This window comes from Mytilus trossulus, chromosome 10 (genome assembly GCF_036588685.1).
Source record: "Mytilus trossulus isolate FHL-02 chromosome 10, PNRI_Mtr1.1.1.hap1, whole genome shotgun sequence".
Classification (NCBI taxonomy): Eukaryota; Metazoa; Mollusca; class Bivalvia; order Mytilida; family Mytilidae; genus Mytilus; species Mytilus trossulus.
In genome coordinates this window covers 15,236,746-15,380,924 of record NC_086382.1, presented here as the reverse complement: position 1 = coordinate 15,380,924, position 144,179 = coordinate 15,236,746, and the positions used below count along the sequence as shown (strand labels likewise).

General features: G+C 32.1%; 5 protein-coding genes across 18 annotated transcripts; 2 read left to right on the top strand and 3 right to left on the bottom strand.

Moving 5' to 3' along the window:
- Positions 1-29,589: 29,589 nt before the first annotated feature.
- On the top strand, positions 29,590-57,480 carry LOC134686912 (protein quaking-B-like). 12 transcript variants are annotated; one of them, XR_010101691.1, is made up of 12 exons: positions 29,590-29,864; positions 34,618-34,751; positions 35,550-35,666; positions 37,496-37,639; positions 42,629-42,746; positions 44,651-44,737; positions 45,220-45,312; positions 46,340-46,375; positions 48,032-48,313; positions 48,828-48,842; positions 50,240-50,327; positions 52,493-57,480. XR_010101691.1 is itself a non-coding variant. In XM_063546753.1 (11 exons), the coding sequence occupies exons 1-10, from the start codon at positions 29,738-29,740 to the stop codon at positions 50,311-50,313; spliced, it is 1,212 nt and encodes a 403-aa protein (XP_063402823.1). In that variant the 5' UTR covers positions 29,590-29,737; the 3' UTR covers positions 50,314-50,327; positions 52,493-57,480. The 12 variants fall into 12 exon arrangements, 10 of the variants coding, with proteins under 10 accessions (XP_063402823.1, XP_063402828.1, XP_063402829.1 ...); XR_010101690.1 differs by having other exon boundaries at positions 48,032-48,842; XM_063546753.1 differs by lacking the exon at positions 48,828-48,842.
- Positions 57,481-69,940: 12,460 nt separating this feature from the next.
- Positions 69,941-90,057, bottom strand: LOC134686911 (procathepsin L-like). Of its 3 annotated transcripts, none has more exons than XM_063546750.1 (10): positions 89,899-90,057; positions 84,801-85,023; positions 83,398-83,540; positions 82,507-82,662; positions 74,961-74,993; positions 74,231-74,422; positions 73,533-73,698; positions 72,839-72,947; positions 72,380-72,479; positions 69,941-71,330 (listed from the first exon to the last, which is right to left on the bottom strand). In XM_063546750.1, the coding sequence occupies exons 2-9, from the start codon at positions 84,997-84,999 to the stop codon at positions 72,380-72,382; spliced, it is 1,098 nt and encodes a 365-aa protein (XP_063402820.1). In that variant the 5' UTR covers positions 85,000-85,023; positions 89,899-90,057; the 3' UTR covers positions 69,941-71,330. The 3 variants fall into 3 exon arrangements, with proteins under 3 accessions (XP_063402820.1, XP_063402822.1, XP_063402821.1); XM_063546752.1 differs by lacking the exon at positions 89,899-90,057 and adding an exon at positions 85,426-85,557; XM_063546751.1 differs by lacking the exon at positions 89,899-90,057 and adding an exon at positions 85,412-85,538.
- A 15,511-nt stretch (positions 90,058-105,568) lies between these two features.
- LOC134686910 (parkin coregulated gene protein homolog) lies at positions 105,569-109,546 on the bottom strand. The gene is made up of 5 exons (XM_063546748.1): positions 109,242-109,546; positions 108,086-108,235; positions 107,601-107,772; positions 106,748-106,897; positions 105,569-106,108 (listed from the first exon to the last, which is right to left on the bottom strand). The coding sequence occupies exons 1-5, from the start codon at positions 109,365-109,367 to the stop codon at positions 105,948-105,950; spliced, it is 759 nt and encodes a 252-aa protein (XP_063402818.1). The 5' UTR covers positions 109,368-109,546; the 3' UTR covers positions 105,569-105,947.
- A 26-nt stretch (positions 109,547-109,572) lies between these two features.
- On the top strand, positions 109,573-123,857 carry LOC134686909 (small ribosomal subunit protein uS15m-like). Its single transcript, XM_063546747.1, has 7 exons — positions 109,573-109,790; positions 112,718-112,786; positions 114,063-114,141; positions 118,120-118,168; positions 120,463-120,547; positions 121,582-121,640; positions 123,379-123,857. Exons 1-7 carry the CDS (start codon positions 109,619-109,621, stop codon positions 123,835-123,837), a joined length of 972 nt encoding a protein of 323 aa, XP_063402817.1. The 5' UTR covers positions 109,573-109,618; the 3' UTR covers positions 123,838-123,857.
- Positions 123,858-128,943: 5,086 nt separating this feature from the next.
- On the bottom strand, positions 128,944-132,372 carry LOC134686908 (uncharacterized). The gene is made up of 3 exons (XM_063546746.1): positions 132,135-132,372; positions 131,014-131,679; positions 128,944-130,463 (listed from the first exon to the last, which is right to left on the bottom strand). Exons 1-3 carry the CDS (start codon positions 132,190-132,192, stop codon positions 129,235-129,237), a joined length of 1,953 nt encoding a protein of 650 aa, XP_063402816.1. The 5' UTR covers positions 132,193-132,372; the 3' UTR covers positions 128,944-129,234.
- Between the last annotated feature and the right edge of the window lie 11,807 nt (positions 132,373-144,179).

Below are 144,179 nucleotides of genomic sequence, written 5' to 3'. Positions count from 1 at the left end.
GTTGCAAAACACTTGTTTTACCTCCATGACAGATAAAGCTCGCATAAACTGCTTGAATAATGAATTGGGTATAGACAATTCACTTGGAAACTAAACATATACCCCGACGACAATTACCAAAGAGGAAATCCTGGATAAATATAGGTCTGGTCTTTGTTCGTTTGGAATTACAACTAAAGACGAAGAACTGGATCTTCCATCACTGTATTATAAATGTCCTTACAAACAACGGTTTATTGTTGGGTCTTCCAAGTTCTCCACGAAACTTCTTTCTAAATTATTAACATCAAATTTATCAGCAATCCACGGCGGGGTTAAAAGTATTTGTAAAACTACTACCTCTTCTAGAGGTTGCGTGAATGAGATTTGGATACTAAAAAATCCAAAAATTCTAAAACTCTTTCATCTTGCACTAGTATAAAAAAAAACATTCGTTTTTAATTTTCTACACTTTACACAAATATTCAAAATTTCAGACTTAAGGACAAATTGAAATGAAAGAGTTGGTATTGTTTGTTTCATAACAAAAAAGAATGGTCAACGTAGATACAAGTATCTTGTCTTAGGGATGGATAAATCCTACTTCGTAAAAAAAATCCAAAAATCTCTGAAACAGACATTTTCAAGAATCTTGATTTCTTGATTGACAACATATTTGTTACGTTTGGAGGACGTATTTTTTCAACAAACAAACGGCATTTCCGTGGTAACCAACTGTGCCCCCTCGTGTTGACTTGTTCCTCTTTTCTAATGAGATTGATTTCATACAGGAACTTCTTATGAAGAAAGGAAATAAGTAAGCAGTATCCTTTAACTTTACTTTTTCGCTATATAGATGATGTTCTCTCGCTAAATTACTCAAAATTTGGTGACTTGTGCTATCCCATCTAGATTGAGATAAAGGATACAACAGACACAGTTAGATATGCATCAAATATTGACTTACATCTAGAAATTGACAATGATTCACGGTTGAAAACCAAAACTTTACGACCAGACATGAATTCAGCTTCCCAATTGTGAACTTTCCATTTGTATGTAGCAAAATTTAAACAGCGCCTCCAAACCTGGCTACAATCATCATTAAAGAACCCGCCCACCGAGATGGCCGACATGGCTTAAAATAGAACGTAGGGGTAAAATGCAGTTTTTGGCTTATATCTCTGAAACTAAAGCATTTTTTGTTTTAATCTTTTGCAAAACTTGACTACAATCATCCTTGGGGTATGTAGTTTTAAAAATGTGTCCTATGGTCCAGATTAAACCAAACTTGGACTCATTAATTATTAGTGTATCTTATACTATTCATTATGGTGTTAACCTTATTGTACATGATTTCCAAAACAACAGTAGATATACAGCCTATGTTCCTAATGTCATGTCGTCCGTTCCTTTTCGATAATGTGACCTATCGAATTAGTCTTGTTACTGGGTTTTTCACTAACATGCATGAGTAACACGACGAGTGCCACTGTGGCACAGGATCTGCTTACCCTTCCGGAGCACATGAGATCACCCCCAGTTTTTGGTACTGTTCGTGTTACTTAGACTTTAGATTTCTTTGTTGTGTTTTGTGTGTTGTTTGTCAGGTGTTTTTTTTTTTTTAGCCATGGCATTATTTTTTACTGATGAGTTTGAATACCCCTCTGGTATCTTTCGCCTCCATTATCTTCTAAAGCGCTAAAAAGGGAATTTGTTGCAGATTTCTATGCGATACATTTAATTACTATGCATTTGTTATGGGGCACTGGACAAATATAAGAAGAAGTTTTATGATTGCAAAGAGATATAACTCTCCATCCAAGTTACAATTTGGAAAAGTAAACCATTATAGGTCAAAGTACGTTCTTCAACACGGAGCCTTGGCTCACACCGTACAGCAAGCTATGAAGGGTCCATTTGTTTAACCTGTGTTATTACTAGTAGTTGGTTGAATGTTTATAATATTGTTATCCTTATGGATATTAAATTAATCAAATATTGACCACTTGAAGACGAGAACGCTACAATAAAACCCATTTTCAAAATCAAGATTGTTTCAAAATAAAGTGTGTCTGCTATCTTTATTTATGCCCATACACACTACATTTTTCCATTCTCCAAATTTTGGAGTAGAAATGAATGAATGAATTTTGTTTCTCATAAACTACAAATTACATAGTTACAGAGAATATATAAACAATTACATTAAATATTGAAGCACATGTGAACAATACAAACATCAACATCAAATTACAAACTAACCAGGAGGAGTGACCCTCACATTTATATTTTTTATAAATCTACAAAGTTTTTCAAGAACAATATAACTATTAGAGCTCATCAATTGCTGATATTGATAAATATTTGGACGAAGAGTACAATAGTTTGGTAACAACCTCTTTCTTTCTTGATTTAGGGCATTACATGACATAACATACTGATATTCATCACCTACGTCTCTTGATTCGCAAAGATGGCACAACCTATCATTCCTTGATATGTTATTCCACCTTCCCGTCTCGATTGGTAATCGGTGACTTCCACATCTAAATTTACACAATAAAAATTGATTATATATTGACAATTTGGAAAAAAAGCTTTCTAGTTTAATATTAGTTTTAAAAATTCTATAACATAAGCATTTAGGAGTAGTGTTAATTTCGCTTAGGCAATTCTGCAAAAACAATACTTTTAATTACCCATTTATCTAACATTTGGTTCAACCAGATAGAGGGTTGCGGAATTCAACAAATTTAGATTGATAATTAAATCCTTAAAAAAAGATTATAGTAATTTGTGCAGTTATTAAAATTGATAAATTATAGATGTATATTAATTATAGGCAAAATGTGAATCAAACCTTGTCACTTAAGAATATTGTAACTAGTGTGCTACATGTAAAATGCGTTTGGTGAGGTGAAATGTCATTGGTTCACTCTTAATTTTAAAATTGTTGTTAAAAAATTCCTACAGTACGAGTCTGCAAGAATTTCAATCCACACAAAAATTGTAAAACTGTTTTGAATTCACTGCAGGTTAGCGCTGTTTAGAATAAATAGAAGACAATTTTCAAAAATGACTTATATACGTCATCATAACAAGAATATGAACTTTAATATAAAAAAAAATACAGCCATTAAGAAATGTATCTCAAATGACAGTTATGTATATTGTCCCCTTATAAGATCATGTATTAGGCTCCGGAGAGATGGACAAAAGTAATTAAACAAACCCGAATTTGCGTATAGTGACATACAACAGGAGATTTCCTGATGAGACGTCAGCTCACCAAAGACAGCACTAGAACAATAAAAGCATCTATTAGATTTCAAGCTTCTGATGTCCGTCTTGATTTTGAAGTCATCAAACCCAAGGTTATATTTGAAACAAAGAATCAATAATTATGTGTAGCAGAGCAACACAGACTTCATTAGTTCTGCTTGAGTTCTACAGAACTTCTGCAGAAATGTGTTAATTACTGTTGCAGGTGTCTCTGTGGTGATATTTTGGCATGTACTATGTCCACAAATACAGATGGTACTCTGTAAAATACGAGATTTACTTTTAGTCGAGTAGCAAGTATCAAGTTGCAAAAAGCAAGTATCAAGTTATAAAAAGTGAGTAGCGAGTTATAAAAAGTGAGTAGCGAGTAACAAAAAGTGAGTAGCGAGTTATAAAAAGTGAGTAGCGAGTAACAAAAAGTGAGTAGCGAGTTATAAAAAGTGAGTAGCGAGTAACAAAAAGTGAGTAGCGAGTAACAAAAAGTGAGTAGCGAGTAACAAAAAGCAAGTAGCGAGTTATAAAAAGTGAGTAGCGAGTAACGAAAAGTGAGTAGCGAGTAACAAAAAGTGAGTATCGAGTTATAAATAGTGAGTATCGAGTTATAAATAGTGAGTATCGAGTTATAAATAGTGAGTAGCAAGTAACAAAAAGCGAGTATCGAGTTATAAAAAGTGAGTATCGAGTAACAAAAGCTATCATTTATATGTTTGTATAGACCCGAAAACATTTTTTTTTCTTTCAATTTTAGCATTACATATAGTGGCAGCTGAGGGTGAAACAAACCTTTGTTTTTCTCAGGGTCCAAAACAAATTATTTTTCATCACCAAGACCTGGAAAAAAACGTTTTTTCAACAAAAAAAACATAGCCCCCCCCCCCCCCCCGAAAATCAAATGGTTGCTGCCTAAGGCTTTCAATTAACTTTTGAAATATTTCAATACAATTTGATACATTGCTATTATATATGAATTCATTGCAAAGGATAGTCATTTTACTTTATTTATAAATCGCTCTAAATCAGGATAAATGTTTTTATTCTGTCATCTAACCTGATTATTTGTTTATAGTTTGCTTAGTATCGACCCGATGAGTTAAAACTTAAAAGCTGTTCTCATCCGAGTTTTACTTGGTTGTTCTTATGTTGTGCTGTAACGCCACTGTACTAGATTGGAGGAAGGGGACGGGTTCTGCACATAAGTTTAACCTCCCTAAATATATATACGGTTACCTAACTTACCTGTTCTTGGCAAGGAACTTTATTCTTGTAGGGGACAATACAACAAATTAAATGAAATTGAAGGGAATTCCCTGGGGTCATCCACCCCCTTGTTTGAAAACTTGTAAAGGGTCAAGATCCCCACCCCTAAACCATGTATATTGTTGTATGGGACAATTAAACAAATCAAAAGAATATGGGAGCTTTGTTTGGGAGACTTGTAACAGCATCCTGTTACAATTACTTCTTGTTCATATTTGTTTTAACATTCAATTTGATGATTTCGTATTTAAATCTGGGTGTTGTTTAATCTGATCTGAATTGTTCATGATCTAAGTAAAGATGACCGGAAAGTGTTGCAGATCCAATATTAATATGCATTTTTTAACAAAACTAATACAGATATAGTATATGTTTCCTGAATTATTGCTAAACGCTTTGATGAATATTCCCATAATTAGCTAATTTGTTAATTTATTCATAAAAATACAAAGTGTAATTATGAAAAATCTTTCATTTAAACACAAATATGAAATTAAAATTAAAGTCTGTCCTTCCCAGAGTTATGTTGTTTCAAATACAAAACACTAGCATGTCAAGAAGATTACTAATTAGACTTGTATTATTTTTGATTTTAGTTTCTTGTGTACAATTTGGAGTTGAGTATAGTGTTCATTATCACTGAACTAGTATATATATATTTGTTTAGGGGCCAGCTGAAGGACGCCTCCGGGTGTGTGAATTTCTCTCTGCATTGAAGTCCTGTTTGTGACCTTCTGCTGTTGTCTGTTCTTTGGTCGGGTTGTTGTCTCTTTGACACATTCCCTATTCCCATTTTCAATTTTAATTCATCTCCAAACTAAAAGCGTTATGGTATTGTTATAAAAAAGCATTTATAGTTTCATACTTTTTATAGCTGACCATTCAGAGGGTTTGGGTTTTTTCAAATTGTTGAAGGACTACGATTTTGTATAATTGCTTACATCCACTTCATTTGGATATTAGTAGTTGTTTATGATTGGCAATCATACCACATCTCCTTATTTTCATAAGGATTCAATTTTGTTTATTGTTCTACAAAATGTATTTATAAATAGATAGAACTATGCTATTTGTTGTTGATCTAGGAGAAGGTTATTTTGCACATATATTATATATATGTTAAAAGTCAGTGAACTACTTGTACTTAGATATTCAAAAGGCTAAGTCTGTTTATTAACTCTATTACTAACAACTAACTATTTAATTTTATTCAGTATAATATCCAGTATAAAAGAATAATCACTGAAATACACGAAAACATCTATTAAAAGGACCAACCAGCAAATTTACCGGATCGTCTAGAATAGGCGATACTATGCAGATAAGGAAACTAGAGGCTCTAAAAAGCCTGTGTCGCTCACCTTGGTCTATGTGCATATCAAACAATGGACACAGATGAATTCATGACAAAATTGTGTTTTGGTGATGATGTGTTTTTAGATTTTTAAATTACTGAACATTATTGTTTCTACAATTATCTCTATAATGAACTTGGCCAAATAATTACAGTGGAAAATATTATCTAAAAATTTACAAAAATTTACCATAAAGGGCATTAACTCCTTGAGGGATACACTGACCATTTTGTTCATGTTGACTTATTTGTAGATCTTACTTTGCTGAACATTATTGCTATCTACAGTTTATTTCTATCTATAATAATATTCAAGATAATAACCAAAATCTGCAAAATTTCCTTAAAATTACTAATTCGGGGGCAGCAACCCAATAACGGGTTTTCCGATTTGTCTGAATAATACAGGGCAGATAGATCTTGACCTAATAGACAGTTTAATCCCATGTCAGATTTGCTCTAAATGATTTGGTATCAGAGTTATAAGCCAAAATCTACATTTTACCCCCTATGTTCTATTTTTCGCCATGGCAGCCAGCTTGGTTGGTTGGTCGGGTCACGCCACACAATATGGTTAAATTTGGCCCAGTCGTTTCAGAGGAGAAGATTTTTGTAAAAGTTTACAGACGACGGACGCCAAGTGATGAGAAAGGCTCACTTGACCTTTCAGGTCAGGTGAGCTAAAACTTGTATCAGTCTAAAAATTTGCACAACGGTACTGTTGTGCAATTTTTTAGACTGATATATTTATATTTATATTTTACGGATTACAAATGTGTCGAGATTTGTGATTGGATAACAACACAGAGATATCAGTATATATATGGGATGATTTCAACTTCACTATTTGGAACTCTTTGTTTAATAGCTTATCATGAAAATCATGATAGAAAATGCTAGCACGGGAATAGCATATCAATTGGGAGATAAATACCCCGTATACAGGTCCTGCTGGAATGTTGCTTCTTAGAAATGGAAAGTTCACTTTGAAAGCTGAAATCACCTCTTTTGTCGTAAAATTTCTTGAATTTACATTTGGGGACGTTTTTATCCCCAATAGGAACCTCAAAAACATCATCATAACAATGGTTAGAATTTCTTTATTTACAGAACTGTCCAAATTACTTCATACCAAGAAACAAAACGTAGCATTGTCGAAAAAAAGAGAGTTTGTTTACATGTATGGAATAAAACACTGTTTAATTCATTAATGAATGTTACCTGAAATCTCTCCCGAATGATTTTAAAAAATAATTCTATTCTTTATTATCGTACAAGTTTAAAAATGATACTTACAATGATAAATGTGTCATACAACAAAAAATAACAATAGCAAAAGATAATTGATTTGAACACACATACACAGAATGGAACTGTTAACGTTTTACTTTTTTTACTATTTTATTTAATGAATATATATATAGCGGGACGGCTGCAGTGCAGGCGATTTGGTGTCACTATATCTTAGTAGCATGGATTCGAAACCCGGCGAGGGCAGAAAAAAAATTTGCTTTCGATCTAACATTGTTGTGTTGATGTTTAGACGAGTTGTATCTATACAATATATATACTAGCAACTTAAACTAAGAATCCACTGTCCTCAGCTCTAAAGACTGTTTTATAAGGAATTTGTTTTGTTGTTCTTTCTTGGTTTATTTACAAGATTTATCAGGACTACTAGTTTGTCAGTATCGGACAGATTTGGAAATATGGGATTATCTATTTCGATGTCATTAAACATGGGGGCACCAACATGAACTATGTTTTCACTAATCTATTAAGTTTACTTTTGATTGATTCTGAAACTTAAAGATTTAAGGGCCTGTGTGGCTAAATGGGTTGTCTATAGTTTTTTTTAAAGCGCAAAGCAGTGGTCAATATGATTTTTACATGAGAAGTAAATCTGTATGTTCTGTATGAAGTCAAACTGACATTTATAGAAAACGCCTTGCCGATTTTTTTTTTAACAAAGTTTCCCTCCATCGATTATGGTTTGTAAGATATTAAAGCAACCCAAGCTGTCCAAATTAGAGTAAACAGTTTTTTTTATTACTTAGCAAGCATTTTATCATGAAAAGTTTTGGTTAAAAGGTTTGCAAGTTATCACACATGAATGGCTGGAGCCACAATTTTTCGTGGACAATGATAATTCCTTACACGTGAAAGTGAAAATATTTGTATTTTACTTGACTTCCATTTTGTCAAAGTTACACCATATTAAAATTTGATAAATCTTGGTTAAACTGTTCATAAGTTAGTAAACCATAGTAAAAACATACACTCCGTCAGTAAATACAGTTAAAACCCTCACAATTCTGTATGTAAAAAGTGTGTAAGGATGTTTGCTCCTCTGTTTTAAAATAGCAAGGTTTTTAAAAGACTGTTACAGATTAATAAGGGAACTTGAAAACTGGAAGAAAAAAAATGGTAGCCTTTAGGTCTGTAGTTTTTGAGATGTAATCAATTTAAAAAATTGACAAAAAAGGCTCGCTCTAGATTATTCATACATTTAACATGAATTTTCATCTTGTTCTTTTCAAAAACATTAAAAAAAATTAACAAGGATATTATAAAATTTTCAAAAATGTCTTAAAACTATATGCAATAAAATTATGAACAGAAAAGTAGGAGTCAGTGGGCAACACAATAGTATTACATTGATAAAACTAGAGGATTTAGAATATATCTTACTAAAAGTAAAAACCAAGAGTAGCGAGCTTCCTTAAAGACGCACACCAAACTTTCTAAGAACGTCTTTATGCTGAGTTGTGAGAGCGTCTGCTATTTCTCCATGGATAATAACACCAAACTTTCTAAGAACGTCTTTATGCTGAGTTGTGAGAGCGTCTGTGATTTCTCCATGGATAATAACATCTCTAAAGTTCCATCTGGGGATCAACTTTTCTTGTACAGTCCAGACGGAGATGAAAATAAGCAGCCTGGAGTTGTGTCGAAAGTACAAAATTTCCATTTTTGTCCTTGTACCGTCGATGACAGTAATGTTTTAAAATTACATCGTGGGGTTCCGTTTTATGTTTAGTTTTAAATTCTTTTCCACATCCATAACAACGTTTCAAATTGAAAATGGTGCCGGAGAGAATAACATGAAATGGTTGTCTAATTTGAAGCTGATTTGCATTTTCTTGGATAATATTGTTGACCTTGTTAGCTTTTTGTTTCTTTGCTTTTTTTTCTGGGGGGCGATGCAGCCCTTTTGCAGGGACATGACCAGATTTATTTTCCATTATTTCTACTCCTTCAGAATCTAGTTCATCAGCATATGCTTTTGCACGCTTCATACCAGCTTTGTTATTGTAATCTTTGACCTGTTTTTGATAGGTGTTGAGTCCTTTCCCTCCTTTCGAAACTCCTACATGAAATAATCGAATCTCCGTTGCCTGCCGTATTGCTGATGCAACATCTACTCTTGCAGCTTCTAACAGTGAAATATATGGACCTGAATTACTTCCTATTTTTGCATGTCCAACTTCTGCAAGGTTTGAAGAAGGCGCATTTTCCATTTTAAACGCACGGAAAATATGAGATCTTCGATCATGCCACCATTTGTACCATGCAGATAATACTTTTATGTTATTTATCTTAAAGAATGTCTCCATTTGTTCACATGCAGCATTGAACAGGTTTATTGTCTGTGCATGCAACAAAGCATTTGCAAGACCTATAAATTCATCTGATCTTTCGGAAACTTTTCTTGAATGTCGTTGAACGCTTTGTTTATAATGGAACTCACACGAAACAGCTTTTTCTAAAGAATGAACTCCAAACACATCCTTTATGCTACACCAGTTTGCATGGTGCTCATCTGCAATAAATCCAAAAGGATTGAATTTGTATCCTTTTTTACCTGATATATCTTCAAGCATTTCATTGAGTAGTTGCCAAAAGATTGTTAGATTCTCTGTGTTTTCTTCTTCCACTTCCATTATTGCCAAGGAAAGTAGTTTTCTTAAAACAGGATGATATGTCCATAATGTTAAAGTTTTGAAACCGCGACATCGATTGTGTTTAGCATCAATGAAAGCAAATTCATCCATCATAACACCACTCCCATCTCTGTCCATTTCCAGGCAAATATTTGCCATGGCTTGGCTTGATTTAAAAACAAAAGAAGGTTTTCCATTTAGTGCTCGGTTATTTACTCGATAAATAAAAAACTTGTCTTTTTCGTCACATTTCTGTTTGTACAACGCAAGTGCTTCAAAGTTCTGTCCCATTGGATTAATCTTCATCTTTAATTCTTCACGCGCATTGTATACTTGCTTCATATCAACAAATTGTTCTGCCACCAGTTCAACATCATCCCAACTAAAATCATCAGCAGCCATAATATTAACCATTTTGCTGTTAACTAACTTATTAGGTTTGACGCCAGGGTGCTTTGCCATTTCATTTTTAATAAGCTCGTTTGAGATCTTCTTTTTCTTTGCCACACAGGAATGCTCATTTTTGTACATAACTGTCACATTTGTAGAGCTTGCTTCGTACTCCCATATTTTAACTCCTGGACATGCAACTATTTCTGCTGGACTCCCACATGTGAAGCATACTAAAATCGAAGCAGACTTTTGAAATTGGACTCTATTTACACATCCGTATTTCTCTTTATAAAGACAAGTGTCTGAGTTGCATACTGGGGAACCTTTGCATTTGGCAACTCGCCTTTTCCCTATCCATCCTGTTCTACAACTATTTACCCACTTTCCCCATGGTCTACCATCTTTTGTTTTCTTCATCATGTCGTCTATTTTGCACTCAATTTTGAATTTCCTGAATCCATTAACATCATAAGGGATAGATGTGACAACCTCTGTTTCACATATTTCCCAATGTATTGGATTGAGTTCCATCTTCCGAAACCGCCCAATTGATTTGCGAGAACTTGTTATATTTGACGACAAACTATGGTTTTCTTCAACAGAAGATTGTGGTGTCAGAGTTTCCCCTGGAATATAATTTAACATATTATAGATTTAGAATTAGATTGAGGTCTTATTTTCTTTGATTAATATATGGATAGCTGTTTACTGAACATTCTTTGCATGTGTTAGGGAACAACCATTTCACTTCTAGGGGCAGGGGTATGTTTTTTTTTCCTAAAATAAATAATCTGAGTCCCAAATTGATGAACAAACATATTCTGTTAAAACAGAGGGCAATAAAAAAATAGGCACTGGCTACGGTTACATGGAAATGTAACAATAATAAAAATATTATTGTTACATTGGAGTCTAATTGCCGGAATGAAAAGTTGGGTAAGGAACCGATTAATTACGAATGTAACAATAATTATTGAGGCTACGGTTACATTGAGTTATTGTTACATGAAAAACAGCAATGTACGTACGCTAGATTAATTAAACTTAAATCTATTATAGTTTTATTGCTTAATTCTTCCATATGTACTAAATAATGCTGGTAATTTTACGTATTCATGGTTTTGATGTTCTTTAAGAAACTACTCCAGATTAGGACTGAGTACTCCAAAGGAGAAAAATGTAGTTCAATGGTTTCACTTTTAAAGTATTTAACTGCACGCATACTCTTATTACTGTCATTATACTTTTAACAATGGATGAAGATATTCCTATTACCAATTTTGTTTAGGGTGAAAAATTTAAATCTTGGGATGCGTTTGAAACGAAACTGAAACAATACCAAGACACAAACTTCACTACACAGCCATACAAAGTCAGTTCTAAAAAATATACATCAAAAGCAAAGTTCGCTAAACTGTAATTTTAAATACTGGGAACTTCTGTATACATGTATCCATGGAGGACGTAAGTTCGTTCATCAAAAATGGGTAGGACTTAAACATGCTTTAAAAACCACTTTAATACTGGATACATATGTAGAAATTGTCATTGTAAACTGAGACTACTATTTCACATGTGTTATAGTAGTCTCAGTTGTAACTAAAAAATTAAGGAAATTAAATTTATAATTGTATGTATTGTAAATATAAAATAAATGTCTTAAACTTTTATTATTTAGTACATATTACTAGTCCTATCGTGCATTGCTGTATTCATGTAACAATGACGCAATGTAACCGTAGCGTCCATAGTTATTGTTACATTCGTAATTAATCAGGTCCTTACCCAACCATGCATTTCGGCAATTAGTCTCCAATGTAACAATAATATTTTTATTATTGTTACATTTCCATGTAACCGTAGCCAGTGCCTAAAAAATATCATGAATCCAGTTTTTTTCTTGTCACGTATAGTGTTAAATTTTGAACAAAGTAGTTTGATTGAACTACTAAAAAAAACTATAAAACACAATCCCCCTTTCCTTGTTATTAAATGGTTGCTCACCATTAGTTGCTACCGCACTGAATGTTGTCAAAGAACTTTGAAATTTGAAGTTGGATATTAATTTTACCTATAATGGTCCAATAAACGAAATCTAAATAAATTATTTTTCAATATCAAAAACCGAAGTATTTGGTTTCCGATTAAATCAAACAAATTTTAGTTTTGGACCTTTTAAACTTCAATGAGGACCAATTTAATAACGGGTCTAAAATCTGAATCCCAAATTTAGAATATATATCAAAATACCTAATACATCAAATGTTTGTTGTAATTAAAAAATGGTTAACTTTGGACAGCGATTTAGACCAACATGAAACTGGACCCAAAATTAGATGTTTTGATATTTAGGATAATAAGAGCCCCAAGATTTAAACTATGTTTAATTTTGGACCTGAGTTGGACGCAATTTAAAGTTAAAGAACGGAAACCAATTTTGGGACGTACGTACGTACGTACAGACGGAGGGAAAAGTAAAACTAAATGCCCCCTCCACTACGGCCCGGGGGAGGGGGGGATAATTAACAAATCAATCAATTGTGAACTGATGTCAAATGTTTCACAAAAGACAAATAAAGTTACATATTATTTTTTTCATTCATTTTTAGTACAGAAATAAGGCCGTTAGTTTTATCGTATGAATTGTTTGACATTGTCATTTCGGGGCCTTTTATAGCTGACTATGCGGTATTGGCTTTGCACATTGTTGAACGCCCTACGGAGACCTAAAGTTGTTAATTTCTGTGTCATTTTGGTATCATGTGGAGAGTAATGTCTCATTAGAAATCATACCGCATCTTCTTTTTTATATAATCTAAAGGATTTTAAGATCGAATTTTAATTAGTAATTCTTTTCATTGAATTTCATTTAACATTTTTGGATATTTCAAAAGCTGATATGTTGTGTACATGTACAAATTACTAGTAGCATATTCATACCTGCTGCAATTCTGTTATCATTCTCCTTTGTCACATTATCTTCACTTTCCTGACCTTCCATATCTATACATGTAATGTTCTTGCTTTCTGGTTGCATTGCAACTGGGGCTGTAACGATTTTGTTATCTTGTTTTTTCCAATTTTCATCACTGTCCTTGTTGGGTGAATGTCCTGTTTGTAGACTTCTGGATTCCCACTTATGTTGGCTTTTCCTAATTTTTTTTGCTTTTGCTAATGGTGGTAGAGTTAAATCTTCAATGTTTTCTGACTGACAGTACAAGTGTTTTCTCAAATCTAATGAAGCTATGCTACTGGAAGAATCGCTAGTACTTGAAAGAATGGAAAACGATTCACATGAGCTTCTATCAGAAATATTTGAAATGTTTATTTCTGATTCAGAATCAACAGGTTGAGGTGGTAATTTTCTTATCACTACGAGTTCTTGTAATATCTTTTCTTTGTTGACTGTTCTCTGAATCAACCAGTTGCATAAAGGTCGAATAGTTAGTTGAGGTAATTTTGGTGTTATAATGCCAGCCGATCCTCTACCACCAAGCTGTGTAGAAATGGGATGGGTATCAATGACAGATACATTACCATTTTCTTTTTTTACATATAAGCATCGTATATGGTGGTGATGTGTACACTGCACAAAAACTTGCATGCTGATGATTTCCAATTAAAGTAGTAAGTTTGCTGCAGAGTTCTTCACAGGCATCATGCTGATCTTTCATGTCTGTGCTTGTTATTTCTATACAAAATTCCGTTGCTTCAACAGCTTTGCAAGATCGAAGAATACTATAAGCCTCATCTACACTGTATAATTTATTTTCATTTCTCATGATATTGACATCTTTAGGAAAATTTAATATAATGTCTTGGGTCACTTCTGACAAATCGATCGATTGATTTTTGTCTCTTACGTCTCCTAATATCTTGTCTGCAATAAGAAGTGACAAAAAAGTACATGCATTCAACGTTTCTGATTGTTCGTTCAGAGCAAAAGTAGAATAACTTTGAGCATATTCAGCATCTTTTGCTACACTTATGCTTTCCTGACTTATCAAAAGACTCTTTAATTTTACATTGTTTCTGGTTAAAAACAGGAGAGCATCGTCTGCTGTTGGGCGATTGGACATGTTGAACTGTGTGCATTTCAAATACAATTCGTGAATTGCTTCCCAGTGTTCAATTCGCAACGCTTGGTATTTTTCTACCTGTACTGGACGTTTGCTGCTAGCCATGTATATCTTTAATTCTTCTAAAACATTTACTGGTTTTGCCACTTCAAGTTCTGAATGAAATGGATATTTTGCATTTGGATTTATCAAATGGTATAATATCATTCCCAGAGACCATATGTCCATCATTTGTAAATCGTCAATTGTTGCATTCATTTGATTATTGCACAAGGCTTCTGGTGCCATGTATACTGGAGATCCCCGAAATAGTTTCTGAGTGCATGTTTGTGTGATGCTTCTGGTTTGGATAAGGGATGAACGCGCCTCTCCAAAATCAGTTAATTTTGCACAAATTGGCTTAAAAGACCACCAGTGTCCAACATCTGCATTAATGTCGTAATGGTTATTTGACACAAGGACGTTGTCTGGTTTTAAATCTCGATGAACAATACCTCTACTGTGGAGGTATTTCATTGCAGTCACTATGTCAACTGCGAGAAAATAAGGGACATGTTCAAAGCCACTAAATTCTGAAACCCTATCACATGCCGTCAGGAATTCTTTCAGATTGTATACTGTCTCATGTTCAACTGCAATTTTGTGAAAGTCGAAGCAAATAAAATCGACCAATATTGCGTTTTCTGCTGATGAATACCCCTTTATATCTAAAAGATTAGGATGTCCTGAAACTGATTTCAAAATTTTTGCTTCTTTTCTAAATTGTTTGATTTCCGAATCAGTCACCTCACCTACACACAGTTCTTTTATTACAAAGGACTTTCCATCTTTTTGTCCTTTAAAGACTTTTCCATATGAACCCTTTCCTATCATTACAAGCTCAGTGTAGTCTTTCTTACTAAATGTTGGAAGTCCTAAGCTTGTATCTTCGGTCATGTTGATAGCTGTATTATGTTTCTTTAATACTGGAAGAGGCACCTTGAAGGACGCCATTATAAAACCTGAAAATGGTTAAAAGCGGAAGTATAGTACGAAGATATTTTAATATGAACTCTCTGAACGTTAAACCCGTTAATTTCATTGTGTGTGTTAAATCAGTAAAATATTATAATTGTCTGGGCAATTAAAGCAAAATTATGTCACAGGTGCACAGCTTTGCGTCTTCTAAGTCTTAAAGATGAAGTTTTGGGAATTCCGTCAATTCATTTACAAGAGTTGCGGTAATAAATTGAGAATGGAAATGGGGAATGGGTCAAAGAGACAACAACCCGACCAAAGAAAAAAAAACACAGCAGCAGGTCACTAACAGGTCTTCAATGTGGCGAGAAATTCCCGCACCCCGAATCTGTATTTATATGTAAAGTTAGAGGGTCAGTTGACAAAGGCCTAAAGCGTGTAAAAAAGGGGGTGAGATATCAAATAAATATTTAACCCCGCCATGTATCGTATAATGGTATGATGTATGTGTCGTCTGCATTGCCGTTGTTGTTTGCGTTGTCCAAAGACACATTTGGTGTCCGGGCAATAACTTTGGTTTAAGTGAATGGCTATCTATGAAATTTAATAAGAATGTTCAAGACCACAAAAAGGAGTTTTGGATTGATTTTGGGGGTTAAGATGCCAACAATTTAGGTATTAAGGGCCAAATTGGGGCCAAAACTAGCATGTTTGTAGTTTCTGGAAAATAACTTGTGTGTCAGTGTATGGATCCTCTTACATTGTACCACAAGGTTCCATATCAAAAAAGAAAGGCTGGAATTTGGTTTGGGGGTATTTTTTTTCAATTTTTTTAAATGGTAGCTCAATAACACAATTTGTCTGCATCGATTTTGTATTTGACAATCGGTATTTCTTCATTTTTCCATTAATTAAATTTATTTAGATTGTAACCTTTTTGGCACTATCGGCGTTCCATAGTTTTTTTCCGTCAGCAACTCCAGGCAATAAGAATAAAATTTCCTTTATTACAAGACTATTTAATGTATGTAATGTATATATACTAAATACTGTAGTCTAATTATAAAAAACAGAGCTGTTTTGTATTTGATTTCTGGTTTAGAAACCTCGGCAAGCCGAAATGAGCTCATTTCTGCCGCGTACTACATTTTGACGTTTCCCGTGTATCTACGCCTTTAAAAAACATCCAAAATACCTTGCATGGTAGCGTTAACTCTTAAGAATGTTAAATACGTATAAAACTTTTATATAAATTTTATATCAACTTACCAGAATGAAAAGGATAGAACCTAGATGTGTCGTCTGCACACAGTGCGTCTGCAGTTGACCATTACGAGTTGTCTCCCATATCGTCATTCTTAATCTACGGGCGCCATATCTTTCCATAATATTTGAAGTAAAGTCTAGATTTTTTTGGGCCAAAATTGACGACTTTCCCCTATTTCGATTTTTGATATGTTTCTTATACGTTATATTTCTCACGAATTCCACAAAAAATATTTCTGTTGCAATTTGTTTGAGGTAAAACCATAGAATGACTGGACTTTAAATTCGAGCTATGATCATTAAGGGACTTATCATTATTTATCTGGGAGGGTAAAATATTTTTATAAATTCAAAGTGGGGGATCAATATTTTTATACATAAGTATTTCACATACTTCAAGAGACAATATGTCAAAAAGAACATTGCAACTGTCAAATTAAAATATATTAAAAAACCATTCATATACAGTTTAGTAAGACGTCACAAAAATTTGGTGATGTAGGTGCTTCATAATCCAAATAATTCAGTCGTTATACATGTATTTCACTCAATTTATTCACTTAATTAACAAGCAATCAGCCTAATAGTTTGAGAGAAATTGAGTATAAATTAAAGCAGAATCTACAAATATTTATGCAAAAATTTGTAAAAATGCATCATGATGACAGAATAATGTTTAGAGAAAGAAATTCTCCAAGAAATGATTAAATATTCATCTTATAGAGAGAGAGAGAGAGAATCTACATACAAACAGTTGAATATTGAATACAAAACGATTTTGAGATGATGAACACCACTAATGTAACTTTTTGTTTTCATTACAAGATCGCTAAGGGTCCATTTATACCTCTGATGAACACCACGAATGTAACTTTTTGTTTTCATTACAAGATCGCTTAGGGTCCATTTATACCTCTTACTCCGCAAAATTTGTACATTTAGGTTAATAAATCAAAATTTTGAGGCTACATGTACTCTCCCACATTTATGAATGAAATGTGACAATAAATGAGTGACTTAATTGTTCAAGCTGAAAGCATATGTCTCCATAAAAAAAGTTTAGCGACGCATTTGGCATTTCAATTAGGCCTTACATAAAACTTAACTTTAAGCAGTGAGTATTCAAGAGAAGGACATATAACAGATTCCTCTTATATATATTTATACTGCACTCGTTCTATTTGAGCAGTCAAAATGCGTTGACTGTATATTTCTATGTCATATACAGTCACTAACCTGATATCACTATTTCTCATGAATATTTAAATCGATATTGCCGAAATTGTAATTAATTATTCATACGACCTTTTCAACCTGTTCTTGTTTCCAATGTATACAACGACTCAACTTATTTCTTTTACAATTTTTACAAAAAAATATTTCACTTTAATCATTATATGTTTTATGCTTATTGTTGATATTTTATTTCATTCTCAAACAATTCCTTCACCATCGATTAAGGGTTTCATCAGGAAATGTCCATTTTATTGTGCTGTATATTTCTCCGCCTGCATGATATGAGGCCTTTTTATAAAAGGGGAAGTTTCCCGATATTTAAATCAAATAATAAAGTTAACACATTAAACAACAATTGAAAATGTTTTTTTAGATTGCAGTATAAAGACAATAATAGTGCATTGACTTGATATATCAACGATATAAGGATTCGGCACGAAACGGGGAAAATGCTCGGCATAGCCTCGCTTTCCCCGTTTCTAAGCCTCATCCTTTATCGTTTTGCATTTGCGCCGATCTGCATTTCATTTGCGCCGATTTTTTCTTTCATTTGCGCCGATTTTTCTTTTCATTTGCGCCGATATTTTTACAGGTAAATAACAGGTAAATTACAGGTGAAATGATATAAGAAGATGTGGTACGAGTGCCAATGAGACAACTCTCTATCCCAGTAATGTTATTTTCATTTATCATTAAAGACCTCTTTCGTCAGCCAGTTGTACATATGAAATGAATTGTCAATCATAACATGTATATAAATGTTGTCTCCTGTTTTAAATCAAAAAGTAAAAACCTATTAAGATAAAAGCACTTTGTTTATACTAAAATGACGAATTAAAAATAAATGTACAGCATTCAAATCCATAAAAACGGAATACATTCAAATCATAAATGCGAGTATGTATAGTAGGCAACACATCTAACATATTCCTTTCTTATGATTTCGTCTCTTCTACATTTGGTGTAATTGTCAATAAAGAAGGCCATCTTTTCTTTGTCTGGCATACGTACTGGTTGTGGCATTTCTAGAGTTCGCATTTTCTCACAAGGGAGCTATTAAACCAAGAATTCCACATGGTGAAGTTGAAATCATCCCTTCGTTAATTTTATGGACGCTATCACGAATTGGTTGACCGTTATGGAATGTGTACGTTGTCTACGAATGTATGAAGTTTGTCATCAGAAGGAGCGGAGCGTCAGACAATGTCAAACGTGAAGAAGTCATCGATTTCATTTAGGGAAAGGAATGGTAACCCGAAACATTGGGATAGCCATTTATCAAATTGCAATGTCACTTGATTTGTCTTTATACTATGTCCTAGGCCAATTAAAAGTATGAACTTACCTGTAAATCCAATTAGGAAAAAATATAAAATCGGCGCAAATGAAAAAATGAAATCGGCGCAAATGAAAGAATGAAAATTTTCAAATCGGCGCAAATGTCATACGCCCGTCAAGTCAATGCACTTTTATTGTCTATGTATTGTTATTGTTTCAAAAAGTTATTTTTAGAGTTACTTAGGATTAATTAGATATAGGAAGATGTGGTGTGAGTGCTAATGAGACAACTCTCCATCCAAATAACAATTTAAAAAGTAAACCATTATAGGTTAAAGTACGGCCTTCAACACGGAGCATTGGCTCACACCGAACAACAAGCTATAAAGGGCCCCAAAATTACTAGTGTAAAACCATTCAAACGGGAAAACCAACGGTCTAATCTATATAAACAAGACGAGAAACACGTATATATTACATAAACAAATGACAACTACTGTACATAAGTTTTCTTTAATAGCACAATACAGGAAATATAAGACAAAAAAGATAGAAACAAAAAAATATTCAAAGCACTGGTTTGCGCTTCCTACTTCTATTCTATGAAGAGGCTTCATGGAAGTGCCCTATTTCAAGACAATTTCCCCTCAAATATATATGTGCTTTGACTCAATCCACTGAGAATATATCATTTTCAATTGTTTTGTGAAATAACATGATAAGTGTTTTGCATGTTAACACTTTTGCTTTTTGTTACTCGCTACTCACTTTTTATAACTCGATACTCACTTTTTATAACTCGCTACTCGCTTTTTGTTACTCGAAACTCACTTTTTATAACTCGCTACTCACTTTTTATAACTCGATACTCGCTTTTTGTTACTCGCTACTCACTTTTTATAACTCGCTACTCACTTTTTATAACTCGCTACTCACTTTTTATAACTCGATACTCGCTTTTTGTTACTCGCTACTCACTTTTTATAACTCGCTACTCACTTTTTATAACTCGCTACTCACTTTTTGTTACTCGCTACTCACTTTTTATAACTCGCTACTCGCTTTTTAAAACTCGCTACTCACTTTTTGTTACTCGCTACTCACTTTTATAACTCGATACTCGCTTTTTATTACTCGATACTTACTTTTTATAACTTGATACTTGATACTCGACAAAAAGAAATCCTCGTAAAATACTGTCCCATGACATTTAATAAACTGGTTATGTTGTATAATAGTCACAGTAGTCTATAACGGGCCAATTTACTGCATGGATGATAACTAAGATTTTATAAGATATCTAGAATAAAATTCTAAAAGTTGAACTAAGATAACAAAACATGACACATTTAACCCAATTATTTTCGGAAATATTATAGAATGAATATATAAAAAGACGCATATTTGTATAGATTTCCTCCTTTATATCATCCCTTCATGCCTTCTATTCCTTCAAATTTTTTCATTCCTTCGTTTATTTTTTCATTCTGTTCTCCTTTCATTCCTCAATTCTTTCCTTCCTTCGTTCGTTCATCCCTTTAATCTTTCCTTAATTCCTTCCTAACGTTCATTCATTCATTCATTCGTTTGTTCGTTCGTTCATTCATTCATATTCATTCATATTCAATCATTCATATTCATTCATATTCAATCATTCATATTCATTCATTCATATTCATTCATATTCATTCATTCATATTCATTCATATTCATTCATATTCATTCATTTTCATTCATTCGTATTCATTCATTTTCATTCATTCATTCGTTCGTTCGTTCGTTCGTTCATTCATTCATTCATTCATTCATTCATTCATTCATTCATATTCATTCATTCATATTCATTCATTCATATTCATTCATCCATTCATTCATATTCATTCATTCATATTCATTCATATTCATTCATTCATATTCATTCATTCATATTCATTCATTCATATTCATTCATTCATATTCATTCATTCATATTCATTCATTCATATTCATTCATTCATATTCATTCATTCATATTCATTCATTCATATTCATTCATTCATATTCATTCATTCATATTCATTCATTCATATTCATTCATTCATATACATTCATATTCATTCATTTTCATTCATTCATTCATTCATTCATTCATTCATTCGTTCGTTCGTTCGTTCGTTCGTTCGTTCGTTCGTTCGTTCGTTCGTTCGTTCGTTCGTTCGTTCGTTCGTTCGTTCGTTCATTCATTCATTCATTCATTCATTCATCCATTCATTAATGCATGCATGCGTTCGTTTGTGCATTCATACATTCAATCATTCAATCATTCATTAATGCATGCATGCGTTCGTTTGTGCATTCATTCACTCATTCACTCGTTTATTCGTTCGTTCGTTTGTTCGTTCGTTTGTCCATTTATTCGTTCGTTCATTCGTTCCTCGTTTGTTCATTCTTTCGTTCGTTCGTTAGTTTGTTTATTGGTTCGTTCGTTCGTTCGTTCGTTCGTTCGTTCGTTCGTTCATTCCTCATTTATTCATTCGTTCGTTTGTTTGTTTTTTCGTTCGTTTATTGGTTTGTTCATTCGTTCGTTCGTTCGTTCTTTTGTTCGTTCGTTCATTTTATTTTTTTAATTCACTCATTCATTCATTCGTTCATTCGGTCAGTTATTATGTATATGACTTTAGGGAGTATATCAACAAATTAGTGTAGGCTATAAAAATATTTAAAAAAACATGTATATGATTGCCAATGTGTCTATGAGACAATTCTTCACCAGATTATGATACCAAAATGACGTAGAAATTGTCAAGGTCACCGTATGTCCTTCAACAATGAGCAAAACCCATACTGCTTAGGAAGCTATAAAAAGCCCTAAAATGAAAACTGATAAAATATCTTACGAGAAAACTAATTGTCTGTTATGTGTACTAAACAACAAACTTTGGCGATGAACAAATGTGATATACAGCAACAAACGACAACCACTTCAAATAACAGGCACATATAGAGAATGTGGCGGGTTTAAATTTTTTAGCTGGCGCAAAACCCTCCCTAGCATGGTACAGCGGTGTATCAGTACAACATAAGAACAAATTATAAAAATCAGCTGAAAAGGGCTTAATTCGTCAGATCGTTTCAAAGCACAAAAAAAAACTAACAATAACACAAATGAGCAGAGATTAAACAAATTTACGTTGCGTTTTTTTACATATATAATTGGGGTGACATTAAATTTTCTTAATTACAATATAAAGGTCAAGATGAATTCCTTGGTATACTTTACTTAATAGTTGTATTTAAAAAGTTAAAAGATCTGACCAATTTATTTCTTATGGGAAATTTTGCTGTTAAGCCGCTTTAAACTAAAGATATATGGTAACATTAGTATATTTCGACTTTTGGTCGGTTAATTCCTCTTTGAATAAACGTAAAATTAATCAGATTAAATATTTCGGTAAGTTCTCCTACATGTGTAGTTGTGATCCAATTTTTAACCAGCAAAGGGAAGGTTATCAAGGTAGTTTTTGCAGTAACTAACTGCAACACAGCATTATCTGACATTATAGAAATTAATTGCCATATTATTGACAGCTGTTTACTTTTCCAATCCAAGAAAAAAAAATACGAAAAAAAACAAAAAAACAATCTTGTTCAGTTAATTCTTTCGTCATTAATGTACTTTTTATTGCATTACCTCAAATGCAACACGTTATTAATAAAAACATATAACGATAGTTTTACTTGTTTCAAATGTAATAACACTTGTTATACGTTGTAAGCTTTCATACTAGATATTGTATTAAACAAACCTATAATTCATTCAGCAGACTATTATTACTTAGCAACCAAAACTGTTTCGATAGAGGAAATCAGTCAAATTTTCTATTTTTGAGACCGAGATACTGAAATAACAACGTAAGCATAAGAAGAACTATATTTATGCCGGTTGACATTTTCTGATGGATATTGTTCTGGATGGTTACCGCTTTATACTTATACTCACTTATAAGTCGTTCACCTTTTGTATTTTCTAAAATATAATAACTAGATTCTACAAGAAACTAAAAAATACAAAAAATAGGCCGTTAGTTTTCTCGTTTGAATTATTTTACATTGTCATTTTGGGGCCTTTTATAGCTGACTATGCGGTATGGGCTTTGCTCATTGTTGAAGGCCGTATGATGACCTATATTTGTTAATTTCTGTGTCATTTTGGTCTCTTGTGGAGAGTTTTCTCATTGGCAATCATACCACAATCCATTTAATTGCCCGATTCACATATCAATAAATCCATTTAATTGCCCGATTCACATATCAATAAAAAGGTGACATATTTAAGATCTGTTACTGATAACATATGTCCGTTTGGGGACAAGGTCCATAATTTAAGATGTCTGCCATTGTTTATTTTGTAAGTCTTTAAATATTGTAGATCTTTGGTAGTTTCAGTTGAATTTCTTAACAACATGTTTTAGACTGCTGACGAATTTATATATAAACACGTGTATACTTTTACGACCTATATATAAGTTGCTGACCTCTAGGTTTCCTTTTTGATTTCGACACGACACGTCTTAGTCCAAGTTAGGAAAATGGCAGTTGTTATCTTATAGTTCCTTTCTAAGTGTGTTGCATTGTCGTTTTGTATTTTGTTTCACTTCAGTGTTTCTGTTGTTTCGTTGTTTTCCTCTTATAGTTGATGTGTTTACCTCTGTTTTAGTTGGTAATCCGGATTTGTTTTCTCTCAATCGATTTATGACCTTCGAACAGAGGTATACTACTGTTGCCTTCACTTAGATTGATATCTACTTGCTTTCTATGCTAGAAATATACCTATACGTATATATTGTTTTATTTATACATAAAAACATATAACAACCTCCTAGCAACAGTTCGGAACCTTTTAAGTTCCAGAGCTTACTCGTGAAATGGCACTTGCTTAATATTCTGTTGTCCCTGTGCATAGACACAAAATTTGGCATAAAAGTTCTTTACCGTATGTAAAAAGCTCAAAAGTTTGAAAGTTATGACAAACTTAAAACGGACAGGTATTGCAATCTATTGACATGATGCGATTAGAAAAGTCTTCTATGATTTTCTAATCCAATCATTCCCTGTGTAAGATAAAACATTTATAAGGTAAATTGGTCACATTGGTGATTCGGGACAAGTTCTCTAATTGTTGAATGTACCTATAACCCTTCCTAACAAACTCGACAACTCAAGGGTGAAAATGAATTATAAACCTACACAAGAATTAATAAGTTAGTCTCTCTCAGTAGCTCATACTGTTTATTCTATGAAACAATAAATAGCTGTAAATTAAAAAAAAAATGTGATTTTTTTGGGAAATGTGAGGAAAACGTCAACGAGACAGCAAAGTCACACAACGAAATAGACAAAGGACATATGTGGCAACATGCAACCGGCTCCATCAATTGAAATACATGCATGCAGACATGATTACAAAAAAAGTAAAGTAACAAAAATACAGAACTCCATGGAAAATTGAAACCGGAAAGTCCCTTTTAAAATCGAAAACAAAAGCTCAAACACATCAAACGAATGGAAAACAACAGTCATATTCCTGACTTCAGTGGTACAGCATTTCCGTATATAGAAAATGGTGGATTAAACCTGATTTTATAGCTAGGTTAACATCTTACTTGTAAGACAGTCGCATACAATTCTATTATATTGACAAAAATGTGTGAACAAATATGTCATACCGTTTAAGACCGGTATTAAGTATAAAAAAAAAGATGTGGTATATTTTCCAATGTTACAACTCTTCACAAGAGACCAAATTACACATGTCACTGTACGGCCTTCAACGGTGAGCAAATCCCGTACCGCATAGTCAGCTATTAAAGGCCCATAACTACATGGTGACAAGTGTAAAACAATTCAAACGAGAAAATCAATGGTCTAATTAATCTCTTAAAAAAACACACAGAGTGAACGTGACCGTGTACTTGTACATCCCGACAACAAAAAGACAATAAGAAGTATTAACAGTAGTCCCTTATATACAATGATATATTGGGTAGACTTTAACTGTTAAGTATTTTTAGATTTTTCTCAAGACCCAATGTTCATTTCCCTACAGACAATTTAAGAAGAAGGTGTCCAGTACTTCCAATTTTAAACATTTGAAGTTAACATGTTCATTATTTGTTTATGCAAAAGATAAGATAGTATATGTTTTGATATGTCAACAAAGGTTAGGATCGATTTCCATGAGGTTGTGAATTAACAAATTTCTCAGGATTATAAAAATACAGATCATGACTTTACATGCACCATGTATTGAGATATTTATTTCAAACAATTATTGAGTTCGTAAATGTATTTTGCTATAAATTTAAGGCCTTTTTTCATTGATTGTATTCAGAAGTATTAACAAGTATATTCATGACAGTTGATTAGTTAATTTTCTATTAGAAGATACCATTCGTGTAGACCAACTGAACGAAATATTCCTTTAACTAGTTATTTGCGTGTCCTTTATTATAGAAGAAAATTGATATGGCCTTATATTTGTTACAAGGTCCCCGACCTCTGAATATATTTTAACAAATTATTCAAAAGACATACAAACAAATAATCAAATGAACATAAAAACTACCCGAGTATTATAAACGCGTTTGTCATGCAACATCGAGGAATGGTTATTTAGTGGTTTATTTTGTATTTTTCATTGTTGCAGAAGCATATCATGTTAACAATTTCTTCCTTGTTCAGAGTTTTTTTCAGCGGTATGTCCTGCTTCATAGCTAAAATATATGCGTTTTTATTAAAATTGCTGACAATAAAATCTTAATATTATTCGAGAGAAAAAAATGTTGCCTTTCAACATTGTTATCTAGTACGTGAGAATTGCAGCCTGATTTGTTACTTTAAGTGTGTATAATGTAATTTCATATAAACCCAACAATTAACAGCGGCGGATCTAGAAATTTCCATAAAAGGGGGCCCGCACTGACTTTTTCCAACAAAAGTGGCCGGGCAGGATCCCTGCCACCCCTAAATCTGCCTCTGATAAGAAGATACAGGTACACAACAAACCATTGTATGTCAAAAACAGGCTGACGATATAAAAAAAAAACTGGTCGACAAAACAGTATATATACATTAAGCAACACGTTCCAAATTTAGAGTAGTCTAGATCAGGGTACCTCAGATGACCCGGATAAGCAGTTTGGACTTCCATCTACATTACTTGTATTTCGCTCGGTCGTGTTTATAATATATATGATGAGTGTCAACTGCATTAAAACACGATACCCGAAGCTAGTACTGCCACAGCTGTCATTGATAAAGTAGATTCAGCAATACAATCAGCTGCACTAGACCGCGACCATATATAGGAAGTAGGTAGAACCATCACTGGACAAAAAGTTAAACCAACTATATATATACACTTGTTTGTTTTCATACGTCTTTTGATTGAGTTAAGCCAAGTCAATTGATATTTTATAGTGTGTCTTTTTATGTTGTGATATTACACTATTGTTTCTGGTAAGGGTGAAGGTTGGTACATATTAATACGTTTAAACCAGTTGCATTTGTTTGCATCTGTCTTAAGTCGCGAAACTGATGCTCAGTTGTTGTCGTTTGTTGAGATGGTTCATAAATGTTTCTCGTTTCTGGTTGTTTTTTTTTTATTAGACCTTTGGTTTTCCTATTTTGATAGTTTAACACTAGTCATTTTTGTGGTCCTTTATAGCTTGCTGTTAGATGTGAGCCAAGACTCGGTGTTGTAAACCATACTTTGACTTATTATTGTTTTCTTTTACAAATAATGACTTGGATGGAGAGTTGTCTCATTGGTACTCATATCACATCATCATAGTCTTATATGAGTCTTATATGATCTATATAGGCAGCAGTCTACGCAACACCAAAAAAGATTTTCAATACGCGGATACGATATATACGGTATACCACCAAAGAAGAAGAAAATATATATAGTAAAGAGGATGAGTTTAGAAGACCGTATATACATACCAAGCAGCATATATATGTTTAGGAAAACGTAAAAAGATGGTACAACAAAGTACACGAACCAATTGACATCGATGATGCAGAGATTTACAAACAGATTTCCTCTTGAAAAAGATCACATACTACATGTACTTGTAATTTGAGATTGTCCGCCAACTCCAAATTTAAAAGCATAGTTAGTATTATATGTATAAAACTTGCAGTTTATGCTAGAGATTATAATTCCCCACCCTTCTCATTGGCGGATCCAGGGGTGGTCCGGGGGTGGAACACCCCTTTTTTTGGCCGATCAATGCATTTGAATGGGGACATATAGTTGGAACCCCCCTTTTTAAAATGGCTGGATCCGCCCCTGCTTCTCTTTCTCTTTCCGGTGTCACAATTGGTGTATTTTCTTAAACTGACTTAAAACCACATTATTTATGTATGTGCCTGTCCCAAGTCAGGAGCCTGTAATTCAGTGGTTGTCGTTTGTTTATGTGTTACATATTTGTTTTTCGTTCATTTTTTTACATAAATAAGACCGTTAGTTTTCTCGTTTGAATTGTTTTACATTGTCTCATCGGGGCCTTTTATAGCTGACTATGCGGTATGGGCTTTGCTCATTGTTGAAGGCCGTACGGTGACCTATAGTTGTTAATGTTTGTGTCATTTTGGTTTTTTTGTGGATAGTTGTCTCATTGGCAATCATACCACATCTTCTTTTTTATATCATCGGCTCGATACTATACCCTTCAGTGATAAAATTCTTCGCTTTTGTTTATTTGATGTAAATTCTCTAAAGATTGAACTCAATGGTTAGAGTGGCTGGCGGCGGACGAGTACGCAACATTCAGTTGAAGAGAACCTATCATTGCTGAATGGCGGACGTCTTAGAGAGCACCGAATTGAAAGTAGTGCCCCAAAAAGAAAGTAGCTCAATCGATAAGCAAATATATGAGACAACTGTCCACAAGAGACCAAAATGACACAGACATTAACAACTAAACACTTTTTTTTGTTATTCTCTTCTACGCTCTTCCTCGCATTTTTCACTGATCGATTTGATAATATAACATACACTAAAAAAATCTACGATTTTGTTTACTTTTTTGAATTTTTGTAAATTGTCTAAAGGTTGAACTCAGACAGTTGTAAAGGTTACTGGCGGCGGACGTGTACGCAACATTCATTTGTCAGTTGCATACGCATACTAAGCACTTATCGTTAATGAATTGCGGACGTCTTAGAGAGCACCGAATTGTAAATAGTACCCCAAAAAGAAAGTAGCTTTATAATCGATAAGCAAAAATTTTTTTTTTTATTATTATACTCTTCCACGTCCGTCTCTTCCTCGCATATTTCATTGATCGATTTGGTTTTATAACATACAGTAAAAAAGATTCTACGCTTTTGTTTTTTTTTAGATCGTTATTCAATGGCGGACGTCTTAGAGAGCACCGAATTATAAATAGTGCCCCAAAAAGAAAGTAACTCAATCGATAAGCAAACAAACAAATTTTGATATAAAAATATCAGAATATTACTTTTTAAATAATTTTAGGAAAAGCATGTGAGTCAAGGCTGCAACTGGCCAATTAACACACTCACAAATCACAAATTCAGAAGAAGATGGACCCGTAAATAAGAGAAAGTGTCTGAATGAAAATGAAAATTACAAAATTGAGGGGTTGCGTAGAATACAAAACCCCAGTCAGTCCCCCTTATAGTTAAAGATGATACAAGTTATTGTTTTTTTTTGCGGATGTGAAAGTAAACCTTTGAATATGTAAACTAGCTAGAAGATAAACAAATATGAGCATATTTAAGGTGTCGATTTCAAGTTGCATTATAGTTTATATATTTATCATAAATAAGAAATGGATTGGTGTATTGTAGGAGTGGGACGAATAGTAAAATAATGAATGCATTTCCCCGCTTAAAAAAAGAGGAGTATGTTTTGTCATCTCCACGGTATATTTGCACTCGACATCGTGAAGCTCTGCTAATTTGAAAAACAGTCACTGTTGTAAACATGTAAAATCATGCCTCCTCGGACGTTCATTGAAAGATTATTTTTGAAAGGGATTTAATTAATCTCCATGTTGTTAATTAGGATTCCAACCAGGAAAATATTCCGTTCGATATTTCAGAACTATAATTAAAATATGATTTTGTTTTTTGGTAAAAAAATCAAGTCGTATTGTAAAGATGTATTAGGTTTTATTGGTCATTTCGGCTTGGTCACGCATGTAGAGAGATTGAAATGATGTGACAATTTGACAGAAATATTTGAAATTTGTCATCTTTTGACAAATGACAACTATAAACGATGAGAAACCGTAGAATTCATTAAATCGGTATGGGTTAATCATAAACACTTTATAATAACATATCTACATAATATGTATATAAACTGACCCTCTGGGCAATTTAATCCATTACTAACGTTGAAAATAATAACAAAATGTATGTCAATCAATAATTTTATAATAATGTCCTTGATTTCAAGTTATGTTAGAAAATAATAATTTTGCACAACTTTTAGTTGTAATGTTTTGTAATATATCTAATTCTATCCTGTCATACCTGAAAAATAAGTATAGTCTTGGGCATGCGCATAGACCAGCACGTGTTCATAAACAAAGTTTTCATGAAAGAGGGATCAGAATAGTGTAGTGTTTGTAGTTTGGTATCTAACCCTTCTTAACTCAGGTAGTTTTGCTACAGAGCTGAAAGCTTTTAACATGGGGACTGAAACTAACAAAGATGAGCGTAACACGCCAGAATATTTAGCACAGTTATTAAAAGACAAGAAACAAATTCAGGCATTTCCAAGTGTTTTTATTCACTTGGAAAAACTTTTAGATGAAGGTAAGTGTAAATGAAAATGTTGTATGAAAAATATTTCAGACTTTTACTGATATTTTGTCCATTTTTATCTTAACTTTGTTTTAATTTTAATATGCAACTACGCGTCAAAACAAAGAAAATTCTTATTGACGTAAGGAGTAAAGTAATTTGACACTTCGGAAAGTTTGTAAGAAAAGTTTCTTCAGAAAGTGAACAAAAGTGATTCTTTTTATGATTTTAGGCAGTCTTGAATATTTTTCGCAAACATTTATCCGTAATGAAATTAATCTTTAGGAAATAAATAGCATTTGAGTATTTAATTCTGACAGCAACAGGTTTTTGGCTAGCATTCCGATACACTTGGCCTACATTTTCGGCAGCCATTATTCGACGTAAACAATCTATTGCCCTCTGGTGATCACACAAGATTTTTAACAATAAATTTCCAATAAAAGCTTCAAAATGTAAAAAATGATTAAATTCTCTGAAGGATTGTCATCGCTGTTTGATAGAAAATTGAAAATCTCCCGCGTTTATGTTATCAGAAGCAGATAATCCCAAAGTAAACACACCTGTTTTAAATTATCACCTGGCTGTCATTTTCACTAAAGAAAATTTAGATTTTACAACTTTGTTTGAACAGTGACTAGAAAATACTAAAGTTTCCTTATTTTATGAAAATTCCAAACAGATTTTGAATTTAAAGATGATAAAAATTAAAACCCAAGTTATATTCTGGTTAAAATTTCTAACAATTAATTTGATTATTAAATTGCACGTTTTTCAACTGGGAACACATATTGGATAATGGCTTACAATCTATTTGTTCATCAATAATCCTGTATGGCTTTTTTATATCCTGGGATATTGTGTCGCTCTATGATATGCACAGTTTGTGGAGTTATCCCCCCTTATCACATGTTTTTCGCACGAGAATTCATCTCAAGCATGTTTTTATTACCAAATAACATTATTTATATTGATGCTTCAATACACACCTTGTACATGTAACCACTTCTCTAATACTTCTTTGCCTTCTGATTTGCTTGTTGGTATAAACTACCAATTAATTACTAGTTATTCTCACCATGTTACATCTTAAAGATTAGAACACTATATAAAAGTGCTGTTATATTATATGTGACAATAATAACAATGGTCTCATGTAGCTGTTAGTTTACTCAAATTTATCCCACCGTTTTTTAATGTACATCGTTTGCTGCTGGAACTTAGCACTTGGGAGTTTATTCAATCTAATATACTAACTCAGAACAAAAATATACGAACTACAAATTCATAAGGATTCATATTTTGAAAAACAGCATCAAGGAGCTTCAGTGATGGATAGCAAGTATAATGCTTCAACAACGTTTGGACACCTTAAAGCAAAGGTATGGTAGAATGATATGTGTTTAGAACAAATTCATATACTATAACGTGAATGCACATTATAACTTTATGTCTATAGTTAGAACGGCAGTTGTGATTTAATGACAAAAAATACTTGTTCATTTATTAGAGAAGTAGAAAGGAATCTTCCCAGAAAGACAACATCATTAATTTCAATGTCAAATTCTTGTGACACTTTATATGGATAGAAGAAAATGGAAAAATTCATGTCTGGAGGCAGTTTAGTGTATTCTTATTTGCCAGCTTACTTATATAAATATGGAGTTATTCATACTTTGCTGTTAAAAAGGATTTAAAAATTCTATGACCATTGTTATCCAAAATAGTTGATTAGTAGCATATTTGTGGCAATTATTTAAATCTATAGATCTTAGTCAATTGTTATCGTTCAACAAAGGCTGAGATGTGAACGGTGATCATAAAATCTGGCTGATACAAATACCATCATCAAATCTTTGTTTATTTCTTGCAAGGTCTAACAATATTCAATAGAACTGTGTAATTCAGGCGAGTGATCACAATCAGTGATTAAGGTCCAATGAGCACACACAAAAAAATATCTCAGATTCTAGGTGGACAATTATCTTTGGATGGGGTAGGATTTCACATCCCTTTAAATTGTTTAAAATACACCACTGATTTTGTATTGGTGATGTTGCATTTTTAAGGTGATCTGAAGAGGTTTGTCATTTTGTATCATATTCTCGGTTACTTTGTCGTCACAGGTGCACAAGTTGGAATAAGAGAATGATTTTGGAAATTTAAGCCATTTTATTTGATCAAGATACAAATGAAGATTTGCTTAGTTTGGAAGCATTCCCATGATTTATATAAATAATGTACACGCTGCCCGCAAAATAAAGGATTCAAGTCTTTTGTATTTCTGAATAAGTTACTATACTTATTAAAGAATTACATGAATATGTTTTGTTCAGAAAAGAGGATCATGTAAAAACTTAATATGACGGTATTTTTAACCTACAATGTTTATGCATTGACCAGTGTCAGCTTTTTTGCTTGATTAATTTTTGAATACCATTTTAATAAAAATAGGTTATAAAGATACTTAGCAAATCAATATAGGCTATTAGGGTCATTAAGAGATATTTTAAAATAAATTTCAACATTACGTAAGTAATATTAAGATACAAATAAAATGTATCTCTTTAATGTCTTTCAACCTCAGAAGTAATCTAAAGTCTTAGTAAACAATTTTTACATCAGACGATAACTATTCCCTGGTATCATAAAAAAACTATCATCATGATTATTGCTAAGTAGGTTTAAAATAGAAATGCAAAAAATAGTAAGGAAGATGAATGTTGAAGTATGTTAACTTTCAATTATGAGATCATGTATCAACCTTTTTAAACACTATATATGTACAATGTTCATGTAGGAGTACATGTAGATTAAAAGTAAATGTTTAAGTTTTTGTGTCGTTATTTTATAATTTTGTAAGAGACTTAAAACTGAAAAACTGAAAAAACTATGATGTCTTTTTGACTTGAACTTTGTAGGAGTAGTTTAAAAGTTAAAGTAAATGTTTTAGTTTGGAGTTGTTATTTTATAATTTTGTAAGAGACTTGAAACTTCAAAAACTGAAAAACTACAATATCTTTTTGACTTGAACTTTGAATGACATTATACCAGTCTATAAAATGTACATATGTACAGGTAGAACATAAAAAAACATAAATTTTCAGTAAATAAGAGAGGTTGCATAGTCCTTAGAATTTTTATTGTCAGAAGATGCATTAAGTGTGAAATTATTACTGAATAATGACCACTTGACCTCATGTTTTATATGACGTTTCATCAAGTTAATGAATATTGTGTCAGAACATGAGTTATTGACCAGTGAATACTGGTGGAATGTTGGCCCTTGGGGTAATATTTAGGTAATACACATATTGTTGCGCAATAATAGGTCAGCTTCACATCAAATACATTTTGATAGGAAGTTGTCAGGTATAAGCATCAGTATATGTACAATGTTTCATAACATCATTGATACAAGACATTTATGTTGGTCATGCTACATGTATTTGTAAAAAATGATTTCGGGAACCCAATGCAGTCTGGACCAACATTTTTTTTCATTTACTAGTCCGGAAACTAAATATCAAAACTTGTCCCTATCGACTATAAAATTTTGAAAATTTTCTCTAGTCCGAAGCAATATTTACTAGTCTGGGGCATCGGACTAGTGGCTATCGGTGCAGTCTGCACCAATATAAAGGGCATACATGTACATGCAGAAAATGTGTTAAAAAATTTGTTTTATTTAACAAAAAATCTTTATTCTCAAATATATGTTAAAAATAGAGAAAACATATGGCTTGTAGATCAGACAACTCACATTCACATTTTTTTAACTAGAAAACCCTGTCATATCAAATAGATCTTTGATAAATAATTGGCAGATATGAGAATATTAATTAGCCTCCAAAGAAGTTTTTACCAATTATATGTTGATGCTAAAATAGCTTTCTCTTTTGATATCCATCAAAACACATGAGGTTCTTATTTTGTTTGAGTCATAATTTAAATGTTGAAATGTGAGAAGTAGAAATTCTATGTGGTAGTTATGGCTTCCAGATGTCAGGGATATGTAAAAGAAGAAAGAATTTGTTGGTTCACATGGAAATTCCCCCCTGTTTCACAGTAGGAATTCCAGACAAGCTCATTAGTTGAAATGGGGAAAAAAGGGAATAACATGATTTGCCCCCAGATATTTATTCAATTCTTCATCTCTGGAGGTTGTAAATAGACATGTTTGTCTAAGGAATCAAAACAAATCTATCAAAAAAATGCATGTGAAATGATTAAGATTATCTTTATGTATGATCTCCTCACCGAGATTTGTGCACCTGTGACACATTGACTACTTTCCTCACAATATTTTGAGAAATGAATAGATTTCACCTGTTGTCTGTCAGAATTGAATCCATTTGACCATTTAACGGTGTGAATTCTTGTTGCCTTTGGAGACCTAGGTATCCATAAAATTTGAATTAAGAAATGCAGAAGTCTATAAGTACAGCCAATTCAATGAACACACACTCAATCCTCACTCCTACTATGGCAGTTCACTGGGCACTTTTGTTTCCTGTCTCTTCTTTCCACACCATTCTCTGCATGTAATGTTGTACTGTGGATTTTGCTGGACTTCACCTTGTGTTTGTCTGTCATCCTTATTCAATTTTTTTCACACCAGATTTTTTTTGAGTTGTGAGAATTGATAATTTGTGGGAAACAACAAAGTGTAACCTCATCTTTAGAGGTTAGAGTTGAAGTTTGTTCTATTCAATGGTCAATGTTATATTTTCAGACTGATTAAATAAGTCACTTGCTTTTTCAGAAATTAACCGTGTGAGATTAGCATTATTTCATCATAAAGGCAATCAACGTGAAGAACTAGTAATACCTGATGGAGTTGGTGCAGTACAGACATTCTCAGAAAAATTATATGTACCAACCAAAGATCACCCAGAAGTAGGTTTCAATTCATTCTCAAAATATATATTTTTTACCAAATAGTGTGTGTGTATAAGATTCCTGAAGATAAACTAAATGTAGGGTTCATATATATAGAAATGTCAAAACAAGAAACTTGCACAATGTATTTAGTTTGTTGTGAATGTTGCCATCATAGAAAACAACTGGATTTTTCTTCTTGACTAGTAAATCAAAGTAAACAACTCCAAGGATGCATGATAATTCATTCTTTAAGCTCTACTTGTGATTAGATTTTATTATTGGTCGAAACTGTTAAAAGAATAAGATTCAGCATGTGTTTAGTTCTGCATCTGAAACAAATCAAATTTATGTATATGTATATTATTATTACACATTCTGAAATATGTATGTTTACTACACCTCATTCTGCTTTTCCATCCATCAATCTAAGTCAAATAGGAGTGGGTAAAACTGGTCTCACCAACCCACATGTACCTATTAAAAGGGATAGTCCATTTCTTTTCTATAATGTTGAAACTTGCACTTTTGATAAATAAGTTGAGTGTTGGAATTCAGTTTGTTTTTACCTACAATGTACAAGGTTTAATTTGGGAGGCATTTACAAATGACAAATTAAAACCAAGCAATTTGTGTGGAACATCAAAATATTTATTGAAATCTATAAAATGAGGTGAAGTATTGAAAAATACCATGAATTTTATGGTACATGTACATAAAAAAGAGGAAACTGTCGAATTAAAAATATCATACAATATTTTTCTAACAACTGAATTATCTTTATAAGACTTATCATGTTTATATTGCATTTTACAGTTTAATTTTGTGGGTCGAATATTGGGACCCCGGGGGATGACAGCAAAAGAACTAGAACAATACACAGGCTGTAAAATAATGGTACGAGGAAAAGGTTCCATGAGAGATAAAAAGAAGGTAAGCCACATATTGATTAAGCACCAGGGTACGAGTAACAGGTTCCATGAGAGATAAAAAGAAGGTAAGCCATATATTGATTAAGCACCCTTTAAGGGGGGAAATATATATTTCTATTGGAAGTTATGAACAGGATGCTTGCAATAGACCACTTTCGAGTTCATCCGTCACCAGAAAAACTCATCAATTATTTGCGCCTTTGTGATGCCATTTACCAGATAGAGGGGCTCCTCTGTATCCCTGCCCTACAAACGTTCATCAAGCGTCTTAAGTGATCGTCATTGTGCAGGATAAACTAGAAATAAACTTTGTTCAGAAATAAACTTTGTTCAGTAGGTACACAATCCCCTAATGACAGCAGTGCAGATTGTCAATTATGAGAATTTAATTTGCAGAATCATTTGTGCAATATAGCTTAATAAATTTTCAACCACTAGCTCAACACTTAAACCAAAGTTTCTGACTGAAATGCATTGAACTGGAAAGTTGTCTATTGTGCTTTATAGAAGAGTGGATCCGGACTAGAGTTAATTTTAGTTGAATATGTAAATTTGGATCCACCAGCAGTTGCAATGACCATCTTGAAATCTTCATTGATTTAAAGATTGCCATATTGATTTCACACCTGTTATTCTGGTTCAATTTGTTTTATATTAAAACTTTATTGGCACACGGGTCAGATTTCATCAATTCATGATAAGTTAACTGCTGTTGGTACCAAAAGAAGTAATTATATGCCACTTTCAGGAAAATGTAGGCTTTTAACACAGTTCTCTTGATATATTTTATTATGCTAATGGCTCAGAGTTCAATAAATAATATTCAGATTGGCACAAAACATTCAGAATAGATGATAATGTATTCCTCAGTATGATAAGATTTAATTGAAATTCTATGTTGGAGAATGGATACTTTTATAACTTCAAGATTAAGCTATCAGTTGGTGAAATCTATAAAATAACAATAATTTTAAAGATAAAACAGGCTTAATCATCAAACTGGCAAAAGTTGTTACACATAATTTGTTTCAGCATCAGTACATGTACATTTCCTACACATTATCTTATACTGTCAGCTTCTGTGTTGTTTTCAAGTGTTCATTAATTATCTTCTCAAAACTTGAAAAGGGAAAAGTAATGGATATTTATCTATAATTTTCTTTAAATGTCTGATAAGAAATTGTTCTGAAATCTGTGCAGCCTCTAACCAGTGAGAAAAAAAGGCTCAATCAGGTACCTTGTGATGCAGTGTTCACCTGTTCTTATTTTTCAACAAAAAATAAATGAAATGTAAAATTTCATTCAAATATTTCATGATAGAATTCTGGCACACCAATTGAGACTGAGATTTGCTTATATATTCAGTAAGGGTATAATAGACATGTCTCGTTGAGAAATAATGTTTCTAGTTCCTTGTTTTACCTCAGAGACAAATTTCATTACACATTGAAAATGTTGTTTTTTTTTACTTTTCTAAACCTTATTTTCTTTTGCCTTTTCGTTTAATTCAAGTTTGACAATTTTCTGTTGCTTTCAAGATGAGAAACACAGGTGTGAAATTAGAATTCTTGACTTGTTCAAATTTTGTTAAACTTTCCCCTACTGGTTGTGCTATTATAGATATTAGTTTAATAGTTATCCCAGATAAGTAGTTAAACTGTAGTTTGCAAATATTCACTTATGTTACACATGTATATTAGATATCGGGACTACTAGTTTTCTATTTCTTTGGTTAGAACATTAATTTGTTATACTGCATGTGTACATTAATGATAGTTTATAAGTTTCTACTTGTGCTTGATTCTAACAATACAAATCGTTGTTTTGTAGGAAGACCAGAATAAGGGCAAACCTAACTGGGAACATTTAAATGATGAACTACATGTATTACTAACAGTAGAAGACACAGCTAATAGAGCTGAAGCCAAATTAAAAAAGGCAGTAGAAGAAGTTAAGAAATTATTAGTACCAGCAGTAAGTTTATATTTTATGTTATTTATATCTAAATCTTAATGATATTTTATGATTTATGGCAGGAAAATTGATAACGCTAAAAGTAAAATGCTTTCACTTTAATATAATGGCTAAGAGTTCAGCAGTTTATTACAAATATTGAGAATTTCGTGGTTAAAAGTATCAGCATTCAGTAGGTTGTTTTATTACAAAACTTCAGCTTTATATGTTATTCATTCAATGTGATTTTTCTGAAAATGATAAATGTACTACTATAGTTATGATGAATATTGACCGTCAGCTGGGGGTTATATTAAGTTCTGATGTTTATGCAAATCTAAAAGAATTGTAAGATGTTAGCTATGATAAGTTAGTCTGTGAAGTCTTAATGAATTAGGTACACCAGTTTTGATGAATTTTATAACCAACCGAATAACATTGTTGGAATGGTCTGGTCTAAAACAGTTTCTTCAAGCCAACTTATTGTGTAAGTAGTGACATAGTAAGATGTAATAGATACAGAAGATTACAAGACTGATAAGATCTTTCAGTACATGAGAACATCGTGCAAAAATGCTGTTAAAAGATAGGATAGATAATACATCAAATTGTATAAGCACTGCACTGATCAAGATTAAGTTAGGTCTTAGAAACACACTTTTTATTAATATGAATTACATAAAACATGTCTCCTAAAGCAGTTTGTAAAACAGATCTTTTTCAAATATGTTAGAATACTTAGTTAATTGTTTACTCAACTTGTGTCTAAATTCTTTACAATTTCCTCAGGTTATTATCAGAAGTAGTACTAAATGTATGTGTAGTTTACTGTATGTTAAGTAAAGGGTACTTCTTGGCCTTTAATTCTTGTTTAAGTTGAGTTCCGTCTGTATTCTGAATGTATTATACCTCCATTTTCAAGGTATTAAATTGTTGGTTTTTCAAAAACTCGCAAATCAATTTTTCGATTATGAAAGGAACGACACTTTGTTGAAATTGGTGTAAGAAGAATTTAACCTTAGAAATAGAAACCAATTTGAATATTTCTTGCTTCGAAACTTTGTCCCCGTGTATTGATACCTAACATGGATCGATATTTGCTTACAAAATTTGGAGGTCGTCGCAATTATAAGATCTTCAGAAGTCCAATAATTAGACGGATTTTACAGATGATTAGATAGATAACTGATTTGAGAAATAAGGCAAACTTTTGTATACTGGTAATCTCTGGAAACAGTAATTAGTTTGTCTGTTTCCAGAGGTAACCTAGGGGGGAAATAAGATTTTGTTTCTTCTATTTTTCAACTAGGAGGGAAAATATTGATACTTTATGCTTTTAATGGATAGAGGGACAGTAGAAATCTTTCTTTATGGTCCATCATGTATAAGTAATTTTTTGGGTAATTGGTTAGTATTTAAAAACAAATTTTAACCTTGTTGGTTCCAAAAAAATTCTGTTTATACATTCATGAGAGAATGTAAGGATAAACGTGTATCTCCCTTGTGACACCTTCTTTCACCCTTATTGAAATGAAGAAATGATCTATAAATAGCCAGCTGTGTCTAGAGCAATGATCTGTGAATAGTTACATTCATCATTGTCAAGTCACAGATTTTGGCAGAGAATGAAATTACAGACAGTAAAGTGATTCATGTAATATCTTGATAAGTTATAATTCGGTACAAATAGTAGCACATCTTGGTCGATTGTCAGTAATTGAAGACAGTTACATAAATAAAGGACATTACTACCCCTGTGGGATTGCCATTTTTGATCAACAGACCGAAATATAATCATGATAATACACAAGATATTTTTGCTTCAATTTTAATTTTTCAGTCAAAATTGCTTGAAGAAGTGATTCTTGAATTACTGGTTTAAGTAGTACCCCTGACTGATAATAGACGAGATAGTTTTGCTTTAGTCAGAAGTAAAAAAAAAAAGATTTCAAGAATTCCTTTAAAATTTTGTAGGCAGAGTTTTATGCATCAGTATTTGGTTTCAAAACAAAAAAGAAAGCCTGTCACAGGGAAGTGTCATAAAACCTAAAATATTGTTTAATGTTTAGAAGAAAAGAAGTTATTTATCTTTCTTCTAACTTGTTTAAAAGAAGGTTAATTGGATGAACTCAGTATTATACAAAGGCTATGATTTACATCTATTGTTAAAGTAGTCATCCCAGAGGCTATGGAGATTTAGTTTATACAAAGAGGCACCTTGCTGAGTGATAATTATCTCTGGGGTATTTCATTTTTGATAGAAAGATAAAATTGATAATCTTTGTGATAGGCATATAACAAACAAGGAAATTGACACTCGTAAAATTTCCCACAGAGGAAGACAAAGTAATAAGGAAATTATTAATGAACAATTAACAAGGCAAATATTTCCCTGTTTTTTGTTAATTTGTTATTTTCTAAAAATTGAATCTGTGTTTGAAATTCCAAATTTGGGTAAAATGTTAAGTTCCTATTGACAAGTCTCTGGTTTCAGGAAGTAATTTTGTTGTCGACAGTTGACAAAAGCTGTCATTGCATAATCTATTCAAATTATGTTTTTGATATTTTTAAAAAAGTATACAGAAATTTAAAATATTAAATTCCAACAAAAATCTGTCCAAAATAATTGCTTTTATTAGTATAAGTGTTTTTTTGGGATAATATGAGAAAGTTTTTGTCAACCTTGAATTTGATTATGTATATGATTATAAGAATGATATTTGAATGTTCATTAATAAATACTTGATCTATATATCATATACCGGCCAAAAGGATTCTCCAAACATAAATAAAGTAATTAACCACTCAAGGTATCTCAAAATTATTGTATATGCGAAGAATAATAAAACTTATGTTTTATTTTGGGACAAGAATCAAGATTTTGTTCATTTTGGCATCTTTTATGTGAATGATTGTCAGTCATACATGGACCAATAAAAGCATATATATAATATATGTATAATTTATGCAAATTAATTTTGGACCTGTTGACATAGATCAACCTGTAAACACAGGTGATTTGAGAGATGTATTCAGTCACACAATACACAGGTAGACGACATATTCCAGAGAAGACACTCTTGAAAGGATTCAGTGATTCGACTAAACTTTACACAGTATATATACTATAAGCTGTTTCAAATGCTTTAATTGTCCTTCTACAAATTATTGATTTCAACTTATTATAGAAAATTGTTGAATAATAAACACTTTTGTTAGTCGACAAATAAGCTGTTTTCAGATTTCTATGCAGTAATTTAATTTGTAACAAAAACTTGAGAGATTAGAGCAAATGTTAGGGTAGAAGTTCACAGTGATATTTTGTCTTCTTTTTATACTACAAAGCTATTCAAGTCATGTCTTGTATAGATTGTATTTGTACAGCACATTAATGTTAAAGACACTTTGTTCCAAACTTGTTTCAAAAACAGATCAGATTAAAAAACACTCCTGTCCATTTAAATACTACAAATTATTTAATTACGCTTTAAAATCTTTAGAATAATAAACCTGTAGGGCTTGAGAGCAAGGTTAGGATAAATAGTTATAAAAATACATGTATATCTTATGTACTTGTCCAAAACCTGTAAAGTGTATGTAAAAGATGGCTTTGAAAGAAAATTTGTGTTAACTTATGTAAAAATATAATAAAATATCCTTTTGAAACCCTTCAAGGACAACAAAATGTATGTATATATGAGTTTGTGTAAATACCTTTATAAATATATTATTGTAATTTAAGAAGAAGCCTCGGCTATTAAGTTTTCTAATAGGATGCTTTTTCACCTATTTTTACCTGAGTTAGAATTGCAGGTAAATACTAGGTAGGAAACTTGACACTGATTTGTCTCGCCTGAACAAATCTTATCCAATATTTCCATTTCCATATAATGCACATCAGCAGTTTCTGTCTTTACCCTTATGGGGATATTTCTCAGAGACTTTGAATGGGGTTCAGAAATCAAATAAATAAAACTTTAATTGATATGTGACAATAAGTTATGAATATTCAATAATTAATCTTATTTTTTGGGAGATTGGAACTTGAAAGAAGATGCCATTACCCTAATTGATATTTTAATAACATGCCTGACTTACTGAAGCTGTTTTGAATAGGGTATATTTATTATAATCAGATGTCATACCTGGAATTTGATTACCGATGGTAATCTCCGTTGATTTAATGTTATCCAGTAGAATAGTCAGCAATTAGACCTTACACAATATCAAAAGGCATAGAAATCTTCAATGAGTAATTAAAGCTCACATATAGATTTTGAATAATAGGGTTATTGTATACTTGTTGGACCTCAGCAGTTTATTTTTTTTCTTCAAATTATTATTATTGAATGATGTTGAAGTATATTCATTCTACATGAGAACATGTTTATTTATTTCAGTATGGAGAAATATACTACATTATATTGAAATATACATGTAGAATTGTAGATGCTAAGTTTTGATTATTTTTCAATTGATAAGTTACAAAGTACCTTTCAAAAGATTAGTTTAGAACCAGCAGTTATCTTTTTCCACAATATTTTTTTCACTAAGACTTAAATTGTTTTGCACACTTTTAACAAGTTTTCTCGATTGTTAACTTATTCAGCCAAGTTTGTAAGATTGATGTCCAGATAACGATGGCTTACCTGTTGAACTTAAATGATAAATAGAGAAGTGGATTTTCAATTTACCGATTTGTTAGATTTTCCGCTTGTCAGCTACATTGATGATTTGTGTCACTAACACCTGACTTCTGAATCAGACATTTTACCAATGGTCTTTTCAGGATGTGAAAGCAATGGAATATTTAACATTGTATGGTCTAATTTCAGCCCGAAGGTGAGGATGACCTGAAGAAAATGCAATTAATGGAACTTGCCATATTAAACGGAACATATAGAGATCAAGCAAAAGCAATGATCCCAACATTGACTCGTAAGTGTTGCAGCTTCATGCTGCTCAATAGTATATTGGTTCACATTATAATTAATTATTGCCTTTTTTCAGCCCGATGGGGAAGACGATTTAAAGAAACGACAACTCATGGAGTTAGCTATCATAAATGGCACTTATCGTGACACTTCTAAACCTTCTACATCATCGGCCTCACAAACATCTACGACTCGTAAGTTAGGTGGCCTGTATATGCTGCCAAAAGTCGGTGTGCAGTGGATTAGCTTCCCCATTTTTTTTGCCTGTCACTGTATATTCTTTTTTTTGCATCAGAATGAGGCTACACATCTTGGTTATGTCTAGATGCATGATTCATTTTGCTATTTTTTGGTATTTTTATCTATTTGGTTTTAACGGTAGATTTGCTGTCATATTTCACACGTGGTAACTGCAGTTACCTCCCTTTTGTAGACTCTTAGATATAGTAAAATCTCACCTTGCACACATTTTATACGGTTTTATAGATTTCTATATAATCTAGAAGGTATAGATGCTTATAAAAAGATGATATATTTTTATTTAGTAAGAATCATTTTCTAACTTTGAAAAGATTACTTTAAACAGAAAATTTGGGATGAAATCTAATTTTGCTCGTATTTTTGCATTTTGGCCTGGGGGATGGGGGTATAACTTGTAAATAAAAGCCGTATTCATTTATATTTATGAAGAAAAACATAAGAATTTAAGATTTCCTTATGGGCATTTATATATGAAACTTGCCATTAATACTAGACTCAATTTAACTTAGAAACATTTGTTAAACAGTTAAATTAAAACATCTATACCTTCTTTAATTGTCACTTCTGTATATCTTCAGCACTTCTTTTCCTTGGTGTCGGTGTAGTACTCTACAAATCTTTTTTCTCTTTTCTACATATTTTTTACTTTTTTTCAATTCAATACGTAAACCCCCATTATATTTTTTATTCATTTTCATACTATATTCCAATATTTTTATATTTATATACTGATATTATTTTCATAAGTTTAAAATGCATGTTGTCAGGAGGGAATTTATTTTAAACGGACAGCAGCAATGCATGTTTTGGATATTGGAGTAACTATTTGGGATAAATGTTTGCATGATTTATATTGTATTTTATTTTGTATCCTGATATTGGTTTCTGTACAAGACTGGTTGCTTAGCCCTGTAGATATAATACATGTATTTTTTTCAGGCTAATGAGATTCCTTATATTTAGCACCAGTCTCGTACAGATATTGTTGTATTCATATTCAAGGGGTTTTGTTTGAAGAAAAGTCTAGATTTATTAGTAAATTTGCGTGAATTTAGCTATGAATACTCTTTTGCACTTCAAATGAAATAGTTCAAAGTTGTTTTGATTTATTTTTCAACAAAATCCCTTGGTTCCGTTTTAATTGCTCAATAATGAATTTAAAACATTTGGAATTTTTATTATTATTTAAAGCAAACTTTACCTTTAATATATATATGTACAATGTCATTTAGAAAAGGGGGAAATAATGTTTAGTGTAAAGTTTGCTTTGATAGAAATACTGTTGTTTTTAAACTGATAAATTTTAAAGATTTGAATATTTTTCCAATAATTAGAAGATAAATGTGATTATTATGATGATTCTATTGTGCATGTGAGTTATTGCCTTTTAAGGTCATGTGTTTCAACATGTCAGCGAATGCTTGCATTTCACAGTTTATTGTCTATTTCAAAGATATTTAGTTTCTCTTCCAATTTAGAAAAGCGCATCTCAAATTTAAAAATACTGATCAAAAGTTTTACTGATTTTGAAATTATTATGTAATATTTTAATTTCTTAATTAAATCAAATATTGATCCAATGAAATGTACTGTTCTGTTTCTTGTGTACTATGACTCAAATGTTATACAAGTTAAAGTAAATCAGTAACACACATGAAGGTACATTTCATAGAAAACCCTAATACATCGTGATAACACTGCAAAAACTTAGGAAAGATAAGTTTTGCTTTTTGATAATGAAAAAAAATATTTATGAAATGAGAAACTAAAAATCTTTATAAAGTAGACCTTAACAGAATTAACATGTTTGTTATTTTTGAAATTCTTTAATTTTTAGTTGATGGTAGAATGATCTTGGCATCCCCAATGGGCAACCCTTTTGCTGCACTAAATGGAGCAGACCCTACCAAAATGAATGGCCAGGGTGCGTTATATACTTAACTTGTCTTGCTAAGTTCTACTAACTTTTTTGACAGACAAGTAACTTTTTTTCACCAAGGAACAAAAAATAACCGGGGCTCAAAATTATCACCTTCTTTGATGTTAAATTAAAAACTATATTTCTTCAAATAAATGAGAGAGAGTTCTGAAGCCAAAAAATATGTTTATTTATTTAAATGTGAAATGACAAAAAAAATATAGGTGTCCAAATAACATTGAGGACACAGCCAAACTTAAATATATTCTGCTAATCTTTCTTTGGGGTACTATTTACACATACCTACCATATTCAATTAGTTTCTGGTTTTGATGATACTTGTCTTAGTTCATGGTGTAAAGAATATTATGCCGTGAACACAACACAATTCATTGAGTTATAAAATGCACATGGTCATTTTATGACCTAATTTGATCTGACAATATTATTCTGGTGCTTATTAACCTTTGTGTTTCTTTGAATTTTAGTTGATGGTGGAATGATCTTGTCATCACAATTTGGCAACCCTTTTGCTGCACTTAACGGAGGGTTTGCAGACCCATCCAAAATGAATGGCCATGGTGCGTTATATTTTATATTTAACTTGTCAGTCCAGATAATACTTACAAAACAAACTGATCATTTGGTTGCACAAGTTGTTCTCTCTCAACTTCAACTGCTATAAATATACACCATATACTACTCAATTTATAGTCAGAGCTTTGCAACACATGTACCACACTTTTTCTGGTAAATAGTTAATTTGTTGAATGTGCAAGTGAAAATGTTCAGCTCTGGTGAGAAGGTGAAAATGATTTTTTTTTAATTTTTTGGGGGTTTCATACTTTCATGTGCAAAACTTCAAAGGACATACCTAGGAATTGACCCAATCTCCCCATAATTTTCAATTTCCTTTCAGCTCATTAAATTGTCAGGATTTCCATATATGACCAAAATCACTATATATTCTTAATAGCCTTTAAAAACAATATTTAGTCACTTCATTGATAGAATGGTAATTCATCACTATCTGGTAAGACTTGAAATGTCCTAAAAATGGGGTTATTTGGTCAAATGTCCTGAGTATGATTAGATAGAAATCCCAAACCTGGTTTCAATCATTCAAGCACAAGTGAATAGGAAGTGTAAAGGTGTAGTGAATAAATAAACAATAAGGTAAACAACTCTAACTGGAGTTAAAATCAAAAACTTTAGTAATGTTGCCTCATCAAAAAATGCCCTAGTTCTCAACTTCATACAAGGGAAATTATATAAAAACAGGAAGAGTTCAGGAAACGTTATTTGATGAATTACCAGAATATTATTTTTATTATGGTTGAATGTATCATGTGATAAAAATTATTGCATTTTATTATTGTTATATTATGATTAATTATTCCAAAATGAATCTTTAGAAAATTAAAACATACAATCAAATATTTTACTTAGAATTGAAAATGAAAAATTGATAATATTTTGCACTTTTGAATATCTTAAATAAATAGATGGATAGTTTCTCATTGGCAATTAATCCACATCTCCTTATTTTTATATATGACTTGACAATTTCATACCCACTTTGACCTGATATTTCTTTCCTCAATCCAGGTCATGACCCACATTCTTACTTTCAGAGGTTGTCAGGTATGTATGATAAGTAATGCGTTTGTAATATAAAAATAAGGAGGAGATATCCCCAGCATATTTTGGAAATTTGAAAAAAGACTTCCCTATTGAAAATTGATTTTTTTGCCCTGTAGTTCCTAGTAAAATTGTTCTGGTGGGTGTTGAGGAGTTATATTTTTTAAGTTGTAAATGTTTAACCAGAAGAAAGGGCAGTCCCTTTTAATTATTTGGAAATTATATGCTTTTTACTTAAAAATACAAGTATTGTGTTGTCCAAGGTACTAGGTTTTTTTAATGTTTGGAAGGATATGGGGAAAATACTGGGCCTAAGGGCTTGACATCTTTTTCAGTCCTTTCAAAAGAGTCATTTATTACTTGAAATATACAACCAGAATTCATCATTTTGGGGTTAACTTTGGTTAACTTAAAAAACGTTAAGCATAAACCATAAGGATGTGTATAAAAAGAGTGGAATAATTGTTGTACAGAGTAAAAGGAGTGTGTTTGTCTAATAAAGGGGAAATGAACAGAGAAAATGTGTGGAACTGTGTATATTATTGAAAGGTTATGTCATGTATATAGAAGAAGAAAAAGGGTGGAATAACAATCTTAAAAAAATGAATGTGGTTGAGGAAAGGTTCATAGGAATAGGATTGTGTTTGAGGGATGGTGTACAATAAAAGGTTGGGATTGTCTGTAAAGGGAGGGTTGAGACAGATGCATGAATCTTTATAACACCATTGACTTGAATCAGCTTTAACATAACATTACTTCTCCGTCAGTGAATTGGATTAGAATGAAATCGGGGAATATATGTTTAATGAAATTAAAAAAGACAACATTTTCTTGAACAAAAACATGTTACTACCAGACCTAGATCACATAACTGCTTCAGAAAAGAATAAATTTAAAAGTTAGTTATGCTAACTGTTTGTGTATAATTTTGTTGATTACTAATGTAAATTGTACATAAGAAGCTCCATATCTGTTTTACATCAGGCTTAGCATTTTATGTGATTGGTAAATTTAATTATTCTACGTGACTGTAGAAATATTATTGCGCTTTGTGTAAATTGAAAACATATGGGAGAAATTTTTGGTATTTAATGCTATGCCATTTTGCTACACCTTAATTTTGTTAAGACATAATTTCAGTAAAAAAAAAATGAAAATGTAAGCAAGAGGAACTTAAAATAACACTTTAAAATGTAATTATTTATGTAAAAGCTGGGATCAGTTATAAATACAATGCTGCCAAACAGACAATTAATTTATAAAACACACTGCAACCAAAAACATTTCCAGTAATTTGTTCGGATGATTCTTCTAGAATAATCCCATTTTACTGCTGAAGTATTCAAGTGTGTGCTTAAAAATGTCAGGTTTGCTTGTTTGTTATTTGAACATTTTTTTTTAGCTATTGTAATTATAGAAACAAACAAGCCATAATTGTGTTACTCGTTTAATGATATAATTGACTAATGATAAAAATTGTTTTCTTTCAATAGCAAGAAAGTGGTAATATTTTTTAAAAAATAGATAAAACCAGTATACTGTCTATAAATACTTAGATATTTGTAGTGCACATAATATTATTATGTTTCTGAAACTTTTATGTTCAAGCTTGTGAGCTAGAATTACAATCTTAATGTTGATCTGTTTAATTTTTTCCAGAGGCTCATAGAATGATAGCTACAACTTCACCATTGGGTGGTATACAACAGATGCGTTCTCCTGGTCCTGCAGGAGCACCTCTCATCTTAGCACCAAGAATGCAAAACATCCCCACAAGTTCAGCAGGCCTGATCGGGGGTCCTCCACCACCTCTCGTTTCACCAACAGATGCCAGTGGTGCTGCTAGTCTGATATATAATCCCTACAGTGATTTCCCTTATGGGTATTCACCGGCGGCATCAATCATTGAATATCCCAGTCACTTAGACCAGACTGCAGCTGGTATGTTTTCTTTCGTGCGTTAGACGTTTCAGTCATCAGTCATTCCATTTTACACAACAGTCCCAAACTGACAATCAACAGTCCCAGACAATCAGGATTTATTCCAATCAAATCCCATTATTATTATTATATATATATATATATATGTTCAATTTGTTTTATAGTCTACAATTTTAAATTATACCTTAATATTTATATGTACAGTATTTCTATAAATTGTTATTACATTCATAAAAAAAATATATATTTTAAACCCTCATGCATGAAATTAAGTGAAAATTGCTATTTGAGTTTGGCTAGCAAAAATGAAATCAATATATATATATGTTTAATTTAAAGAATTTTAAATTTAATACATGATTAATAATTATTTTTTTTAAAGTAATAGTGGCTCTTAGTAGATTTTTTTTTTTACTAAATTTCAATCCAACTTTTATGAGCATGATTATTGTAAAGCTAGCCAATTTTTACGCACAGTTAAGATGATTTGTTTGTTACTTTACATGCCTACCAGAATGAGGATAAGACGGTACGTTTAGTCTCAGTACAATGTTGTTACTTTTACTTTAGTCCCGGTAACATTTAATCAAAACATTCAGAATGTTATGCAATTAATAATAAGTACCTCATAACACATAAAATGTTCTTTAATTGAATGCATTTATTTAATAAGTATAAAATTGTACCTGCTTGTTACAAAACATTCCTGTCGATTTACTCAGGAGCATTGATGTGCTTATTGTACATAAAGTTGTTCAAAGTGCTAACAAAAAGTACATTCCAAGAAAGTGCTCTTTTTATTGATTATGCAAAATTAACTGTTTTGATCTTTATTTAATTTGATGAAAGTATTACAAGTCAGAACTTTGTTTTTATAAATCAGAGAGAACTTTAACTAATGATTGCCGTAACTGACAAGTTCAGGAATTGATTGAAAATAATCTTTTTTTAAACTAAAAATTTGAAATTCTTGTAATATTTTGGAATTAGACGATCAGTTTATATCTTTCTTTTTTGAAATACATGGTGAAAATCTTTTGATTAAAGATTTGAGGATAGACAGAAAGTAAGCTTTTGAGAACTGTACAAAATCGTTTTGAACATTGTGTAAAATGAGAATTTGTTTCTTGTCGCAGGTAAAAAGTAGGACATGTAGAGGTAGATTAAAAAGCGTGGCTATTCACTGTAACAGATTATAAAATGTTTGGTGGTGGATTTAAAGTGTACATAATAGGATTTTAACTATTTTGTTGCCATTGTGTTTTCTTTTTGTTTATTAAGATTAATTTAAGCTTGTCTCCATTGTAATTAAGTCCCCTTTACATCTCCTGGTTGTTTAAATTAACCTCACTAGGGAATTAATATTTTTTCTTTTTTTGACCTAATTTAGATTAATAGAAACAGTTGTAAATACTTGTTATATTGAGCAGAAAATTTAATCCTATTAACCAATTTGTTAACTTTCACCATTTAACAAGAATTAACCGTTTATCCAGCAATAAATCCCTGTGGCTTTAATTTTTAGAACCAGTTGTCTTTCAAAGAGTATTTTTACAGAATTTTCAGAAGTTATTATTATTATTTGTTGTTGTTGAATTATAATTACGCAATTGTTTATATTGAACCAGGAGGTGCCAGTATTTCCACCATTTTGATATCATGTGACCATCTATGTTCAGGTTATTTCTTGTTTTCAAATTTTGGTGCTAAGATTATGCTTGTTGTTAAAATTCTGTCTCTTCATATCTTAACAAGTTTGATTCGTTAATGCAGAATTTGGTTCATCTAACAAAACATACTCATTGTGCTAACTAAAGAAATTTAATGGTCACATGACTGAATGATATCAAAATGGTTGAATGTACAGACCAGCTCAACATGGTTATTTTTATATGAGTAGAATTCTATACTATTGGGCTATTGCAGGTGCTGTGCCTAAAATGAGACGGGCAGTCGAAGGACTTAGAACGCACCCTTATGCAAGGGTGACACTTTCATAATAGATTTAAGGAAGGTTAGTTTAACTATGTTATGACCTTGGGATATGACCATAGATATGAAGCATGAAATCTCTATCAGGAAGAAAACAGGGAAAGTAATGATAAGTCAATCAGCTTTTTGTTACTCCCCTGTTGTTGTTGAACAAAGTGAATATTTCATGCTTCAGAATTATGACAATCAGATTTGCATGCCCCTTTGGTCAGGGAATGGGAACATTTAAGTATTGCCCTTGGTCTTCCGTCTTTTATTTAGAATATGATAAAAATTTGAAAGATGCCTCCCCCCCCAAAAAAAAAATTGCCCTTCCTGTGTTATACCTTTGCCATATACTTTGATTTTAGAAGTCATCTGTTGGAGGCAGGGGCATGGGTTTCCAAGAAAAATTCTTTTTATTTATTTGCAATTAAATTATTCATGTTTTATTTCTACCGAAAAATATTTTTTATTATATATATATATATTTACATTTTAAGACTTTTACTAGATATTTTTTATTGCAGACTATCCGTGTTATGTGGCGTACTTCTCATTTTCCGATTTTAGGTTGTTTTTCTGTTAAATGAATGTGTACATATTTTAGTGAATTTGAAGTGTATGACGTATAAAGCTCAAAATCAAAACTCGATAACAAATAATTGGTTTCAGACAGGACAAAAATCTCCCTGCACATTTTTCCTAAGTAATGATAACAAAAGAATTTCAGAATTCATTTGTGTGAATGTAGTTTTGTGGTTTCATCAAAGTAGGAATTCATGGGTGATTTTTCTATTGTCTGAAAGCATGCATTTAAGAAAGTCTCAGGAAAAAGAGCATTTATCAAAAGTATTACCACTGTTGCAATATTCAGTGTTGTGGCGTGTTGTGTTTGAACTCAAACAATAATTAGGCTGTAATGTTTAGATGATAGAAATTTATGTTCTCGTTGCGTAAATAAAAATAGTTTTTAAGTAGTTCAAAATATATTTGACATGAACTGTGACTTTGTTATATCCAATCAAAAGTTGTAACAAAAGAATATTTTTTTTTAAATGCAATTTTTCTATTTAAAGTCCCTCTTGACTTTTGAACTGAAATAGAAAAATTCAGTCTAAACAAGACAGTCTTTTGTAGTTTGAGTGTGGTGTATACATGAACATTCCATATAATTCGCTCAATTAGCATTGATGATCAAAATGTTGTACAGATTTATGTTGAATGTTTTAGCAAAGACTTGATTTTATTGTCGAACACGTGAAAAACGTGCAATTGTTATACATTTTTACATGTTTTATCAAATAAAGAAATTTTGAAACGAAGTCTGAATTCATTCTGTAAACACAAGTATTGAAACTGTGAAAAAGTGGCAAGCTTTATGCCTTGCTGCTATAATACAACAAAAACTAGCTTCCCTAGCAATCTTCCTACAGGGGACACATGTACAAAGACAAATAATGCTTAGCTTGGTATATTAAGCTTCTCAAGTATTAGGGTTATATTGTTATAGAAATATATATAACTGAAACATTATGTTGGTAATTAAGAAGTTTAAAATATTGCAATGACACACAAAATTCACAATAATTCTTATGTGCATGCCAAGTTTTAAACTTCTTAAAGACAAAGAAGTTCAAAGTTTAATAATGATGTCAAGATTTAAATGGCAAACAACAAATACTCTTTAAAAATCTTATGTAGCTTCTAATCTTGTATGGTTCATGGTTATTCTAATACATAGATTTGCACCTAAGGAATTAGTCACAACGTATTCTATAATATACTATTATAGGCTTACTTATCACTAATGTGGCATTACTAACTGTTTAGAGTTGTGCTGTAATAAAACTTTGTGCTGTGAGAAAAAATTAGCCAACTTTTAAAAAGCTTGACCTTTGACCTTTTGCTTGGTCCCTTCTCTTTTATCCACGGTCAAAGCATGAAAGATCACAATTACCAGATCTTTAAAATTTAACATAATATAAATTTCATTAAATTCATTTCTTTTCTGTGAAATTATACTCATTGATCAAGTATGAAAAAGTTTTAAAATCTTACTGCCCTAACATGGCAAGCATGAGATTGAAGAGTCAGCACACTTCTAACTAGTAAGTAGTGTCTTACTAGTGACAATATCCGAATGATTCAGGTAGCTGTATTTAACTAACAAATTTCTTTTTCTTTTTATTTTCACTAAAACTTCAGCTGCATTCAACTAACACAATCCTGGTCACAAAGATCCCATGCCTGATCCGCTTCCACTAGTAACCAGGGCTTGGTAGGAGTTTCTCAGTGCACCCGAGAATTCTCTCTTGTGGTGGGTACCACAGAATGCTGAATAAACACTAACTCGGGTCATCATACTCCAAGACTAACTCAGGACCACAGATTCAATAACTTTTGTCCAGGATTGGTTGAATCGAATCCGTGCCAACAAATTTATCACCAGTTAAGTGCCTGACAAACTAACTGTTGTTGACTATATTGTTTTGTAATTATACTCAAGTTTAACATTGTTATGTAAAGAATCTGCATTTATTCACCTCAGCTGAAAACACATTGTTATTAACAGAAAGTCTATTGTTTATGTATAATGATTCATATTTTATTGTTTAAAACGTAGACATTAGTTTTTGTGCTTTTACTGTACTTTAATCATGTGGTGTCTTCCAGGGAAAGGCTCAGAATTTTTCTCAACTATTATTTTAGATATTATTTTCATTTGATAACAAAAGTTTTATATTTTGAGAATTGATATGAATAGAAAGTGAACTTTTCTGAGCCTTTCCCTTAATTAAAATTTCTATATTACTATGAGAACAACTTAATATGTGATATTTCCACAAAATAACCAGTATAAATTGCCAAGGTAACAATCATGTCTTCTTTAATAACCAAGTGTATTGCTATGGTTATATATTATTAATTTTCCATGGTTACTGATTTTTTTCTGTCACTATGGTAACAAGCTATTTATATCCACATTTATAGAACAAATCATATCATTGTTATTTTGTGAAAGAGATTAACTTTTTTATATATTTTATTTTTTCAAACTTTTGGCATCAAGTACTTAGATATTAGAATCAAAACTTTTTTTGATATTTTATTGAAGATGATCGTTGTATTATATTTGTAATTATTTCGGTGCTTATTTGGAAGAACAAATTGCTCCAAAGATACTTATGCATTTAGGTTCATTGTATGAATGATACCAGATTAAGTATTGTGATGGCTTTATAGAACAGAACACTGTTTTATTTATTGTTTATGTAAAGATTACACTTAACTAGTTCACAATTTTCATTTTGAAAATGTACTTTCTTGTTAAATTCAATTTTAATTGGTAATGGCTTAAAAATAGAAATATTTATGACAAATCAAACGGCTTTTACATTTTACATTTTTATATGAAGTGTTCTATGAGAAATATGCACCGTATTTTGTATAATAATTTAACTTTGTTCAATAGTCATTGCTTCATTAATCAGATATGGATAATAGTCGCTATGCAATGAAATTGTGATTATTTTATTTAACATGTGATGTTTCATGTGACATGTCACATGACCTGTGTACATACTCAGCGAAACAGTTCATAATATTGTCACAAAATAATGTAGATATTTAACAAAAACTTCAAACAGCAGCTGAAGCTACCATTTCTCTGTAAAAAAAAAAAATGTTATACAGCCAAAGAAATATGCATACGAGTGCATCAATATATTTATGCCTGTTAATCAAAAATTAAATGAAAGAAATTATTTGGTAAAAATGGACGTTCTATGAAACATTAGGCTCTTAGATTTAGACTATAGCTATATAAACAATTCAACTTTCAATCTGGACTAATTTTCTTATGGATATTATGCTTTGAAGAGGTTTTCAATTATTTTTTTCTCAATATAGCGTTATTAACCTAATATAAAACAGGAAAAAAAACAATGGATTTTTCTATCAAGACTATGCTTTTATGAAAGCCCTATATGTACTTGAGAAGGTAAGACATCAGCTGCTGTCCGAAGTACCAATTACTTAATATGAGATTTATGCTACAAGTGCAATTAATTGTACTCGTGTATTGTACAGCATTATGTAATAGCAATACAATTCACTCTTATATCACCATGTATTAAAAAAAAAACCCACCAGACCCCCCCACCGTAGATTATAGATAATGTACTCAACATATGTATGGCTGTTAAATGCTTAATCCTATATGTAGGGAAAATCGTATCTGATACATATATAATAGTATCTATCTACAAATACTACTAATCATTTACTGATAAACAAATTCCTTGTTTTTGAAGGGTAAGGTTGATGATAAATAAGCCCCAAAGTTGTTATTATTGCAAGAAGAGAAGTAAGATTTTGTTGAAAATCTTTTTGCCGAGCGATTTCATTGGCTGTGCTTCCAGGCACTCTTTAGTGTGGAAGGTTACAAGTGGTTGTAAACGGTTGTGTACAAAAAAAAATAATATACAAAATATAATAGATTGTAAAATACACTGCCCAATTTTTCATTGCTAAGGTTGAAATAGTAATAGCAAATACTTATTTTAAAATTGGTTAGATGATTGAATTTGATTTATAAAGTGCATTTCACAGCCATACATATCTGTCAACTTTCAGTCATGCATTTCTAAAATATAACTCAAAATATACAAGCATGATCATTTCTATAGCATTTTTCTTGTGTTGATTTTTGATACAAACATTTTTGTTGACTGTTTTAAAGGCATAATATTGTTGTACTAACTATGAATTAAAATTTGTTTTGCTATCATAGAAATACATACCCAATATATTGGAAAGTTTTTTGTTGAAAAGTATTCCTTCAATTTGTCGATTTTTTTATGACTTTGGATTTTCTCTATTTTAATATTAAGGTGGTTAACAATTTAAAAACATTTGGAATAACTTTAAAAATAGATCTGTGTAATTAAGACCAAAAAAATAATCATTTTCAACACAATGAAAACTTGGTTCGAGTTTTAAACAAAAATGATGTATATGGGGAAGTATAATCTTTCTGTTAAATTATATGTGTCCCCCCATTGTCTATGAATTAATGAGACTTCTTTCTGATGTTTAGAAATGGAAACCATAAATATTGGGAGTACATGTATGTAAATAGTAAATGCCAGTATCCCAGGAAGGTGGGGTGGTAAAATTGTATGTATTTCTTTGATAGATGATTACTGTTTCTGACAGAATATTGAGGGTACAGTTGAACAAAAGATATGAGAAAAATTTGGTATAGAACAAAGTAGTTTGAGTAAATTCTGTCAGTTCAGTATGTTATGTAGTTGAAGAATCTCATTAACAATATATTATGAATACTCCATACTGCTGCTAATCTCTGCTGCTGATAAATAATAAACATGGATTTTAATGTTTTCTGTTCAGTTTTTTACTAACACACTTATTGCATGCATTGTTGACCTGATTGATTGAGAGACATTGATATTCAAATATGTATTAATACTGTGATCACATCATTAAAGAGGGGTCAGGACATTTTTCGAGACATTGGGATCAGGTGTATTTAAGCTCAGATCTTGGAATTCTTCCTTGAATTTCGGGATGTAGGGATCTAAATTTCTTTAAATTTAGGACCTCAGGTTTTTGTTAGGCCCAGGATTTCTTATCAGAGAGGTTAGAGGGTTCAATTAGGTAACTAATGATTGTCTACTTAAAGTTTAAATATGAAACCAGTTTTTCAATGGGATGCATTTTTCTGGAACATGAACGTTTGACTGGCATTTTACAGGTAAACAGGGTATCTACAGGGTAGAGATATATATTTAGAAACGGAATACTCTGGACCAATTTTAGTCCAAACATTTTTCACAGGGGGTAAATAGATATAAAAAAAGATCCGGACCATAAATGTTTGAATATCAGTGTCTTTTCAAACCAATTGTTATGAAATGAGTTTAACAACTATCCTGTTAATTACATTGCTTGTTGATTTGATTTGAGCTTAAACTAACCATTGCTCAGTCCCAAGTACTCTCTCTCTCTCTTCACCTGATGCATGGAGAATTTACCAAAGCATAGCAAGGTAGGTTTCATCTGTCAAATCTCTGAACAATACTTCTATTATAGAACTTACACCTGAAGCATTTGCATGTGACAATAAATGGCAGCATACCTCCAAAAAAAACAATCAAAAATTCATTACCCATTGTGATGTTAGCCTCAAAAAGATGAGAAATTATTTATAGTTTAGATAGAAATTAGACTCTCCAAAGAGAATTCACATTTGACATCGCTTCGTCATAATGTGAACTTATTTATACAAAATATTACCCCAAAAATCATAGCCCATAAATATTAGTTTATGTAATAGTAAATTTGGTTATTTATTATTAACAAATTTCTAACAAATTTAACATGCTTTGAGTGTTCATAATTAACGGCATGACTTTTCAGAAATCCATTTATACTCCTGACACAACATTCTAATCAAAGACTTTTTAACTTTTGGTACTCTTAAGATAACAGCAGTAGCCCAAAGTTGATTTAAACATGGTGGGACTTGTATTTATTTGATCCTTAGTTAATTCATTGGGATGGTTTTGTAAATTGACAACACAATTTAGTGTTGTCGAAGATATTTTTTGTTTTGTGAAGAACAATCATAATATGAACCAATCTTGTTCATTTTCAAGAAAGTATTTTATGTTCAAGTGCATAATAACCATTAATTGAATGAGAATTGCTTTAATGAAAACTAATTTAAAAACTAGCAAGATGACAAGAAAATTCTAGGAACTGTGATATTTTTTTATAAAGAATGGGGTGATTTTTTTGTGCCATTTTCATTCTTTATATCTACATTTGTTGTGTCTTGCCAAAATTTAGCATGTATAGTACATGTCATTCTATCCTTTCCATCTAACAATACTCGATGCTTTTGTATTAATTAACAGGGGAGGTAATTCTGTCCCCTTCAATGGAGGAATCTTAATCTTGAATGGGAGATAACCATGACATTTTGTATGTGTGCTCACTTTGATAGTGATGGTTTTTAGTCAGTATTTTTATTTACTATTGTTGTATTTGGCCATTTTTGTCTTGACATCATGTTGAATCTCATCATGACTGATGTGTTGCAAGGCCAACACAATTTATTATATTGAGAGAGATTTTTTTATATAATTAAAGTAAATTGTAAAAAAACATATTCTTTCATTTCCATCTACATTCATACACCAAAAAAATCGTCTCATTGGAGGTAAATACAACCATATCAAATTAGATCAAATTTAATAAATTTCTGGTTAAGATCAACCATAAGTACTTCTGGTGAATATCAAGCATAAAAACTTCCTGAAGTACATGTATTGTGAGAATGCAGGTAGGTTAATTTCAGTAGCAATGTGAAACCAGATTACATGTGATCAACCAGGGTAATCACTTTCATGCATTAGCAGTGTGACTACAGAAACTTGAATTACTCTAATCAAACTAACCAGTGAAATGGCTATTGCCATGATACAGCCTTTTTTGTGCTGATGTGATGTAAAGCAATCTCTGATCAAACTATCCAGAAAACAAAAATTCCTATTTTCATTTTCGAGATAAGAATTGTTTGTTCCTGAAAAACAATACTTTTTGAAAATTTACAAAGTAGAAAGATCTCCGAATATATCGAATGTGTCATTATTCAGTTCTTCGATTTGCCAACACAGGTCTTTAGTACTAGACAGCATCCTGCTCAATCGAATTGAAAAGTTGTAATTGTTCAAATAGCCAACAATATATTTGTTCTTTGTAAGCTGATTGTTGTTTTGCCTGTGAAGATGTATGTTGCTGCACGAGACATTTTGGAGGCTAATCCGGTGGCAACCAAAAAACAAAACGAATGAGGGTTTCAGCAGGCATACACAGCTGCCTTGTATTTAGTTTCTGTCTAGTGTCTGTCACCTAAATTTCAATGATTGCATATAGACGAAGGGTATACTAGACCTCATATTATGGTTTAGTATCATTGGAAAAACTCCAGATTTGCCCCCCCCCCCCCTTTTCATGGGAATACAGGGAATAACAAGCATGGTTGTAGCGGGCCTACCTTATGGCAGTTAATGGGCCCCCTTGTAAAACTTCTGGAGCCGCCACTGATCAGTATCTGAAATGATAATCATGTTCTACTTTATTTGGCAAATAAAATGATTGCAAGGTGTTCATGTCTAGTGTGGCCAAGGATGGTCAATAAAACTGATGTTCATTTGGCAAATTCTGAATGATCACTGGAATTTTAGCAAGCAGCAAGCAAGCTATGTCAGTTTTTGTCGAGCTTGCAACTTTGTTGCAGAAAGCTCGACATAAGGATAGTGATCCGGCAGCGGCGGTGTTAGCTCACTTCTTAAAAGGTTTATATTTTAGAAGGTGAAAGACCTGGATGTTTCCTAATTTTTATATAGGTACCTCATGTTATGAAGTTTCCGTCAGTCACATGTCCAATGTCCTTGACCACATTTTCATAGTTCGGTGAACACTTGAAAAAAAGGTCAGAATTTTTGTAATGTTGAATTCTCTCTTATTATAAGTAATAGGATAACTATATTTGGTATGTGCGTACCTTGCAAGGTCCTCATGCCCGTCAGACAGTTTTCACTTGACCTTGACCTCATTTCATGGATCAGTGAACAAGGTTAAGTTTTGGTGGTCAAGTCCATATCTCAGATACTATAAGCAATAGGGCTAGTATATTTGGTGTATGGAAGGACTGTAAGGTGTACATGTCCAACTGGCAGGTGTCACCTGACCTTGACCTCATTTTCATGGTTCAGTGGTTATAGTTAAGTTTTTGTGTTTTGGTCTGTTTTTCTCATACTTTATGCAATAGGTCTACTTTATTTGATGTATGGAATGATTGTAAGGTGTACATGTCTAGCGGGTAGATGTCATCTGACCTTGACCTCATTTTCATGGTTCAGTGGTCAAAGTTATTTTTTTAAGTTTTGGTCTTTTTATCTAATATTATATGCCAAAGGTCAACTATATTTGGTGTACTGAAATATATTATGATCTAAATGTCAGTCTCGCAGGTTTTATTTTACCATGACCTCAATTTCACGGTTCATTGCACAGTGTTAAGTTTTTTAGTTTTGGTCTATTTTTCTTAACCTTTAAGTAATAGGTCAATTATATTTGTTGTATGGAAGCATTGTTAGCTGAACATGTCTGCCTGGCATGGTTCATCTGACCTTGACCTCATTTTCATGGTTTATTTGTCTTTGTTTAGCTATCTTGGTTAATGTTAAGTTTATGTGACAGTTGTAATAAAGCTTTATTCTTGGGACTATCAACATAATATCAATGATTAGTAAAGAAGGCGAGACATTTCAGTGTGTGCACTCTTGTCTTAATTTATAATAATATAAACTAAACCATCATACGATACAGTCCTGAGCAGGAACTTTCTGGACTATTTAATATTCAATGTATCAATGTTTATCAGGAGTAAAAAAAAATAGTATGCCCAAAATAGTCCTAATTAGTTGTAAAAGTAATGTTTTCAGTGTCCGCCCCTCTCGTTTAGGGAACACTTTGGTTGATTAAAAATGGACTCGCTGTTGAGGTATTACTGAAGTACGGTTCTATGAACAATTAAAATGATAGAGCGAGTGAGGCATCAGTGTACTATGGATATATAGTTATCAAAGGTACCAGGATTATAATTTAGTACGCCAGACGCGCGTTTCGTCTTCATAAGACTCATCAGTGATGCTCATATCAAAATATTTATAAAGCCAAACAAGTACAAAGTTGAAGAGCATTGAGGATCCAAAATTCCAAAAGGTTGTGCCAAATACGCCTGAGGTAATCTATGCCTGGACACATTCTTGTTTCGAAATGTTTGAAAGTGAATTCTCGCAAAATATGAAACAAGTCCTGAGGAGACTTGTTTTCTCGAGGTTTGCAGGACTTTTCTTTGAAAGAAAACATAGCACATGCTGTTTGTGTATTTAATTCAACATCTTTATTTATATGAGGCACTCGAATACAAATAATCGACAAATCGCCAAAACATGTATGCTGAATGTTCTGTAAATTATGGTACTGACTTGGTGATAATGTGCTTATCTTTTGTGTGAAAGTCGTTGGGTTTGTCACTGCCATGTCTAATTAGTGTTCTGCATTGCTAAGCACGCCATATAAAGGAGTCTAGAAGAAACCGTTTAGCTCGGATTCAAAATAATTCGTCCCGGTCGAGTTGTATTTCTTTAGGCAGACAACTTGTGAAATATAAAAATCTTGCCCCATGTTTTAACTGAATTTGACAGTTACACTATATCAATGATTCGTAAAAGAAAAGATAAGGTCAGACGGACTGTTGCATTTGTTATTGAATGAATTTTATTTGCAAAAGCATATAGAACATGCTATGGCAATACATTATATATACATAATGTGACAAAAGACTGGTAACAGAGAACAATACAATAATAACATACATAATGTAGCTAACCAATAATATCAGATCTAGCTTTCCATGCACTCTTTAACTTTCAACAAACAAGATAGTTTAAAAATAGTAGGCCATGAACAATGATAGCGTGGCAAAAACAATATTCTAATTGCCCTATATGCTGGACATACCAATACAAAATGAAATTCTTTCTCAACACATTGCATATTACAACATACACAAAGACGCATGTCTCTTGGTATATCAGAGAAGCGACCAATTTCAACATTAAGTTTCAATGTACCACTTCGTAGTTTTGTAAGGATGATACTATTTTTAATGTAGCAAAAATAATTTTCAAGACAAAAATCAAACTTTATGCTACTATACACACTTTATTTCTTATCACCGAATATAGTGGTACATTTGTTTATCTGGATATAATGATTGAATTTAAAAATTAACACAGAACAATTAAAGTAAGGCTAGGATAACACAAATCCTGCCAGATGAACATTGTATATGCTACATTCATTCTATACATCACGGCTTTAGTTTACCTCTGCTAACATATTTGAGAAACAAACTAGCACGTAAGATATACTAGACTTTAACCTTCTGAAAATCAAGTTTTATACCAAAAAATGGTTTATGTCGTCGCTGCAAAACAAACTTGTGTCTCGCCTTTTTCTATATTTATAGTCCAGACAAAAAGGAATGTCGTGTGACTGTCAATGAGACATTCATCAATCGGAGACCAAAGGGCAATGACGTGTACAATTACAGGATACCATACGGTCTTCAACGATAAGCAAAACTCTTACTGTATAGTAATTATAAAAACTATTCAAAAGCTCAAAAAGATGATAACAAGATGGCATACATCATGAAGGATATTATGACAATCGAAACATGGAATGATTCATAAACAATCCGACCAAAGAGCAGAAATATACACAAGGCCACCAATGGGACTCCAACGCAGCGAGAAATCCCACAACCGGTCCCTAAATAATGTAACAAAACACGAAATATACAAACGAAAAAACATTTAAAAAACCACAAGTATGTATGCTTGTGAGCGATCAACTCTCTTTTTGAACTTTTTGACAATTGTGTATCAACACAACAAGGAAAACAATAATTAATAAACTGGCTTGACATCGGACCAGTATTTTGTCAACTGGCGTTACTTTCGGTTTCAGAATGCGAGACGGGTATTACTATCTAGGGCGGCGAACACTATTTGCATAAAGCTTTATATTTCAGAGGGAAGATTCATACTTGTATACAAGCAGATGCCTTGAATTACGAAGTTATCATTTATCAGGGACATGTTCTTGACCTAACAATCATGGTCGTTGACTTCTTAATTATTTTTTTTTTAAAGTTTGGCCATGTGCATTTTTCACTTATTATGAGTAAAAAGAGAACTGGGTGGTATATGGGTACCTTACAAGGTCTCGCATGTCCGTCAGACCTGGTTCAATTTACCTTAATTTAATGATCAGTGATCAAGGTATATAAAGTTACATGATTTTATTTGACCTCATTCGCATGGTTCATTGGTCAATGTTAATGATGTTTCTTAGATAATATAAACAATAGGTCAACTATATTTGGTAAATGGAACGAATGCAAGGGGTAAATGTGTCTGTCTGGCATGTAGTATATCTGACCCCATTTTCATGTTTCTTTGGTCAATTATGTGTTCATGGTTTGGTCTGTTTCTTGTGTGTTATAAGCAATAGGTCAATTATTGAGTACTATTGATGTATAGAATGTACGGTGTACAATTCTGAATAGCAGACTTATCTGATTTTGACAGAATAGTCATTGATGCTAAGTTTATGTCAAGCAGGCGAGACATTTTGAACAGCGATTTCACTCTTGTTATTTCTTTGTCTTCCTAGAGAAAACTTAAGTTTTCGGTTATCTTTGACACTGAATCATTCAAATTGGAACAAAATAAGTGAAATGATTGAAGTCAGACGACTCTTTGTAGGATTTCTACCATTTTTTTTTTATTTTGACTATTTTGTTCAAAACTGAAAAAAAAGATTTGTCGAAACTTTTAAAGAGCAAAAATGATCAGCAATAACAAATCAATAAAAAAAAAATGTAGTCATTAATCTACAATATTGGAGATGGGCCATATTGTTGAGGATGCACTTAAATCAAGGTGAGCGACACCTTTAGAACCATAGATCTATACTGTTATAATATAACATTGGCCATTCACCAATTATCAACTGTAATTAGTAATACTTAAAAAAAACCCAGCTCTTTCAATTAAATGTCGAGATGAAGATTGAATACAGAAGACAAGTTTAGAAATGTATTTACTGGCATATATATATAGTAAGAACTTGAAAAAATAGCTAGACAGAATGAAAATAATATTAAAGTTTCTGCCGCACAAATTACAGAATATAATTGTATACAAAAGCGAAAATAGATTTTCGTGCATATGGACTTGAAGATTTACATGTTAGAAGGTGTCAATGAAACAACAACAAAAAACACATTAAAGGAAGGATAATAATAACAAAAAATAGGAATGTCGACACTGTGTCGTAACTTTGATTGTGAAGACTCTGCTGAGGCGTCCTTTTATGAAAATACAGTCGCATGTTCTTCTAGATTGGCCGAGAACATGTTACTAGCATGTTTTACAATCGTGTCCCTAACATTTAGACCAACATCGATCATTTAGCAAAGGTGTCACTGAAGTATGTAACAGTGCTTAAATGTGTGACTGTCTCAAAAAGTTCGTTGTAAAATGTTGCCATCATAATTACACCACCACAGACGAACGGTTAAATTTTTTTGCGCATTTATTTTTAACGGGTATTCTTTTCTGGTTTGGAAAAATGGAATCATGTGGTCAATTGTATCAGGAAATGTTTATTTTAATTTCTAGGTGGGAGGGGGTTATTTTTTTTCCTAAAAAATATTCTGATCACTAATTTGTTGAAAAAACATATTGTGGTCAAGCAGATGACAGAAAAAAAACTTGAAGTAAAATGGTTACTTCATTATTATTCGCGATTAAAATGCGATCTGCATACTTTTATACGTTTGTATATATTTTATGGAAGTCTTTAAATGAAAGATAATGTGCTTGTTTTTGGTTCTATATTTCTCGTATGAGAGGTGTTAAACTGCTGTTAAGGAAAATGAAGTAAACACATGTCCCATGGATTTCGTCTATACAAAATGCAAAGCACGCCCAGAATCTAGAAAAAGTACTAAATAAATGTAACAGTGCCGCTATCGTAAACCCGCCAATTTGTTTTCCTATTACAAAAGCGATTCGTATGGTGTTTCTCAAATCAAACATAGACCAAGATTCATGACAGTATACCGTAATTAAGAGGTGCACAGTTATTCTCCATCGGAATACCAAAAAACGAATTCAATAGTCAGCAACAAAAGCATAGACGAACGGTGGTCGCGACGCATTCCAATACTCGGCCGTTCCGAACGATGAATGAATATTTGTAACAAAAACAACGGATAAAAACATTATTTTATAAGAGATTACAATCATTACAATTTTGTAAGTCATCAATATTTGAACATGCTGAGTATTGAATATACCTACTGCACAGTTTCTATACAAAAAGACGCATTAACCAATTGTGTGTGCTCAAAGCGAGGTAAATCAAACGAAACTGGCAGATACTATTTCATCCAGTGTATAACTATTACACATGACAAACACTAATATTGATCTGAGTTGTATGATTTATCTGGGAATATTACACTGATGTGTTAGACCTGGGTTTTAAAAACAAATAATTCCAATTATGGACACAAAGGGCATAAGCAGCTGCATTACAACATAAATAATTTTCACAACACAATACAATACAAACAATGAGATAAAAGACAAAAAACATTATGAGAAGAATTTTAAAGTCTTTGCAGCAATATGTAGATAAAGAACCTTTGCAGTATTTCCATTTATAAAGGGGCATAACTCTAGAACGGTTCAAGTGACGCTACCAAAATTCAAACTTGATATGTGTGTTGTGGTAATAAGCATTGTGTATGAGTTTGATATCATTTGATTGAGGCAAACTTAAGTGAGAAAATGGAATCTAATTTTTTTGTAATTTTTCCATTTATAAAGGGGCATAACTTTAGAACGGGTTAGAGTGACACTATACCAAAATTGATATTGAATCTGTATTTTGTGGTAATAAGCATTGTATATAAGTGTCATAACATTTGGTTAAGGTAACTCAAGTTAGAGACATGAAATCAATTTTAGGACGTACCGACAGATGAACAAGGGTAAAACTTAATGCACCTCCGATACGGCAGGGGCATACAAAATTGAGCAATGAGACGTAAAAACGAATCAATGTCAAATAGCATATACCAGACTGACATGTACACCGTAAATTATTTTCATAAATCAAATATAGCATACAGTATTAGGAAAACAGACCAAAATACAAAAACTTAACTTAAACCACTGAAAAATGAAAATGCGGTCAAGGTCAAATTATTCCGAATGGATCAATTAAGGCAGTGAGGTCGTTGATACAAATCAGAATTAAGAAACTGAATGCGTCTATCAATGCCAATGCTACGTCAATCTTTAAAGACCCAATTGATGCAAAACACTTATCCTACCTTCATGACAAATATGTTATTGTCCCCATAGATAAAGCCCCAAACAACATCGTTTTTGTGTGTAAAACTAATTACATTAACTGCTTGTTAAATGAATTATGTATTGATAATTCACTTGGAAACTCAACATATATCCTCACAACACTAACCAAAGGGGAAATCCTGGATAATCATACGTCTTTTCTATGTTGCTTTAGAATTTCAACCAAAGATGATGAACTGGATCTTCCATAACTGTATTGGATACCTAAACTGCACAAGTGTACTTACAAACAACGGTATATTGCTGGGTCTTCCAAGTGCTCCACTAAACCTCTTTCTAAATTATTAACATCTATTTTATCAGCAATCAAAGACGGGCTTTAAAGTTATTGTGAAACTGCCTTTTCAAGAGGTGGATTGATTAAATATGGATACTTAAAAATTCCAAAGATCTTTTAGAGTACATACTACCTAACTCTTTCATCTTGTAATAGTATTAAACATTTGACTTTTCTTCACTTTTCACAAGTATTCCACATTCCTAACTAAAAGACAAATTGAAAGAGTTGGTATTGCTTTGTTTCATAAAAAAAGAATGGCCAACGTAGATACTACGGGGCGCCGAATGGGACTCTTGTGATTTTGTACAAAATTCAATTCTGTCATAACAAAATCATTTTTGTCTTACAAAACTATGTGCTACAGACTTTTTTTGTGAGAACTTCAATTTTGTGATGACAAAATTCATTTGTGTAGACAAAATTCATTTTTGTAGACAAAATTCATATTTGTCATGACAAAAGTCAATTTTGTCTAAAAGGTATGCAAATATAAACATATTTGCATACAAAATTGACTTTTGTTACCTGATATGGAAATTTAATCACAAAAGTTAATTGTGTGAGGTAAGATTCAATTTTGTGAGAAAAAATTAACTTTTATGAGACAAAATTGACTTTTGTGAGACAAAATTCAATTTTGTCCATTTTGTTGAGACAAAATTCAATTTTGTCAATTTTGTTGAGACAAAAGTCAATTTTGTTAATTTTGTTGAGACAAAAGTCAATTTTGTTGAGACAGAAATCAATTTTGTCAATTTTGTTGAGACAAAAGTCAATTTTGTTAATTTTGATGAGACAAAAGTCAATTTTGTCAATTTTGTTGAGACAAAAGTCAATTTTGTCAATTTTGTTGAGACAAAAGTCAATTTTGTGACGACAAAATTGACTTTCGTGAGACAAAATTGACTTTTGTGAGACAAAAATCAATTTTGTTGAGACAAAAATCAATTTTGTCAATTTTGTTGAGACAAAAGTCAATTTTGTCAATTTTGTTGAGACAAAATTCAATTTTGTCAATTTTGTCTCACATTGGTAAATTTTGTCTCACAAAAGTCAATTTTGTCGATCACATTGGTAAATTTTGTCTCACAAAAGTCAATTTTGTCAATTTTGTTGAGACAAGAGTCAATTTTGTTGATCACATTGGTAAATTTTGTCAATTGTGTTGAGACAAAAGTCAATTTTGTCAATTTTGTCTCACAAAAGTCAATTTTGTGTAACAAAATTCGATTTTGTATGCAAATTAGTTCACAGAAACCAATCTAAACTAATTTGAATACAAAATTGACTTTTGTCGCCCAATTTTCAAATTAGGTAACAAAAGTCAAGTCTGTGTAACAAAAATGAATTTTGCAATGACAAAAGTGACTTTTGTCCGCTGATAGATAATTTTGTATGACAAAATTTTAAATTTGTAGTATGATACAAATTTTGTTAAACTGAACTCATTTTTGTTGAACAAAAGTCACTTTTGTCCGTACAAAATTGAATTTTGAGTACAAAACCACAAAAGTCTCATTCGGCGCCCCGTAGATACAACGTAGATACAAGTATCTCAGGCATAGATTACCTTAGTCGTATTTGGCACAACTTTTTTGGAATTTTGGATCCTCAATGCTCTCCAACTTTTTACTTATTTGGCTTTATAAATATTTTGATATGAGCGTCACTGATGAGTCTTATGTAGACGAAACGCGCGTCTGGCGTACTAAATTATAATCCTAGTACCTTTGATAACTATTGTCCTAGGGAGGGATACATCCTACTTTGTAAAGGATCACTCTGATTCAAACAAAAAATTCTCTGAAACTCAGACATTATAAAGATGCTTGATTTCTTGATTGACAACATATTTGTTACATTCGGAGGACGTGTTTTTCAACAGTCTGTCAGCATTCCAATGGGAACAAAGTATGCCCCTCTTCTTGTTGACTTGTTTCTTTATTAGTATGAGACTGATTTTATACAGGAACTTCTTAGGAAAAAAGATAAGATGTTAGCAATATCCTTTAACTATACTTTTCGCTATAAAGATGCTGTTCTTTCACTAAATAATTCAAAATTTGATGGCTTATGTTGAACGCATCTATCCAATCGAACTAGAGATAAAGGATACAAGAGATAAAGTCGGGTCGGTTGAAAACAAAACTTTACGACAAAAGAGATGATTTCAACTTTCCAATTGTGCACTTTCCATTTCTAAGCAACATTCCAGCAGCACCTGCATACGGTATATATATCTATAAATTGAAACAATATTCCCATGCTAGCATTACCTATCATGATTTTCTTGATGGATGATTGTAGCTCATACGGGAAGCTATTAAATCAAGAGTTCCAAATGATGAAGTTGAAATCAACACTTTGTAAATTTTACGGACGCCATCACGAGTTGGTTGACCGTTATGGAACAACCGTTTCACAAATGATATCAGATATGTTCCTCAAGTCGTAACTACAATACCCTTCGCTTTCATGAATGTGATCTACCGAATTAGACTATTTACCTGATTTGTTATCACATAAGCAACACGACGGGTGCCACATGTGGAGCAGGATCTGCTTACCCTTTCGGAGAACCTGAGATCACCCATAGTTTTTGGTGGGGTTTGTGTTGTTTATTCTTTAGTTTTCTATATTGTATCATGTGTATTTTTGTTTGTTTGTTTGTCTTTTTCATTTTTAGCCATGATGTTGTCAGTGTATTTTCGATTTATTCACTGTCCTTCTGGTATCTTTTGTCCCTGCCAGCTAGATATGTACATTTTACAATTATTCCTTAACAAATATAGTAGACTTATTGCTTATAGCATCTGAGATATGGACTTGACCACCAAAACTCATCCATAAAATAAGGTCAAGGTTAAATGAAAACTGTAAGACCGGCATGAGGACCTTGCCAGGTATGCACATACCAAATATAGTTATCCTATTGCTCATAATAAGAGAGAAACTATGAATACTAAAATCTTAAATTTATTTTAAGTAGAAGGTGAACCATGAATATGAGGTCAAAGACAATGGACAAATGACAGACTGACACTTCATTATATAAGGCATCTATATACAAAGTATGATGAATCCAGTTCTTTTCCTTTCCAAAAAATCGCCACTATCCCTATATCAAGCTTTTCACAAAAGAAGTCGCAGGCAAACCACCATTCTGGTTTATGACAAAACAGTTGACAAAAAGCAAATATAACAGACAGCAACCAAAGACCAACTTATTACAGTTGTGTTACAACACAACAAAAGCAAACTGTAGCAATAGTGCATCCTCTTTCTTGAATGCTTTACTGATCATAAACTGAAGTTGAAAGTCTGAAGAAAAAGGTTTTACTACAAGTATAACAAAAAATCAATATGTTTGGTGATCCGTGACAATGATGTCAAGATCAGAAACATCACAAACTAATACATTGTTGACTCTGCTGCCACTGGAAACAGAATACCTTTGTGTTGCTTGTTGACTCCATCAAGCAAGACCAAAAAAATAATCCAACCAATAAAACAAGAGTAACAATTTTACTAATTATTTGGAATTTGATTGGAAATGACAATCTAGATCTATGAATGGCAACTTTATTTTGGAAATTACTCAGATCTACTCTGGATTCATTTATATTGTTGGTACACATTTTCATGAATTAAGCATCAATTGTAATATCTGGAATATTGACTGATTTTACAAAAGACTGCATATATGGTAAGCATGGTAAGCCTATAAAAATGCTGAACCTTGGAATCAACAATCATTGGTATTCAATAAATAATAATGAAGCCATGGAACTCACTTATATTGCATCAGTACTGTGCAATGTATGGTTGATATTTTGGTGTTTTAACGCCTCTTTTTAGCACCGCATTGAGACTATTTCATGGCAGCTAGTTTTTAATGGTGGAGGATGCCGGAATACCAGGAGAAAACCACTGACAATAATAAATTGTACCAACTTCATACGGTATTGAGCAAAAGACATTCTAGTACTGTGGATTCATTTATTTTTGTGAGCATCAATTTTCCTGGATTGCTGAAAACTAGCATATTTGTGGATATTTGATTTCGTTGTTTTGCCAAGGTCTGTATACAAAGCCAATTGAAAATATGTTATTCGTTGAACATTTGAATTGGTGGTTCCCCTGTATCAACGAAACCCATGAAAATTGGTATCCAACAAATATCAATGAATCCACAGTAACTTATGATCATTGCTCCATTAAATACAAAATATGCAAAATAACAAATAAAACTTGTTGAAAAAAAGAACATTTATTATGAGATTTCTTATCATAAATACAAAATTTAACACATATCAGATAATGACAACAAATTGTCCAATATTATATAATAAATCAATGAATTACAATGATTCTTGTTTTTATAGAGTTGCTAATGAATAATTCATAGATGAAATAACACAAAAATCACAAATTTAAGGCATAACCAAAACCAAAGCTGCATATTTGATTGAAAATCGGAATGGGAAAAGAGAAAATCCCTCTATTAAAGGAGAAAACATTTTATACTTACATTGTAAGATAAATATCAACTAACAGATGTTTCAATTAAATTGACACTCAATATGAATGATCTCTATTCTAAATTTCCTTCATATTAAAATTGTTTGATTAATACAATTAAAATTTAATACTAAATCAATTTTTCAAATAAAAAACAAAATATTTTTCTTATCTAGAGTAAAAGTAACTGATTATCTCCCTTAGCAGATCATGTAGATTTTAGGTGACAGTGATACTTCTGGTAGGATTTCAGATCCAAGTTTACATCATTTATAAACATGTAGAATTGTTTATTATAAACATTTAGTGCTCTTTAGTACTCTCATATAAAGTTTATGCAAAAACAAATTTATTGTTATTGTGCGTTTCAAATATTATGTCCAAGTTAAGTTTTTATATCAAGTCTTAGATCTTAAAAATGAGATTCACACAAAAATTGGAGAAACAAATTCTGAATAAGATTTTAGTTTTTAAAAAGTAAGCAAAATTATCCTTCTCAGATCAATTTTAGAAATTCAAAAAAATAATAAAATATTCAGAAACAAGTATATCTAACATATACACATTCAAGTTAATCAATCGTTTAATATCACATTTAACACCGGTTTATGTATAAAGGATCAATACAGATTGTCTGAATAAACACAAAACAGTTTCAATGTGACAATTAAATACTGTCTTCAAATATGAAAAACATATTCTGACAACCAAATAGAATTACTCCATTAATACAAAAAAAGATATAGTATGGTTTTATTTTTCATGTAAAAAATTCAACCTGGATATATGTCGGCAGTAAAAAATGTATACAAAAAATCTGGCTACTTCAGTTGTGACTTTGTAGGTTGAAACTATGTCAACTCTCTAACACTGGAATGTTTGACATTCTATTTACAATATCTACATTTGTAAAAAAAATTAACTTGCATATCAAAATTGTTTTATATTGTGAAAAATATTTCTTTTGTAAGTTATGGTTTTTCCTGATAATGTTTATAACAATTAAAATATTGGATAATGCTTGGTAAATTCTACGTAGTTTTTTCACATACAAATTAGTACAGATGTTGAGTATATGAAAGATTCTGGTTTTACTGATCCTCTGTTTTCTGTTCGAGTTCCAAACCTGTGAAATAAATAAAATTTTATAAAACAGTATAAATTAAGATCCATGACTGAAAATAAGATAAATAAAAAATCTCTTTTTATTAGTAAGTAAAAAAGTTTCATCTGTTTTGAAATGTAAACGTTGAAAACAAATTTCGGTTCCTCACCCAGTTTTGTGTATGTATAAATTTTATGGTAAACTTAATCTTCACAACCTTTTTCCATCAGAGGAGAATTTAGAAGATCAGCCCCACTTTTCATGGGGCTTCATATGCCTATAAATGTTTAATGCATAGACTTTTTACAAGCCCCCCCCCCCTTTCCCTAATGTTATGGTGTTGGGCATACCCGTTTTTTAATCCTGAATCCACAAAAGCTTATAGTTACACATTTTTAACTATACCAGCAGCAGTTACGCAACTCAATTTTTAACAAATAATAACTAAGAAAAATTTGTGCCCACCCCCAACTAAATTAATAAAATTTGTGTACAACTCAATTAATAAAATTTGTGTCCAACTCAATTAATAATAAAATTTGTGACCAACTCAATTAATAATAAAATTTGTGGTGTAAAATTTAAAGTATCTAAAATTCTTCTATAGATATAAACAAAATAAGCTGTTTTAATGAAATATACATTTGTATATTGCATAAATTAATAGAGATAATTGTTTAACTTGCTGGTCTAACATGAGTAAGGTTCAGTATATTTGACTTGATCGAGTACCAATTTGTTCGCTAAAGAAGAACATTTTGCACTCATTGTTGTCGTATTAACTGCATACAGAATTTAGATATCTACAAATCATCTCAAGTTGAGATTCTCAACTATAAAACACATATCAAATTTTTGTTGATATATATATATGTATTACGGATAACAAATGTGTAAAGTTGTGTGATTAGAGAACAACATGTAGATGTCAGCATATATTCAGGAAAATTCAGCTATGGGGAACTCTTAGCTAGGAATGTCACAGTATATACCCTGTCTGAGACCTGAATATAAACTAAGTTTATACCAAGATAACCTTTCTGCCAGTAATAAGATAGTTAATTACTTACTTAAACAAGTGGATAACTGGCCTGTGTAGCTATACCGCACTGGTTATCCTTATTTCTGGTCATTTTCACGTATCCTTGGTCACCCCATGTTTCACCCCAGCTGTAAAAAATATTATTCAAATAAGTTTTTCATAAAAAATGAATATTTTTGTAAATTTTTAAATGATGGAAAAAAGTGTGTTATGTTCTATTAATGACATTTTACAGAAGAGATATTTTACACTGTTTGGGCAACTGCCATAATCTTTACTCAGTGCTTAAAGTAAATAATTTGCACTTGAAACAACAAATCATGTGCAGTAAATCATTCAACACAGGACATGAAAAGTGTAAAATTGTAACCAATTTCTATATACGTAAAAATATACTATATAGAGCCAGTGGCAACAACAGCAAAATCCACACATATATAGGACAAATTTCTTTAAATCCCGACAGAAAATCTTTTACTTAACGTACCTATTTTTAACAAGCCAGTAATCATTTCCACTATCATCAGTACCATAGCCTATACATAATACTCCATGGTCTAATTGTTTACTACTGCATTCTTCTTCATCATATACACCTATAAATAATATTATTTTCATGTTTACAACAAATTAGGTAAAAAAAATCTTTTTTTTTAATTATGAAGTATTACATGCATTACATAAAATTAAATCAGGTTATATATTTAAACAGAAGACAGATTTTATGATTGAATAATCTTTGCTTATTAAGATTCAAATTGTACAACAAATGAATATCTAATAAATGAAAATTTTAAGAATTGTAAGTGCATTATTTGTGATTTGATATTTTTGGAATTACTATGAAATTATATACACATGAGTTCATCGAAAATAACACAAGTACTCACGAAAAGTATTGGACTGACAGAGTGATTACAGTGACTAATGGCATTGTTGTAAAGTTAGTAATAAATTCAAAATTTGTTCCAAATATAAAATAGCTGAGTTGCTTCGAAAAGTAACATTTTGACAGAGGTGAATGAGAAATTCCTTTCCTTCAAAGGGAGCATGAATTACTGTTTTTGTGCATGTTTGATAATAATTTCTCTTGTAATTTGTTCAATCTTAATATTCAATTTGTGTATATTAAATTCTTCTATGAACAGAAATAATATCTACCACAGAAAACAATTGCTTACCTCCTTTGTAAAGTTGGAATGATTGATGGCTGGCATCTATAGCCACAGAAATAGGACCAACGGAAGCTGAAGCTTTCTTGAGGTCAGATTCACTTCCACTTTCTACATCAACAAATCCTGTATCTGAGGCAACAGTTTCACTGGCATCAAAATCACATTTATGTTGCTGTAAACATAATATCAATATTGAATCTTTCTATTATGATGACTTAAAAGTGAAAGCAATTCGCCTATTAAGAATCTAATGCTTTCTGGGTAATAGTTTCAAAAGCGTATCACAAAACATTGTGATTGGATTAAAATGTTCTTAACAATGGAAATTCAACCAATGACATAACATTATTTTCATTTTGGCATACAAACAATGACCCATAGTCCTTTAGATTCTGAAAAGGCAAATTATATGTATTTTTGATACTAATTGATTTAAATTGTTTTGCCTTTCCCTGAAATATACAACTGTTTTGTTTTCTGAGCTCAATAAATGATATTCTACTTTTAGGCTACGAGTATGGCTGAAGAGGTTGAAGAATATAATGGACACATAATTGTTACGTGTATTTGGTTTTTTTTAAATTTTTACCCACAGTCAAAAATCTCTCAAAAAAAGTAATCATCTTTTTGCAAGTTAAGTTTGTTTAAAAAAAAGTCTATAAATAATTTTAGTGTTATGATTGTCAAATAATTAACAAACAAACCTTAGCTGTGTATGGATAGTCATCTTCAGTTTCTAATCCACCAACAGCTTTGATGTATTTGAATGCGTCATCCATTAAACCACCATTACAACCTTCGTTTCCATAGTCACCAGAACAGTCAACCAATTGCTGCTCACTGAGAGAAAGTAATTTACCTGACTTTCTAAAATGTTGTCCTTCCAAGGCACCAGTCTGTTAAGTTAAAATAATAAAACATTGACTCAAAATGATTAACTTTTAAAAACGTTTATGCAAACATAAAGGAAGAGTAATTATCTGATCATTAACTTTACTACAGATTCCCTGACACCTGTGGTTTGCAATTTTAGAACATTTTCTGTGGAACAATTCAGTTTTCTCTAATATATATGATTCTTTTTCAAATTTTGATCCACAAGGTATTCTCGGGCTATTTATTGTTTATGTTAACTTATCTTGTGCTTTTTATTCAAAACCAAGTAAACAATGGTAAATATAGTATGCAATTTTTTTTATCAAACAGTAATGAGAAGATGAAATATTTTTGAGTGTATACTGGGTTGCTGCCTTGTAAACATCCACCACTGAATTTTTTTATTCATATCCTGAATCAATATTTATTGAAATCATGATCAATTTTTGGTATCTTCAGTAGTTATTAGTAAAAGTTTATAAACAATTGACATTTTTTTCACATCCAAAATAATTAAAACCCTACACGATGTTATTAAAGGGAAGTAACTTTACTTACTGTACTGAATGACCAACATGAACCACACTGTCCCTGGAAATACAAAGATTAATCACTTATTATTAAAATATTTAAAACAACTTTTATTGCAAATATAAACTAGAGGCTCTAAAGAGCCTGTGTCGCTCACCTTGGTCTATGTGCATATTAAACAAAGGACACAAATGGATTCATGACAAAATTGTATTTTGGTGATGGTGATGTGTTTGAAGTTCTTACTTTACTGAACGTTCTTGCTTCTTACAATTATATCTATAATGAACCTTGCCTATTAGTAACAGAGAAAAATATTTGGTAAAAATTTACATAAATTTACCCAATTAATGAAAATTGTTAAAAATTGACTATAAAGGGCAATAACTCCTTAAGGGGTCAATTGACCATTTAGGTCATGTTGACTTATTTGTAGATCTTACTTTGCTGAACATTATTGCTGTTTCGATTTATCTCTATCTATAATAGTATTCAAGATAATAACCAACTAGAGGCTCTAAAGAGCCTGTGTCGCTCACCTTGGTCTATGTGCATATTAAACAAAGGACACAAATGGATTCATGACAAAATTGTATTTTGGTGATTGTGATGTGTTTGAAGTTCTTACTTTACTGAACGTTCTTGCTTCTTACAATTATATCTATAATGAACCTTGCCCATTAGTAACAGAGAAAAATATTTGGTAAAAATTTACATAAAATTACCGAATTAATGAAAATTGTTAAAAATTGACTATAAAGGGCAATAACTCCTTAAGGGGTCAATTGACCATTTAGGTCATGTTGACTTATTTGTAGATCTTACTTTGCTGAACATTATTGCTGTTTACAGTTTATCTCTATCTATAATAGTATTCAAGATAATGACCAAAAACGGCAAAATTTCTTTAAAAATTACCAATTGGAGGGCAGCAAGCCAACAACAGATTGTCCAATTCATCTGAAAATTTCAGGGCAAATAGATATTGACTTGATTAACATTTTAACTTCTTGTCAGATTTGCTCTAAATGCTTTGGTTTCAGAGTTATAAGCCAAAATCTACATTTTACCCCTGTTCTATTTTTAGCCGTGGCGTCCATCTTGGTTGAATGGCCAGGTCATCGGACACAATTTTCAAACTAGATACCCCAAAGATGATTGTGGCCAAGTTTGGATTAATTTGGCTCAGTAGTTTCAGAGGAGAAGATTTTTTGTAAAAGATTACTTAGATTTATGAAAAATGGTTAAAAGTTGACTATAAAGGGCAATAACTCCTAAAGGGGTCAACTGACCATTTCGGTCATGTTGACTTATTTGTAAATCTAACTTTGCTGAACATTATTGATGTTTACAGTTTATTTCTATCTATAATAATATTCAAGATAATAACCAAAAACAGCAAAATTTCCTCAAAATTACCAATTCAGGGGCAGCAACCCAACAACAGGTTGACCGATTCATCTGAAAATTTCAGGGCAGATAGATCTTGACCTGATAAACATTTTTATCCCATGTCAAATTTCCTCAAAATGCTTTGGTTTTTGAGTTATAAGCCAAAAACTGCATTTTACCCCTATGTTCTATTTTTAGCAGTGGCGGCCATCTTGGTTGGTTGACCGGGTCAAGCCACACATTTTTTAAACTAGATACCCCAAAGATGATTGTGGCCAAGTTTGGATTAATTTGGCTCAGTAGTTTCAGAGGAGAAGATTTTTGTAAAAGATTACTTAGATTTATGAAAAATTTGTAAGGGTTCCGCGGAACCCAGTGTCTCGCCTACTTTTGCTGTAAATGGCAGGCTCAACAAAAAATGAGGAAAAAAATCAATAAAAAAATTCCTCTTGATACTATCTTTTGATTGTAAGAAGCTTCTGTCCAAGTTTGGTAAAAATCTAGGATAGTTAATGAATCTAATAAATGTTTGAAAACTTAAACTGCCGACTGTATGTAATGTTAACTGGAAGAAAATCTAAGTCCATTTAAAAGTAAAATACAGAAAAAATGGAGTTATCTTTTTACAATATTTACTTCTGGATACTATCTTATGGTCATAAATAAGCTTCTGTCCAAGATTGGTACAAACCCAGGATAGTTTAAGAAAGTTATTAAAATTTTAAAAACTTTAACCACAGAGTGAATGTAATGTTTCCCTGCAGAAAAACTAAGTCCATTTAAAAGTAAAATACGGAAAAAATGGATTTATTTTTTTACAAAATTTATTTCTGGATACTATCTTATGATCATAAACAAGCTTCTGTCCAAGTTTGGTAGAAATCCAGTATAGTTTAAGAAAGTTATTAAAATTCTAAAAACTTTAACCACAGAGTGAATGTAATGTTTCCCCGCAGAAAAAACTAAGTCCATTTATAAGTAAAATACGGAAAAAATGGAATTTTATTTTTACAAAATTTACTTCTGGATACTATCTTATGATCATAAACAAGCTTCTGTCCAAGTTTGGTAGAAATCCAGTATAGTTTAAGAAAGTAATTAAAATTTCAAAAACTTTAACCACAGAGTGAATATTTGTGGACGCCGCCGCCGACGACGCCGACGGAAAGTAGGATCGCTTAGTCTCGCTTTTTCGACTAAAGTCGAAGGCTCGACAAAAATGGTTAAAAATTGACTATAAAGGGCAATAACTCCTAAAGGGGTCAACTGACCATTTCGGTCATGTTGACTTATTTGTAAATCTAACTTTGCTGAATATTATTGCTGTTTATAGTTTATCTCTATCTATAATAATATTCAAGATAATAACCAACCAGATGCTCCGCAGGGCGTAGCTTTATACGACCGCAGAGGTTGAACCCTGAACGGTTGGGGCAAGTATGGACACAACATTCAAGCTGGATTCAGCTCTAAATTTGGATTGTGATTAAATAGTTGACACAGCATAGGTTTCTGACACAGAATGAATGTTTTCTAATGAACTTAAAATTTTTGTTTTCTCTTAGAGCAATTCACTATGCTGTTGAATATTAATCCCTCAAAAAGATGTTTGAAGAAATTTTCATTCTAATTATGAAATTTCATTTCAAATGAGAAAATTGAACCCAATTTTTTTAATCACATCCCTCTTTCCCTTATTCCAAATTAATCTCAATTAAATTTCTAATGGAGTTTGCAACAATAACTACTCATTTAAATACATCATAAAATATTAAGATGTAAAAAAACTGCTTGTTATCACTGAATGGTAAAGATTATTTTAATTTATCAGTTGGTAGTAAAAAGTGAATATACATTGTATATAACAAAGATTTGAGTTGAGCTGGACAAAGAAAGATAACTCCAATTAAAAAAAAATATTGCTATTTCACAATATTGTGCAATTAGATATTTCTTGCTTACTATTCTGGACAAAGAAAGATAACTCTAATTAAAAAAAAATATTGCTATTTCACAATATTGTGCAATTAGATATTTCTTGCCATTGTGCAATACTGTGCAATTGAAAAGACTTGCTATTGCACAATACTTAATATAATATTTTAGATCCTGATTGGGACCAACTTGAAAACTGGGCCCATAATCAAAAATCTAAGTACATGTTTGGATTCAGCATATCAAAGAACCCCAAGATTTCAATTTTTGTTAAAATCAAACTAAGTTTAATTTTGGACCCTTTGGACTTTAATGTAGACCAATTTGAAAACAGGACCAAAAATGAAGAATCTACATACGGCAGATTTTACAATAAGAAGGAATTGTTGTTTTTTTGTATCCATCAAAAAAGCAATTGCTGAAACTGTGAAACAGACTGTGTAATGGAGTAATGCATTATGTTATTGAATAAAATGTGTCTTTCTGAGTAAATAAAAATAAAAATTACTCTGTGTTTGTGTTTTTTGTTAGAATTAGAGGGTTTTTAATTTCAAAATATTGGACATGGAATAGACATCATGACCTACTTTACTGACATCCAGCTTATTTGGAGTGGAATTTTGAAGTATTATTTATAAGTGGAGCCTAATAACATGGACTTATATTTTAATAAAAAGTCTTCTTTTGTGTTTCAATCATAACTTTAAGGCAGATTTTTATTGGTAAAGGCTAAAAAAGGTAATTAAATAATATTGTTGCTAACGTCACGTCTTTTCCGTCCATTGTGGTATGTCACGATCGCAATTTTCTTGTTGGTTCTCAGACAGCCCATTGAAGTTATTTTTATCCCTGGTTTTATAAATAATTGAAAATAGCAATCATATTAAATTTCGATGACGTAAGGGGGTCAAAGGACTTGAGGAATCAATATCATTGGCTGTTTTATTTTTTGCGAACGTTACTGCTCGAGGTTTCCGTCCAAATCAGTGTCACGTGAGCAACATATATTTAGATCTGTAACTCTCCTGTGTAGGAGTTACGATATCGCCCTTTGCAGAAATAGATTCAGAGTCAGTTCCTTCACATGATGGGGAAGCAAAGAAGGTAAGTTGTATGTAATATCGTTACAAGAGGACCTTAAATATATTCCGTCCATCAAAAAGACGTTCGCAACAAAACGTAATGTCATGATAGTAGATGTTGCTAATGTTACTATTACGAATTGGTTTCTTGTGGATTCATTTGATATAAAGTACACCTGCAAATGACATTCTGTATATTTAGAAATTCTAAACCAGACTGTACAATTTTATTACTCCAGGCATATATTAAACATCACTGTGTGCATACATTTTAACTTTTAAAGATGTTGTTGCTCATGTGACATGTCCCAATGTCGCTAACGTTACTAATTTATGTCTCCGTCACGTTAGCAACATGAAAGTAGGAGACAGAACACAATACTGTAAAATCTGCCATACACAGTTAGATTTGGCATATCAAAGAACCCCATTTATTCAATTTTTAATGAAATCAAACAATGTTTAATTTTGGACCCCGATTTGGACCAACTTGAAAACTGGGCCAATAATCAAGAATCTAAATACATTTTTAGATTCAGCATATCAAAGAACCAAACCGATTAATTTTTTGTCAAAATCAAACTAAGTTTAATTTTGGACCCTTTGGACCTTAATGTAGACCAATTTGAAAATGGGACCAAAAGTTAAGAATCTACATACAAAGTTAGATTCCGCACATCAAAGAACCCCAATTATTCAATTCTTGATGAAATCAAACAAAGTTTAATTTTGGACCCTTTGGGCCCCTTTTTCCTAAACTGTTAGAACCAAAACTCCCAAAATCGATACCAACCTTCCTTTTATGGTCATAAACCTTGTGTTTAAATTTCATAGATTTCTATTTACTTATACTAAAGTTATGGTGCGAAAACCAAGAAAAATGCTTATTTGGGTCCCTTTTTGGCCCCTTATTCCTAAACTGTTGGGACCTAAACTCCCAAAATCAATACCAACCTTCCTTTTGTGGTCATAAACATTGTGTTTAAATTTCATTGATTTCTATTAACTTAAACTAAAGTTATTGTGCGAAAACCAAGAATAATGCTTATTTGGGCCCTTTTTTGGCCCCTAATTCCTAAACTGTTGAAACCAAAACTCCCAAAATCAATCCCAACCTTACTTTTGTGGTCATAAACCTTGTGTCAAAATTTCATAGATTTCTATTGACTTTAACTAAAGTTATAATGCGAAAACCAAGAAAATGCTTATTTGGGCCCTTTTTGGCCCCTAATTCCTAAAATGTTGGGACCAAAACTCCCAAAATCAATACCAACCTTCCTTTTGTGGTTATAAACCTTGTGTTAAAATTTCATAGATTTCTATTCACTTTTACTAAAGTTAGAGTGCGAAAACTAAAAGTATTCGGACGACGACGACGCCAACGTGATAGCAATATACGACGAAATTTTTTTCAAAATTTGCGGTCGTATAAAAACAGCAAAATTTCCTCAAAATTACCAATTCAGGGGCAGCAACCCAACAACAGGTTGACCGATTCATCTGAAAATTTCAGGGCAGATAGATCTTGACCTGATAAACATTTTTACCCCCATGTCAGATTTCCTCTAAATGCTTTGGTTTTTGAGTTATAAGCCAAAAACTGCATTTTACCCCTATGTTCTATTTTTAGCCGTGGCGGCCATCTTGGTTGGATGACCGGGTCACGCCACACATTTTTTAAACTAGATACCCCAATGATGATTGTGGCCAAGTTTGGTTTGATTTGGCCCAGTAGTTTCAGAGGAGAAGATTTTTGTAAAAGCTAACGCCGGACGCCGGACGCCAAGTGATGAGAAAAGCTCACTTGGCCCTTTGGGCCAGGTGAGCTAAAAACGGCAAAATTTCTTTAAAAATTACCAATTGGAGGGCAGCAAGCCAACAACCGATTGTCCAATTCATCTGAAAATTTCAGGGCAGATAGATATTGACCTGATTAACATTTTTATCCCTGTCAAATTTCCTCAAAATGCTTTGGTTTTTGAGTTATAAGCCAAAAACTGCATTTTACCCCTATGTTCTATTTTTAGCCGTGGCGGCCATCTTGGTTGGTTGACCGGGTCACGCCACACATTTTTTAAACTAGATACCCCAAAGATGATTGTGGCCAAGTTTGGATTAATTTGGCTCAGTAGTTTCAGAGGAGAAGATTTTTGTAAAAGATTACTTAGATTTATGAAAAATGGTTAAAAATTGACTATAAAGGGCAATAACTCCTAAAGGGGTCAACTGACCATTTCGGTCATGTTGACTTATTTGTAAATCTAACTTTGCTGAACATTATTACTGTTTACAGTTTATCTCTATCTATAATAATATTCAAGATAATAACCAAAAACAGCAAAATTTCCTCAAAATTACCAATTCAGGGGCAGCAACCCAACAACAGGTTAACCGATTCATCTGAAAATTTCAGGGCAGATAGATCTTGACCTGATAAACATTTTTACCCCCCATGTCAGATTTCCTCAAAATGCTTTGGTTTTTGAGTAATAAGCCAAAAACTGCATTTTACCCCTATGTTCTATTTTTAGCCGTGGCGGCCATCTTGGTTGGATGACTGGGTCACGCCACACATTTTTTAAACTAGATACCCCAATGATGATTGTGGCCAAGTTTGGTTTGATTTGGCCCAGTAGTTTCAGAGGAGAAGATTTTTGTAAAAGCTAACACCGGACGACGACGGACGACGGACGCCAAGTGATGAGAAAAGCTCACTTGGCCCTTTGGGCCAGGTGAGCTAATAATCAAATCAAACTTTTATTCTCTGAGTTTGTTTTCTAGTATTCTGATTCATATTTGTGAGGCATAAAAAAGGCAAAAAAAAATCATTATTCCATATCTGGGGAATTTTGTTTTTTAACAGCCACAATTAATAGTAACAATTTCCTAATTACATTCTCAAACAACCAAGCTCCAACATTGGTAGATACTATTTATTCTGCTAAATCTTTCTTCACTTGGAATTTTTTAATTAAAAGCATGTACTTTGTGAACCAAAACTTCTTTCAAGTTGAACATAAATTCTTGTTAGTTATAATAAATATATTATATTTTATTTTATTTCAATGAATTTTATTTTGTTTTATCATTTCTAAAGAAAATGACACAAATTACAAAGCAACTACATATATTGTCATACCAATTAACCAACAAACATATCTTACCTGATTTTTGACTGGTGTTACATATCCTTTGTCTCTCCAATCTACATTCTCTGGTAAAACAGCATTAAGAGGGGGGAGGAACTTTGACCCTGTACTGGTTCTGTTGACTGTTTTCTTCACCTGGAATCCATGATGTTGCATATACTCCCAGTGTTCCTAGTAAAGAAAACATTATAATCCATAAATCATATTTAAAACATAGGCGGATCCAGGGGGAAGGGCCTGCCCCCCCCCTTTCGAGGAAAACATTTGGTTGATTATGTAGGGAATCATTGAAGCATGACTGGAGCCCCCCCCCCCTTTAGGTCAGTCAGCGGGCCCCCACTTAGGAAAAGTTCTGGATACGCCACTGTAAAATGTACAACTTGGAGGAATTAATACTATTTGCTATGATTTTAAAACAAACACAGGTTTCCAGAATAAACATCTTGTACTGTATAACAACTGATGCCATATATATTTGACAACAATGTATATTATATTCAGCTGATAATGAAATGAATGAAAAATACTTCAAATAAAAATTGGTTAGTCGGTGTGTTTTTCTCTAAATAATTATGTTGAAACTACAGGATAAAACTGCACTTTTACATTGGGGCAATCAATGAATTTTCCTCTGTAATTTAAGGCTGTAAACTGGTATAATCTTTTTGTTTTAACAAGAATTCAGTCTGTTGCTGTTTGAACTTGTAGTTTCATTTTTTTTTTAAATCTATAATTATTATGGTACAAATCACTTTTGTATCTATTTTCTCACATAGTCAAAATGGTCAAATCTAGAGTACAAATGAACGAAACTGGTGTTCATTTTAAAATAAAAGATTAAACCGGGCTTTTTATGTAAATTGAATAAATTGAATAAAATATAAAATTAAGAGTTATCCCCCTTACCAAATCTGCAAACTGGTTTATTCCAAGATAATAAGACTTCTGACCAAGACTATATTGTTTGTTGTGTTCCTCAATTTTTAATGCATTCTTCTTGAAAACAGTTCTACGATATGTTTCTTCTTCAACTGTATGATAAGATTTACCTAAAAAAAAAAAACATTTTTCATTAATTTGTACCTGAAACAACTTTTTCATATACATTTTAATACCAATTTATATTTTCACAATTAAAAAAAAAAGCATCAACATGATCAATAGACAAATATATATATGTAAATGATTTTTTTTCTTCTTTCTCATTTTTCATTATTTCCAAGAAATGACTTTGCAGGGCTTGTATAAATCATCTCCTTTTTTTATACGGTGCATGTCAATGAAAAATTATCAAATTAAAGATATCTCACATGAGTCAATGCACTTTTCAAAAAATCTAACTAGCAATGTAAAATTGTTTGTCTGTGTGCTTTTCAGAAAATCTTGCACACACACACACACTTATGATTGTAAAGATACTCAAATATTTTTTAAAATCCTAATACTTAACCTGTATGCTTAAAAAAAGATATAAATAGAATGTGTTTTGGTATTTAATAATTCAAATGCCTCATGATTTTACAATGTATATGTTCAAATATTTTGACCTCAATTCTGTTTTTAAAGAACAAAGGTAAAAAGGAGATCAAGGTCGTACAAATTCAATGTAAATACATATTATGATATTATCAAAAAAGTAATTCCCCATTTTCATTTTCTGAAATTTTGTAAATCCAGAGGCAAAATGGAAAAAAACCTATATTCATTGGGTTATCATTAGTGTTAACCAATGAAGCCTTAACTTCCTGTTTTCCACATTAAACTAAATGTGATTATGTAAAGTAGGACTTCCTAAATAACCCTACTTATTAAGAAATAGATATAATGTGCTATATATTTGTACATAAATGGCCTGTACATTAATCATGTGCTTTTCACATGATGATTATGTATTGCTTATCCCATCACACACATATTGCTGAAAACTGGCACAAATAAAACATTCTTTTGAAGAAGTCCTACAGCATAAAATCAGAAGCCAATATATTCAATACACCACAGTAATAGTCAGTTCAACAAGCTGGTCTGTAAGTAGCTTTTCTGTTGGAGTGGTATATGAGTTAACAGTTTAATTTTTGGTAGTTAAAAGAAAAACCTAGGGACACTTCACTTCACTACAAAACTCTAAAACATTTAGTCTTGCCATAATAGCTAAGCTTAGCCTGAGCTGACATGAAAAATATTGATTTTTTGGTTGAAATTCTAACCATGTGGTATTATAGAGAGGGTGACATACATGTAGGGAACCTAGTTAGAATACATTTTCAAAACTTATTCAAATTTAAGTACATGTACCAAAATATACCTACTGTGTTCAAGTTTGAATTTTTCCCAGGATTTGTCATAAGGTTCAAATGATGTGACAACATGACCTTTGGGTGCTGTCACGGTCATTTTAACAGATGCTGGCTGAATGTCAAAATATCTTATAATGGAGTTCTGGTCCTGTGTCTGTGGTGCAGTAAATACAGTTGCTATGGCAACCAAAAGTATACATAGTCGAAGCATGGTAAGGCAATGGTTTTTTCACTCCTGCAATAAAATTAAAGTTATATATTATTTTGTCTCATAGTTAATTTTCTTTGGATAATGATTCACTGATATTATTATCATGCAAGCAAACAAATCAAAGTTAAAATCCCTTTAAAATCTAAGAGAATCTGAGATAGTAATGCATTTGTGTGTGATAATTGACAGCATGCCTTAGAATATAAATATGTAATATTACAACTCGTATATATATTTTTTTAAAACAACTTTTGAGAAGTCACAAGTTATCTTCGTCAATACAACCGAAAAATATACACAATTAAATGATTGAAGATGTACATGTCAAAAAGACAACTGAATAATTAAGATATCTTATGGTTAACATTAAAATATACAAATATCTATGAAATATTAGAAATTAATTAATTACTTAGTAAACTCTACCTTGACGACTTTACAGACTCACAGCTTATACTGATATATCTATCATCACTAAGATACCTATATATATTCAATGTATGTCAAGTATGTTCTCACTATGGATAATCATATACTTAAAACACTTATGAATAATAATTAGCATGTACAGATGTCACACAGTGATGCATAGAGAACTGTTTTAAGTCATATGACTTGTTTAATGATGGGGGTGTATCTCTTGTGACTTGTACAATGATTGGGGAGTGATGAAGTCTTGTGACTTGTACATAATGATTGACGAGGCCAACTCTCATCCTAATTATTTGATTAATGTAAATTCAGAAATCATTTATAATGCGAATGGATAAGTATCTCAATAATAAGAATTCACATTCTGACATGGACCTGTTTGCTGATTTTTTTCAAAATTACAAAATTGCAATAATTAAAGTATCATTTTGTTCATTCTTAGTAAATACACACATTTTTTTTTGAATTTACAGACTGACAGTAACACAAGACTATTGTGTAATTGATTGGTGTTTAACACCTATTTCAGCACGTTTATTTCAAGGCCACTGGTTTTTATTGGTGGAGGAAGTCAGAGTGCCCAGAACATCCTACCTTCAGCAGGAAAACTAACAATTCTCTAAATGTTTGACAGGCTAGTAATACCACCACTCTGCCACAGAGGCCCTAATTATTGTGTAAATAACACGCTTCAAAAATAAGTAATAGTAGTCAGATAATGGATTCTTTTAACAATCTCTTTATTTCAAACATATTTAAAAAATAAAATAAAAAAAACTATTTATGTATCATGATAATTTTGATTGATCCGACATATTCACATATTTACTGACATGACTGAGGATGTGAGAAAAAAGGACGGTGGATGGGCCATAGAGATGGCCTTCAAAGTTTGGAACCATGCTGGTTGTTTTATTACCCTATATATACATGTAGGATGAAGCCATAAAAATCATGGTGATTGGTTCAAGAATAGGAATCGGAAACATTAGTCTGAACCCTATCTGTAACACTTTGCCATCTGAACAAAATAATATAATTTGGCTTTGGACCATTGGAATATTTCCTTTCATTATTTCTCAAGTAGTCTAAAAATTATTCATTGCTAAATTTATGACCTTCTAAAGTTCAATATAGATCATATGTAATGTGTGTTAAACATTATACAAAATCTATTTACAGAATTTTAACCAATACAATAATATTTACCATTGTTGTCAGATTTAATCTAAAATCTATTGGAAACATGTGCTTATATTATATTGTGTCACATGCACCTCGAGAAAGTCATATGATACACCCTCCAACTAAATAATGAAATATTGATCACATAGTAATTCCTATAATCAAATGGGTTATTCTTAGAAAGCTAAAAATGTAATTTTCAGAAACACTTAATAATCAATAGCTATCCCAGGCTATAAATGTTCAAATTTCAATTATATACTGACCGACTTTAGAAACGCAACGCTAGATTATTTTTATGTTATTTTTGAATGAATGTGTCCCCGTCAAAAGCGATGACTGCATGTTACAAACACCAAAATATTTGTCAGACAGGTCAATAAATTCTGTCTGACATGTTTTGGGTTCTGTCTTACACCTTCTCGTTTTACATTTGTGCAACCCATTAATTGGTTTTGGCAATTATGAGGTTGGAACTTGAGGGCTTTTAAGGTTTTCCTTCAGTCGATTCTTTGGCATTCAGTTGATGGGAAACATTTATGGCATGAATCTTTACTCAATGGCACTCAGCAATTTGATTAGCAGTTGACGTTGCGGCCGTAAACATGTCTGCCAAATGATGTTGCGTAATCAAATTCTGTTGACGTTTCATCGTCACTAAACGTTTATCTGTTCATTGATTGCCAGCAACAAATCTTGTCTACTTGTATCGTTGTCGGAAGGACAATAGAACGAGTTTCTGAAGTCATACAGAATGGTTGCAGCACGTTTATGTTTTAATGTTTGCAGTATTCTTAAGGGGTAATTCAGTTTTTTTTTTCTCAGTCTTGGCAAAATGGAGATGCAACATTTTTAAACTGGTTTAAATGAGGCAAAGGATTGAAAGAACTGTTTCACAAAGCAAAACAACTGAAACAATCTTTCATGGATCCAAAATTTCGCTTGAAGAAATTCGTGCGACTTAAAAAATTCGGTATGTTCAATAACCACAGGTAAGTCAGATTTTGATTTTTTGTACGGAGAAAGAAGTATGATAAGCATGCAAATAAGTTGTTAGAAAATCAAACAAGGTTTGGTAAAAAAAAATCAACAAAATGAGTGTTGCGTTTCTAAAGTCGTTCAGTATATATATGTGCATTACAATTTAAAAGATGTGAAATATAGTCTCAATGGGTCATCCTTTAAACAGTATTATTTATGAAACTTTTCTTGCAGTATTAAAATAATGAAATACCAGAGGGTTCCTGATTCAAAATCCTGGGCTGAAAAAAACTAAATCCTGAGGTCCAGAATTAAAAGAAATTTAAATCCCAACATCACAAAATTTGAAAATCCCAAGAGGCTCAATCCTGAAATCCTGTGCTTAAAAACACCTGATCCCGACGTCTTGAAAAAGGTCTTGGCCCCTCATTAATGTAACAGACATTAGTCATACATTGTCATTAGCCACAAAAGGCATTTTCCCAACCCGGGAAAAGTGTGGGCACTGAAATCACGAAGAAAGGCAGATGGCTTTCATTTCATGAAAATGAAAGAAACCAAGGTTTTTTTTATTAAAATCAATGCTTTTGAATCAATGTGGACAAATGGTTGGAACCCCCACCCACCCCAAAAAAAATGGCTATTTCACCCCTGTATACCTTTATTTTTGTGTCAAAGTTGGATAATTTTTTTTTAATCTAAATCATGTTTTAAAAGAGAAAATAAAAATCAAACAAAAGCAACTATACACCCATTATTAAAGTTCATCATAACCTTTAAGCAAATATGGCCATATTTACACCACAAATTTTACTTTATAAGTAAAAACCTGTGTGTTGGAGCATGCAATTTTAATTTCAAATATTAAATACTTAATTAAAGATTGCATTAAGTATAGGTTATCAGGTTTTCTAAACAGTGGTAACAAAAAGCTGTAAGCCCCAATGTGAACCTTTTTGGCGAGCTAGAAAGTTTCATGGCTGATATTTTATGATACGATGAAAATCCAGTAATCTGTAAATCCTTCTTTAGCTGTTTGTTCTCCTTTCCTAAGGCAGGTCTACACAAGTTTGACAAAAGCAAGCTTGATAACATCTCCTCATACTTTGTGATATCGCTGATATCTGTTTCTGTATGTTACAGTGAGAGGGTTATCGCTATAGAACCAGGTTTAATCCACCATTTTCTACATTAGAAAAAACCCGTTCCAAGTCAGGAATATGACAGTTCTTGTCCATTTGTTTTTTGATTTTGCCATTTGATTATGGATTTTTTCTAATTGATTTTCCTCTAAGTTCAGTATTTTTGTGATTTTACTTTTTACACAGTGCAGGATCTAATAGTGGATTATGCCCACTGGAAGGAGAGCTGGTTGGTTAGTCCAACTGTTTGAGGGCAGCCTTGAAACCCTAAACAGTCTTTAGGCATGCAATATTCTCTTCCAGATGGTTTCACTGCACTATTGTTTTTGGAAAAAAAGAGTTATTTCAAAGGTAGAACATAGTCAGCTCTGATATTTCCTTTCGTTTTTGGAGAGGTGGATAATGCCTGCTCTACTCTCAAAGCAACAATACAAGAATTGTAGAGCGACTGATCAGGGTGATATAGCTATAGGCGCAAGGAAGGATGATTAAATGGTTATCAATATGACAAATGTTCGTCAGGAATTCAATACACCTTATCGCTATCGACCTGGCCGCTTGATGCACACAACAATCACTTTTCCATTATGGCGTCAGATGTTTTGTTTTATGACGTCAAAGTTTTACTGGAACCTGTGTGATATCCAGTAATGGCAGACAAATAGCGATAAGGTGTATTAAAATTAGTTTTTACACACCCATATTATCAAGGACTTATATAGATACGTCCCTGATATTATGAAGAAAAGAAAAGCGACACATTCCTGATGAGTGCCATACAAGTGTGCTTTCCTGACTACATTGTGCAAGTGTAGATTATGAAATATCTGGCCTGTTAGTGTCTGTGTATACATGTACATGGTATATTATTGTGTATTGGAAAAAATACACCATTCTATGAAACATATACAACTGTAAATTTACGTTTTTCTGTTCAAAATTAAACAGAAAATTAATAACTAGGCCTAGAGCCTGCAAAAACACTTTCTGCCAATTTGTGCCAGACCAAACTCTTTGGAAAAAAGAACTGCGAAGGATTATGTTATTGTTATGAAACACAAGAACTAGAACTTGACCCTCACAGTCACAGTTGGAATAAAAAGTGTGTTATATCTTTCTATTTTGAAATACAAACATATCTGTTAATTTATCTACTTACTATATGTGCGTTGTCTTTGTTCTTTTGTTACGTGTTGAATGAGCTCTACCTGTATGAGTGTCTACTGAGTTGTTGTCATATGATTTTGAATCATGTGATATGAATATCCGGGTTCCTCTTACGGCTACGCTTGATTAATCTTTTACGCAGTGTACTGGTACTAAATTAACATATTTATAAGCTGAAGTCTTTTATTTACTTTAACGGGAAGTTATTTAAAATATGTTATGACGTACTGGCACAACTTTTGTTTTGTTATTGTTTATCAGGGTATCTGTTTATCCTAATTTTACAATTCCTTAGTGACAGAGAAATTTATTTTGTAAAAATTTACAAAATTTACATAATTGTTAAAAAATGACTATTCAATTCAATTCAAAGCTTTATTTATAGTCGGCATGGTTCATAACAAATAAACATAACCTCTCTGAGCTTCTATAACCAACAAAAAAAGGGCAATTACTCCTATAAAAGGGATCAACTGACAATTATGGTTATGGATTTGTAGATCTTACTTTGCTGAACATTATTGCATTTTACCTCTATCTATAAAAATATTCAAAATGATAACCAAAAACGGTAAAATTTCCTTAAAAATTACCAATTTAGGGACAGCAATACAACAACCGGTTGTCTGATTCAACTAGAAATTTAAGGACAGATATATCTTGACTTGCTAAACAATTTACTATAGACAGATTTGCTCTAAATGCTTTGGTTTCAGAGTTATTAACCAAAATCTACATTTTACCCCTATGTTCTATGTTTAGCCATGGCAGCCGTCTTGTTTGGTTGGCCGGGTCACCCCACACATTTTTTAAACTAAATACTCCAATGTTGATTGGTGCCAAGTTTGCTAAATTTAGCCCACTCACTCGGCCAGTATAGTTTAAGAGGAGAAGATTTTTGTAAAAGATTACAAAAATTTACGAAAAATTGGTAAAATAGGAATAAAAAAGGGCAATAACTCCGTAAGGGATCAACTGACCATTTTGATCGTCACGGCTGACTTATTTGTAGATCTTACTTTGCTGAACATTATTGCTGCTTACAGTTTATCTCTATCTTTAATAATATTCAAGATAATAACCAAAGACGGCAAAATTTCCTTAACATTACCAATTTAGAGGCAGCAACCCATCAACCGGTTGTCCGATTCATCTGAAAATTTCAGGGCAGATAGATCTTGACTTCATAAACAATTTCACCTAAGTCAGATTGCTCTCAATGTTTTGGTTTCAGAGTAATAAGCAAAAATCTACATTTTACCCCGGGCGGGCCATGTTCTATGTAAAGCCATAGTGGCCATCTTGGTTGGTTGGCCGGGTCATCCCACACAATGACACAAATACCCAAATGATTGTGGCCAATTTTCGTTTAATTAGGCCCAGAAGTTTCAGAGGAGAAGATTTTTGTAAAAGTTAACGACGACGACGTCGGATATCAAGTGATGAGAAAAACTCACTTTGCTCTTTGAGGCAGGTGAGCTAAAAATGAAAAAGAATTTCTGATCTGATCATCGCCAGACCCTGTGCAGTCCGCTGTGCAGAGACATGCATGACATGTATGTACACAGTCAGAGATTGGCAACTCACAATGTATACATATACATGTCTCTGGAAATAATAAATTCGGAGCTAATTGATTAAATATATAAATATATATATAGCATAATTATGACATTGAAAATTAAAGAATTTATAAGTCGGGTTGATGTACAATGGCAGATCCAGAAATTTTCTAAAAGGAGGATGCACTGACTGCCAAAGATCGAGGGGCCCGATTTATAGTGATTCCCGAAATAACCAACTTAATTTTTCCAATAGAACTAAAGAGTTTACACACACACACACACACATATTTACAGATCCTCGTACAGATCAAACATTGTTGGGTTGATGTTTAGACGAGTTGTATATATATATAAAAATATGTAAAATTTTCTAAGTACAGTGACCGCGAGATGGTACGAAAGTCATCAAAAAGACTAAAGGGGTCAGATTTCGGAATTAGTCCACAATATCCACAAGAAGTGTTAGCCAAACGAAAAAAGTTAATACCGGTAATGTTGGAAAAACGAAAAGAAAAGAAGACTGCGTACTTGGTTGGAGACAAGTTATTCGTTGAGGGAGTTTTATACGATGAATAGGAATTAGCGGGGGATGATACAAATAAAAACAGAAAAGAAATCGTTAAATATTCATTAAAAGTATGTTCTTGGAACATTTCTAAAGGTTTGATTAGAAAATTAGCCGATGCCGAATTTCAACATGAAATTGCTGATTATGACATATTATGTTTTAACGAATGTTGGGTTAAATGCCCAAAAGAATTTGAGATAGCAGGTTACGAAAAACATTATGTGCAAAGGAATAAATGCAATGGAGGCGGTGTTATTGTTTTTCATAAAAAGTGGCTAAATTCGTATCTTGAGGTCTTAAAATGTTGTGCAGACAGTATGATATGGTTGAAAATAAGCAATAATATTATGTCTGATTGTAAAGATTTATATTTATGTGCTATATATGTACCACCAGATAATAATATATTTTACCGCAAATATGACTGTGACGTATTTGAAGTTTTACAGGAACATATAGAGCATTATGGTGCATTAGGTAACATTGCTATAGTTGGTGACCTGAATGGACGAATTGGTAAAGCAAACGACTTTATAGGGCATGATCTATTGAGTACTCAATTACAAAGTAATATAAGTGGTTTAATTGATTACACACCCGATTTACCGAGTGAGCGAACTACTGAGGACATAAAGCCTGCTAATACTTTTGGTCGAAAGATTTTGGACTTGTGTAAATCGTCTGGGGTTAGAGTATGTAATGGACGGTTCGGGAAAAGCAGTGGTAAATTTACATTTCAAAATAAAATGGTTGTAGCGTTATTGACTATGTGTTATTATCTCATGAATCTTTTTCTATAGTAAATAATTTTATGATTGGTAATTTTAATACATTTTCATGTCATGCTCCTGTAATTATTGATTTCAAACTGAAAGGATTATCATTAACTGATTTTTGTTCATGTAAAATTATAAAATATAATACCTATAACTGGAATGAAGAGTATAAAGATGATGTAAAGAGAGACCTTTGTGCAAGTGCAGATAAAATAAGCGATCTTGTGAATAGAATGAATGAAACGGACAATATTGACGAAATTGTGGCTGAAACGAACGACATTTTTTTAAACATCACAGAAAAATACACAAAAAGAGAAGTGATTAAAACTGTTAAGTGTGATTATTGTAACGGCAAAAAACGAAATTTAGGAGTAACTGGTTTTAACCGAGATAAGCCGTGGATAAGTGACGAATGTAAAGAGTTGTACCGGACTTACAAACGAGCATTATCACAGTTTAATTTATGCAGAAGTGAGGAAAATAGACTTTACTTAAATATTTCAGAACAAAGATTTAAGCGTATGGAAAATACTTTAAAAAGGCGTTACAAAACCCAGAGAGGAGATATGTTTAGTTCGATGAGAAGAACCAACCCAAAATACTTTTACAGAAAATTTCGAAGAAAAAGAAAAACACTAAATAGCAATTTAACATGAGATGACTTTGTCGCACATTTCAAGAACTTAGTATCAAAAGACAATATTATAGACGGTCAAGTAAATGATGAAAACTATGATGTGGTTTATTCAGAATTAGATCGCCCATTTACAGAACAAGAAATAGACATATGTGTGAAGAAACTTAAACGTGAAAAGGCGCCAGGATATGACAATATTTTAAATGAATTTATTAAAGAGTGTAAAACTGTCCTTTTGCCGTTACTGTGCAAGCTTTTTAATGTTATATTATGTACAGGATGGTTCCCAGAAGTATGGATTACTAGCGTATTAGTACCACTATTCAAGAAAGGCTCGATGAATGACACGGGTAACTATAGAGGAATATCACTGGTTTCTCACATTGGAAAGTTATTCACATCGGTGATACATACTAGATTGATGAAATGGTGTAAAGAAAACAGTATTTTGACAGATGCGCAATTCGGTTTCATTCCAGGATATGGTACAAGGGACGCAATCTTTGCTCTTCATTCTGTTATAGCTAAATCTTTACGTAAAGGAAAACGGTTATATTGTTGCTTTGTTGATTATGTTAAAGCTTTTGATAGCGTTTCACATCTTATTTTATGGCAAAAAATGCTTAAGTGTGGAATAACTGGTAATCTATTGTGTTTAATTAAATCTATGTATTCTAAATTGAAAACGTGTGTTAAGTTAGATGGTCAGTTTTCAGAGTTTTTTTTAGTTGTAACGCAGGATTGATGCAAGGGGAGTCATTATCTCCTTTTTTATATTCGCTATATGTAAATGATATAGAAATAGAATTAATCAAACAGGGTATTGAGCCATATGAAGTCAGAATGTTAAATTTATATTTGTTCATGTATGCAGATGATACAGTTCTTTTTAGTGAAAGTGTAATTGAGTTACAAAAAATGATAGATACTGTGAATGAGTGTTCAACACAGTATGGGCTACATATAAATCTAAGTAAGACAAAAATTGTAATTTTTCGTAATAGAGGTAAAATAAAAGATAATGAAAAATGGTATTTAAATGGTAACATAGTAGAAGTATGTAATGAATTTGTTTACCTAGGTTTATTGTTTAATTATAACGGTATATTTACTGTAACACAAAAGACACTAACTGAACAGGGTAGAAAAGCTATTTTCAGCTTACTTAGCAAAACATATGATGAATTTTTTAATATAGAAACTTTACTATCTTTATTTGATACTTATGTTACAAGTATAATGAATTATGCCAGTGAAGTCTGGGGCTTTCATAAAGCCGAAGATATAGAAAAATTGCATTTATATTATATGAAAAGAATTTTAAAAGTTAGAAAAGGAACTGTTAATAACATGGTATATTTTGAGTTGGGCAGAGTGCCCGTGTATGTAAATAGATATGTGAAAATGGTAACCTACTGGTTGAGATTGTTAGACACAGAGAACTGTATTTTAAAACATGTATATAAAGATATGTACGAATCTAGTTTTGTGAAGCCAAATGACAAGCTAAATTGGTCTTGTAAGATACGAGATATATTATGTAAATATGGTTTCAGTGATGTGTGGTTTTCACAGAGAGTTAGAAACAGTGAATTATTTTTGAGTGAATTTAAACAAAGAGTAATAGATAATTATATTTCTGAAGGTTTATCGTATTTTGAAAATTCGTCGAAATGTACTTTGTATCAGTATTTACATGATGGCCACACTATGCAATTTTACCTCAGTCGTCCATTAAACAGTTTGTATAGATCTTATATTACTAGATATAGAATAAATGCTCATGCACTATGTATAGAAACAGGTAGATACTATAATATAGCCAGAAATGAACGTTTGTGTAGTATGTGTAATAAAAATGCTATTGAAGATGAGCATCATTTTATTTTAGAATGTGATAAATATAACGACATCAGATGTAAATATTTAAAGAGTTATTATTATGAGAAACCATCTACTTTTAAATTAGTACAACTGTTATCTGTAAGAAATGTCAAAGAGCTAAACAACCTAGGAAAATATTTATTTTCTGCAGAAAAAGCACGTATTGGTTAATTATTCAAATGTTTATTTTTAGTTTAATATGTCTATATGTCATACTCCGCTTAATTCTTTCATTGATTTGTATAATTTGTGTATAAATGTTGTATTATGCTGTATATTATCTATTGGATATTTATATTGTGTAAATCCAATAAGCTGTATTTGCTAACGGAAATAAAGTATTATATATATAAACGAGTCTAAATTGAAAACTACGTTCAAACATATGATTGCGTTGGATAAAAACCGCAATTTATATACGTGTGCATGTAAAACAAATTTCGTTGTAGAAGGGTCTAAAAACAGCACAAACAACATTTTCCAAAAGACCAAAAAAGTGAAAAAGTATAATAAAACAAAACGCATTTGACTAACAGGTCGAACAACTGATGTTCTTTAACCCTGCTGACTGCCATTGGCGATTGCCAAATAAAATTGATCACAAGATGTAACAAAATGGATCTTAATATAAATTTAATACTAACAGAATTTTTTTTAACTTGTGGCCACGATATGTTATGCCACAAACATACGGTGTCAATATTTTTTCAGTACACCAGATCTGGATTTCGACAATAAATGTCTCTTCAGTGATGTTAGGGATCGATACGGTATTTGGAAGACCATGTAAAAAGTACCCTCAGTTTTAGAAAAAAGTACCCTCATTTTTAGATAAACTCTTGAATTTTAAGAGTCAATATAGGATGAACAGATCTATATAGGACTCGGAGAATATTTTTACGTCACTGAATTGCGTACTCAAACCAGGAACATATATGATATAAATTCCCCAGCTCAAACTATACATCATTTTAGAAGTTTATTGAAGCAAAACTGAAAAAAATAATTATAAAAAAAATTTGATTTTCAAGGATGGGTATAAATTATTGCTTAAATCAAGGATTTTTATAGTACTATACAAATCCTTTCCCGGATATAATCCTGAATCTGCTACTTAATTACAGCATTGTCATACCAACAAGTAGATTAAGCATGGCAAATATCCTTTAAGCACTGTTCTTATGTCTTTTAAGTCTCTATTATGTATATCAAACAAAATAGCCTATACTTTATACATCTGTTAGGAATGGAAAATCATGGCCTCTGATAATGACTGCAAGCTTTAATAAGATTTAAGATATTTTTAGAAAAAAAATCCGAATTCGAAGTGCTTGTTTACAAGAACAAAATTGTTGTGTCCATATTGTTTTTACATTAATTGAACAAGCTTTAATTAAGCAATGTCAGTCAAAATATTTGTATATCAGATATCCTTTTACAGGCATTAGATTGCGTTAACTTTGAATTGTTTAGGTCCAAATTTAGACGATTGATTCTTATTGATCCTTATTCAACTTGAAAGAAAGGTAATGCATTACCGATGATACATAATGGCAAGGATGTATATACTAGTAGTACTACACAAATCCTTGCCATTATTTAGTTATAATATGAAAGCATGTATAATTTGGGAGGGTAAAACAAATATAAAAAAAATGGCTTTGCATGTTATGATCAAGAAAAGGATTTTAACTTATAGATGTCACAGATGATGGGAAGGAATTGTATATTTAAATATACTATTCCTTGATGATGGTATCAAACAAGTGACGGTCTGGTACTGACTATAGGGTTCATCAGACTTTGCATTAAAGTATTTGTTGTACAAGTCCGTTCCGTTTCGGTTCTTACATACCTTAATCAATAGATCCGCGGATTTATATTTTATGTAAAGGTGTGCCTGTCTGTACGCCATATATATATATTTCAACAACATTTTGTGTATGGAAACATGAAGGGTGCACATATCTGTTCATTGCTATGTGTTTGCTTATTCTACATTGGCTAGAGCAAGGATTTGTATAGTAAGAAGGTCTTACTATATACAAATCTTTGCCCTAAAGATATAGGGATATACAGTTGAGATCTCACAGAACATGTTAATCCGCATTTATGCTCCTGTCCCACTGATTTGGGAGCATCTGGCCTTTGCAAGTTTTGTATGGGCTTTTTTCTATTATGGTTCATTTATATGTTTCATTTAGTTAAGTGAGTTTAGTGTGACGTCCATTTTTATCGAACTAGTAAACATATATTATAAGTTATATGGTTCGCTACTGACCCCATACGGATTTTTTGGTGAAAAAAATAATTTGTTTTGGACCCTGAGAAAAAAAATTGTTTGTTTCACCCTCAGCTAAAAGTGAAAGAAAAAAATTGTTTTCGGTTTGTCGCTAAAAAAATAGATTGTTCTTCGCCGAAGGCGAAAAAAAATGTTTGCACAGAAAAAAAAATCATAGCCCCCCCCCCCCCCCCCCCCCCCGAAAATCAAATGGTTGCTGCCTTATACAATCCAAACTGTCGAGGCGAATGGACTACGATATACATGTATTAAGCATAAAAGTGTCATTGAGTTCTGCACCAATTATACTAGTAAAGGGATCAACGGGAACAGTAGCTGTTTTCCTTTCTATCAATTTGTATTGTAGAAGTTGGGAGTGTCGATTATTATAAAGTCTGGAAAACACTTCAGTTCCGAGAGGAAATCTTGCCCGTCCAATGAATTGAAAGAGCTTTTACCTAAAACATTAAAAGCTTTCTTCACAAGCAACCAAAAATTGTCGTATACCGAATCGTCTGTGAAAACTGCAATAATGACAATTAGACGTAACATTTCTATACGTGTTACATGACGTCAAAATCGCATGCTGGGACATTGTATCGGTTATTATAGTTCTATCTGATATCTCGTTATTTATAGATTAAATTTATTGGAACTTAATATTAAAATAGAGAGATTCTTTTGTTCTTTTATCCCCTTTAAAAAAAATTATGTAGCGAATAAAGCACTGTATAAAGAATATCCTGGAAAAAAAGAAAAAAACGTAACCCTATGTCAATGGGGTCTGAAGGGGACAAAATGTCGGACATTGTTATTCAACTCGAATAAAAAGAAATTATTTCTAAATACATCATTATTGCATGAGGTGAAAGGGTGAGTTTTGTACAAAATACTTGTATAAGAATTATTCACTTACGACATGGTGATTGCTCTGTTTTCCCTTTATTTGGGGACAATTTAGAAAAATGACCACAATTTTTTGTGCTTGGGAGACATTTTATTTGTGTCATATTTATCCTTTCTTTTTCAAAATTCAGTCTTTTCGAAGAAAGAAACCGACATGACATCGCGCATCGACCATTTATGACGTGCTTGTTCGAGACAAAACATTTAAGGCGAGTGAGATTCAGACCTAAAAAATATTTTTAATGCACTTATCTAACACACAGCTATATTATATATCATTCGAAAGGAAAACATGTGTAGATTCCATTTTTCCCGGTCGCAAAAATGAAATATGATGCAATTTTTTTTAAATGGGGGTCAAAGGTCATTCATAAAAAAATGAAAGAATAACACTTTTGTAGTATTGTTGTTTTATTTGAAGCAGCTGGTAATATAGCTAATTTAAATTTAACTTTACACGATACTATGATAACGTCTCTCTGATTCTTAGTTGTACATCGTTCATGATTTGGCTATAATTGACGTCATTTTGATGTTTTCACTCACTCTGCTATAGGTTAAACTGTACTTTCTACAAAAACGACGTATAATATCAAATACACATAAACAGTGACAATAATCTCCTGTTTGATAACAGCCTACAAACCGTGTCAAGATCGGTAATCACTATATTACATGTTTAATACAACCACAAGCAAAGTTAAAGAGGAGATATGAATCACATTTTAAGCCTGTCCGCCCGTCAGTCCCCACTTGTTTGCGGCCCGTGTCGAATTAAATCAGGTATACAGATATACAGTTCATCCTAAAACCAATGATTTCAAATATATATAAAATGCATTGCATTGAACTATAGAACTGATGTTAAACACACTTAGTTCAGAGATGTATTATGAGATTTACGTGTCAATATGAATTTTGTTTAATTTGTGATAAACCCGGCCATCTATTGATGATATCGAAAGCGATAAAAGAGAGTTTTCTTAGGAACATAGATAGTTGATGAGCTGTTAAAAGGTTAAAACCTGTAAAAGCATGAACTGCTGGTAAAGGTATATATATTTAATAAAAGAAACTATACATGCACAATAAAGTTAAAACATGGTGCATCGCCAACCATAATTCCCACTGGTTATAGAACTCGTAAACAGCATACAATTGTTCCATGTTTAGAATACAACAAAGTGTCAGGTCATCATTGACCATCTGACATTACACCTCTTAAATTGTTAATCCGTATTTAGAATAAGAAGCCTGGTGATATCATAAGCACGGTACCTTTGGTAAGTATGATTAAAAAGACACTAGTACTATGTATACCAGAAACTAAATGCTTTGAGGTAAACAACTGTAGCTTATCGTATGGCATAAATCAAGAAGCAATAGCCAACACTGTATAATAAGCTATAAAGGTTCTAAAACAATGTTGATTAGATACTCAAGAGCTTGATTCATGCTCAAAACTACAAACAAAAGCAAAAATCATAAAAAGCAACTAACGACAACCATAATGAATAACAAATCAATTTGAAAGATATCAGGCATATGATCGGTTGTTTACGTTAGACACGCGTTTCATCTACATAAGACTCATCGGTGACGCTCGAACCAAGTAAAACTTCGAGGAATATTTAAAAACAAGTAATCCTATTTAAAATACGGGTTAGATAATATATACGCCTGAAGAAGAAAATGTATTGTCTTTCAAATATCTACGAAGAATTCAAAATTTGTCAAATGAATGAATAGATATCCCCATACATTAATTAAAGTATTCATAGCATGTCAACATACAGGATCTTTACGTGGCCCTAGCAATACACTATGCTTCCTCTAAAATACTGACCAAATTTGCACAATCAATACGTTTACCGTATGCGATGGTTAAAACGGTAGGAAATTTAAAAGGTGGACATATCTCACGTTCAAGTTCATGGAGAAACTATCAGATTTGACACATTTTTACGTACTTTTAGTTGTAAAACTAAAATTTGCATTACTCCAATTCAGTAGAAGTGTTTTTTAAATGTTATTCATTATCTCTGCCATTTCTTAGTGCAAATTGATTAATAAGATATTGTTTTTTTACCATGCAAAAACGTTGACATCTCAGCTTCTACATGTTCTATGGTCCTTTTAATTCATTGTTTTATACTTTGAGTAATATTTGTACCAAAAAAGTTGCCTTCATGGTTATTCATACATTTTTTCGAAGCGTTTAGGTCCGTTAACTTGAGGGAAATTAACAGAGAAAGCGATTTTTGAAATTTGATTGAAAAGGGGGAGTGTGTAAAAGCGTATATCCAGAATAATACAGTGATAACGATATATATTAAACAAGTAATGAACTTCTGAATAATACGAACATCATTAATTTGTGTTTCTAGCAGGAAATATCCCAGAAATGAAAAAAAAATATGAAAATTGGCACCATTTTTATAAAAACATCCAAAAATGTTACAAAAGTTATTTTTTTTCGGTAAAATTACTTCTTTTATTTTTGAAAAGTATTTTTTTATTCATTGACATGTTAAACGTACATTTTTTTTGCATTGTGACAACAGAAAATAAAGCTATATGTTAAACTTTTCACGCTTCAACACTGTTGGTCATTTTTCAGTTTGGAACTATTTCTTGAATTTAATTCAATTTTCACAAAAAATGCACCGTTCGATTTTTTTACGACCGACCAAAAAAGGAAGTTCAGATACTAGACTATAACATATAAAAACTTCAGCTGTGTGTTAAGTATAAAGTGTCTTTTCTGAAAATGTTACTCGCCTATTTATATCGTTTGGTGGAATTTTATATATGTTTTTAAGGTATTCAGATTTCCCAAAACTTAAAATATAACGCGGGGCAAGGAAATAATATTCAAAAATGAAGGTTTTATTGATTTTTACTTTAATGAAAATAGTCTGGTACATATACAAAATTGCATTATTCGGAAAGAAGAATTTAAAATCTTTAAAATGATATATATATAACACTTTAGAATATCAATTTTAATGTTAATAAATTAATGACATGAATGTGTCTTGTCCACGATTTCACCAAAATAACATCAGTAGCGTGAGACGTTTCTAAAGAACTAGCTGAACCCCGCCTTTGGGTGTAGAATTTTCTCGTTGTTTGAAAGACTCGACATAGGCGGCCTTGGGCAGCTTTTTATACGCACTTTTGTCTATCCGTCCATCGTTAACATGTCGGACGTTAACTTGAAAACGCTTTTACCAATTTGCATAAGACTTTGGGGAATTGTTTATATCTATTGACGAACTCCCTTTATTTTTTTTTATTGAAATTTTAGATTTTTCGTTCCCGATTTATGCGGTTTTATTGACTTTAAAAAGGGAGATTTTCCCAGTGTCCGGACTATAACTTGAAAATGCTTTCAGCAATTTGCAAGAAATTTTGGTTAATTGTTTATATCTATTGACGTGAGCTCCATTTTGGCTGAGTTTTTATAGTTTTAAATTTTACTTTTCCGAGTTACAGGGTTTTATTCGTTAAAAAAATGAGTTTTTTTTCCAGTTTTGGGATGTGAACTCAAAAATCCTTTTAGCAGGTCTCATAAAACTAAGTGAATATGATATATCTATTGACCATTGACGTAAGCTCCCTTTTGATTTTTATAAAATTTAGATTTTACGTTTCTTAGTTGTAATTTTTTCAATATCTAAATTTAGTTACTGCATTAGGAACCTATCAGTTAGTTGTTAAAAAACTTCTTATAGAACCTAATATTTCGGACGGTATAGCATGAGAAGACCTGGATGCCTCATACTTTGTATGATGCCCTAAGTAATGAATTTCCGTCTGTAATATGTCCTTCTTCTCATTTTCCTGGTTAATGAATAAAAAAAAATAAGATTTTTTTGTGACGTTAATTTGAACATGTTCACCCGACAATCAATCTGTGCAATAAATGTATTTGACCTATTTCTTATAGCTTTAAAAAAAACTTAACCATGAGAACTAAATTTTGACCAAGGAACCATGAAAATGTGAGAGAGATGATACCTGACCGAAAGCCAAATACACCTTACAATTATTACATACATCCAACATAATGCTTATAGTTGAGGGGAAAAAAGATAAAATCACCAAAACTTTTAGCAATGAACCGTGACAATGAGGTCAAGGACAAATAAAAAACCAGATTGAAATGAACATCTTTGATATTCCATATACATGACCAAATATAGTTTACCTTTTACATATAGAATGAGAGAGAAAACCCAGACCAACTTGAACACAAAAACTTAACTTTAAGCTAAAAACCATGAAATTAGGGTCAAGGTCAGATAATACCTGCCAGTATGAAGGGTACACCTGAATACAATCATTCATTACAAAATATAGAAGAACGTTTGCTACTAGTATCTAATATGTAGACATAGCCTCAATCACTGTATGATCAATGAAATGAGGTGGATTAAGGTCAATTGAAAACTATCTGACTGGCATAAAGACCTTGCAAGATATGCACATACTAAATATAGCTTTATATATCACTCATAATAAGAAGGGAATGACATTTTTGTCTGCCTGGCATGATTCATCTGACATTGACCTCGTTCTGATGGTTCATTGGTCAATGATAAAAAATTTACTGGTCATTTAGTCCAGTGATGAATATCACTGATTTGGACCAAAATATTTTTTGCTGGACTTTGCCAATGTTCTGAACCTAAGATTGAATGAATGATAAGATTTGAGTTCTTACTACTTGTAAACCCATTCACATGCTTGCATATATATATCTTGAGTTAAAATTTCACCATTGGCTGTTACTCAATGCTTTTCAGTTTTGTATACAAAAATTTTAAGTTGGTCTAAGAGATTAAATTTGTATTTTCTATTGAATTTTTTCTTGTATACCTGTATAATTCACTGTTTAATACGTACTTGTTATTATCCATAAAATTATTTTTTTGAATGCTAATCAGCATCATACCAAGATAATATATTATTATACATGTTACTGAGAGTCAAATGAAATGTGTGAATTTCAATACAACTGCATGTCAGATTGAAATATTACTGACTTTAATACCATTTTAAAGGTTCTCCTTAACCGAAACTAATCACAAAATTAAACTTTAACAAATGTTGACACATACAACTTCTTAGTGGGAAACTGTTTCCCCAAATGTATCCTGGGGGATTTGATTGATTTCAGACAGGCATGGGAAATAAGTAGTGTTGTCAAATCGTACACTTTTGCCTAACCGGTTACTCAGATAATCGTTCGACCGATTAACCGGTTAACCGATAATTTAAGTTGGTGTTTGAAAGCCTTATCAATAGAACCCTACACATAGAAATAAGATGTGGTATGAGTGTCAATTTGACAACCTTTCATCCAAGTCATAAATACGCTTTTCGAATTGAAAGTTTTTCCTTTAGCATTATAAGGCTAGTCTCTGGGGATTCCTGGCGAAGTTTGACTTTTAATAATCAAATACACCGTATCAACTATAGCGTTTGTACCAACTTCAGATTAAAAAATCAAAAACAAAATCTTAATCTCGTATAATTGAATATGTCTTATGTTTGAAACATAATATTCTTTCCTTTTCTCTTGTTGTCTCCGATAATAATGGGACGTGTTTCAATTTGAAATGATTAACTATAAAAAAGAAGATGTGGTATGATTGCCAATGAGACAATCCTTCACAAGAGAGCAAACTGACACAGAAATTAACAACTATAGGTCATTGTACATGCTGTACGACCTGTTTCTTCACCGTGTTTGCTTTTTTCTTTAAGCATGTTACTCGTACTTTCACATATACATTGAGTACATTCACATTGGTTTGCATTTCACAATTTTTGAAGTAAGACTAACCCTTGCACTACGGAGGTTGCACACTTGAATGTAGGTTTACACAATATTAGATCGAAAACGAAATAATGAAGTAATTAGTAAAATTAAATCTCATTACTGATTTAAAGTTACTGTTAAAAAAACATGTTTACTAATTATGTTTCTTAAAGATCCTGCCCAGAACTCTAATTAATTTTATGTTTTAGGATTAACAATAGCAATCAATATAGTGGACAATTGATCTGTCAAACTAATTACCACGACGACAATTTTTAAATAAAACATAACTATTTAATGATTTAATTTTCAACACAAATTTTTATCAAATCTATCCAAATTGAAAAAAAGTCCGGTTGACCGGTTAGCGTTTTTGGTATTCGGTATTCGGTCGTTCGACCGATTATCCGGTTAACCGTTGACAACACTAGAAATAAGCACAACTTTTAAAACAAAAAATACAGCAACTAGATCAATGCTAATTGGCAATCAAACTCTTATTCTAATATATTCAATCTCACAAGTTACAATCAGCATGACAAATTATTGAATTTATTCTTTTCTCAAAGAAGACAATTCATACTTCTTAATATTTGTACAATGTATTTGGTGCATTATTTCAGGAACAGAACAAACTGCTATATACCATTAATACCTAAAGTTTTTATATAACCTGCGCATGCAGGAATCAAACCAACAACCTAACACACTCATGGCAAAAGTGCAACCATGAGACATCTGAGATGTGTACATGCAGGAATCAAACCAAAAACATAACACACTCATGGCAAAAGTGCAACCATGAGACATCTGAGATGTGTACATGCAGGAATCAAACCAAAAACATAACACACTCATGGCAAAAGTGCAACCATGAGACATCTGAGATGTGTACATGCAGGAATCAAACCAACAAAATAACATACTCATGGCAAAAGTCCAACCATGAGACATCTGAGATGTGGACATGTAGGAATCAAACCACTGTTACACACTCACGACAAGAGTGCAACCATGAGACATCTGAGATGTGGACATGTAGGTATCAAACCACTGTTACACACTCACACACTCATGGCAAAAGTGCAACCATGAGACATCTGAGATGTGGACATGTAGGAATCAAACCACTTTTACAACATCACACACTCATGGCAAAAGTGCAACCATGAGACATCTGAGATGTGGTTGAAATAAGATAGAAAGTCAGAATTGTAACAGATAAATAATTTATTTATAAGACATCAATGTCTGTATATACATAAAAAAAGTTTAAACATAATATCACAATCAGCTTTATTGGTACAAGACATCCACTAAATGATTGGACATAAAAGGTCACATGACATCAATGATACTGTATTAAACAGCTAAGGAGAAGATGTGTAAACTATACAGAAACAGGACTTTGGCTGAGTGATATCTGTTCAAAACTGGGTAAGTTTCATGGTGTTACATTGTAAGTCCATTGAATATCCTTTCTAAGTCACAATTTTTCCCCAGGAAACTGATTCTGGTTAAAAGAACACTTCTGAAATGTACAAATCCTGATCGTTTATAAATTCCCCCCATTGTTTTTATACATGATTGTCTAATTCAACATACAGCTTTCATATGTGGGAACCATGTATTTGATATTAATAAATGCATCTTCACCACCGTGTCTCTCGAAAGCTTCTAATGTTTCCTGTATTAAATCTCCAATGTTTTCTCTTTTCTGTTGACTGTAGTCAATGCCATCTCCTGAGTTAACTGAAAATTTTAAAACAAAAATGATTAATAATTATCACATTAACATTTAAACAATTAATACCAATAGTTTGATTGTTTTGGTCCATAATAAATCTAGTATATCTTGAAGTATATATTACATATTGCAACTTTAATATTTATTTATTTAAGTTTTGGTATCTGAATATTATTTTGAGGTCATTTTCTTCTTTTTTTGTCATAATGTAGTCTTGTGGTTCTTTTATTATCCAACGATGGTGCAATCTAAATTAATCTTTAAACACTTAAATTGAAATTTTCAAAGTCCATTGCAAGCTAATTTTCTAACAATAGTTCAAATTACTCTAAAAACTACATGTATTGACACTCTCCTAGCAACTTTTACAAGTTTGAAATTAAAATAACTATTCAATAAATTGCAAGCCTGATTCAAGTTCATCATAAAAATTTAAAGGAAAGAATTATATAGTTTCTTATATTGTGTCAGTTTTATTTTAATGTTTATATAACCAGATTAAATGTTATTTTTAATCTGAATGATTCAGTGTTTTTTTTTAACTTCTGGTCACCATTTCTGGTTAGTCACTTTTAAAACACCAAAAAAACAAGAGCAATTTAAAAATATCAGAATCTGGATAATTCTGTTAAAAATTTACTTACGGTTATAATTTTTAAAGATATTCAAAATAGGCAGGATTTGTCTGTAATAAGGCACTAATGCTTCTCCCACCATGTCTGCTGATATTACCAAGTGTTGTAATACTTTCAGTGTGGTGCACATCACTTGGATATTTCTCATGTTCAAAGCATCTGAAAAAGAACAAAACAATAATCCATTTAAAACAAAACTCAAAATGATCATGACATTAAAAACTTCTGTATTCTGAATTATTGAATATGTTGGATTTTATAGTAATTACCAAAGAAATAATACCTAATATCTTAAAATTCTAAACATGCTCTTACTTTTAAAGTTACTCTAAAATTAAATAACTAGTATATATACATTGCACGTGTATTCTTATATTATTTAGTCAAGATGACATTTTCTCGTGTGCAACACTGAATAAGGTGATTGACAGTATAAGAGACCTGATTTCGAGTATTGCCTCTGCAATGATCAGGATAAATCAATATGACATTGTCTCGTGCAACACTGAATAAGGTGATTGACAGTATAAGAGACCTGATTTGAGTGTTGCCTCTGCAATGATCAGGATATGACTGTCTCTCTATATCATGAAGCTTATATACACAGTTCAATTAAGTATTGTAATATTCTCATTTTTGATTGTCTGGGAAATTCTGAGGTTTGACAAGATTTTTTTTAATGTCCTAGCTTCCTTACACCTAACTGCAACTTTTCTTTTTTTGTCTTCACTAATTTATCTCAGTTTCTTTTTATGAATAACTTTTTTTCTTATGCTATTTACAATAATTCTTAAAAATATAAGAATGAAGGAAAATTTTAAAAATCAATGTTGATTGTATTAGTTGTCTATAATAAACTTACTTTTAATTGGAATGATTAACTGAGGTATGACAGGGAGAATTTTAGAACCTCCATGCTCCAGCATATCATGTACCCCTTGTCTGGCAAAGAATTCATATGGATGTGTTGTTTCACACAGACCATCAAAGAATAATGGCAGGTAATGGTGATAATCTAACTTTTCAATCTCAACCTGTAAACATAAAATGTCAATGAATTTATCGCAATTGCCACATTTCAAAAACTATAAATATAAAAAAAAAATATGGTAAATAATTAATTAAATATAAATGGGAACAGACTACTGTGAATTCCATTACTATACTTGATTGCCTCACATTACTATTGAGTATTGGATGATATTTGAGGCATGGACTCATCTTTTCATGTACAATTGAACAGTGCTTTATTGTAGCCAACTAAAAAATTCAGCAAACGACTTCTAGTCTTTTTAACTGATAAATTTCTCTTCAGGTAAAAATCTTATATTCATTATATTGTCTTACCTTCCATGCAATTTTGTTTCCTTTTGTGTCGTGTTCCAAGGCTATTGGAAAGTCACCTCTTTCATAAAACTTTCTGAAAGCCGTTGGACCTGCAGGTCTTGGTTTGAATGCTCCTGCTGCTTGTGGTTTACCTACTTGCTCTAGGGATGGCTGCAAAAATTTAAATCATTTTAGTAACAATATACATGTAAGGAAAACTAATTATATCTATTTCTGATCAGAAAGGTAAGAATGAGATAATAATCATATATACATTATACATATATACAAACAATAATCTTATAGTCCAATAGTATAAATTTAACAGCTTTCTTTTTCTATCAGGTTTATTTATTGTAAGGGCTAGGTAAGGTGTTTTTTCTAGCTTATGTGAGAACAATACCAGGTGTAGCAACTGTCTAAAACCATGAATATTTTGAAAATATATTGAATTCTTGACTAAACATTAAAAAAAATCTGTTTTTCTTGTTGTAAATTATCAGCTTGGTACATTGTATTTCGCTAGTAAACCAGGAATTTAGACAGAGTTACACTCCTCTTGTCTCTGAATTTTTATCCATATTCCTTCCATTATAATTTAGCAAATGAAGGTACATTGTATGTAACATAGATGTGTATGAGAAAAAAAATCAAAAACAAGTGCATGTACCCTTAGTTATTAAGCACTGTGAATAATCATGAATAATTTTCATATAATTAAAAAAATACAATAGACTGTAGTTTATTATGTTAACTTAAAATCTGAACATTGGAATGATAAGCCAAGGCTTTGATTCTTTTAATATTGATTTTGTAAGTCTATTGGCTCATCTGAAAGTGAAAAGGAGATTTTTACCGATAACTTAGAAGTTAGAATCACGAGTTTATGACAAAAAGGCCATTAAATATTATTAAGTTTCATTTTATGAACCTTTGTTGTTTAGGGGGAATGTTATGATTTTATGATTAAAGTAATGTTTGTGTAATGACAGCATTATGAAAATCAAATCAAGAAATCATGTGAAAATAATCAGTCATTACAACTACAAGTTCCCCTTTTTACTTTTTAGTGACCAAACATATTCTGTATAATTTCATGATGAGGAGTTTAATTGACTGTTAAGTATATCTTCTCCTCAAATACCTAGTCATAAAACTATTAAAAAGAATGGTTTACCTTTGCGTTCTTCATATATGCCATTGTTGTGAAGGCATTTTTTCCTTTTACTTCTGTTGGAGGTGTCTTCTTTCCATATCCAAATGATTTCTTGCTGTTGTCTGGTCTTGTTTCAAAAAGCGACATTTTTGTTTTTTACTTTTTTTTCAGCCTAACGGCAAATTGATTACAATTTAACAAATCTATGCAGCTTTCCAAATGAAAACAAACAGGTGACAATAAAATGGAGGCTTATACAATCTGGTAGTCAGGCAACTGTCAGATACTGACCCGGATGATTGGCTTTGTCGTACTAGTTTCCATGGGGAATGAAATATGTTTCCGCTTCCGATCATGTCCGCGCAAGTTTAAAAACTAAACTTCCGGTGTCAGAAAACATGCAGAGAACACTCACATTTTCCACTTTATGCAAACATTTCAATAGATTTTCAAGCAATTCAACCGCAACATTATCCACTCTTTCCCGTACAAACAGCATATTCATTCTAGACAAAAACCATATTGAAAAAGACATTAAAGTTGCTCCAAATTGTCTACTGAAAAAAAATGGTATTTTAAAATACAAATGTCTATTTTTTACCCTGTAGTGTATATTTAGAAGCAAGGGCATATTTGATATACGTCCATGCTTTAAGGATACATTAGTACATATAATTATGATTTTTTTTAATGCATAAGGTAAGGTATGTTGACCCTTCGTCCTAACAGTCTATTGGACCTATCTTCAAGAAAAATAATATTGTAAACATCATCATGAATACATTTATGCATGTGTTAGTTAATTAAATCAAAAGATAATGTGTTACATTTCCTAAGGTTGGAGAGGCAGAGGACATTTGAGCGAGAAAAAAAACAACGTTTGAGCGTCAAAGTATAACCCATTTGAGCGCCAGAATTTAACCCATTTTAGGGAAAATTAAAATTGTCTATGAACATTTGAAATATTTTTTAACCCTTTTTAGTAAATACATAATATATAATAAATTAAAAAAATGTTTGATAGACTTGAGGCAGCACAATATAAATCATGTTTATTAAATTACAGCACTAATTAGACTCAAGACAGCACAACTTAAAACAATATGAAACTTTTCAATTAAAGACCGCACTAAAAGTCGAAAAGGTTAAATCAAATGTTAAAATTCTTTTTTAGCCTGGAATTTATAACCTAGAAAACATACATAATGGGTTTTTGATATACCCCCTGTACCATACTGTACATCATGTTCATAGAATTGCATTAGGAACTGCTCTTTCTCTTTATCTTTTCGCGATTGTGGTGCACATTCCTCTATACTTTGTATCTTTATATATATGTTGTTGTTTGTTAATTTATAATAGTATCGAGGAAAACATAAATTGCTGGGTGATAAAGTAAGGTGAGCAATATTCAACCACAGAAATTTTCTCTAAGATGGTCTATCGAAAATACATCAGATTAATCCCGCACTTAAATGGGCTCTAATGTTGGTAGTATTTTAATGTAATGATGAGAGTGCAACCCAACAACTTAACTTATTGACCTTCAGGGTCCAACACTAAAAAAAAACTCTTCTCTTAATATTTTTTTTTTTTTTATGAAAGAATATCCAGCTTTATTTTAAGTGCAGTATGTGTTGATAATTTTCAGAACAATTCAATTTTGTCAAATAATCATTTGATATATTTTGATGGAAAGAATTAAAACTGTTAGCTATATATATATAGACTAAGGTAATTTAAATGACTTTGATATTCATTTAAGTTTGTAAATTTTACAGAAAGATTTGTCAGCTCCTTTGTTTATCAGTTTGTTAAGTTTAAATGTAATTTGTCAAAGTATTGAAAAATAAACACTTGCTAGTTTAATTAGCACCAATAATCAATTAGTCAGCTCCTTGTTAAAATTTTAAAGTAATTTGTCAAACTTATGAAAAATAAACACTTGCTAGTTTAATTAGCACCAATAATCAACACATCTATATACTGACTTATTGTTTACCTAACAGTTTCTTAATAATGTTAATTGCTCAGTTTGATTGATTGACTGATTGATGTCTGTCAGCTTAAGGAGGATTCATGACAATTTAAGTTTATGACAACTGTACTCTTAAAACATTTTTGTTAGCTCATTTGTAAAGTTCTTTAGTCATTTACATTGTGCATGTTTAACATTAGTGCTAATCTAAATTTGTCCACAGACCATACTGATTATCCTGAAATTGTGTGACCTATTGTATTTTATTTTACAATTGAAAGTTTTGATATTCCATACTAAAAAGTGTACTTGACAAGTTGACATGTTTAGAAAAGGGGTAAACACCACAATATTTCAATAAAACTGCAATACCTTGTGAATAAATCAATCTATATGATGTCTTGTATGTTTGCAATCAAATCTGAAAATTTACACATGTATTTCAATTATAAATGCATTTTTAATTAGCATAATACATGTAGTAAACATTAACAAACATGTAACATATTTCCCCTCTATATATACATGTACATGCATCCATATGTATAAATAAATACATGACATTGCAGTACAAATGTCAAAACATATTGCAAAGCAATAGACAAATCAGTTGGATATCGCACACTAAAAAATTCTGGGGAGAACACTGACTGTCTTATATAGATTTTTTTTTGCATAATTGATCACAATATGCATTCTGTTTTTCCTGAAACACCATTTGCTTTGCAATATCTATAGAAACAAGGGAGTTTGCCTCTGTATCTCAATCATGTCTTTAGTCGGTTTCTTTAAAAATGATTGATGTTAAATGATTGCAATATTAAATTGTTAATATATTTGATGTATTTATTCAGCTCAGTTTTAAGTGCTGCAATAAACAAACAATATGCATACTTTCTTTCTTATTACTTTTTAAAGTAATGAATCAACTAATTTTGGAAGGTCACATATGCATGCATTTAAAATTACATAGGATCAAAATCCAGTTATTATGCCCCATATACTAATGGTTGTTATGTTATCAGGTCAGTGCATTCGTTCTTCCCTTTGTTAGTCTGTCTGCCTGTCCTGCTTCAGATTTTAAGTTATTGGTCGAGGTAATATTTGATTAAGTTGAAGTCCAATCAATTTGAAACTTAGTACACATATTTCTTTATGATCTTTCTAATTTTAATGCCAACTTAGAGTTTTAACCCCAATTTCACTGTCCCCTGAACATAGAAATTAAAAGTGTGAGGGCAGCTGTGCACAATTCTCAATATATTTATTCTATGGACACATTCTTGTTTATTTTTTAAGTCTATTTTGGATGCATTTTTTTTCCTGAAAAATTCTGCTGTAAGATTGTATTTACATATATTTTGTAGTTCTTATTATTTCCAATATATAAGGAGCTGTTAACCACAAATACCTACATGTATGTAGGTAAAACCTGTTTGAATTCTCATTGATTGTTGAAATACACTTTAATATTAAATTATTACATCATAATATCAACTAATGAAAATATTGTTTTTAGGTGGACAAATTAAATCTCAAGTTAGATGTTATGCAAGGAAGAGGGAGATATTTAATTTTGACTTTTCAGGTAACTATGATATGTTATTACATAAGTAACAGTTAATTGAAAACGTCACCATATACACAGACAATTTAAAACTATATTGCACTATAAACACAGTCAATTAAAACTATATCCCCACTTATATACACAGTTAATTGAAAACGTCACCATATACACAGACAATTTAAAACTATATCGTCACCATATACTCAGACAATTTACAACCTTATCAATACCATTAACACAGTCAATTAAAACTATATCCCCACATGCACTTATATACACAGTTAATTTCAAACTATACCCTCACCATATAAAGAAATGATGGACATTTTATTTATTCATAGTCAAAAATTGCTTTTGAGAGTTAACTCAGTGGTTTTAGAGTCTTCTGCAATTCACAATGTTATGAAATTTTAGGTAACCCATAATTGTAGCCATTTGTTTGCATTGCACTTACATGGATCAGACAAAGTACCATTCTACTTCCTGTTCTGATATCATTGCACTTACATGGATCAGACAAAGTACCATTCTACTTCCTGTTCTGATATCATTGCACTTACATGGATCAGACAAAGTACCATTCTACTTCCTGTTCTGATATCATTGCACTTACATGGATCAGACAAAGTACCATTCTACTTCCTGTTCTGATATCATTGCACTTACATGGATCAGACAACGTAACATTCTACTTCCTGTTCTTATATTTTAATTTGTGCAATGTTCCCTTATTTATCAAAGTTCTGTTTTCAAATTTTGAGGAGCTGCACCTGACATAGCAACAAAACAATAGGATCCCCAAAACATGGAAAACGTCAATTATACAGGAATTACAAGAGAACAGTGGGCCTAAGTGTCAGATCCTTGGGCAGTGTTGACACATGATCTTATTTCAATCAGATTACTCTTAGACCAACAGAAGTAAAATGTTTGAGTTTTCTTGACACTTTTGGCTTGAAATAATCGCATGATGTCCATGATCTATCCTAAGCCTTTACTGTGTGTTATTGTACACTTTTGTTATGTGTTTTTTTTCTCTATACTGTAAAGTCAGAAATATTGCGATGTTTTTGTTATTGGGAAAAATGTGACAGGGTTATAGTAGCAATAATTTAAACTCACATTTTGAAATTTTTAGGTGAAATCAGTAGGATTTTTTCAATATTGAAAAAATCAAAATCTTATTTATTGTCTAAAATGAAAAAATCACCATAATAAATGCACACAATAATTTCTGAATTAACAGTATCTTATTATATTGTTAATTAAAATTTATAATTCTCTTCTAATATAGGTGATTTGGTAAAGGAAACAGATAAGGTTAACAAAGAGGAATTATTTTTCCCATTCAAAGAAATTGGAGGTCTAGAAGAGTAAGTTATATGTAGATCGATAAGACCATCTTTGTTGGTTCTGATCTGAAAACAGTCAAGAGAAAAGGTATCAGATAAAATCTGTATGCCCAAAAATTAAAGATAGACAAAGCCCATTACATGTGCATTTTACTAGTATACTTCATCAAATGACTTTTATGTATCTTCCATATTTAGTAATCTTTGTTTTAGAAACACCAGGGTTTAAAGGGGAAGTAACTCATAATTTGGTGCAATCATTATGTGGTTAGTAGTAATTTTAGAATTTTTCTATAAAAATATCCAAATTAAGCATTTATATGATTCTTATGCTCCAGCCTCTATGCTAAGAGAGCATTAAGTGTTACCCTTATACATCTGTCTTTAAATTAGTTTCCATTCTAGTTTGCCTCAACCAAATGTTTTGAAACTTTGATACCATAAAACAGAGATCCAGTTCAATTTTGGTTGATGTCACTTTTACAGTCCTTTAGACTGTTCTCCCTTTATAAAGTTATGTGCAAGCTAAGGCATTCAATTATTTATCCACAAGAATCAGCCATTAGTATGTTACATGATATATCCAGTAAAATATATGAAAAGCTACAATAAGTTTCCATGGGAGATAATCTAAAATCATTGATTTCCCCCATTTTTTGGATAAATTGATCTTATCTCCCTTTAAAACTTAATGAGAACATAGAACTAAGATTTATTCCATCTTTATTAATTTTTGTCGAGCCTGCAACTTTTGTTGCAGAAAGCTCAACATAGGGATAGTGATCCGGCAGGCGGCGCTGTAAGCTAACTTTTTAAAAGCTTTATATTTTAGAATGTGGAAGACCTGGATGCTTCATACTTTGTAGTATATAGATGCTTCATGTTACGAAGTTTCCGTCAGTCAAATGTCCTTGACCTCATTTTCATGGTTCAGTGACCACTTGAAAAAAAAGTTCAGATTTTTTGTAATGTTGAATTCTCTCTTATTATAAGTAATAGGATAATTATATTTGGTATGTGTGTACCTTGCAAGGTCCTCATGCCCGTCAGACAGTTTTCACTTGACCTCGACCTCATTTCATGGATCAGTGAACAAGGTTAAGTTTTGGTTGTCAAGTCCATATCTCAGATACTATAAGCAATAGGGTTAGTATATTCTGTGTATGGAAGGACTGTAATGTGTATATGTCCAACTGGCAGGTGTCATCTGACCTTGACCTCATTTTCATGGTTCAGTGGTTATAGTTAAGTTTTTGTGTTTTTGTCTGTTTTTCTTATACTTTATGCAATAGATCTACTATATTTGTTGTATGGAATGATTGTAAGGTATAGATGTCTAGCAGTAGCGGCCAGATGTCATCTGACCTTGACCTCATTTTCATGGTTGAGTGGTCAAAGTTTAAGTTTTTGAGTTTTGGTCTTTTTATCTAATACTATATGCCATAGGTCAACTATATTTGGTGTATGGAAATATTTTATGATTTATATGTCAGTCACGCAGGTTTTATTTGACCTTGACCTTATTTTCACGGTTCATGGCTCAGTGTTAAATTTTTGTGTTTTGGTCTATTTTTCTTAAACTATAAGTAATAGGTCAACTATATTTGTTGTATGGAAGCATTGTTAGCTGTACACAGGGGTCGAATTTAAGCTTTTTTGTGTACTGGCCAGCCGGACCAGTGGACTGAAAACTCTACTGGTCTGGCTCCAAATCTACTGGTCCAGCAAAAATGACATTAATTTGACAAACACTAATATAAATGACAGATGTTTAATTTTATTTTGATGCTTTCGTTTACATAAGTTACAGTAACAAAGGAAAAGTCTTTATTCTGATTTTGATTTTAAAAGGCTTTGGTAATCTCAATGATTTTCTTTATCAAAATCGGGGTCAAGGACGGAAAGAGTATCAAAATTGTCTTCCACGTCATCGCAATCCTCACAACGACCATAGGGTGCCTGACTAGGTTGTCTGGAGCGCTGTCCAGAAATATTCCACATTTCAATCCAATCTGAAATTTGACGATCCAGTTACGAAAATACATTTCCTATCTAGGTCTGTCACTGCAAATTTTTCACATATTGTACAGTTCATTAAATTTCGATCTACTATATAATGAAACCATTCACGATCTTTTTCCCTTGATTTTTGGTATTTGCGTTTCCTTTTGTCACTTTCGAATACTTTATTTCGATCTTCCTTTTGATTTTCAGTTATCTTAATTTTTTTATCTGGCGGTTTAACTCCTTCCAAAAATTTCCACATTTTATATTGTTGTGAAGGACGCTCACCCGAGATATTAATTAACTTGATCAATTGTAATACCTCCCAGTACTGTGTAATTGATTTCGCATGTAAATTATTTTGTAAACAAACGGAGATTGGGATGTAATCAGTGATTTTTATCGACAAATTTCTACTGGTCCGACGGACCACCAGCTGACAAAATCTACTGGTCTGACACAAATTTTACTGTCCCGGACTACCGTACTAGCGCTAATTTCGACCCCTGGCTGTACATGTCTGCCTGGCATGGTTCATCTGACCTTGACCTCATTTTCATGGTTCATTGATCTTTGTTTAGTTATCTTGGTTAATGTTAAGTTCATGTGATAGTTTTTAATAAAGCTTTATACATTTGTACTTAGGACTACTAACATAATATCAATGATAAGAAAAGAAGGCGAGACATTTCAGTGTGTGCACTCTTGTTGAAGAAAGCTTTGTAGCATGCATAGAAAAAAAAACATTTATCAAAGAAATTTAACTTATCTTTGGATTTTTTTTTAGATTTGAAAAATTGATACCTAGCACCTTTGACAAAATGCAGTCTTCTGGAATTAAAATCTGTATTATTGTATCACTTTGCAGTGTGATGACTTGACTGTGGTTATTTACACCAGTTGGTTAGAAAATGCATTGCAATTTTGTCAGAACTTTGAACGAACTGCAATAGGTGGAGAGTAACACTTGCATACAGGACACAGTAACAAAGATTGTTTCTTATGAGAACTACATGTAAATGTATGTCCTCTGATAGCATCCTTGAAATAGATATATGTCCTGTAGATTGGTAGAAACCATGAAAATTTTGTTGCAAAAAAATGGAAACCCTGTGCAAAACAGGTTCACAAATATTAAAAAATTAAGAATGTAAAGAATTCCATTGGTTAAAGACCTTGTACTACAGATTTAAAAAATGTTTAAGATTATTATAATAAGTAGTAACAACTACCAGGTTGTAAATGTTTATTGGTCTTATCTGACATACTAGTTATATCTACCAAGTTAATCTGACATACTAGTTATATCTACCAAGTCGATCTGACATACTAGTTATATCTACCAAATCAATCTGACATACTAGTTATATCTACCAAGTCAATCTAACATACTAGTTATATCTACCAAGTAAATCTGACATACTAGTTATATCTACCAAGTCAATCTGACATACTAGTTATATCTACCAAGTCGATCTGACATACTAGTTATATCTACCAAGTCGATCTGACATACTAGTTATATCTACCAAGTCGATCTGACATACTAGTTATATCTACCAAGTCGATCTGACATACTAGTTATATCTACCAAGTCGATCTGACATACTAGTTATATCTACCAAGTCAATCTAACATACTAGTTATATCTACCAAGTAAATCTGACATACTAGTTATATCTACCAAGTTAATCTGACATACTAGTTATATCTACCAAGTTGAGATATGTTTCAGATCAACATCAGATAAACTAGAAATAAATGTGGATTGAGAAATAAATGTATTTTCCTGGATATAAATTTATTTACATGCACCCGATATTATTTAATTGTTTGCAAATCTTTATATACAAATTAAACGTCTAGAGTCAATTATTTTTCTTAGAATATTAAAATTTGGTGGTTTCCTATAGCTAATACCAACATAATGACCAAAAATTGATAGCTGAATAATAATAAACCAACACTAATCTAAGTATTTGTTTATATTTACAGTGTAGATGATACTGTTAAAAGACTACTCAGTTTGGAGTTCTGTGACTCAGTAAGTAAAGTTACATTTGCAAATTAGTTGATTCCAAATACCTATTTTGAACAGATGTCATTTGGCAGTTCTTTGTATATCTGACATCCAAATTGATTTTCCCTTGATAAGGATTCTTTAGAACTTCAAATAAACTAGCAAATATATATATGCTTTAGAAATCTAAACTCAAACTATTGCAAAGATTATCAAAAGAATTTAAACTTGGGAGGACAAGGCTGCAAGACCAAGACATAAGCACAATAAACCTTCTTGTAAAAGTAACTGACAATAATATACACATACATGTATATCATATATTTTATTCCTATTTCAAGTTTTATCTTAAACAAGTATACATCTTGTATTAGAAAATGTGTGCAGCTTAATTTTCTTATTAGAGTGTTATTACATTGTTAAAAGTATAGCAAACTCTAAAGGATGAGGACCCTTGTTGGTTAAAAGAACCTTTTAAATATTCAATGAGCTTCAATGCCTAAAGGCAAAAGATTTCAAAAATGTTGAAACATGTCTGGTGGGTCTTATTTTGGAAACACCGGTTTGGCCATTATAACTCAAAATGAAAATGAGGAATCATGAAGAAGGGTTGCATTGTCCTGTAGTGTATTCAATTGAAGCTATTAGTAACACAAGCTCAATATTAAGAAGTTTGGAACATTTAGGCAAAAAGTATTATTGTTCAAGTGGAGGTTATGGTGGCTGTAAAATTAACACAGACATAGATCTTAACTGATTATTTTTATTTAGTTTAGATAAAAAAGGAGATGTGGTATGATTGCCAATGACACAAATATCCACTCAAATTCAGCTGAATTAAATGTAGGCAATTATAGCACCATACTGCCTTTAACACTAAGAAAACTGTATATAGTATGGTCGACTATAAAAGATACAGACATGAAAAATATGAATCAATTCAATTGAGAAAATTAAACTAACAATATCAAAGCAATTATACCCCACGCAACGAGTTGCGGAGGGTATAATGTTTTTGACGCGTCTGTCCGTCAGTCCGTCTGTCCCTCAGTCCTGTTTCTTGCCATCGCAACTCCTCTTAAACCACACAACAGAATTTCACGAAACCTTTTCAGATAATAAGGACATACTATGTAGTTGTGCATATCGACAGGAAATTGCGATTCAATTTTTTTTCTAGGAGTTACGCCCCTTTGAACTTATTTACTTTAATGTACTACCGCAACTGTTTGTCATTGCAACTCCTCTCAAACCACACAACAGAATTTCACGAACCTTTTCAGATAATAAGGACATACTATGTAGTTGTGCATATGGATGGGAAATTGTGATTCAATTTTTTTTCTAGGAGTTACGCCCCTTTGAACCTTTTTACTTTAATGTACTACTGCAAAAGTTTGTCATCGCAACTCCTCTCAAACCACACAACAGAATTTCACGAAACCTTTGCAGATAATAAGGACATACTATGTAGTTGTGCATATCGACGGGAAATTGCGATTCAATTTTTTTTCTAGGAATTACGCCCCTTTGAACTTATTTACTTCCATGTACTACTGCAACAGTTTGTCATTGCAACTTCTCTCAAACCACACTACAGAATTTCAGGAAACCTTTTCAGATAATAAGGACATACTATGTAGTTGTGCATATTGATGGGAAATTGCGATTCAATTTTTTTTCTAGGAGTTACGCCCCTTTGATCTTATTTGCTTCAATGTACTTCTGCAACAGTTTGTCATCTCAACTCCTCTGAAACCACACAACAGAATTTCATGAAATTTTGTAGATAATAAGGACATACTATTTAGATGTGCATATTGGCAGGAAATTAATTTTTCTTATACAATTTTTTTTTTCTTACACTTATTTAATTTCTCTAATGACAATGTGGGGACGTGGGGTATGTGAGCGTGCTCACTAAGGTTCTTTAATTTATATCAAAGCAATTTACGATGACAAACATGAAGCAACTACAACCACTGAACTACAGGCTCCTCACTTGGGACAGGCACATACAGAAAGTTAAATATGTTTGTGAGCCCTCAACTCTCTCCTAACCTGGGACAGTGGTGTAACAGTACAACAAAGTTACATAAGAACAAGGTTGTAGTTTATGCAACAGTTATCATGATATAATTATATTAATGAATTATTGATGCAAACGTAGTGTTTCAGCTAAAATATGAAAAATATGTAATTATTTTTATACATGTATAAAAGTTTAAATTAAATGTTTAACAGTAAATAAGGCAGGTTGTTTTGTAATCATAAAGGAACTTATATATGAATAAGATAATAATTGCTTTTTGTTACAGAAAGAACGTTCATTTCACAAAGAATACGAATGTATGAAAAAGATTGATGAGTTGTTTGGTCCTAATGCTGAACTGGAGAGGAAAAGTAAGTAAACAAAATTGGACAAAGTTCATTTTACTTTTATGATTTTGTATATTGCACCTAGTAAGGTAATCTTTAAGGTATTGGAGTGTAAAGGATATTTTGGGAATTATTTAGATTTAAAAAAAATGTTATTGATACTGCATGAGCAAATTGACTTTTTTACAACGTTTTGTAAAATCTATCAGCTGAATTTTATCATATATGAGTTATGCCAAGATGTTCTCTGGATTTTTTTTTTGCTAGGCATTAAATGTACCCTCAATTTAGTTTGCCTAAACAAAATTTTATAAAACTTATACATAATACTTAAAATCAAAACACAGATAAGTAGAACAAGTATTTTCTGAGAAAAATTAATAAAGAAGCAGAAATGGAAAATTCCAAAGAACATTGATGAGCAGAATCCATTCCATATAGTTTGATAAAAAAAAACTATTGGCCTTATTTTAAAGAGCTATTCTAGATAAATATATGAAGGATTTAGGGATTTGAAAACAATTGAATTATTTGTGGATAGGCAGTGAGCAAGTCACAAAGTTCAAATGAAGTGGTTACATCTGCAACAACAAAAAATGCAATTGTCAATCATCTGGCAATGACCATAAAAAAAGACTTCCAACCTTTGAGACAGGCATGTATAGAATGTGGCAGGGAAAAGGCATGTATAGAATGTGGCAGGGAAAAGGCATGTATACAATGTGGCAGGGAAAACAATCAATTTAAAAGCTTGATTCCTCAAATCAGTACATGAACTATTATAATTTAAAAAGTACAATTTTAAACAAAATTTAAACAAAATGAATACCATTAAGACACAAAAGTACTGGTCTTAGAGAACTCAGATACTGAAAGCTAGTTCAAAACCCAATTTCATCTAATAAATAGACCAAAGCTTCTCAAAACAAAATGATCAATCCACACAATGACATATCAAATGTGATAATAACTGAATAGCAATACTTAAAGTATTGGTTTTGTAATTATACCTTTTTACAGTTGATTAAAATCTTAACATGTTTTGATTTTCATTGCAGTTGTCAAATTTACTATTTCCATAAGAAAGATGGTACCGTATTGCCTAGAAAGAACAGGAGTAAGTTTGTAATTAATGTACTGCATGTTCCAGATTATATTCACACAAGTAAATGTGTATGATTAGATCATACATACGATAGTCTGACACATAGATGAGACCTTATATATGAAAACACTGTGCATAAATTTCAAAAAAATTAAACAAGATTCCCATGTAAATGAAGAAAAGCAGTTGAAGTAGAATATTTTCCTCATACTTTCCAGCTAACCTTGCCCAGTGTTTTCATTGACTGGGCCAAAATACATTAAACTAGGTCACAATTATCCATACAGAATCTTTTGAAAGGATTTATGTCTATTATGCCTTCTGACCTACTAACATAGCTGCTGTAACTATGAATATAACAGTGCTCAAATGATATCATTGTCTATTACTGGTATTCTGAAGTTTACCAATTATAAAAAAATTTGTAAGGCTTCCGCGGAACCCAGTGTCTCGCCTATTTTTGCTGTAAATCACAGGCTCAACAACAATGTGGAAAAAAATCAATAAAAATATTCCTCTTGTTACTATTTTATGATTGTAAGAAAATCTAAGTACATTTAAAAGTAAATTATATAAAATACAAAGTAATCTTTTTACAAACTTTACTTCTGGATACAATCTTATGATCATACATAAGCTTCTGTCCAAGTTTGGTACAAACCCAGAATAGTTTAAGAAAGTTATTAAAATTTTAAAAACTTTAACCACAGAGTGAATGTAATGGTTCCCCGCAGAAAAACTAAGTCCATTTAAAAGTAAAATATGGAAAAAATGGATTTATTTATTTACAAAATTTACTTCTGGATACTATCTTATGATCATAAACAAGCTTCTGTCCAAGTTTAGTACAAACCCAGGATAGTTTAAGAAAGTTATTAAAATTCTAAAAACTTTAACCACAGAGTGAATGTTATGTTTCCCTGCAGAAAAATCTAAGTCCATTTATAAGTAAAATTTCGGAAAAAATGAAATTTTATTTTTACAAAAAATAATTCTGGATATTATCTTATGATCATAAACAAGCTTCTGTCAAAGTTTGGTAGAAATCCAGTATATTTTAAGAAAGTTATTAAAATTTCAAAAACTTTAACCACAGAGTGAATATTTGTTGACGCCGCCGCCGACGCCGACGGAATGAAGGATCGCTTAGGCTCGACAATAAATGAAATGATTTTGAAATGGTCCTTTCAGAATATATACCAATATATCTGGTGTCCAGGCCACTGTTACTAAAACAGAAAGTTATGTACAAAAAATAAAATCAATACATGTATAACTTGAATAGAAAATAAATTGGTAAAAATGTTTTGATATTTAATCATGCTTATATAACTAGAAATTTAATTCATTTTATATTTGGAATAACAAGGGAAGAGGAATTTTCATATTAGTTCGGACACAAACAGTTGTAGCTATGTGTATGGCTCACACCACAAAATTTTGTTCCCAATGAAAAACAGAATTTTTGAAGAAGATTTGTAACATGTTAAAAAGGCAATCGATTGCAATAGAGAAATATGACTTCCTGAAATATGACTTCCTCTACTTTAAGGAGATTTAAGGAGAAATAATCACTAAAACCCGCAATTGGAGAAATTAACATGATTAAGAAGAAAAAAAGAGTATAAGAAAAAATCTGAAAAGCAAATCATGTTCCTGGCTTCGTGCAGACCTATTCAGAGCAATATGATTTACTCATTAATTGGCAAAACCATACTTGTAATTCTAATGTGCTATTGTTTACTTTCAGGATAAGAAAAATAAATCAGTACTGAATGAGAGTATTGCAAAGAGAAAGAAATTTTTAAAAGAATTAAGAGCTGAAGATTATGAACGATTTATTTGGTTGCTAAAAGAATTGAAAATAAGATATATACCAGCAAAGAAAACAGTGCGTGTTAGCAAAAGACAGAATAGAATAAATGAAAATAAGACCATTTCAGATGATATAAGGAATAAAAAAGAAGAAGAATTACGCCTAGTACTTGAACGTGAAAAGGAAGAGTACTTGATGAATAAAGAGAAGATTCTGGAAGACATAGAGAAAGAAATTGAGGAATACGGTTTAGATAAAGAAGAAATTTTGAAAAATGTTGAAAATATTCGTGTTGCCAGGGAAACACCCCCTGAACCAGTTAGAACAGGTTTTGCTAGCTTAAAAGATTGGTCATACCCAAAGGTTCCACCAAGATTTTTCAAATTAGAATAATAAAAGTTTTTTTATTGTTATTTTTTTTATGCTAATTCCTGAAATTTGATGACAAAAGCTTTATGTCCAAAATAAACATTTATCATCCTAAATATCTTTAGAATAATGTATTGCAATAAAAGAGGAATAGTACTGCATTGTCTAGGTATGTAAAAATGATTGGTAGTAGGCTAAGAAACAAATAGAATACAAAACCTGCTTAGTATTTCTATCCTGTATCGTGTTGAGTACATATAAAAAAAATAATAGACAATCAAAGATCTAATCATATTTATGGGAAACTGATGCACTGTTATATAAAACGTTCTGAATGAAATAAAGCAGTTTACCATCAAACCTCTGTAAAAGCTTCCTATACAAATTAATATTTTGAATTTTGCATTTGAATATTTAAAATTGTTCCTAGTATGTTAATTTGGAATTTTCCTGTTTTACAGAATTCTGTTTTACAAAAATAAGATGTGGTATGATTACCAATGAGACAACTCTCTACCTGGAATGAGATGAAGAAGAATTTAACTATTGGTCATTTTATGGCTAAATGACTGAATCCAAGGCCTGAATCAATTTGCTTGATTCCTTCATACAAAGAAAAATAGTTCCAATCCAAATATTCAATGTTTGGAAAATATTTGACAAAAATCTTTCAACAGGATGCTGTTATAAATCTTCTTTAATATATCTCCTGAATCCCTTTATTTTAGCAAATATATTTACCATTTGGTACAGCTGTACAAAACAGGTTAGTTGACAAAAAAGAAGTAAAAATTGTTAGACCTATTTTTGAGCTCCAGAATACAGAAAACCTCTTTTAGACCCTATCTGGAAAAAAAGCATACAACCCATGGTGTCCCCTAACAAATTTGGATGAAATGAGAAAATACAGGGAAGTCATTCAGAGATTTAGCTACATGATGTTCTCTGTTCATTTGGTTTTAGTTTTCCAAAAATATATGGTTGCTAGCCTAGCTATAGCTAGGTGTTTTGTCAAATTTATTATTTTTTTGAGAAACTCCTAGAAAAAAAACCTTATTTATAAGACCACTTTTTTGGACCCAAATAAAAAAACATTAAAGGATTTTACATTACAAAATAACATCCATTAGATGTTCTATAAATATTAATCTGTCTCACTTTATGCTCTTTTCATTAAAATTTAAAATTGTCCCTAGTATGACTAAGTTAATTTTAGAATTTTCCCAGTTTTATGAAACAACACTCTACCTGGAATGAAATGAGGAAGAATATGGATATATGACTGAATCTTGGATACCATAAGCAATAGGTTTAATATATTTGGTGTATGGAATGATTGTAAGGTATACATGTCCAACTGGTCGGTGTCATCTGACCTTGTACTCATTTTCATGGTTCAGTGGTTATAGTAAAGTTTGTGTTTTGGTCTGTTTTTATACGACGGCAATTTTTTTTGCATATTGGTATCACTTCCTCATCAGCGTTGTCTGAAGACACTTGGTTTCCGAACAATAACTTTAATATAAGTAAATAGAAATCTATGAGATTTAAACACAAGGTTTATAACCACAAAAGGAAGGTTGGATTGATTTTGGGGGTTGTGGTCCTAACAGTTTAGGAATTATCGTCTTCGCTAGCCAAGGGTTACGATCCACTCCCGCTCTCTTCACCCTTGGCGGATTGAGCCAACATTTATGATATCAATGTTGCGCCATCTATCGGAAGATAAAAATCACGCCCATTCCGAATACATTATTCTTGACCAATGGTAGCACTTGAACTCTTCAATTTGGAGGTAAAAACATGGTAGCGTCTAGATTCTACACACTTGGTAAAGCCGGAAATGAAAATATACGTCAACATTCATGCATTTGTGCATGAAACATATACAGAAACTTCTATTAGATGATTAAAAACATTCAAGTTGTCACTAAATATAGTCTTATGTTTAGGAATGTAAAGACTTGTTGCACAATAAACACGTGGTTATTGTTTACAAACACTTTCTTCATTTACTCGTGATCATGTTAATGGCACTTTTTGATTGGATGCAGCAAGTTTTGACTGCAACCAATAAAAATCCTTATCGTGTGTCTCTGAAATTTTATCTCAATCCTCCAAAAGTGAAGAGAGCGGGAGTGGATCGCAACCCTTGGCTAGCGAAGATGAGGAATTATAAGCATTTTTCTAGAAAAATGGATCTCTGAAATTATACTACACAGTTCCATACTAGAAAGGGATGGTAAGGATTGCCTAATGGGGTTTATGACTCAAACTGTTCAGGAATTGGGGGCAAAAAAGGGAAAAAATAAGGGTGTCCTGGACCTGGTTAATGGACAAATATTTTTAAGAACAAAGTTATAAATTTGGATTACCTCCCTTGCACTTATCAATAGGTCTTCTATATTTGATGTATGGAATGATTGTTGGGTGTACATGTCCATCTGGCAGCTGTCATCTGACCTTGACCTCATTTTTCATGGTTCAGTGGTTAAAGTTGAGTTTTTGTGTCTCTGTCTAGTTTTAATACTGTTTGCAATAGGTCAACAATATTTGGTGTATGAAAATATTTTGCTATTTACATGCAAGCCCGTAGCCAGGAATTTCCAAAGGAGGGTTGGTTGGACTCACAAACTCGACTTTAACAGTCACAATTTTTACAGAACATTGACTTTAACAGTGCTTATTTGTTTTCAAGGGGGGGGGGGGGGGGGGGTTCGTCCCCCTGGCTACGGGTATGACATGTCATTCTGGTATGTTTTATTTTACCATTTTTATGCTTAATTGCTCATTATGAAAGTTTAGTATTTTGGTCTGTTTTTCTCATTTACCAATAGGTAAACTATATTTTGTGTATGGATTGATTGTAAGGTGAATATGTCTGTCTGGCAATTATCATCTGACTATGACCTCATTTTCATTGGTCAATCAGAAGTTTTCCTGGTTAATATAAAAACAGAAGATTTGTTATGGTTGCCAATGCTACAACTCTCCACAAGAGACCAAATGATACAAAAAATAACAACTGTAAGTTTGTTTCTTAGATATTATATGCAGAAGTTCAACTATATTGAAAACGTAATGCTTGTAAGGTGTACATGTCTGTCTGGCAGCCTTCTGACCTTGGCATCATTTTCATGGTTCATTGATCATTGTTTTTCCTGGTTTTGTTTGTTTCTTTGATGTGCAATAGGTCAACTATATATATATTGAAAGCATATTTGGTTTATGGAATGATTGTAAGGTGTACATGTATTTCCAGTTTGATTTATCTTCCCTTGATCTCATTTTCTTGAATCATGTTGAAGTTATGAGATAGTTGTAGTAAAGTTCAATATTTAGGACTATCAACGTAAATTTATCAATGGTTTGTCAAGAAGGTGAGACATTCCAGCATGTGCAAATTTAATTATCATTAAATGGATTGACCCACCTACGATAGTAGAGGGGCATTATGTTTTCTGGTCTGTGCCTCCGTTTGTCCGTCTGTCTGTGCGTCCGTTCGCTTCAGGTAAAAGTTTTTGGGCAAGGTAGTTTTTGAAGAAGTTGGAAGTCCAATCAACTTGAAACTTGGTACACATGTTAATTTAAATGCCAAATTATAGTTTTGACCCCTATTTCATAGTCCACTGAACATAGAAAATGATAGTGCGAAGTTCAGGTTAAAGTTTTTGGTCAAGGTAGTTTTTGATGAAGTTAAAGTTACATAAACTTGAAACTTAGTACACATGTTCCCTATGATATGAACGTTCTAATTATAATTCCAATTTCGCGGTCCACTGAACATAGAAAATGATAGTGCGAGTGGGGCATCCGTGTACTATGGACACATTCTTGTTCACAAATATATTCATGTTGTTGTTATTGGTTTTGGAAGGCAGTTTACTTATATTCATGTAATTTTCATTGTTATGGAATATGAAGACAAGGTGTTTTTTTCATCAAAATATTTATTAGAACAAAACAAGACAAGTTAACAAATTGAATAAATTAACAATAACAAAAAGGCTAGATATGCATAAAACTGATGGCACAAATCAAACTACATGGGCTTATATCATATTAATATATGAATATATACAAAGAATAATTTATAGTTATAAGAAAAAAAACACTAAATGAACTTGAAAAATGGAAAAACTGCTCTCACCGGATTTGTATTTATTACACCAACGGAAAATTCAAAATAGTAAAAAGGTAGGCCCAATTTCATATGAATATAAATTTATTTTTCACAGTATAGCCAAATTTAAATGACAATTTCATTTTACAGTAACTCAGTTTCATGTATATTACAAAATTAAGGTGCCGATCTGATATATATTTTTATTTATATTTGCGTACATATTGAAAAAATGTGCTAGTAACTTCGATAGAGGTTTGAATATTACTAAAGTATGAGTTTACAAACGAATAAGGACATCCTTAAGGAAGTTTTCATAGTATCATACAATACAAATTAGATCATTATCACGGACTTTCTATACTTTTATAGTTAAAAAAAATATGGTGCAATATTTGTTTTTTCGAAAACTTAACCAATTTACTATGACAACACTGTATACTATAGTATAGAAATTCCCCAATACGAGAACATCACAGTCTAAGTCAGTAAATCATAATGCAGCTGTGGTCTTCTATATTGAGCATTCTTTGCTATTTTTTTTTTCAAATTCAAACAGTTCAACTGCGTACAATAACAGTGCAGCACATTTTAACAATCACTTAATACATGCATGTTTAGCCTTGGCAATTAACTATTCTTGGTTTGCTGACTTTTATCATCAGTTTAACTTGAATTTAGACAGAAATACGCACCATACAGTAACAATAGCACAAAATAAGTTTGGGAAAATTTAGCAAATACATTTAAAATTGTGAACTTTCTCACCAATTTCAATCCACTTAAAAGAATCGAAATATAATTAACTATCCGACAGTAATTGCATGTTCGTTGTATAAACCTGTCTTTTGCCTTTAGGTATAAAATCTATTAAAATTGAAATGTAATTATTAGTGATAGACTTATTGGTAAACTGAAATTAAACTAACAATTAATTGATACTAGATGCAGTGGCGAATCCAGATATTTTCATTATTGGGGGCCCACTGACTGCCAAATAATGCCAAATAATGCCCCCCCCCCCCCTAAACCACCTCTGAGATATGGTGCATAATTTTCGCCAAACTAAGAAGGGGGTGATGATCACATTAACTCGATAACCCCACTCTACTTGGATCTTCCTTTAGCCATAAAAGAAACAACATAAGAGGAAATCGGACCGCCTCTTTTTGAATAAAGAATTGTTCTTTCTACTTGCAAAGTGTCTAAATCATTCAATAGAATTCTAAATTCTGGAATAAAATTAAAAATACTTAATCTCAACTATCATATTAAAACATGAAATGACTGCCAACTATTTACAAAACAACAGTTGTTTGTTTTTCTGCATACGATGTTGGAATGTATCCATACTGATCAGTTCGGGGTATATGTACCCAAATCCATTCTGAACTATTTTGAGAATTTAAATCAGCATAAATTGCCTCCCCTTTTTGAACATAGATATTTTGCTGCCCATGTGGCTGTCCTTTATATTCATACTTCATGACATACTCAACCATATAGCTACTTTGCTGCCCACCTATGTTAACATTAGAACTATACCGTGTTGTCTTAATGCTTTCAGATTTAACAGAAGATCTCGCAGAGACCCTTGAATGTGTTGTTCCTCGTGAAGAATCAGAAATGGAGCCATCAGTTATCTGTTGTCTCCTTTTTAATATCATGGCAAGTTCTTCAGTAACGTTTTTAAACGAGTCGGATACATCTCCGTCATGTTTTAGTTTAACCGAGAATTCGTTTGCAATGCTAGATGAACTGACGTCTGTATACTGGCCATAGTTAGATTCTAAAACATCATTTAATATAAACTGCTTTGAATCATTCACTGAGCACGGGTTCTGGTAAGATTCCTTCGTGGTTTCGTTTATCTGAGATTGCCGGAGCGGTTTGGTTCCGTTAATGTCATTTATGGCATAAGTGTTTGAATGTTCTAACGAATCAGCTATGTGTCTGTCGAAATAAGTTGAGGACCTTGAATTGTCTGATAAGATTGTTGCTAGAGGTTGTGGAGGAAAGTGACTACTGTTGTGTAAGTCTGAGGAAGCAATTTCTGTCACATCGGTCAGAGACTGATCTGAAAAGTCATGTTGGTTGTGATCCTCAAGAAATACTGGATCAAAGAGTGACTCATTTTGTGTTTTCAGGTGAAGACTTGAATATGGTGGTGGTTCTTTGTCGGGTTGTTTCGGCTGTACAGAAATGTTTGTGGATGTTAATGCAGTATGACTGTCTGGTGTGTATGGAGGAGTGTCAGTTTTGTCGGATAATTTTTTCTTTACATTTTTGTGTCCATATTTTGCTGAGTCGTGTTTTGGTAGGCTATCTGATTGTAGACTAACTGCTGAAGACATAAAACCTTCCGTTGATTGTAGACTAACTGCTGAAGACATAAAACCTTCCGTTGATGTATTTTGTATGGACACTTGATTCTGACACCTAGGCTGACCACTTCTTTGGATGTATGTTGAACCTTGGCTGGTTGTAGTGTTTGACCCTGACTTTTTATTTAATCCACCATTTCGAACTAAAAAAAGAAGGATTATGCAGTAGTAAGATACATTGTTATATAAATAAATGATTTGGAAAAAAGAGACGTGGGGGAATATATCAATGAGACATTAACCCAGCAAATCAAAAACGACCAAAGACATCTGGGTTCTACAGACTATATTCAACTTTTAAAAGTTGTATATACAATGTATTAAATAAAAGTAATTATGATACGACTACTAATATATATATTACATCAGATTTCCGTAAAAATAATATTGTTTTATCTTTTCTCTTGTTCTGAAAAAGCAATAAGTTCTGATAAAACAGAAATAGTGTCATTCATATCTCAAATTTTCAAGATGCAGTATAAAATATTTCAGCAGATGTCTGCATTTACCTTTTTCTGTTATCAAATCGATACCTTATCACTGCTTTTGTATGGCAATATGAATCCTGTGACTGACTACATTTTGTATTTTGTCTTTTTTTCTGTATTTGCCAAAACCTTAACTTGTTGCCACACTTTTAATGATAGATGTTAATAAAACCACAATAAGCTACTTTACAATACTAGTTTATACCTAGTTTACGGAGAGGCTCTACTGGACAAATATATGTCTTTGGTACAAATCCTTCCAGCCCATCATACTTCCTAACCCAGGACCAGTCAGGCTCTTCTATATTTAAAACGTCAACTAGCTCTGATCGTTCAACGCTTACGTCGTTTTCGTTAAGTCCGAGAAAATCAAAGAGCACTATATATTGTCCGTGTGAGGTCTTATAAAAAGGTTTAACATCCATTTCATCCAATATACCACTACTTGAATTCTCTTGTGGTTTGGGTTGGAATAACGGCGACATGTTTCTGCTTAACACTGACTCAATATCAGTGTTATCTTCCGACAGGTCTGCACTGTACTCCGATAAACGACTGCTGCGAACAGAATTCGCACAAGAAATGTCTGTATTAGAATCTATATCTTTCACCGTACGGCATACCGATAGTGGAACATAACCTGTTTGACCGTTAGTTTTCTCAATATACAACCAGTCTTTGGCAGTGTGTATGAGTCGACCAGTCTCGCCTTTTGTAACCTGAACCTCACCTGGTGCCTTTGGACTGAAATCTTGTATGATGTCGACCGTTGAACGTGTAAACATATGATCTGACCGATCTAATCCAACTTGTTCTATTGTGTCCACACTATCACTTCCAGTTATTCGTCCTCTGTGTGTCGGTTCTTTCCCTGTAAAGAAGATATCACAGTGTGCGATGACATTGAAAATTACACAAATGTTATTGTCATAAAAAAAGGGGAAAAAAGACATCCTTATATTTCAATTGAAGCAGTTACTGTTGTCTGTGTAACAATTTTTGGTAAAAAGTCACAAATGGTTATGACTATGTATACCAGGTCTGTGTTTTTGAATACTTCATGATTCTCCTTACTCTTAAAAAAATCCCAACATAATTTTTAACGATAAAGGGAGCAGTGATTTGTTAAGACAATTAAGTTAACTGCTTGCTGCATATACAGTATATGACGGGTTTAGTTCTAAATAACAATAGCATTATAAAAGCTTAAAACGAGTGACTTACCCTTGAGTAGTATTAGAGATTTATACAAGCAAAAGACAAATTTATCTTATCTCTACCCTTGTGTAATGTTAGAGACTCAAGTAAAATACAAATTATTCTTACCTCTATTTCGCTTTGCTCTATTTGTATTTCCTAATCGACTGGGACAGAGAAAAGCCATTTAACTTCACTGCACATTAGTACAAAATAATATTTCTCAATTTTAAAATGATTATCGTTATCAATAAAGGTATGACAAATCTTTTTATATAGATGGTCGGATTTACATAAAGTACTGGGTACATTTATTGTATGTATGTGAATATATCAGAACAATTCACATTAAATACCAACCAGTATAAAATCCATTAACTTTAACATATCTGATTAGCGGATGTGTCAAAACTTTATTGAACTGTATGTATGAAATCCAATAAGATCTGTTTTGATAACTTAAGATGCTTTACAAAAGCCTTTTAAATTTAAATGTATTTGTATTACACGGGTGTAAATTACCGAATGTAAACATACATGACATGAATTGCTTTATAATTTCCTGTTGAGAAACATTGTTTCTTTTCGTGGTTGTAAAAAGGATTTTAAACTTAAGATCTACCCACCCAATTCACTGTAAGTTTATAAATACCGTCCTAAATCAGATTAGAAAAAGATCTATATATGTACCACATTCTATGTGGAAATATAAGTATAACATTATGATTTGTTTTCGATAGATACGACTAGATTTCTTATAGCATGAGGGACGTATATCTAAGTGCTGCTCAAATGATGCCATTTAAATCATGGTGACCAATTACCCTCGCCCGATTGATTGTTGGTTGCTTAACGTCCAGTGGCAAATATTTCATGCATGTGCAGGACGAACCCTCGCCCGAAAGCGGGAGTTTGACTTCAAATTGTAAGAGATAAATCCTGACTAAAAATTAAATGTCAAAATAACTTGTGATAATAAACTCTATGACCTATACGTTAATTACATTAATTGTGTTTTAAGTAAGTATATGATTCTCACGCACACAAAGCAAAGAAAGAGCGCTATATTGCTGAGGGTCATTGCTGTTCTTCATCTTAAAATAACACTGAGGCCTACAATACAGAGCAAAAATGTAACACTTGAGTATTGAAGCCATGCAAGGCACTGTTTCGGTGTAACAACAAAGTGCAGAATAAGAAACTTTAAAAAAACGCACTGCCACTGTTTGCAGACAAATACATTCTGGCCACTGTAAAATGTAAGAACATGAAATACTCTTTAAAATAAATAGTGACGTCTGATTTACCAATATTATTTTGAGTTCTTCTGTACCTTGCAGTAAACTTATTTGTGTTTGACACTGCTGATGACGGCACCATCTATAGTCATGTGATGTAGTTACGCTTATGACGTCCCATCAAGGAAGAGTAGGATGGCGGCAGTAAAAGAACGTCCGTCAACCCACTCTTTATATGATTTCTTTGATTGTGAAAGTACCACTAACTGTAGTAAGATTGCAGAGAATAACAAAAAAGACACAGAAAGAACGGTCGATTCGAGATCACCTACAGGACTTCGGATTAAAGAGATTTCGATTTCTCCGCTATCACAGAATGCTGACGACGATCTCGATATCATGTGCATATCTACAACACCCAAGAATGGCAGTGAACATGAAATAGAAAACTCTTCTGGGAAACATAGCAGATTAAGCAGTAGATCTGAAAGTCGTTGTCGGTCCGCAGAAAGTTCGAACTCGAATTACAGCGAAGATTTCAGTAGTTGTCCTAGTACACCAGAGAAAGAAGTCATCGAAACACTCGAAAAAGAAGATGACAAGACGGGCTCCGCGCGCAGCAAAATCATTGATATAGTGGAAAACGACAAAGATAAAAACAGCACTGAATCTCCACGAAGCGGTTCAAGACAATCGCCATATTCCTATAGTCAAATAGCTAAACCAAAGAGTCGCCAATCAATTAGAACATTAACGAAAAGCAAATCGCCTGCACACGAAATTGATCGCTGCAGCCAAAACACATCTGAAACCAAATGTAGACAAACTCTAAAGAGTCAACAATCCAACAGCGGTGATGGAGTCGTCAGTCCACAGTCTATACACGAGGAAGAATGCAACTCTCTTTCAGATATAATATCTACGAAAATGAAAGATAAGACAATTATAGAACTTGATCAACAAGGCAAAGTAAAACACAATGAAACAAAACATATCGAATTCGAGGACACTAAACCAAAGCCAAGAAACTCGCAATCCTTAAGCAGGAAAAACATTACGATATCTGAAGATTCTGAGAAAAACTTAAAAACCAACAAGAAAAGTTTGGTTGTTAGGAAACCTTTTTCAAATCAAGTTGATGAGAAAAATATGCATAAAAAAATTTCTCCTACTAATAAAGCAAAAACTCCGAGTTTTAACAACAATTCTAAGCAAAAGCTTAAACAAAGTCAAAATAATTTTGGATCTTGGAATCGTTTTTCTACAGAAACTTCGGTAAGTGATTCTTTTGGAGAAGCTGTAGTAAATATACTCAAAGTAAACAATAGTTCACACAACATTGAAAACCACTCCGATGATTACTTTATGGCCAATAGTACATCAGGTCACTCTTTTGCTTCACGGTATACATCAAATAGTTTCGAAAAGAGTCCATACAATAGCAGCAGTTTCTCTAGTACTCCAAAGCGCCGTTATAAACCTAAAGGACAATTATCACTTCCTTCTATTGATAAAACTATCCCGGGACAACTTGTACGTGGAGGTACTTACAACGTCAAAGGTAATTCGGATAGTGACATTTCTACAGGAGCTTTGGCTAGCAGGAGAAAGCAGTTACGCAAACACTCCAATACAGTAGGTGCTAGATATTGTACCACTAAGAAGATTGGGGATTTTACAAAACCAAAAGTACCTATCCAATTAAAAGCAGAAGCAATGTTGATAGATGGACAACTAGAAGTTTCTGTCACAGACAAAGAAGATGTTGTAATAGGAATCAATGATCTAAATGTAAAAATAACAGTTGTACACAAGTTTATTGAACCGAAACCGAGGTTTGTAGCTAAACGGCAACCAGAAATGCAGACAAAACGCAAGCTTTTAAATCCAAACAGAGAAGTAATAAAACAAAGAGCCATGTTGCCTCCATTCAATACCCATACAAACACACAGGCTAGTGACAGACATTACAAATGCTTTGGATACTAATTGTTGTAATTTCAGAATAAAATCATTATAGTTCTTCTTTTTTTTTTTAAATAACTTTAGTTCATATATGATGGATTCATTTATTTTTTTGTGGATTGAGAAAAAATCTCATTTTCGTTGATATTTGATTTCGTGGCTTTTCCAAGCTCTACGTATATATAGCCTAAACACATTTGTAATTAGTAGAACATTTGGTTTGCTGGTTCACCTGTACCCATTGTGGTGTCGGACTAATGGGGCATCGGAATAACGGGTTGCCCCGAAACTAGGGATGCCCCTTTAGTCCGACACCACAATAGTCGGACATCACCTTGGGCCGACACCCAAATAGTCCGACACAAACTGAATAATTGAAAAATATTTTAAATCAATAATTTTTATTTAAAGAAGATAATCCCATTTGTTAAAACTTATATCCCACTGAGAGTCTTCAAAATAAAAAAACAATAATAATATATTATAGTATTCATAAAGTACTCATACTTTTGCTGTGTGTCCAGTTGCAATTATTACAGGGCGAGAAAATTTACAATACTGATTTAAATACAATAGGTATGTCCTGTAAAAGATGCCGTCCGGGATGAAAAAATATCATGCAATGTAACTTGCCACTGGACAATAAAATTACCGGTATTTTGAAAAGGGACAGCAATTTGCCTTGCAACATGCTCAGACAAAAGTCCATCGTCGGTTGTTTATTGCGTACGGAAAGGGTCAAAAGAAAATTGTTTTGCGTATGCTATATAAACTATACAGCTTAAGTTATATATGTATTCTATTATTCTATTTTCTATTATTAATGTCGCTTAGGCTATAATATATAGCATATATGCTATAATTGAAACAGCATATGCTATAATTGAAACAGCATATGCTATAATTCATACAGCATATGCTATAATATTAAATGCAGCCTATGCTATAAGATATATAGTATATGCTTCTTTACTGCCCGGTTGACATACCATATGATACCATATAAGGTTCAAAACAAAATATGGCTTACGCTATAATTATTCAAAATACCAGTTCCGAAAGGATCAAAAGTAAATGTAGCACATATATCAGCTGTATTGTGCCATATACATATAGGAAGATGTGGTATGAGTGCCAATGAGACAACTCTCCATCAGGCGCGGATCCTGAAGGGGGGGGGGGGGGGGGTTAGGGGTTGGAACCCCCCTTTTTTTGGACGATCAATGCATTTGAATGGGGACATGTAATTTGAACACCCCTTTGTCTTGGGTTAGGACCCCCTTTTTGAAATGGCTGCATCCGCCCCTGCTTAAGGATGCATTGTAACACGTCGATACGGTGAGCGCCGATTTTCGATCAAACTAAGTATTACTAGTATTACATGTGTTATTTACAATAAAGGAGATACATAAAGTGAAAAATGTATTGCAAATACAAAGCAACACCACTAAATTTTCTCCAACGCCACCAGATTTATTGTCTTGGACATACGATGTTATTTTATGATTTATACAAACTTTAAAGGTGTTTGTATTCTACTATCTCATATTGTATTTTCTTGTGGTCTCATATTCATGCATATTGTATTTTTTGTAGCCTCTTATTATATATTTCTTGTAGTCTCCTAGTGGGAATATTATTTCTGTAGTTTCAGTCGGAGGTTGTGTAATCTTTTGTTTGTGTTACTGTTGAGGGATTCTGATATAGCAAAGCTCAATTAAAGTCAGCATGACAATATGATAGCTAGCCCACATAAATGAGCAAAAAAAACCAAATAACTGCTCCAAAATAAAACTGCAACCAAGGCAAATATAATGGGTTTCTGTGTGTAAACCAAACATAGTCTCAGCAAATCATACTGGCTCAAAGCAGACAGATAGTTAGAATAAATAATATTATTGTATAGCAATATAATATTTCACACAGAACGTAACCACAAGTTAGCGTGCAATAAATTCTAATATTGCACTAGTGCAATAAATCTTACAAATTCATGACGTCATCAACATAAAAATCTTAGTTTAAACCAATTTTTACTTTCAAATATTATATTGCTATACAATAAAAGGGTTATTGCATGAATATTGGGGAATATTGTCCCTCGTAGAACATATATTGCACTCGCAAGCTCGTGCAATATAAAATTCTACTCGGGACAATATTCCCCAATATTCATGCAATAACCCTATATTATTGTATAGCAATATAATATATCCTACAGAAAGTAACCAAAAGTTAGCGTGCAATAAATTCTATTATTGCACTAGTGCAATAAGTCTCAATAAGTCTTCAAATTTCATGACGTCATCAACAACAAAATCTTTGTTTAAACCAATTTCTACTTTCAAATATTATATTGCTATACAATAAAAGGGTTATTGCATGAATATTGGGGAATATAGTCCCTCGTAGAACATATATTGCACTCGCAAGCTCGTGCAATATAAAATTCTACTCGGGACAATATTCCCTAATATTTATGCAATAACCCTATAATATTTATTAAAATATCATTTAATTTAATTTGGCCCTTGAGAAACACTCAGCATACAAACAGAATTTTGAGTTCCTGCCTGAGCAAGTCAGCTTGCAACCTTCAGTGTAAGGTAGAACCTGCCTGTCCGACAATGCGCCGGCCGGGGAATGTTAAGCGAGGGTTCTCCACTTAGGTGATGAGACTGGTCGTCAGTTTGGTACTTCATTTGTGTGAATATGAGACCCTGTAAACCTTGGTTTATATGTGATGTGTTAGTCTATTTTTTATAATAACGAAAATTAATGATATGAAAAAAAACTCAGACTTAAGTAGCTATATACATACAGAGGCGGATCTAAGGGGACGCTGGGGCCACCCCTTTTTTTGTGGAACAAATTTGGTTGATTTTGTAGAGAATCACTGAAGCATGACTGGAGCTATCTCCACTTTGGTCAGCCAGCGCCCCACCTTCTTATGAAAAGTTCTGGATCTGCCACTGATATAAACACCAAACGCATCAAGTTAGTCTTAGCAGTCTAAAAAACACATGTAACTTTTTACAATGCCAAAATATAAGTAAACAGTATCGACAGGCTGTAGGCAAATGAGTTTTCATAACTGTATATATGTATAGCAATAAGTATTATTCAATTATGTGTTAGTAAAAAAATAATCAATATCAGTACCAATAAAACTATATTTGAGGATTTTACTACTAATTTAAACTATTGACCTTTAAGCATAAGTTCAATTAGCTACATTTTGTAACACGAATCGTATATAAATTAGTGCTTTTACAATAACACATGTTATGCTGCTCGAGAGTTAAGTAGGCCCCTGGCTCAGCTTTTCCATAAATCTATACGTGAAGCTGTGTATCCAGAAACCTGGAAATTAGCAAGCGTTATACCAGTTTTCAAAAGTGGTGATAGAGAACTGGTGTCAAACTATAGACCGATATCACTTTTGTTGATCATTGGTGAGAGTATGGAACGTTGTGTTTTTAAGCACTTCTTTAACTTTTTAACAAAACATAAAATAATAACAAGTGCCCAGTCAGGTTTCATGCCTGGAGATTCTACAATTAACCAACTCTTACACATAACAGATTTATTTGGCAAAGCTCTAGACGCAGGAAAAGAGATTCGTGTTGTCTTTTTTGATATAAGTCGTGCTTTCGATCGAGTCTGGCATGAAGGTCTTATTTATAAACTTAAAAATATTGGAATAAGAGGAAACCTATTAAAGTGGTTTATGAGCTATTTATCAAATCGAAAACAAAAAGTTGTTATTTCAGGTCAATCCTCTGATACTTTTTGTGTAAATGCTGGCGTCCCTCAAGGATCAATATTAGGCCCCTTACTTTTTTTAGTATATATAAATGACATTGTAAACGACATAGACTGTAATATAAAACTATATGCTGACGATACTTCCCTTTTCATAGTAGTTGAAGATGAATATGCAGCAGCGAGCAAACTTAACCAACTTAAATTGGTTAGTCCAATGGCTGGTAAATTTTAATGCAAAAAAGACTGAAGCTATGACAGTTTCCAAGAAATCAGTTAAACCCCATCATCCACCTCTTTATATGAATGATGATATGATTTCAGAAGTAGAAAGCCATAAACACCTTGGTTTAATTTTTCATGAGGATGGTTCATGGCATTCTCATGTCAATAAAATAATTGAAAAGATAACACCTAGATTAAATTTATTTCGTGCCTTGAAATTCAAATTGAAAAGAAAGTATTTACAAACTATATATTTAAGTTTTATCCGACCTTTATTTGAATATACAGATATCATTTGGGACAACATTCCAGACTATTTAAGTGACAAACTAGAAAATATGCAACTTGAAGCGGCTAGGATAGTTACTGGTGGTACTAAGTTATCGTCCATAAATAAATTATACGACGAAACAGGATGGGAGTTACTATCAGAAAGACGTAAAAAACACAAAATTGTAAAATTTCATGAAATGTTTCACAATAAGACCCCTGATTATTTAAGCGACATTATCCCTCAGCAATTGTTTAATATTCATAATTATGACACACGACGAACGAATGACACGCAACATATAAAGTGTAGAACTGCATTTTACCAGAAATCTTTTCTCCCCTCAGTTATTCGATCCTGGAATGCTATTCCGGACGATATCAGACTAAGTCCATCTAAGTTTACACTTAAAAGTTACCTTAATCAAAATGTAAGAAAAATGCCAAATTATTATTTTTATGGAGACAGGAAAAGACAAATACTTCATGCCAGACTTCGGATGGATTGTAGCAATCTGAACGAACATTTATTTAAGAGAAATCTTGTAGAAAGTAAAAACTGTACCTGTGGTAGAATCGAGAGCAGTAAGCATTTTCTCCTCCAGTGTAATAATTACTAGTACTCCCTTGTCCGAAAACGTACGATAAAAAAAATCCCTTCCCATACAATATAGAAACACTCCTATTTGGCTGCAATAACCTTAATCAAGAGGAAAATGTACTCGTGTTTAAACAAGTGCAACAATTTTTGGTAGATTCGAAGCGTTTTGGCTAATAGCGTCGTTCGTGCATGATAAAGAGTCGTCAAAACTGTTAACGGAAACGAATGAACCATCAAAACATATATATATGTCGTGTACAAGTTGCAATTTTGTACAGGTTATAACATGTACAAAAACATTGTACATGTTTTAACCTGTACATTGACGGTAAAAGTCAAAATCGTCATTATTAAACTTGACCTCTATTTTGTCATCAGTAACAACATATAAAAATTTCAAAAGGTTTGGTTGAATGGTTCATGAGAATAAGATTAACGGTACCAATTTTCTTGCACCAGATGCGCATTTCGACAATACATGTCTCTTCAGTGATGCTCGTTGCCTAAATATTTGAAATCAAAAGCTTATATAAAAGATGAAGAGCTATAATCCAAAAGGTCCACGGACAAAAATGCACGGACACGACTGGAAACATCATTTTCAATCTTTCAAGAACCATAACTCCTCAACGGTAAAAGTCAAAATCGTCATTATTGAAATTGACCTCTATTTTGTCATCAGTAACAACATATTAAAATTTGGGAAGCTTTGGTAGAACAGTTCATGCGTAAATGCACGGACACGACTGGAAACTCCATTTTTCAATCTTTCAAGAACCATAACTCCTGAACGGTAAGAGTAAAAATCGCCATTATTCAACTTGACCTTTATTTAGTTGTCAGCAACAACATATTAAAATTTGAAAAGCGTTGGTTGAACGGTTCATGAGTTAATGCACGGACAACATTTGATTGCCGTCCGCCCGCCTGCCCGACCGCCCGCCGTACATCCCCAAATTAATAACCGACATTTTTGTCACAAAAATCCGGTTTAAAATGGATTTAACCTGTACAAATTTTTTTTTTTTTTTAAAGCAGAATATACATTCACGATTGAAATTTATCAAATAATAAAGAAAACTAGAATTGCCATTGCAAGCAATAGCGGATGTCACCCTTCCCCCTATTGGCACTAAGCGGCAGCCATTTGAAAACAATTTGACAGTGAATGCAGATCAACACATTCATGACATTGTGATAAATTTTTCTGTAAATTTTGAGTACATTTTAAGCATTGTCAAAACTTTCACATTTCTTTTGTTTCCATGGCAGCGGCAGCCATTTTGAAAATTCTGAAGTCAAAAGTCTCATCTATACATGGTAGTTAACAATAATATTAAGTTTCATTAAGTTTGAAGCATTTTGAAAATATTTGACATTTCTGCAGTTTCCATGGCAACAGTGGGCATTTTGGAAATTCCAACTTCAAAAATCTCATGCAGACTTGACAGTCAACATATATATTAAGTTTCACCAATTTTGGAGCATTTTGAAATTTTTGAAATTTTTGACATTTTGGCTGGTTTCTATGGTAACAGATACCATTCCAAATTTCTAATGGCAGATACCACATTGGTACATGGGAAGGAACATACCATCAAAGTTTCAATGGATTTGACCTACCATTTTAAGAAAGTAAATGCCAACAAGGTTTTTGAAGCATTTTGACCATTTTTGAGTTGTTGCCATGGTAACAGCAGACATTTTTGAAATTCCAATGCCAAATTGCACATCTAACAATGTTGCTCATCGTTACTGTGGAGTTTTATTAAATTTGGAGCATTTTGATATTTTGGAAATTTTTGGTGTAGTTTCCATGGCAACATGATAGTTCCAATGATTGCCAAAATCATCCAAAACCAGTATATGCCCGACACCTACATTGTATCAAAATATAATGATTCTAAGTTAAAGCAACTCCAAATAATACATTATAACCAAAAACTGGAATTTTTCACAATTGTTCCGTTTCCATGGTAACGGCAGGCATTTTTTATGGTCTTAGACCCTACTGCAACCCGAAATTTGGTGTTCCTCATTATAGTGAACTATCATTACGATTGGTTCCATTGGCTCCGAGAAAACTGCCGGACAAAATAGGTGGAAGAATAATAATAATACAGAAAAAGAAACAGAGGAAAAGCAATATGTCACCCGACATTGTCGATCGGGTGACATAATAATCAAATGCAAAAGAAGGGGCATTAGTTACAATTTACATAAAATACCTCATTTTTATACATTTAAGAAATAGGTTGTTTTACTTGATGCTACAAGACAGAGACATGTGACACCTTTAAGTTGCACACAAATTTCGTTCTTCTATAGTTTCAACTGCTTTTCTTAGTTAATGATATCTTACGCACCATCTCTCTCAAAATCATATCACTTGACATTGGGACATTTGTAAGAAATTGATCCTGGTTTCTACTCAAGTGTCCCTTTATTTGTCCAACTAAGTCTTTAGTTTCAGTTTTATAGCCGCCATGTACATTCACATTCATCACCACGCCTGTTATGTTTTTTCTCATCGGCAGAGCCCACATTAATGGACGGAATAGGAATGATAACGTTATCACATTTGAAGAGAACAGTTTATCTAGTTTTTTGTCGAGGCCTCAGCTTATACCTGCTGGCCAGAAAGGGCCCTCTTCTGTGCACGCTTGATGTCAGTATTTGAACAGACAAACCCTCACTTGTATTGACAGTAGGTATATCACCACCAGAACGCGCCCTCTTTCGTGGAAGTATACCAGAACTTGGCATGCTGATACTTCCTCAACAACCATGTTAGAATTACTTCATTCAATTACCATTTATTTTGTTTCTAACTCAATAGTTTGTTCCTAGTGTCTGCTGAATCATTACCACTCAATTCACCATAAGTTTCAGTGGTTGTGTCAGTATTAATGTCCGTCTCTGACATTGTTTTAGATATAGGAAGATGTGGTATGAGCGCCAATGAGACAACTCTCCATCCAAATAACAATTAATAAAGGTAAACCATTATAGGTCAATGTACGGCCTTCAACACAGAGCCTTAGCTCACACCGATAAACAAGCTATAAAGGGCCCCAAAATTACTAGACGCGTAAAACCATTCAAACGGGAAAACCAATGGTCTTAAAAAAAGTTTTGATTTCATTGTCTGTACGTATTATGTTCCGTACAAAGGTCTTCACTATCAGGTTTCTTTGATTCTGAACTTGCTTCAATGTTTTTTTTTTATTACATGTGTATTTTAAAAGTCTATTAAGTAATTATAAAAAAACTATTAAACTGGTCATTAACTGTATCAAAAAGGTTTAACACTTACATGAATGGAAAATAAAAAAATTTATGAAAATGTGAAATATTATGGAAATGTGTTGTAATAATAGAAACATATTTTTATTTTCAAATTTTGTACAAGTTAAAACCATTTTAAGCAATATTTTGTACATGTTTAACATGTATGCGGTACTTTTGTACATGTTATAACTTGTATTTTTGCATTGTACACATTATAACATGTACAAATATTTTGTATATGTTATGACCTGTAAAAAATAGCAACTTGTACACGACATATATATATATACATGTATATATGAAATGAGGGTACTTTTTATATGGCCTTCCAAATACCGTTTCGATCCCTAACATCACTGAAGAGACATTTATTGTCGAAATCCGGATCTGGTGTACTAAAAAAGTATTGACACCGTATGTTTGTGGCATAACTTCATGGCCACAAGTTAATTTTTATCTGTTTAGTATTAAATTTATATTAAGATCCATTTTGTTACATCTTGTGATTAATTTTATTTGGCAATCGCCAATGGCAGTCAGCAGGGTTAAAGAACATCAGTTATTCGACCTGTTAGTCAAATGCGTTTTGTTGAAATATACTTTTTCATTTTTTTGGTCTTTTGGAAAATGTTGTTTGTGCTGTTTTTAGACCCTTCTACAACGAAATTTGTTTTACATGCACACGTATAAAAATTGCGGTTTTTATCCAACGCAATCATAGGTTTGAAAGTAGTTTTATAAGTAGAACTGTTCCTCTGCATAAATAATAATGTTATTTACTTTCTTACGTTGAACTTTATAAAAAAAAAATAGTATTTT

What these genes read in the sequence shown, in the direction of transcription:
- LOC134686911 (XM_063546750.1), bottom strand. Translation starts at nt 84,999, where the DNA reads ATGCTTCGACTATGTATACTTTTGGTTGCCATAGCAACTGTATTTACT. An exon ending in TAACACCAGTCAAAAATCAG is followed by an intron (nt 74,994 to 82,506) that starts GTAAGATATGTT and finishes TTGTATTTCCAG; the next exon opens with GGACAGTGTGGTTCATGTTG. An exon ending in CATGTTGGTCATTCAGTACA is followed by an intron (nt 74,423 to 74,960) that starts GTAAGTAAAGTT and finishes TTAACTTAACAG; the next exon opens with ACTGGTGCCTTGGAAGGACA.
- LOC134686909 (XM_063546747.1), top strand. Translation starts at nt 109,619, where the DNA reads ATGCAGAGAACACTCACATTTTCCACTTTATGCAAACATTTCAATAGA. An exon ending in ATTTAATTTTGACTTTTCAG is followed by an intron (nt 112,787 to 114,062) that starts GTAACTATGATA and finishes CTTCTAATATAG; the next exon opens with GTGATTTGGTAAAGGAAACA. An exon ending in GTTTGGAGTTCTGTGACTCA is followed by an intron (nt 118,169 to 120,462) that starts GTAAGTAAAGTT and finishes TTTTTGTTACAG; the next exon opens with AAAGAACGTTCATTTCACAA.
- LOC134686910 (XM_063546748.1), bottom strand. Translation starts at nt 109,367, where the DNA reads ATGTCGCTTTTTGAAACAAGACCAGACAACAGCAAGAAATCATTTGGA. An exon ending in GAAACAAAATTGCATGGAAG is followed by an intron (nt 107,773 to 108,085) that starts GTAAGACAATAT and finishes TTATGTTTACAG; the next exon opens with GTTGAGATTGAAAAGTTAGA. An exon ending in GTTAATCATTCCAATTAAAA is followed by an intron (nt 106,898 to 107,600) that starts GTAAGTTTATTA and finishes GTTCTTTTTCAG; the next exon opens with ATGCTTTGAACATGAGAAAT.
- LOC134686912 (XM_063546753.1), top strand. Translation starts at nt 29,738, where the DNA reads ATGGGGACTGAAACTAACAAAGATGAGCGTAACACGCCAGAATATTTA. An exon ending in TACCAAAATGAATGGCCAGG is followed by an intron (nt 44,738 to 45,219) that starts GTGCGTTATATA and finishes TTTGAATTTTAG; the next exon opens with TTGATGGTGGAATGATCTTG. An exon ending in ATCCAAAATGAATGGCCATG is followed by an intron (nt 45,313 to 46,339) that starts GTGCGTTATATT and finishes TCCTCAATCCAG; the next exon opens with GTCATGACCCACATTCTTAC.
- LOC134686908 (XM_063546746.1), bottom strand. Translation starts at nt 132,192, where the DNA reads ATGGCTTTTCTCTGTCCCAGTCGATTAGGAAATACAAATAGAGCAAAG. An exon ending in TAGAGCAAAGCGAAATAGAG is followed by an intron (nt 131,680 to 132,134) that starts GTAAGAATAATT and finishes TCTTCTTTACAG; the next exon opens with GGAAAGAACCGACACACAGA. An exon ending in AGAGCCTCTCCGTAAACTAG is followed by an intron (nt 130,464 to 131,013) that starts GTATAAACTAGT and finishes TTCTTTTTTTAG; the next exon opens with TTCGAAATGGTGGATTAAAT.